The following is a 144179-nucleotide window of genomic DNA, read 5'->3' on the forward strand; positions in this document are numbered from 1 at the left end:
ACTGGATTAGATACTCTCGTCTTATGTGATATCAGAGCATCTAGTAGTTACTGTTATCAGCGTATTCAAATAAAGACCAAATGTCTTGCTGCATGTCAATGCAGATAAAATATATATATTTACACATAGCAAATGTTCAAAGAATTATCATCATCATCATCATCATAGCACCTAGCACTTTTCATCTATTAATTTAACAGTCACTCTCACAGGACAGTGAGTTCTTTAATCTCAGGAACTCTGACTGAGTCACCATTGCATATCCAATATCTAGCATGAAGGCTGCCACATAATAGGTACACAACAGATATTTGAACTGAATGAATGAATCAATCTTTCCATTTTTTAGCCTTTTAAAATCACCTCCCCCCATCCTCCTACCTCAATCTTGTTTGAGGACACATTCTACTCCAGGTCACTCTGCCCTCACCCAGTTCATTCCAGCATTGACCTGGACTTGAGTCTCTCACAGCCTCTGCTTATCAGTGGTTCCATGTACCCACTTCTTCCTTGACTCTGAAATTTTCTTGTATTAACCTTCTTCTATAGATGTGTTTAGACTATTACAGAACATACAGGAACTAAGTCTTTCAGTTGCACATACACACATTAGTAAATGTTTCATATGCAATGAAAATTGATACCAGGGCATTACAACAGATAAATTAAAGAAGCAAATGTCCAATAATGGTTGCTGTCAACTTCTATGCATATTGCTAAAATACTTCGTCCTCCATATTCTAGATAATCTATCTCCTAACTCTTCTTCCAGGTAATTTTTTCTGACAGCCTATGTAACTGTCATATGGTTGTAGTAAGGATAGTTCTATTTCAAACTGTATTTTTCCAGTATCTTTGCAATTTTCCAAGAATTCCACAAAGCCCTTTCACTTATTCAGACATTAGACATGAATTCATCATTAAAAATAATTTACATATATAATATTTAAATACATATGTTCCCCTATACATGTATCTCCCTCAACCAGCAATAGATCACTTTAAAGACCCTCTCGTGAGATTCATATTTAAATTAGTGTACCATAGGATAAATAACCAGTACCAACTATTAATTTTATCATAGAGTAGCACAAATTAGCATCTTATTTTTATATACATTTGTAAATGTCTTATTAACATTCATTCTAAAAATAGGTTTTATTGAAATACTCCATGTATCTGGTTTTTCCAAGAATAACTCCTGGCTTCTCTGGGTGTCACCAATGTCTTCTCCCTGTAGAGTAAAACTTTTATCTTCTCATCAGTGTCAGCCATAAATAATTTTTCAACTTCCCCAGTAGGTTATATGCTTTGAAATTTTTCATTGGTCTGTGAGACATTTATTATATTCTGAGAACTTATTAAGCATGGTATAAAACATGGAAAAGATATAGTCCCTATCCAGTGCCCTTTCCATCTAAATAGCATGAGCAACCAAATAAAAATAGTACGTCGCAAAGATTGGTTTCAATTCCCTTCATTTCTTTTTAGAATTATGATGTCATTTTTCAAAGACCATGTCTGGGAGCTTCAGTCTAAGAAGAGCCTGTGGTCATATAAGATTAGAGGATGGCTCACCAAAGAAATGAGTTTTGAGCAAGACTCACTGAAGCAGAATTTGGGCCATACATCAGAAGAAATGCTGAAGTAAAGCTTAGCATAAAAGAACCAAAATATGAGCTTTTTAGGCAGAAAAATCTATAGATAAAACTCTGAATTTAGAGTAAAGAAATGTTTAACTTCCTGGTTTTTGCTCTTAACAATGATGAAGTCTGTGACCTTAGAAATGATTTCACCTCTTTCTACTTCTGTTTCCCCAGGTACAAAACTAGAAAAGGGGATACGTTTTCTGTTCTGTGCTGCCTCCAGAGATGTTGGTGGAAGTACACAGAATAAGACACCCAGTGAGCATTTAAGACTCTTGTTTGAAGGGGCCCAAGCACTTGGTGTTTGGATATTAGTTCTTCTCCTCCCACATTAAAGGAGCAGATCAACAAAGCATCCATAATCCAGGAAGGGTCCAAGTCTCCCACTTGTATATAGCATATGGAGGACACCAATTCTCCCTTCACTTCTACCTAGATCATCTTGGTAACTTGGGGAGAGAACTAACATCCCTACCGCTTCATCATGCTGCTCTTGTCCATAGAAGAGGCCAAAGTCTGCGGACACTAGCAGATACGGTGTAGCTGGGGAAGCCACTCTAGAAACATATGTACAAGATAGTTATGTGCAGAAGGATCTGGCAACTTGTCTCTACTCCAAATTATGTTAACTAGCATTTATACAGGCTTAATCATTTATTAACACTGTATTATTTTATTGTGTTGTCATAAGACCCCAAATGGTACCATCCAAGAGCAGTGCTGTATCGTAGTAGGGGATTAGACTCTGGAGACAAGCAGACCTAGATCTGAATTGCACCTTAGCCATTCACCAACTATAGAACTTTACCCAAAGCACTCCACATCTCTAAGCCTGAAACCTCTATCTACAATAAAAGGATCATGAAAAGGGATCTTATAGGGTGTTTTGAATAATAAGCATCAATTCAAGCAAGGTACTTAGTGCAATGTCTGGCTTATTGTAAGCACTCCATAAATGCTGGCTATGTTATTAATGTACTTGTTAAATAGACACAAAAGATTGTATAATATGCTTATGACGGTTGGTTGATTTTATGTGTCAACTTGACTGGGCTAATGGATACCCAGATAGCTGGTAAAACATTACTTCTAGGTGTGTTTGTGATGGTATTTCTCAAAGAGATTAGTATTTGAATCAGCAAACTGAGTCAAGAAGACCCACTCTCACCAATGTGGACAGGCATCAGGCAATCCATTGTGGGCTCAAATAAAACAAAAAGGGTAGAGGAAGGGATAATTTTTTCTCTGTCTTCTTGAACTAGAACATCTATCTTCTATCCTCAGATGTCAGAGCTCCTAGTTCTAAAGCCTTTGGACCCCAGGACTTATACAGTTACCCCAGTTCTCAGGCCTTTGGCCTCAGACTCCTAGTTAGACCATGGACTCCCCTGACTCTCAGGCTTTTGGACTCTGACTGAATTCCCCCGTGGGCTTCCCTGGTTCTCTAGCTTGTAGATGGCAGACTGTGGGACTTCTCTGCCTTCACAGTCATGTGAGCCAATTCCCATAATAAATCCTCTCTTATATATCTATATATCCAACTGGTTCTGTTTCTTTGGAGAACCCTGACTAACACAATGCACTATCTCATACAGCCAGTAAGCGACTGGTCAGGATGTCAACCCACCATTGCCACCCAGCCTCAGGTGAACCCATATCCCACTGGCACATTCACTGGCATGAATAATAGGGGATGGTCAGTAGACTTTGAACATTTCTGTTGTTGGACAGAAAGTCTTATTCCTCTTAAGGAGAAAGAGAATCACTACTGGGGCCCCAGATGGATGGGTCTGGAGACTGTGGCGGAAGATAGAGAGCCATCACAGGAGGCTCCTGTTTTCTCTCTGTCGCCAGAGCAATATCCCTCCAACACAGACTCTGATATAGTGGGTCAGGGCTAAGGCCTGAAATTCTGCATTTCTAATAAAATCCCAGGTGGTGCAATGCTGCTGGCCCATGCTTCAGACTTTGAGAAGGAATAGGGCTAGCCCCTCATGCTCTCCATCCAGCAAGACAGAGGTCAGAGATGGAAATACAGAGAGATCAACAAATAGTTCTTTGCCAAACAAAAATGACTCCTAAATCTGTGGGAGAACAACATGAGGAATTTACCATGAAGCCAATGCCAGAGACCAGAAGGGCCACCCACTACAATGAGGAGAGCAGCTAAAGACCACGGATTCAAAGCTCAAATGTGGCTTTCTCCATGGTAACAGAAGCTTCAAAACAAGACATATGAGTGAAGCTGCATCTGCTGAGAGAATTCTGGCTGACGGGCAGGGGGAGAAAACTACCTGGAAAGGGAAATAAATCAGAAATGTCTTGAAAAAGAAAAGAGAAAAGAAGAAACTTATAAGCCAAGAACCCTCACCATGGCACAGTCCTGAAAGATAAGAAGGAAGGGGCTGAGTTGACTCCCGATGTAATGAGAGCCCAGTTGAGAATGGTTTTCTCTGCTTCTTGGGCTGAGAAGTTGACCCTTGTCAAATGGATTTCAACTACTAAGAAGAAGACATAATTGTTTCAACAATTCATTCGACAATTCTTTATTAAGTCTCTATCACATACTAAGTACTAGCCATCAAATGGGAAAGGTGCAAAAACTATTATGGTCCCTGCTTCCATGGAATGTACGCTCTACAGGAAAAGACAGTCAAATAAACATAGTTACAAATTGCAACAAATGCTACAAAGGGGAGAGAAACAGGGCTGGGGACAGATCATATGAAGTAAGATGAGGACATTCTTTAGAAAGAGAAGGCCTCTCTAAGTAGGTGTCATTTAAGCTGAGATTTGCAGGATGATAAGCTAGCTATGCATAAAGCAGAAGAAAAACATTCTAGGCTGAAGCACGTTAACATCCCTGATATGGCAAAAGAGGGGAAGAAGAATTTCATTTTAGTCCATTTGTCAGGCTGAAGTCCTAGGGGAGTGGGTGGATGGGCAGAAAGAACATTCAGTGGACCCATAGGCAGGTGAATATGGTTTTATTCAGCAGCAGCTCTCATCAACAACTTACTCACACTAGCTCTCTCACACTGTCCACCCTGTCTTGGCTGCTTAAGCTGGCGGTTCCTACACAGTTGTACACCCAGTTCTTCCTTACTTAAGAGTAGCTTAACTCTTTCTCTCTCTGTGCACCTGCATGCCAAACTCACTGAGTCATGCAGGCCTGGATATGTGCCTTGGCCTATCCCTTGGCCAAAGCACATTGATGTGCCTTACACCATTTATTCTACCTGTCAAGTGAAGAATGGTCTATATGGGAGCAATAGTGGCAGCAAAAGAACTAGCCGGAGGCCACTGCAAGCACTCAGGAAGGAGACAATAGAACTCCAGGCAAGTGGTGCTGAAATAAAGCAGAAAAGATGCCCTGGCAGAAGAGGTTCAGGCAGGAGTAAATGACCCTGAGTTTTCTATCTCTGTCCTCAGCATCAAGTCAATCTACCCCAGAGACAACAACAAAGGTGCCACAAAGAGAGAAAATAATCCACGGTTGTCCTCATGGTGAGGAGGAAGCATATGACCCCGAGGATTCTCCAGGCAGTGGCAATGATGCTGAAACTAGATAATGTCCCAAATCTCTCAAACTGTGCTGTCCACCATGGTAGCCACTAGAGCCACATGTGGCTAAATTTAAATGTAAATCAATGAAAACTTAAGAAAGTTAAACTTCAGTTTCTCAGTCTCATTGATCACATTTCAAGTGCTCAATGGCACACATGGCTTGTGGCTATCATATAGAACAGTACAGAGTCACAGAACATTTCAACATTTCAATCATCATAGAAAGTGCCATCAGACAGTGCTGCTCTAGATGGTTAAGCCACAAAGGAAAATAAGGGAAAATGCCAGCGGTCCCTAAAGGAATAATATTTACTATTTCCTGGCATATGAATGCTAATATGGCCTTATTCTAGAGGATATTTGCTATGCACATAAGCAGAGACAAAAATATGTCGTGGGACTTCAATGGGATGAAGATGAGAAGAAGTACCATATAATAAAAAGTGAGTAGGAAATGGAAGCCGCTGGTATAAGAACCATTTTATTGCCAAATTCAAAATATCCAGCCCAACCTGGAATTTAACCAACACCAAAAGCAAAACAAATGGATCCTGAGACTGAAAACTGAGAGTAGAAAAGAAATGGGAGATCTGGGTACTGATGAATTAGGGAGAATGAATGAAAGTGGGTAAAGTGAAAAGTGAGTCCAGATAAGGAAATCTTACGGTCTGAAATCTTGGAAGAGAAAAGTCCACTAAGTGCCCTTGCACATGGTAACTGAAACAGAGGTGAAGATTATATTCAAGAACTCTTAAGATCAAACTTTTGGAAAGAGTCATCAACATGAAGTCTTTTAGCTTTTTATCATGAAAAGCTTCAATCTTATATAAAAGTAGAAAATTAATATAATAAATCCCAATATATCCTTCACTCAGCATCAGCAATGAATAATTTGTGGCCAAGCTTATCAACATGGATTTTAATGTTACCGTTAAAGACATTGGAACGTCTGGTCTTGGTGTGGAGAAAGGCAAGTGGGAACAGGTGGTAAAAACAGAAAAAGAAGGATGGGAGGTCCTCCTCCCATAGATAACAGATGAGCAAATAGAAGAATTGGAATTAGAAGTGATGCTTTTGCAAGAACAATGGAAAGCACCTAGCACAACATCTGGTACAGAGTAGAGATTCAATAAATAAGAAGGCAGAAAGGGATAGAGACAGTAAGGAGCAAGGAATATTTTATTCCCATCTCACTACATCTGTGGGGAATTTAAGCAGCAGGAGACAAGCACAATGAAGGAGCAACCCCTTTAGAAAAGACTTTGAATTTTTAAAAATCTAGGTTGCAGTAATGGATACCGCCCCCATAGCTTATAATTGTAATAATCCAGTCAAGTCACATGATATCAACAAAATGTTGAGCAAAAATGACACAGCAGAGAAGTTCACTCCCTGCTGACATCTGAAAATAAAACATGCTGCAAAGAGTGATCTCCATTAATATGACTCCCGCCAGCCCTCCGTCACCTTTCCCTTGTCCTAATGAGGATCAGCCTCACCTGTGTGATTTGCCCTAAATAAGCACAAATATTCTCCATGAGCCAGTGAGTTACTCTTTCTGGTTAAGTGGGCATGACTACAAATGTACAACCCTACGATGCTGCAAAGGCCTTCAGTGGTTTTCTGTATTTCTTTCAGTTTTAATAGAAATTAGCAAGTAACAAAAGCCCACAATCACAGTACATGCTGGCTTCAAAGTTGGCCTCCTGGGACATTCTTAGTCCTAAAAATCTAAATGCAGTAAGTAAAAGCATTCCTATGTGTTTAAGAAAATGTGCTAAACTTACCATCCCTTTCCTAGAGGGAAAAAAAAAACTCTAAAGTCTCCTGGCATCACAAGTTCAATGTTTGGTTTCCTAAAACACTCTGGCTTGGTTTCAGTCTGTAAGTCTATTGAGCTAGTAAGATGGGTACCACTAATACATGTGGTTTACATTAATGCTATTCATGATGTTTATCCTAACTCTCTGCAGGAAGCAGCTCCACCATATGGTAGTCATGTTTGTGTGTTGCTAAAATACATTCAGAATCCCCACTCTAAAGAAGAATTCATCAATTGCAACATAAATAAAACACGTCTCTGCATTTGTTATTTAAAGAGCCATTTTCAATCAGAGTGGAAATACTGCAACACTACACTCAGAATTAAATGTTAAAATCAGATATCTTCCCAAGCCTGCATTGTGTTGGGATCAGCTGATACCTATAAAATAAAATGGACGCTTAGAAAAGAGAATTTCTAATAAGAAAGAGTTTGGTGGCTTTAAAGAGGAGAGCAAGTGATTCAGTGCTAAAAAGAGTAAATTTCCTCAGCACCTTCCTGACTTTGAGGACATTGTGCACATCTCAGGCGGATACTAAGTGATGCAGTAAAGCAGCAAATTAGAAGAATGTAAATTCTTTAGTAGGAATTGCACGCAGGGGAAAAATGCCTCCTAATGCTCATATTTGTTTTCATGTAAATAATGTACACTCTTCCTAAAATCAGACTTTCATGAGGCTAAGTAAGATGTCAAAATCTACAATAGATAATAAGCTGGACTCCAGAGTGGCAGGTACAGTTATCTTCCTTCTTGGGTGCAATTCTTCCTGGCAAATGAGAAAGACCTACCTGACATTGAAATCCAGCAGTTTCAGTCTTTTGCTTTCTCTCTTATTTTTGGTATGCACATGTGTTCTTATTCTCATCCTCTCTGTTTCTCCCTTTCTCTGATTTCTTATTACACTAAATTGTATGCTTTGAGTCATCCCAGATGATATCATTTCTGTTTAAACTGGCGTACTGTTATTGTTATTCCTCCTTCGTCCCTCTGTTTGTCACCTTTGAACAGACCTGGTGATGCCTGCAGCTCGCTCCGAGGTTAATGGGCGCCGTTGTCCCACAGTGGGTGAATCAGAGTTCTGTGTTTTCCTCCACTGTCTCTACAACTGGGTGACTTAGGACAAAGTCTTATAGCCCAAAGTCTAAAATGACTTTAATTGGCTTTCTATTAGCCTCACTTTTTTCTATGGCTAACCATGTTTATGGCACTTACAGACCATATCCCAAAATCCAGCACCTAACTGTAATGTACCCGGCATTCCACCCTCCCAAGGAAGCTTCTCAAGAATTCACATGGTGGAGCACAAGGAGCTGTTTGCTGCGTTCTGCTCTGTCCTGGCAATGACGAAGGTCCTGCCCCAGCTCTCAGGGAGCTCACAACCTAACAGCCAAGACAAATAAGTAAACAGGATTTACATTACAGTGCTCAGAAAGGAGTTAACACAGAGGTTTAAGATGTCCTGGGAGGACACATGGCGTATTTGGAGAGTCTAAAGTTCTCTGTATAAGGGAATATCTGAGATAGGACGGGAAGGATGCATTACAGCAGGAAAAGGATTGGGACAAAATAATCCCAGGCAGAGAACAAAGGTCAAAGTTTTTTGGGAGGTAGAAGCAGGGCAGTTGAGAAGGCAGCAAAAATCAGATCAGAAAACCAATGAGTAGCACTCAAGTTCAGAGACTCTCAAGGAGTTTGTATTTAGGTTGAATCCTATGAAATTTCAAATCTTTAACTAGAGATTTCTAACCAAAAGTATAGCACTTTTATAACATTATGAAATTGATAATATTCTTTCTTTGTCTCAATCATGCTACCTATGATTTTATTTAACATACTTTCCCATAGACAGTGTTGGGTAGGTAGTTTTTATCTAGCTGGAGAAGGGGGAAGTCAGCTGCCTTAATTGAGAATACCCATTCCAGGGTGGTTGGATAGAAATTGAAAGCCTCTAATGGAAACTTCACCCTCCACATGAGGCTCTATCAATATTTCAGCTATCTTGACAGTTGATCAACTCCAGAGACTTTGTTAGCATCGTGGATGTAAAAAATGATTTTTCACTGGTGAAATGAGTGGTGATCAAGATATGTGACCAAATATTGTGCAGGGATTCCCATTCGTGCGTAATCAAGAATCCAGCAAGCTAGATAGTCTATGCAATTAACAGCGGTGCCTGAGGCTTGATATGGGAATTATCTTGGGTCGAGCACTGACTCAAAGGATTCTCCTCTTCTGAATCTGGCTGGGACTTTAGCTAAATCCTGCTACTAAACTATTGCCTCTTTGTCTCTAGTGAACCATTCATTCAAGGCGTTGCTGTTGGAGCACTCAAAGGGACCCATGGCTAGGATTGTGTATCAAGCTTATAGAACAGGTTCTACGACTTTTTGTGCCTCTTGGCTAAAATATATTTGTATATGCAGCAGAATTCAAGCTGAGCCTTGCTGTCATTAAAACCTGGTGTTGAGCTTGTCCCAAAAGAGATCTATCACTGTCAACAACTTTCAACAATTTGAGGCTATATTTATATGCTAATACCAATATACCAATATTTTTCCTAAAAAGCTTAATGTGGATTATCAAATTGGCTTTGGTTGGTTCTCAACATCCCTCTAGCACAGTGACAGGCATGTAGTAGGTAGTCAATCAAAGTGTTCATTAGGGTTTCAACACTGGTTGAAATTATAGGATTATAGGTGCATATGGGGTAAAATAAGAGAACGTTAGAGATATCTGGGAAAAGATACTTTCTAAGAAAACATCAGAGAGAACAGCCAGTGTTTTCTCTAAGAGATGCTCTGTTCCATACTCAGAATGAATGTCAGCCCCGACCAGGTTTGGCACTATGAAATTTTATATTCTGGCCTTCACACTCAAGAATGATCCCTAACATGCCCTTGCATGTGGCAGAGTGAGTTTCCATAGAGATGATGACAGTGTAGAGAGTCACCTCTAAAGGGTCTTTCACCGTAAGTGGCCCTTCCCACTTATATGACCTCCAGTTGCAAGTTGAAATAGTTTATTTCACTGTACAGTGGCTCTGAAACTCCATAGTCTTCTGATCCTCCATGGGGTCTTTCTCAACTCTTTTGAGAATTACCCACAGTTAACAGATAGAGAAGCTGAGGCCCAGAGATCTTTAGCCACTTGGCCACAGTTTCACCAATACTTCACGATAACTGGCATCACAATCCAGGTTTTCTGACTCCTGGCAAGGTGTTTATTTCACCATACAGTGGCTCTCAAACTTGTGCATGCATCATAGTTCACAGCTTATTAAAATATAGACTGCTGGGCCCCATGCCTCGAGTGTCTGATTCAGTGTGGGGTTGAGGGAAGTATTTTGCATTTTAATAACTTCTCAGGTAAGACTAATGCTGCTGATTCAAGGACCACACTTTGAGAACTCCTGTACTATACCATACTTCTTTCTTGCTTCTTAAACACCCTGCCCCTTCAACCAAACACACTCACTTCCTGTATAATCTGGGTCAGCTCCACTTATATGACCTCCAGCTGCAAGTTGAACAAAATACACTCAAATACCACTCCATCTTCTTGGGACACTCAGCTCTAGGCCCTGCATTCTCATCATAGGTTTAACAAATGGTCCATCTTCAGGGAACTATCTTTTCTTTTTTGGAACATGGGGTGTCTGAGAGGATATAATGTAAGTTGAGCCTGAAAAAAACTTCTTGGGGCCAGATCACAGAGGGTCTAGATCACATTAAACAGTAGATACGCCAACTTTTCTCAGTTTTAGCACTAAAAGTTCTCCATCCTGGGAAATTTCTCAGGATTGGGCAAACCAGGATAGTTGTTCATCCTGTATAGCATAGAGTTTAATTTGTGATTTTAGACAATGAAATCCAGCCATTTTTTCAACATACGTGAGTTACCATGCTTTGTTCTAGCACTAAGTCAGATCCAGGAAGATGAAGATGACATACTACTCCAGACCTTCATGATCAATTGAAAGAGGAAAGTAGGTAGGCAATATATAATCTTATTGGAGGGTACATACTTTAATAGAAGCTGTGTCTGCACCATAGTTACAGGAATGGTATTGTGCTTTAGAAGTAGAAACCAAGAGAACAAAAAGCATGTGATTGTCAAGGACATGTTTTTTTATAATAGAAAATGCTGAGTATGTTCATAGGCAAGAGGGTAAGAGATAATACAAGGGAATAGTTCTCACTTGAGGGGAGAGAATGAAACAGAGATGGTAAAATTACCTGATGAGGTTTTGGGTTTGTTTTCATTAAACGCCACATACCATTAACTTACCCTTCCTGTTGAAAGTGAGCTTTGTTGAAAATCACCATGTAGTGGGAGAAACTAAAGGTATAAAAAAGAGAGGGAAAAGTGAATAGAGATTGTCCCAGAAGAGTCAGGGGGAGGAGGAATCAACAGCAAAACTGGAGGGGTGAGCCCTGGTTCTCAGATATTAGAAAAAAGGATGTGTCTCTTGATTGCCTAATCTCCGTTCTTAAACCCTTTATCTTTCAGGACTCTTGTTGCCCCTTTTTGGATCCCAGATTCATCTGGTTCCTGGTGAGTAAATCTGAGGAAATCATCTAATTTTGCTGAATCACAGTTTGCCTATTTAGAAAATAGAGATATCATCATCCCTGCAAAATCCTATTTGTAGCTCCTCTTTCAGTTACCTGTGATTCTTAACCTTTAGAAAAAGCACTTCAAGAAAGCGCTAGGTACACCTTCTCTCCAGAAAAGTACCTATAAATTCTGAATATTATTTCAGGGGGTAGACCAACACTTTGGAACCCATCATGGATTTTCCCAGATTAAGACCTTGTATTTCAGAGCAGGAACCAATGAAGCAGAATGTACCACATGATCCATTGGGGATTGAGAGAAATGCATAATTGATATACATTTATATTTTCATTGTTATGTGTGCATTAGTATAAGGTATATAATATTGGTGCTATAGTACATGTATATTTTAAGGTAATGACATACATATTTGGGGTCCTCCTCAAATTCACTGAAGGGTAATATCAAATTACTACCCACTCAGAAAAAAAAAATGTATATTTTAAGTGACTAAGGTTTAAATAATACAAGAAGGTGATTGAACTTCAAAGTGTCCAGTACATGAGGGAACACTGACAGACAGGAAGGATTTGAGGCCTTTCTGGAGGTCTTTGCGGTAACCTGAAACATTCCCCTCGGCTGCTGCCTGCTTCTTTTCTGCCTAGGCATAGCCCTCAGAGGAAGGAAGGAAGAGAATGATTAGTATTATCCTAGCCCACAAAGACAAAGAGAGAAGATTTACTGCTGCTCAACACTTAAGATCTCCATATTCTGCCATCATCCATTCCCTCTTAAACAAATGCTGGTTGTCACCAGATGATTATTATTACTATGCAGCCCAGATCCTCTGATGAATCGAAGCTGATGAAACACTCCTCTCAAGTAAAGAGACTAAACTATTCCCAGGTGGCCTGATTTATCCCCTGGAAGTTGTGGTTTTCCAAGTGGAACCCTGGTTGCTGAAAAGCATTCCCTCATTCCAGTAGGATGGAAAGTTAACCCTGACGAGTGCTGTATTAGTCCATTCTCACTCTGCTAATGAAGACATATCCGAGACGGGGTAATTTATAAAGAAAAGAGGTTTAATTGACTCACAGTTTTGCATGGCTGAGGAGGCCTCAGGAAACTTAAAATCACGGTGGAAGGGGAAGCAAACATATCTTTCTTCATATGGTAGCAGGAGAGAGAAGTGCAGTGTAAAGCGGGGGCAGGGAGGAAGCCCCTAATAAAATCATCAGATCTCGTGAGAACTCACTCACTATCAGGAGAACAGCAAGAAGGTAACCATGATTCAGTTATCTCCCACCAGGTCCCTCCCACGACACATGGGGATTATGGAAACTACAGTTCAAGATGAGATTTGGGTGCGGATACAGCAAAATCATATCAAGCAAGTTTCTCTAGAGCGGGAGATGGATATGAGTATACATGCAGGTGACCAAAGAAGAATGAGATTGTTCCCATGGATATCCTTTACAGCAACGTCCTCAACTTTCAATGTTTGTAAGAATTCCCCAGAGAGCATGTAACAACAGTCTCCTGGACACCATCCCCAGAGATTCGGATTCACAAGTCAGGGAAGGGCCTATGAATTTGCATTTCAAGTTAGCCCACAGGGATGTCTATGCTGCCAGGGTGCCTATCACCCTTCAAAAGACAGAGCTGTCTGACTAGCACCCTAGTCAGGGACCCCAGACCAGTGTTACATCAACAGCCTCCCCGGTGTTCGGCCTCCCTCAGTCCTCCCTGCTTCTGCCTCTCTAATTTGTTGGCTGCTAGAACGACCTTTTTAACACCTGAATGTATCCTTATCTTGTTTAAAATAATGTTGACTGTGGCCCCCAGCTAATTCTACAATAGCTCATCACGACATCATCAATAATGTAGTACCATAGGCCAAATTTGTTTTCTTTTGATTACAGTTTTCAACTGTGCCAGTGCAGGCACATACACAACTTTTCTCCAGGAATTCCTTTTTCTCCTGTTAGAGAAAACGTGAAGATGCTTAGGGACATGCTGAGTCATATCAGAAAGTCAGTAAGGTGACATTCACTAACCACATGCTTTTTCTTAGATTCACCTTCATTAAGACACCTTTCCACATCACACATCACAATCTTATTCTCACCAAAACTAGAATGTCCCAGCTCCATGATATTTGCTTTTTCTTGCTTGTTTTTAATAAAATGAGAGTGTTTCCTCTTCCAAGGGGGTTTTAAAGATATGGCGCAATAAAGAAATAAAACTGTTTTTGTTTTGTTTTGTTTTGTTTTTTGTTTTTCCAGAGAAAGGATCTTGCTATGTTGCATGGGCTAGACTTGAACTCCTGGGCTCAAATGGTCCTCCTGCTTTGGCCTCCTGAGTAGCTGGGACTACAGGCATGCATCCCATGCCTGGCTCAAAAGTGTTTCTTCATCATACCCTTAGCCTAGGTCATTCTAAGAAAAAGCCATTTGTTTCTCAGCATTGCTTGGCAGTATACTGTGCGAACTGAGAACACGTGACAATCTTGGTCTTCCTATTACAGCTGCACATCTACAAGTTCTCCTGTGTGTTTTTGTTTTAAGCCAGCCAGCACCAATTACCCTGCATTGGTCATCTTGTTCACAGTCCCACTGTACTGAGAGTGGGAGAAACTGAAACAGTCACAATTGTGGAACACAAAAAACACTTTGGAACTGTCCACCAAGGCCTTTAGAAGAAATCCTGTCTTAAGACCTCTTGTTTGGGTTACCACTGAAACAACTGAGACAAGAAAAAAATAACCAAATGTCAATGGGAAATTAGTTTCTCTTGAAGAAAGCCTAAGACATTCTTGCTAAGACATCCAAAAACAGTGTGGCTAAATCTGCAGTGCCCATATCCCAGACCAAGTCCCGCCCCAGAACCTGCCTCCACCATTCTGGCAGCCCTTCTACTTGCAATTTCCAAAACCAAAATGCTCAGAAACTTATTTAATTATTAAGTTTTTGAGCTTTTATTTCAAGCAGAAATTGTGACTAGATTTTCCTTAAAGAATAAATTGATCTGACCAAATCTTTATTGTAGCATTTATCTAAGTCCTTAGCTTATTAGAGTAGAATCTAGATGTGAAACCTGGCATGCATCTACACACACACACACACACACACACATACACGTGAAACTTAATTCACTTGCTACATTAACAGCCTTGCTGGCACTCTCTCATCTTTCAAGAATGGTATGGTTGGCTGCCTTTATGTTTTCATTTAGCATCTCAAACTGGGCACTTCTTATTTGAGAAGGGTTACAGCATGACTCAGCCATTTCGTTAATCTGACTGATTAGCATTCTGTTGCCCATTAACAGCACTAAAAACAACAACTGGAGTTCCAAATACTTCTCGGATTTCCAAACAGAACTTTTCAGTGTCAAGGACATTTTTTGCTTCCTCACCTTGGTAAATTTTGGCCTAGTTAATACCCGGGAAAAAGCCCTCTTACTTCCCTGAACAGAGAAGGCATCATTTTAAATGACCTCCTAAATTGGCAGCCTCCTAAACCATACTACCTTTTCAAAAATACAATTCCAAATTAAAATTCTGTGTCAGGAGGAAAACATTAAGCGAATTGCAAGCGTTTTTGAGCCTCATTTAACTCAGGTGCATGAAGTTAGGAAGGCAAATTTACATAAAGGTTGTTTTGAGTTTGAGTGTTTCTGCCCGGGGTGGGGGGAGTGAGATCTATATATTTATAACTGTGAAAAGGCTGTAGCTAAAATTTAGATATAAAATTACAAAATTAAAATTCAATATTTGCTCTAGGGCAGTAGGGAGGAAGAATGAGAAAGCTAGCTAAATACTGAGAGAGCATAACAGTATGTGGATTGCATGCCATGCAAACTTATCAGGTAGCCTTGATTCAAAGAGGGAAATCTAAGTGGCAACTTCATAAAAAGATTCAAAATACTCATGACTCAAACCAATGTTTTTAGTATTCTTAATTTCTCATTTATTTTTGTATACCTTTGCTGTAAAAATGTGATAAAAATAAACAAATATGTTTGTGTAGTTTGCTCTGATTGTATGCGGATGATATAGAGAATAAAGACATGATTCTTAATATTAAAGAATCCACCCTCAATGGGGAAGACCACCAGGAGAGCAGTAATGTAACCAAAATGGGCAGACATGACCAGAGCAAAGAGGAGATGCCCCTGTAGGCAAGGGATTAGGTCAGGGAATGTGTTCTGGAAGAAATGACCCAGGAAGTAAACCTTGGGTTTTCATTTTTACTTCCTTTTCTAGCTAGGCAAGCACTTCCTTTCCAGGTCTGCAGGTTTTCTTCTCATCTAGGTTATTTATTTAATAGTTACTATAGGTAAATATATTAATTGTATTATACATATTTTCTCAATTATTCTTCCCCAAATCATATTGAATAGGTTTTACTATTATCAACTTTGTTATGGCATGAATGGTGTTCCTCCAAAATTATGTTGACAACCTAATCCCTTGGACCTTAGAATATGACTATATTTGGAGCTAGGATCTTTAAAGAACTAACTAAGTTAAAATGGGGTGATTAAGATGGGCTGTAATCCAATATGACTGGTGTCCTTATAAGAAGCAGTGATCAGGCTATAAACAATGCAGAGAGACAACCAGGTGAGGACGCAGCAAGACAGTGTCCATCAGCAAGCCAAGGACAGAGGCATCTGAAGAAACCAAACCTGACTTTGGACTTTTAGCCTCCAGAAAACTTCTTGGACTTTTAGCCTTTGAGAAAGCTTCTGCTGTTTAAGCCACCTAGTCTGTGGGATTTTGCTATGAGAGCCCTAGCAAACTAATATAGCCTTTTTGCAAATAAGAAAACTAAAACAGAATAGTTGCTCAAAGTTACACAAAAAGTCTCAGAACCAAGATTTGAGACTGGGTCTCTCTGATCCAGAGCTTCTGTTAACTCCCAAACACAACTGCATCCTATGAGCCCTTGCCTTCCCAGGTATGCTCTGAACCCCACCAGGAATGACTCCCTTTGTAGGGCTTCCCACTCCCTTCATGAGCCCCTCTTCAGCATACCTAACTCTCATTAAATAAGAACTTGCACTGGCACTGTAGTTATTACCATGGCAAATTCTCTGTGAGACTTAGGATCAGAGACAGGCTGGGACCTGAAGGAGATCACAATCCCATGGGAGATAAAAAGTAGCAGTTAAATAGCATCTCAAGGAATCAAGCGAATACTGAGTGACTACTGCAGGTGACAAAGAAAGAGTTATCTACCTCCCCATCACCATACTCTCCCTTGCTACTACATCCGGTTCCCATCCCTAATCTGAAGCTGCACTTGCCATGGTCTCCTAGTTTCCAAATCCAATGGGCACTAGTAATCTTATGTGACCCATTTGTAAGTTTGACACCATTGGCCCTGTCTTCCTTTTTAGAAACACTCTTCTCCCTTAACATTCTTGGCATGATTTTCTGGTTTTCTTTTTTTCTTTCTGATTACCCTTGTTCAGTATCCTTATATGGTTCCATCTCTTTATCCCATCTTTCTATATTGGTGAGTCTTGGATTCTGTTCTCAGTCCATCTCTTTTCTCTCTATATACTCAACCCTGATGATGATATCTATTCCCTTATTGTCAACCCCACCCACCAATGACTCCTAAATCTGTATCTTTGGCCCAGACTGTTTCTGAGCTCTAAACCCACACATCCAGCTGCCACAAAAAGGAACAAAGCATATTCTCCCAAAATGTATTCCTTCTCAATTCCACTTCTTGGAGAATTGCATCCATCCTATGCCAGAAGCATAGGATGCACAGGTTTAGAAAGTTTAGGATGGGCAGGTATGGGAACCATGCAGGTCTTCATTTACACTAAGGTTTCATTATTTCTTACTTAATTTCTTTAATCTTTGGTGTCCTCATCTATAAAAATGAAATTAATCATAATATCTACCTGAAGAAGGTTTTGTAAGGATGCAGTTCAGAAATCCCCCAAAACCACTCTGAGGTTCAATAGTTGGCTAGAACTCAGAGAATTCAGAAATGCCATTGTGCTCTCGATTACAGTTTCTTAGAGCCAAAGAATAAAAACTAAAATCAACAAAAGGAATTGGTGCATGGGGCAGAGTCCAGTAGAGACCAGGCACAGAGCTTCCAGTTATCCTCTCCCAGTGGATCATGTGGACACCAATAACTTCTCCTAGCAACAATGTGGGACAATATGCATGGAGTATGGCCAAACAGGGAAGCTCATCTGAGCCTTAGTATTCAGAGTTTTTAATAAGGATCAGTTATATACACAGGGCTGACCACCCAGGTGGCTAATTTCAGCCTCTCCAGATGTCAAGCCCAAAGCCCCCACCATAAATCACTATAATAACCTTGTTAGTATAAACTATCTGGCATGGCCCAAAGCTCCAGGTAAACATCGATATTTTTATCAGGTCTACAGGTTGATAAGAACATCTAGATTCCCAGACAACACATTTACTGCACAGAGGATTAATCAGTTCATGCATGTAATGTGTTTAGCACAGTGCCTGACACATAAGAACTCAATAAATGTTCATTATTGCTAATATTTTTACCTTGTGTTCTTTACTGTCCATGTTCAGCCAGCTACCAAGTTCTGACAACACCATCCTCTTTCTTTTCTATTTCTCTTTATGCCCTTCCTTTATACAGTGGAGGAAATATCATAATGAAATAAGAAAATATGTAAAATGAACAGGTGAATTTTTTAAAAATCCAAATAAAACTTCTCAAAAAAGTGATCTTTGAAATTAAAAACTCAATGAATGTCATAAACATCAGATTATCCACAGATAAAAGAGCAGTAAAGATTCAAACTTTATTTTTATCCTAATTTGTGTACTTTTTTCATAAGGAAACACACAAAAAGATCCACTGTTGCATTCTTTGAAATAGTGGGAAATCAGAATTGATAAGGAAGTGTATAAAAAATAGTGGTATACTTTCCATGGGATACTATGTAGCCATAAAAAGAAATGAGATCATGGCCTTTGTTGGGACATGGATGAAGCTAGAAGCCATCATCCTCAGCAAACTAACACAGGAACAGAAAACCAAACACCACATGTTCTCATTCATAAGTGGGAGTTGAACAATGAGAACACATGGACACAGGGAGGAGAATAACACACACCAGGCCCTGTTGGGGGATTCGGAATGAAGGGAGGGAACTTAGAGGTCAGGACAATAGGTGCAGCAAACCACCATGGCACATGTATACCTATGTAACAAAACTTCATGTACTACACATGTATCTTGGAACCTAAAGTAAAATATTAAAAAATTAAAAATGAAAATAAATGTAAAAATAATGGTGTATTTTTACAATGGAATGATATTCGGAAGTTGAAATAAATGAACTAGATTTAAATGTATAAATTTATATAAATGCATAGTAAATTATAGTAGTGAAAAGTAAGGTAAAAATGGATAAAGGATTATGCCATTTCTGTATATTTCTAAAACTCAAACTATAACACCCAGAACTTTATATACATTTGCATATTTTGAAAATGCATAAACATAGATTAGAAGGATACACACCAGATATAGAATATTTCTTATCCCAGGAAAGGAGGGGTAGTGAATGCGGAAGTCAAGAAAAGATTATAAGACTTTCTACTGCATTCTATTGTTACATTTTTTAAAAATCCAGCCTGGGAAACATAGTAAGACCCCATCTCTATAAAACTTAAAAATTTAGCCAGGTAGGGTGGTGCATGCCTGTAGTCCTAGCTACTCAGGAGGCTGAGACAGGAAGATCACTTGAGCCCAGGAGTTCAAGGTTGCAGTTAGCTATGACTGCTTCACTGCACTCAGCCTGGATGACAGAGTAAGACCTTGTCTCTAATAAAACTAAATAAATAATTTTTAAAAAATGTAATTGGAGCAAATATAGCAAACATGCACCATAGATTACTCTCAGTTCTACCATGTTCTCTCTTTCTCTTCCCTCCCCCATATTACACCTTTATATTAGCCAGGGTTCAACCATGGAAGGAAACAAGGTAAGAGATATATACTGTAAAAGAATTATTACATAGAATTATCATATGATCCAGCAATTTTATTCTTAGGAATATACCCACAGGAATTGAAAGCAAGGACTTATACAAATATTTATATTCCAATGTTTGTTGCAGCATTATTCACAATAGCCAAAATGTTCAATCCAAGTGTCCAGCAATTGACGAATGGATAAATGAAATGCTGTATATACATACACTAGAATATTGCTCAGCCATAGATACATGCTACAACATTGGTGAACTTTGAAAACTTATGCTAAATGAAATAAGCCAGACACAAAAGAACAAACATTGTATGATTCTACTCATGTGAAATATCTAGAACAGTCAATTTCATAGAGACAGAGAATATATTGGAGGTTACCATGACCTGAAAAGAAGGGAAAAGGGAGAATTATTGCTCAATGGCTACAGAGTTTTTGTTTGGAATGATGAAAAAATTTGGAAATACATAGTGGTGATGGTTTCATAACATTATTGATATAATTAATGCCACTGAGTTGTACACTTAGAAATCACTAAAACAGCAAATTTTGTTATCTATATATTTACCACCATTTTTTAAAAAATTAATAATGTAATATGTCAAAAACCATTGATTTGTATACTTTAAATAGGTAAATTGTATTGTATGTGAATTATATATCCAAAAGAGAGAGAGAGAGATATTGCAAGGAATTGGCTTACCCAGGCCCTTGGGTTTCAAGCACAAAACTGGGCTGCCATTTGGGCAGACATTGAGCTAGCTGCAGGATTTTTTCTTTATACTCCAGTGGCACCTGGAATGCCAGCAAGACATAACCATTCACTCCTCTGGAAAGGGGGCTGAAGCCAGGGAGCCAAGTGGTCTAGCTCAGTAGATCCCACCCCCACGGAGCCCAGCAAACTGAGATCCACTGACTTGAAATTTTCGCTGCCAGCATAGCAGTCTGAAGTTGACCTGGCTTGAGCTTGGTGGGGAGAGGGGCATCTGCCATTACTGAGGCTTGAGTAGGTGGTTTCCCCATCACAGTGTAAACAAAGCCACAGAGAAGTTTGGACTGGGCAGAGCCCACCGTAGCTTGACAAACCCACTGTAGCCAGACTGCCTGTCTAGATTTCTCCTCTCTGGGCAGGGCATCTCTGAAAGAAAGGCAGCAGCCCCAGTCAGGGACTTATAGATAAAACTCCCAACTCCCTGGGGAAGCTGTGGGCACAGCTTCAGCAGACTTAAACATTCCTACCTGCTGACTCTGAAGAAATCAGAGGATCTCCCAGCACAGCATTCAAGCTCTGATAAGAGACAGACTGTCTCCTCAAGTGCGTCCCTGACCCCATGCCTCCTGACTGAGAGACACCTCCCAGCAGGGGTCGACATACATCTCATAAAGAAGAACTCTGGCTGGCATCTGGCAGGTGCCCCTCTGGGACGAAGCTTCCAGAGGAAGGAACAGGCAGCAATCTTTGCTGTTCTGCAGCCTGTGCTGGTGATAGCTAGACAAACAGGGTCTGGAGTGGACTCCCAGCAAACTAGAGCAGACCTGCAGCAGAGGGGCCTGACTGTTAAAAGGAAAACTAACAAACAGAAAGGAATAGCATCAACATCAACAAAAAGAACATCCACACAGAAATCTTATCTGAAGGTCAACAACATCAAAGATGAAATGTAAATAAACCCACGAAGATGAGGAAAAACTAGTTCAAAAAGGCTGAAAATTCAAAAAACCCAGAATGCCTCTTCTCTCCAAAGGAAAACAACTCCTCACCAGCAAGGGAACAAGAATGAGTTTGATGAATTTACAAAAGTAAGCTTCAGAAGGTGGATAATAACAAACTCCTCTCAGCTAAAGGAACATGTTCTTACCCAATACAAGGAAGCTAAGAACCTTGAAAAAAGGTTAGAGGAATTGCTAACTCGAATAACCAGTTTAGAGAAGAACATAAATAACCCGATGGAGCTAAAAAAACACAGCACGAGAACTTCATGAAGCATACTCAAGTATCAATAGTGAATTAATCAAGTGGAAGAAAGGATATCAGAGATTGAAGATCAATTTAATGAAATAAAGTATAAAGACAAGATAAGAGAAAAAAGCATGAAAAGAAACAAACAAAGTCTCTAAGAAATATGGGACAATGTGAAAAGACCAAACCTATGTTTGACTGGTGTACCTGAAAGTGATGGGGAGAATGAAACCAAGTTGGAAAACACTATTCAAGCTATCACCAGGAGAAATTCCCTAATCTAGCAAGACAGGCCAACATTCAAATTCAGGAAATACAGAGAACACCACAAAGATACTCCTCAAGAAGAGCAGCCCCAAGACACATAATCATCAAATACACCAAAATTGAAATGAAGGAAAAAATATTAAGGCCACCCAGAGAGAAAGGTTGAGTTACCCACAAAGGAAAGCCCATCAGACTAATCTCTCTGCAGAAACCCTCAAAGCCAGAAGAGTGGGGGCCAATATTCAACATATTTAAAAAAAATAATTTTCAACCCAGAATTTCATATCCAGCCAAACTAAGCTTCATAAGTGAAGGAGAAATAAAATCCTTTAAAGACAAGCAAATGCTGAGAGATTTTGTCACCACCAGACTTGCCTTACAAGAGCTCCTGAAGGAAGCACTAAATATGGAAAGGAAAAACCGGTAGCAGCCACTGCAAAAACATACCAAACTGTAAAGACCATCAACACTATGAAGAAACTGCATCAAATGGGCAAAATAACCAGCTAGCATCACAATAACAGGATCAAATTCACACATAACAACATTAACCTTAAATGTAAAAGGGCTAAATGCCCCAATTAAAAGACACAGACTGGCAAATTGGTTAAATAGTCAAGACTCGTCAGTATGCAGTATTCAGGAGACCCATCTCACCTGCAAAGACACACATATGCTCAAAATAAAGAGATGGAGAAAGATTTGCCAAGCAAATGGAAAGCAAAAAAAAAAAAAAAAAAAAAAAAAAAAAAAAAAAAAAAAAAAAGCAGGGGTTGCAATCCTAGTCTCTGATAAAACAGACTTTAAACCAACAAAGACCAAAAAAGACAAAGAAGATTATTAGATAATGGTAAAGGGATCAATACAACAAGAAGAGCTAACTATCCTAAATATACATGCACCCAACACAGGAGCACCCAGATTTATAAAGCAAGTTCTTAGAGGCCTACAAAGAGACTTAGGTTCCCACACAATAATAGTGGGAGAGTATAATACCCTACTGTCAATATTTGATCAATGAAACGGAAAATTAACAAAGATCTTCAGGACTTGAACTAAGCTCTGAACAAAGCAGACCTAATAGACATCTACAAAACTCTCCACCCCAAATCAACAGAATATACATTCTTCTCAGCACTACATCACACTTCTTCTAAAATGGACCACATAATTGGAAGTAAAACACTTCTCAGCAAATACAAAAGAATGAAAATCGTAGCAGTCTCTCAGACTACAGTGCAATCAAATTAGAACTCAAGATTAAGAAACTCACTAAAAACCACACAACTACATGGAAATTGAACAACCTGCTCCTGAATGAATACTGAGTAAACAATGAAATTAAGGCAGAAATAAACAAGTTATTTGAAACCCATGAGAACAAAGACACAATGTACCAGAATCTCTGGGACACAGCTAAAGCAGCATTTAGAGGGAAATTTATAGCACTAACTGCCCACAGCAGAAAGCAGAAAAAATCTAAAATCAACACCCTAACATCACAATTAAAAGAACTAGAGAAGCAAGAGCAAACAAATTCAAAAGCTAACAGAAGACAAGAAATAACTAAGATCAGAGCAGAACTGAAGGAGATAGACATACACACACAAAAAACCACCCTTCAAAAAAATCAATGAATCCAGGAGCTGTTTTTTAAAAAAAAATTTAACAAAATAGATAGACTACTAGACAGAATAATAAAGAAGGAAAGAGAGAAGAATCAAATAGACACAATAAAAAATGATAAAGGGGCTATCACCACTGATCCCACAGAAATACAAACTACCATCAGAGAATACTATAAACACTTCTGTGCAAATAAACTACAAAATCAAGAAGAAATGGAAAAATTCCTGGACACATATACTCTCCCAAGACTAAACCAGGAAGAATTCAAATCCCTGAATAGACCAATAACAAGTTCTGAAATTGAGGCAGCAATTAATAGCCTACCAACCAAAAAGAGCTCAGGATCAGACAGATTCACAGCCGAATTCTACCAGAGGTACAAAGAGGAGCTGGTACCATTCCTTCTGGAACCATTCCAAACAATAGAAAAAGAAGGAATTCTACCTAACACATTTTATGAGGCCAGCATCATCCTGATACCAAAACCTGGCAGAAACACAACTAAAAGAGAAAATTTCAGGTTAATTTCCCTGATGAACATCTATGCAAAAATCCTCAATAAAGTACTGGCAAAGCGAATCCAGCAGCACATCAAAAAGCTTATCCAACATGATCAAGTCAGTATCATCCCTGTGATGCAAGGCTGGTTCAACATATGCAAATCTATAAATATAATCCATCACATAAACAGAACCAATGACAAAAACCACATGATTATCTCAATAGATGCAGAAAATACCTTCAGTAAAATTCAATACCCCTTCATGCTAAAAATTCTCAATAAACTAGGTATTGATGGAATCTATTTCAAAATAGTAAAAGCCATTTATGAAAAACCACAGCCAACATCATACTGAATGGGCAAAAACTGGAAGCATTCCTTCTGAAAACTGTCACAATACAAGGAGGCCCTCTCTCACCACTCCTATTCAACATAGTATTGGAATTTCTGGCCAGGGCAATCAGGCAAGAGAAAGAAATAAAGCATTTTCAAATAGGAAAAGAGGAAGCCAAATGGTCTCTTTGCATATGACATGATTGTATCTTTAGAAAACCCCATCATCTCAGCCCAAAATCTCCTTAGCTGATAAACAATTTCAGCAAAGTCTCAGGACACAAAATCTATGTACAAAAAACACAAGCATTCTTATACACCAATAATAGACAAACAGAGAGCCAAATCATAAGTGAACTCCCATTCACAGTTGCTACAAAGAGAAAAAAATCCCTAGGAATACAACTTACAAGGGATGTGAAGGATCTCTTCAAGGAGAGCTATAAACCACTGCTCAAGAAAATAAGAGAGGACACAAACAAATGGAAAAACATTCCATGCTCATGGATAGGAAGAATCAATATTGTGAAAATGGCCGTACTGCCCAAAGTAATTTATAGATTCAATGCTATCCCCATCAAGCTACCATTGACTTGCTTTACAGAATTGTAAAAAAAAAAAAAACCTTGAATTTCATATGGAACCAAAAAAGAGCCGGTATAGTCAAGACAATTCTAAGCAAAAGGAACAAAGCTGGAGGCAACACACTACCTGACTTCAAACCATACTACAAGGCTACAGTAATCAAAACAGCATAGTACTGGTACCAAAACAGATATATAGACCAATGGAACAGAACAGAGGCCTCAGAAATAATGCCACACATCTACAACCATCTGATCTTTGACAAACATGATAAAAACAAGCAATGGGGAAAGGATTTCCTATTTAATAAATTGTGTCGGGAAAACTTGTAAGCCATATTCAGGAAACTGAAACTGGACCCCCTCCTTACACCTTATACAAAAATTAACCCAAGGTGGAGTGAAGACTTAAACATAAGACCTAAAACCATAAAAACTCTGGAAGAAAGCCTAGGCAATACTATTCAGGACATAGGCATGGGCAAAGAGTTCATGACTAAAACATCAAAAGCAATGGCAGTAAAAGCCAAAATTAACAAATGGGATCTCGTTAAGCTAAAGAGCTTCTGCACAGGAAAAGAAACTATCATCAGAGTAAACAGGCAACCTACAGAATAGGAGAAAATTTTTGCAAGCTACCCATCTGACAAAGGGCTAATATCCAGAATCTACAAAGTACTTAAACAAATTTGCAAGAAAAAACAACTCCATCAAAAAGTGGGCAAAGGATATAAACAGACACTTTTCAAAAGAAGACATTTATGCAGCCAACAAACATATGAAAAAAAAAGCTCATTATCACTGGTCATTAGAGAAATGCAAATCAAAACCACATTGAGATACCATCTCACGCCAGTTAGAATGGGGATCATTAAAAAGTCAGGAAATAGCAGATGCTGGAGAGGATGTGGAGAAATAGGAATGCCTTTACACTGTTGGTGGGAGTGTAAATTAGTTGAACCATTGTGGAAGATAGTGTGGCAATTCCTCTAGGATCTAGAACCAGAAATACCTTTTGACCCAGCAATCCCATTACTGGGTATATACCCAAAGAGTTATAAACCATTCTACTATAAAGACACATGTACACATATGTTTATTGCAGCACTGTTCACAATAGCAAAGACTTGGAACCAACCCAAAATGCCCATCAATGATAGACTGGAAAAAGAAAATGTGGCACATATAGACCATGGAATACTATGCAGATGTAAAAAAGGATGAGTTCGTGTCCTTTGCAAGAACATGGAAGAAGTTGGAAACTATCATTCTCAGTAAACTAACATAGCAACAGAAAACCGAGCAGCGCATGTTATCACTCATAAGTGGGAGTTGAACAGTGAGAACACATGGACAAAGGGAGAGAAACATCACACACCGGGGCCTGTCAGGGTGAAGGGCTAGGGGAGGGATAGCTTTAGGAGAAATACCTAATGTAGATGATGGGTTGACGGGTGTAGCAAACCACCATGGCACTTGTATACCTATGTAAAAAACTTGCACGTTCTACATATGTATCCCAAAACTTAGAAAGTATAAAATTTTTTTAAAAAAGACATTGATAATGAAGAAATGAAAAACATCTCCAAAATGAATCCAGCTACAGCAATGTGGACCATCCTAGAAACTAAACCAATCTGTGTGGTTCATTTTTGTCCTCAATCAAATTCTTACTCTTGAAGGAACTACTCATCACAAAAGAATCTCAGTTTCCATTTTGGAGATTAATTTTGTATGTTAAACCACTAACTTTCTCCTTTATTCTATGCTATTCTTAGCCCAAGGTTACCTGACATTCAGTAAATATTAAATGTAGCAATAATAATGATGATAATGACCATGTAAATAAAAAATAAATAATCCTATTTAAGCCTTTTCAGATTGTCTGCATTTATGATCTCAGAATTAAATAATTCATTTCATGGGGTCAAGTGGAATGTCTTTCACCCTTTTCAGATATTGTTAACTCATGCTCAATTTTCCAAATACAAAAAAAAGAAAAATATAAATTACTTAATGTATGATATCAAAATTATGACTATTATAATAGTCCAGTGATTTTTAATATCTCCTGACAAAGGATGATGATTATTGTATTCTTTAAGTGTCTAGCAGAAATTCTACGTTTATCCTTTAACAAAAGTAAAGTCTGTACCAGGCATTGAGCTTAGGTTGAGGATATTAAAATTAATAAGGCAAAAAACCTGGTAGAAGGGAGTTCCCAGTCTACACCTATATACACAATAATAAAACATGATCCTTCCCCAGTCACAGGATGATAGATTCCACTGATTACCTGGGTCTGCCCTGCAGTCCACTCTGGCTCAGATGTTTGTGTAAACATCCTCTGCTGACTGGCTTCCAAACCTCAGGCAGAAGCCTATACCAACTGGAAAATTCAACAGTAAAAAATTAAAACACCTCCCATTCTTTCCGAAACATTACAGCCATTTCTTTCTGCTATACTGCTTGTCATGAAGAAACTTCTGAAGACAAAACTTCAAACTTTCTAAGAAGCAAAAGCAAGACATTGTTTGCAATTGAGATGTAAGAAAACAAAACAATGGTCCCTGTACCTTAGGGTGTCTCCCAGTTCTCCAGCTTATCTGCTTTTCATCTTCTCCCCTACGTTCTTGCTCCTGCTCTTCTTATCTATTCTTTTACATCTTTATTTCCCTTGGCCCCTTCATCATTTCTTTGATCATCATTTCATCCAGTGGTAGCACTCAGGATTAAAGAGAATACCATCCAGAGAAACGCAAACCAAAACCACAATGAGGTACCATCTCATATCAGTCAGAATAGCCATTATTACAAAATCAAAAAATGACCAGATGGCAGATGCTGTGGAGAAAAGGCAATGCTTACACACTGCTGATGGGAATATAAATTAGATCAGCCACTGTGGAAAGAGTTCAGAGATTTCTCAAAAAACTTAGAAATACCATTTGACCCAGCAATCCAATTACTGGGTATATATCCAGAAAAAAATAAATCATTCTACCACAAAGACATATGCACTTGTATGTTCACTGCAGCACCATCCACAAGAGCATAGATGTGGAATCCATCAATGGTGGACTGGATAAAGAAAATGTGATACATATATAACACAGACTACTATGCAGCTATAAAAAAGAATGAAGGCCGGGCGCGGTGGCTCACGCTTGTAATCCCAGCACTTTGGGAGGCCGAGGCGGGTGGATCACGAGGTCAAGAGATCGAGACCATCCTGGTCAACATGTTGAAACCCCATCTCTACTAAAAATACAAAAAATTAGCTGGGCATGGTGGCACGTGCCTGTAATCCCAGCTACTCAGGAGGCTGAGGCAGGAGAATTGCCTGAACCCAGGAGGCGGAGGTTGCGGTGAGCCGAGATCGTGCCATTGCACTCCAGCCTGGGTAACAAGAGCAAAACTCCGTCTCAAAAAAAAAAAGAATGAAATCATGTCCTTTGCAGCAACATGGATGCAGCTGGAAGCCATTATCCTAAGCAAATGAATGTAGGAACAGAAGCCAAATACTACACTTCTCACTTTTTAAGTGGGAGCTAAACTTAGGTGCATATGGAATAAAGATGGGAATAATAGGCACTGAGGACTACTAGAGGAAGGACAGAGGGAGGGGGACAAGGGTTAAAAAACTACCAGTTGGGTATTATGCTCAATGCCTGGGGGATGGGATCATTCATACTGCAAACCTCAACCTCAGGCAATAAATCCATTTAACAACCTGTACATGTATCCCCTAAATCTAGAATAAAAGCTGAAAAAAATGAAAATAAATAATTGTTTTTAATGAACAGAATTTCATGATTCACTTTCTAACCTGTTGCATGGAAAGACGCAAAAAAGAGCAAAGCAAAGAAAAACTCTGTTCAAGGTGAAATGGTAAGTAATTGGAAGTGCTAAAATTGTTTTCTTTAAGTTTGTCTAACAATGTAAATTTTTAAAAGAGGTCCAATAATTATTTCACGTTGATGATAATAATAAACTACAAATTACCTCATACTTTGAGGAAACTACTTCATGAAAAGACAACCACTGCTATGATGTGGCAGCATATTCCTTTCTTAAGTCTTAGGAGTTTTGCCTCCCCACATTTTCACTGCCTTTAATTATTGAATGTCTTTTGAAAAAAAATCAATATTTTGCAAACTGAAACTACAGTCTCCACCCTTATTGAACATCAGACAGCAGCAATCATGCATGTAAACTTAATTGTGAAAAAATGAATCAGAATTCTATGAAAATTAATTTAATTATGCTCTCAATGTTTTCCTATTGACAGAATGTGCATATAACTCCTTTAGGACAATAACATGGGTTATGAAATCTAACTCATATGAGCAAAGGGGTTTTTATTGTTGTCATTGTTGTTATTGAAATTATTTAATTTCTCATTTCTCTCAGGAGCCATTTCATTTAAGTGAGCAGTTTCATTGCCATTTTAAAGGAGAAACTGAGGCAAATAAATGATTAAACCAGGAGATTCCTAACCAACATGACAACACATTCCTGTGTCATTTGCTTTCTATGCATCAAAATATCAGTGCAATGTTGAATGCTATTAGGCAATGCAGAATCCCAGCACTGTGTATTTCCTGACATTTTAGTTGAGCAAATACCCAAAAGACCTTCCCAGGTGGATGTAACTTGGCTCTGGGCAATTAGTGTCCAAAGCCACATTAATGTTGTCTTCCTGAATCTGCTACTTGACAGTCTGATAAACAATAGCACTGAGAGAGGTGTGAACTTCCACTATTTATCTCAATGGGCTGTTAACTTTGAAACCTAATTATGATCACTTAAATGCCAACACTCTTAATCATTTCACTGCTGACCACTGTACCAGAAACATCCAGCCACACTAATGTGCTTCTTCCTGGGCTGCTGGACTCAATTGCCATGTCCTGATGTGTTTTTTAGAATATCTTCTTGTTAGTAGGGTCAATCTCGGACTGGCTAAATGGGTATATTCACCACTTGAGTTCTTGGGTAAGCAAAGCACCTATGATTGTGCTTCAAACAAAGAAAATGAATGAATATCTGTTGCTTCATTTTGTTTATTTCTTTTTAAATACTGGGCTTGATGACTTTTCTTCATGGGAATCTCTTAAGTCCTTACAGAAATCAAAATCCTTCAGAATACCAGTCATCACTGGGAATAATGTAAAATAGGAGCAGAGAGGATGATTTTCCAAAAGTCACTGGCATGAATTTACAGTATAATTGAACTTGAGGAATTTTCAACGTCATACATTTCAACCTCCTATCTAAAGGGGAAAATATTTTACACACACAGCCTGACCAAAATTACACAGCGTCTCTCTTAATATTTTTTGGGTTAGGTAACTTACTACCCCATACAGAAACCCATCCCATTGTTTGCTTCTTGCTTCTTAGAAGGTTCTTTCTTGTATTCAATGTAATTCTCTACTATATACTGTTTATCCTTTGGCCTGAATTGTCTTTTCACACAGAAAATATTTATCCATTCATCATCTTCAAATATTTTTAGCAGTTCTCCCAGATCTTCCATCATAAACACCAGCAAGTCAATGATAACAGCCTCTTTAATTGAACACTTATGTGCCATGCTCTTTGCATGTAACTCATTTAATTATCAAAACTTCAAGAAATAATAAATTATCATTTTACAGATTAACAGATTAAGACCCAGCAAGATTAAGCAAAAGGGGTTAGTAAGTGAAAAGGTGGGGCTTGAACTCCCAGCTGGCTCTCCTGCATCCTCACTACACTGCCTTCCAGCCACAGTTTCTCCAATATACCTTCTCATTGCAATATGGCCCCCTCATTTGAATCTCTTTCCTAGATTAACAGTATCATCTACCAAATACATGTTATTATCCTTATTTTACAATGAAAGAACGGAGGCTCTTCTAATTCCTGTATCACTGTTTCAGTACTTATTGACATTTTAGGATCAAATTCCTTGATCTTTCCTACTTGCATATGATATTAAAACAGGCCAGAATCCACCAGCATGGGATCCACATGCAGCCATGTAAGACACGAGACCCAACACTGACATAACTAACTGATGCTGGCATTCTTCCCCACTGAGCTCAGATGCAGTCAAAATTTTTCTCCTTCAGGGCTCCAAGCAGCCATTGCATACCTATCAATCAACTGAAAGCATAAACTCTGTTAGGCTCTTCCACAATGGCCATTAATTGATTTATAAAAATAATAAGCTAAATTGAATATGACAAACATCAAATGTGACAAATATGGGTACATTGGGATGAATAACCTGACAAAGATTTCATGATGAGAAAAATGTACAACAGCAGCCAGGTAAAAGGCCATCATTAAATAAAGAGCAACCATTTACCAAAAACACAAGTCCAAATGGGATCTTGGTCTTAAAGGGTATACAGTTAGTTCGTTGATATACGACACTCAGAAATTCAATAAACAAAGACCAGGCCGGGTGCGGTGGGTCATGCCTGTAATCCCAGCACTTTGGGAGGCCAAGGCGGGCGGATCATGAGGTCAAGAGATCGAGACCATCCTGTCCAACATGGTGAAACCCCATCTCTACTAAAAATACAAAAAAATTAGCTGGGCGTGGTGGCGCGCGCCTGTAGTCGCAACTACTCGGGAGGCTGAGGCAGAAGAATTGCTTGAACCTGGGAGGCGGAGGTTGCAGTAAGCCGAGGTCACGCCACTGCACTCCAGCCTGGCGCCTGGTGACAGAGTGAGACTCTGTCTCAAAAAAACAAAACAAAACAAAACAAAAAAACAAAGACCAAGAGCAAAACAAAAACTAGTTCCTTCCCACTCCTAAAGGAATTTACATTGTCACTTGTTTGCAGTGCAGAAGAGGCAGGCATAATACAAATTTATTTTGTCCAGAAAAATCACTCAAAAAGTAGTAGGTATTGCTTCACATGTGAAGAAAGAAAAGATGATGGGAGGAAGAAAAATGAAATGAAGGGCTCCAACTGCCTTTGAGTTCAGTATATGTTATAGCAGGATTTCACTTTGACTTAAGTAACGTAGGCATACAACGAAAAGCAAAAATCAGCAGGAAGTGGAAGGAAGGTCCCCAGGAAAACAGAAGTTCATGTCTTCCCTGAGGCAGATATGGGGAAAAAAAAAACCTGAATATTTTCTTTCTAATGAGGTTCCCACTCTGAGGCAAGAGGCACAGTTCCGTCACATAGAAAAGGACCAGGGCAGTTGTTCTCTAAGTATGCTCCTAAAAATGCAAATTCTCAGGCTTACCCCAGACCAAATGACTCAGACACTCTGGGAAAGTGGGGTGTGAGACTAAACAGCAAGCCCTCCGGGGATTCTGATGTTCTCTGAAGTCTGAGAACTATTGGTCTATGGGACGCCTATGGTGAAGAAGCCAGGATTGGCCCAGCTGCAGCCAATATTGTCTTTATTTGAAACCAGCCACCAACTAGTTCTCTGCACTTATTACCATTAATTTAATTGCAAAATTAAAAAGAAGGAAAATCTATACACTCGTATTTAAAATCTGTGCCCCAATGTGCCACTGACCAAACCCTGCCTGGGAGCTCACATATTTGGGCTATTTTTTCACACAGTGTCCTGAGTAAAAGGACTGAGTTTTTTCACACAAACCCTGCGCCTGAGCTGCTAAGCAGAAAATTTCAGAAGAGATTAGATATGTGCATGAAATTTTAAACAGTTTGAATAAAACCTTTGGGTTCAACCTTTTAAGTGTACGTCTCTTGCATACACCTCAGGAAAACATTCTTAAAATCAACTAAAAATTGTTGAGAATCCACAATCTTTTGTCTCATATTCTGAAAATGCACAGTATTCAGAATCAGTTTATTAAAATAAAATTATTATTCTTTGTACACTCTAATGGTCACTTTTTCTGAGCCAACTATACAACTATAGTTTCTCTGATAAACTTGTAAGATTTTCTCAAACAAGTGTTATTTATTAAAGAGCAGCCCTTTTCCTGAACTCCTGTTTCTCTTGGCACTAGATAGGTTCTGTTGTTGATAGATGCGTGCCAAGCTCTAAAATAAAAATCCAAGTTGAGTGATTTCTCTCTATGTTTATTTTATCCATCAAAATGAGTCCACATCCCTTAAGGGCACCAAGCAAGTCAACTCAGTGAGGTGCTCATCTATTTTGCAAATGTAGGTTGGAAGTTCTGTTTCAAGATATTCTTAACCAGAATTAAGCTTCTTGGCTACCTCTAGGAAGTGATATTCTCATTTATTTATTTTATTTGTTATTTAAGAGAGGTGGAGAAGAGTAGAGGCAGACACCAGGGATATACTACATGACAGCAGTTCATCAGAGATATTTGGATCATCAGAAGGCAACCAGCTCTCTCTTAAAATATCACGTTATTTTTTGGTTTTGGTGTTTACTAGTAGTTGAAAGAATCATACTCTCTATATGGAGGCAGTCAAAAATGATGAAAGGTCTAGAAGGAAGAGGCTGATTAAGATGGCCAAATAGAACCCTCCAGCAATCATCCTCCCTACACTAACACCAAATTGAACAACTATCCACACACAAAAACACTATCCACAAACAAAAAAGCATGTTTGTAAGAACCAAAATCAGATAAGCAATCACAGTACCTGGTTTTAACATGTTATCAAGGAAGGAGGCACTGAAGGGGTAGAAAAGGCAGTCTTGAACTGTGGACACCACCCCTCCCCATCCCGCTAACAGCAACCAAATGACATAGAGAGAGAATCTATGTGCTTGGGGGAGGGAAAGCGCAGTGTTTGTGAGATTTTGGATTGGAACTCAGTGCTGTCCTATAACAGCAGAAAGCAACACAGGGCAGAAATTGGCTGGGACCTACAGAAGGAGCCTTTAGACCTCCCCTAGCTAGTGGACAGAATCTGAGTTGTGGAAAGCCCCACTACCAAGGACTAAAGCCTTCTGGTGTCCTAAATAAACTTGAAAAGCAATCTAGGCCACAAGGAGTGCAATTCCTGGGCAAATCCTGGTGCTGTGCTGGGCTTAGAGCCAGTGGACTTAGGGGACACGTGACCTAGTAACATACTAGCAGAGATGGCTAAAGTGTGTCACCTTTCCTACAACCCCAGGTAGCACAGCTTGCAGCTTCAGGAGAGACTTCTTCCTTCTGCTTGAGGAGAAGAGAGGGGATATTAAAGAGGACTTGGTCTTGCAATTAGGTTACTGTTACCAGCTCAGTCACAGTATATGAGGGAAATAGGCAGAGTTCAGAGGTGCCAATTCCAGGCCCTAGCTCCAGGAAGAAAATTTTAAATACACCCTGATTCATAACGGAACCCACTGCCTTGAAGGGAAGGACCTAGTCCTGGCAGAATTCATCATCTTCTGGCTAAAAAGCCCTTGGGCCTCAAATAAACATCAGCAGTACCCGGACAAAACTTGGAAGATGCCTTGGGTCAGACCCAAAGCAGCACTGGATTCAGGTGTGACCCATTGCATTTCCAGCTATGGAAACCATGGGGAAAAGATTGTTTCTGCTTGAAGAAAGGAGAAGAAAAAGTGCAGAGCTCTTTGTCTTGCATCTTGGGCACCAGCTCAGCCACAGTGAGACAGAATAACAAACAGTCTGCTGAGATCACTGATTCCAAGCCTTGGCTCCTGGATAGCATTTCTGAACCACCTTGATCCAGAGGAAATCCACAACCCTAGAAGGGAGAGACCCATGCCTAGCAGCATTTAACACAAAAGCCCTTGGGCCTTAAGTGAATATCAGCAGTAGCCCGGAACAGTGGTGGCCATGGGACGAGACTCATTCTGCATGAGAAAATAAAGGCAAGCGTGGGAAGGATTTTGTCTTGTGCCTTGGGTGCCAGCTCAGCTGCAGTAGAATGGAACACCAAGTGGATGCCTAAGGTTCCTGACTCCAGCCCCTGGCTCCTAGCATTTCTGGACCTGCCCTGGGCTGGTGGGGTGGCTTGCCACCCTGAAGAAAAGGACATAAGCCTGCTGGATCCACTAACTGAAGAGTGCTTGGGCCTTGAGTGAACATTGGTGGTAGCCAGGCAGTGGGTACTGTGGGCATTGCATAAGACCCAATGCTTTGCTGGCTTCAGGTCTGACCCAGCACAGTCCCAGTGGTGGTAGCCACAGAGGTACTTGTGTCACTCTTCTTCCACCTCCAGGCAGCTCAACACAGAGACAGAGACTCTGTTTGTTTAGAGGAAAATAAGGGTAAAGAACAAGAGTCTCTGCCTGGTAATTCAATGGTTTCCCCATGGAAATGTGTGTTCAGAGTCAACATTTCTCCCTCTCACACTTGGATAATTCATAGTTTGTTATCTATCTCATGGCATTTGCAGCAGCAAGTGTGTCTTTCAAAGGGTCTGTGAATTATTTCATTTTCCTAGTGTGTTCCTGAGGTGGTTCTTGGAGCAAAAGTTCACAATGTGAGTCTCCAGACAGTCTGCATATCCAAGTGGGAGCTACATGTTAGCCCTGTCTCCCATCTGCCATTTTCTCCCCTATTAAGATTTTAATCTAATTAAAAGCTAACAAGTTAGTCTGCCGCAGTGTCATAGAAAAAGACATGAGACTCAGATCAGAGACAAAGGATTTTATTACTCACAACAATAGTAATATCCAGAAGGTCAGCATTCATACCAGTTATTCTAGCCTCAATTTTCACAAAGTGATGCAATGAGGGCCGTGTAATCCTTGCACACACACAGTGTTTTGCATTATAGGAGAGGAATCATGAGCTTGGGGTACCTACATCTTTTATAGTGAACAGTAAGCTTGCCTAACTAGAGCCAAAGGCACTGGAGGAGACCATCTTCCTGGGTTCAAATCGCGGCTCTCAGTATGCTTCTGAGATAAATTCAAATTTGGATTTCAGCCACATATCTCCTTTGGACAAGATGCAGAAATGTGGGCTAAAAGAAAATACAGCTTGGTAGACTTGTAGGAGGTTGAAAAACCAAGTAAAGAACTTCAATTAATTAGAGACAATAAGGTTTACTAGGAATAGCATGATTTAGAGAGATGTAGAATCAAAATCTAAGTTCAGCACTTGCTAGCTGTGTAACTCTGATTAAAGATGAAATGTGACAATATATGAAAAGAGTTATTTGTAGTATCAGAAACATAGTAGATGTTCCATAAAAACTGTTTTCCTTCCATTTCCTCCATTAATTAATCCATGCCAACCCACAGGAAATTTTGTAGGACTTGAAGAGCTTTGTCTCTGTCCTTCTCACATTTTCAATCAGTTATTTGGATAAAGGTGACCATGGTATAATTATAATATTTGCAAATGCAAAAAATCTGGAAGAAATGACAATATACTGAATAGCTGAATCTCTATTCCTAGAGCACTGAACAGCCTGGAAACTTGGCCTCATTCAAAATCATAAGATGACATTTAATAGGGATAAATATAAAGCCGTCTACTTGGTTCCAGGTTCCAAAAATTTAGCTCCATAAATTACGTGACAGAGAAACGCAGACTTGTAATTTTTTTAAGTTAACAAGAGCTGAATATGAGTCAGTATTTTCACAAAAAGTAGACTGAATATCTTTCAATACCAGGCTCTGGGGCTGACAGTCCAATCTGTTTTCCAGATTCCGACTTTCCTTAAATCCTAGAGTTTGTGGGCAGAGAAACTGTATCCAGTACTACTGGATTGCTGCCTGTTTTATTACACTTTTCTGAACGGCACTTGGCGTGCAGGCCCCTTGCATTCGGCCAGGGGAACTTGAAACAGAAGGCCTTTCAAAGGACTCCACAGGCATCGACCAGAGTCACCCTGGAGAGATGGAAGCACCTTCCTTCCCTTCCAAGGCTGAATGCTTCCACCACCTCTCCTGCTGGGGCTGCTCTAAAGCTATCCTTATATTCTCAAATTATTAAACAATTTCACTAAAAAAATTAAATGATATTTAAATTATTAACATTTAAAAGGACTTCATGTTAAAAATACCAAATAGGAGAAAGAGAAAAGGACATACTTAAAAACCAATTATCTTGACTGAATTCAATCTTGCAATTTGCCTACAATTCATAAAATGATTCCAGCTGTGTTTCTTTTGGTTTTTGCTGCTATGAGTACTTTAGTGAATAGTCCCAAACCTATACTATGTCTTTCTTGATTCCCCTTAGGAATTTTTATAGTAAAATCACCAGTTTTTCCTCCCTGATACCTCAATATGATCACATGATAAATTCAAAAGACTATGGTACTATTGTTAGAAATAAAGGGCAATGGGCCTGAATCTCCCCTCTGAGTTTAGGAAGTGCTGACTTCAGATTTCAGATCATCAAGAAGAGAGGAGCTGATTTGCATCCCTTCCACCACCATAAATTCTTTCTTCCTGCTATGCTCTTCCTGATCCCCTCATCTTGCCTGCTGAATTGCTGAGCTCACTTGATCAGAAATTGCAGGCCTGGCCATGCCCTGGAATCTAAGGACAATCTCATAGTCACCCTGGGAATTGGGAGCATGCTGTGGCAATGCTGGAGTGCTTCGGTGTCAGTGCAGCCTAACTTCTAGTCCTTCCAGCACCTTGTGTCTAAGCAACTGGGCTTTGATCCCAACATGCCCTTGTCCGCAAGCTCCACTACAGAGTTGCCTTTTCATTTCCCTGTGCCTGAATCCCTTTTCTTACACACTGAGTGTCCTTCTTCTCAGTTGCACTGGATCCTTTGATTCGGTAGATAATCCCTCACCCTTTCCCTAAAGTTCTGCCCTTGAACTCAGGAAGGTGGCAAAGAGTGCACAGAGAATGCTATAATCTGCTTCCTGATAGAAAAGGAGTTTTATTAACATCACCCAATGAACCTGGTCTTTGTTTCTCTTAAGGTAACCAGTGACTTCCTAATCACCAAATTCAATAGACAATCCTTAGTTGTCCTTTTAATCCATCTCTTTTTTAAGTATTTAACACTGTTGTCCACTCCTCTGTCATGATCATCTCCCCTACCAAAGACAGTTCAGTGTTTTTCAGCCTTCAAACATATATTCCGGTTTACAGTTATGGTAACACCATCCTTCCAGGCACCCACTAAAAATATGAGTCTTCCAAGAACTCTTTCCACCTACTTTGTTCCTGTATCCATCTTTCATAAATCCTGTTGATTCTCCCTCCTAAGAAACTTCCCCCTCTCATGATCATCTTTAGTTCAGTTCTCATTATCTCTGAGACATTTGTAAGAGTCTCCAACCAGCCTCTTCCCCCTCTCCGCCATCCTACATCCCATTGTCAAGGACAGCTTTCTTAAAGATCATGCCAGGAGAATATTCAAGTTTTGAGAAGGCGGAATATTATTCAATTTGAAGAGCCTCTGTAAAGTAAAGGATTTTTTATACCTTATTTTTACAAATTTTGGAAAGATATATGACCACAGGAACACATTGCTTGGGATCTTTCCAGGGTCTTGGAAGGGTCTATGCAAGTGACAGTCCCTGAAGCTTTATTGTGATTAGTTTCATGGTAACTGCATGTCCATCAAATGCCAATCCCATGATGAAAAGTTTCAGTGGCTCCCTGCCAGCTGGAGGATGGTATTCAAAGTGTTTTATGAACATCCATCTGGTTATCATTACAGTCACATATCTATTCACTTCCACTACACATGCTACACTCTAAACTCTTAGAATTAGTTATCATTCTCCAAATACAAGATGCTTTTTCATCCCTTCATCCTCTTTTATAAGCAATTCCTGTATCTATAACACTTTGCCTTCTTCTCAACTTGGCCAAATTCTATGAACCTTTCAAGGAACATGCAACTCTTGCCTCATTTACCTAAATTTGTAAAGACTTCCCAGCATGTTTTATTTATTTACTTTCCTTGGATTCATAAAATTTTTTGTCTAAGTCTGTTCTACACAACCCATTATATTGTAATTGTTCAGATTTTGCTTCTATTGCTAGGTTATAAGGAAGAGGCTATGTTTTATTCATCTTATACCGCCTAGTATAGTGGCTGTCCCACAGAAGGTACTTAATGAATGCTTAATGAATAAGTAAATCAATGATTCTAAGCTTGATGTCTCTTGCTTCAAAACTTGTGGACAGCATGCTCTGTCTAGATTACTTATGCCCCCTTTATGAACCACCCTGACAGAGCCCAACTTTCAGAAGTGTTATCTGCTGCCCCTACCTGCTGCCTGTCATCATACTCCTTGAATAACTTTATCCACCTGGCTTTCCTTGTTACCAATGGAGTCCATTCTTCCATTCCCCAAGCACATGCTCCAGCCCAATGGAGATATCTTTTTATGTGTGTGTCACAGACATTGTATTGGGCACAGTTTCTACTTTATATCCATTCATTTTCTTAGGCAAATAATGTTGCAACACAAGAGCAAGAGGATATGACTTAAACAGTACATTATAGTAACTACCACAGTTATTGCAATGTAACTGCAATGGTAATAGGGACAAGTGTAATAGGAGAAAATAACCACATCCTGCCTAAAACATGTAGATCTACTTTAGAAAAGTTTTCTAGTAAAAAAAAGATGGAGAAGAATTCCCTCAGCTTTTTGTTGGTTGGCTTTCCTATAAAGCATGCCATTTTAATGGTCTCTTCTTCTATGTTTGGTCAGGGAAATTGAGCTATATGATATATTGAGATTGGATCTCTCAAAACTTCCTCCTCAGAACCAGCCATATTTATATGCAAACATTTCTAGGAAACAATTATCCTTTGAAATTGCATAATGGTAATGAACATAGTAAAGAGTAGAGAATATCTATTCTAGAGTCATCAATCTGACCTGTCTGGGGCTCTCAGAGTGTTTGCTGTCTTCAGGCATTTGGAATCTCAGTACTACCTCTTACAAGCTGTGTTAAGACATGTCCAACTTCTTGGACAAGTTATTTAACCTCTCTAAGCCTGTTTGCTCAGCAGAAAAATAAGGTTAAATGAGATTTTAAACATAATGCATTTAATGAAAGAGTTTAATAAATGTTGTTATTACTATTAGCCCATCTGCTCTTGGCTAAACACACACACACATACACACACACACACACTCTCACATTACTGCTTTATGGGTAACTTAAATGCCTGCTAAATAAATGCCTTTTTCTGACTGCAGTTGGACAAACTTGCACAACTTAAATGTGCTGCTGTGGATTTTAGCTCCAAAATATATCTGAAGTTAGCTGTACTAATGTGGGAAAGGATCAAAATATGAAATAAATAGTTTACATTGATTATCAGTATAAAACAGCTACTAGTTCCCTGAATCTAATTGTTAAACTACTGTATATATTTATGAACATCTACTCAAAGTAATTGACAGAATTGTATTTGGGCTGTACAAATGTAACATAATCATGTTACATAAATAGCACTTGGTCCTGTAATTGACCAAGTGATGTTCAAGATAGAGTGACATTCCTGATTTTTACTGTCTTATCAAATTATTTGTTTATGTCTCTAAATTCAATTAAAGATGCAATTATAGATGTTTTAATACATTTCCTTGCTCTGCCCAGGGTTTTTTAAGCAACTATGATAAATTAGTATATTCCTGTTAATTGACACACATTTTGCATCCAAGTGGTAAATTCTGGCTCTTTTGCTTTGAAAGTTGAGACAAAGCAAGCCCATGCAAAACTGATTCTACACAAGTTTCATCATTTACTTTTCTAGCCACCCCAACTGCGAGCAACTTTATGTTTTCCCAGGAGGTCTGCTACTTGGAGAGGCTTGTATGAAGCAGCTTTGCCTGAAGAGTCTCCAGGGTAGGCAAACTAACCATGAAAAGTTTTGAGATAGGCCTAGAGTTCAGAATGAGAGGAAAACTTCACTGTTCAGAAATAGATACTCCCAAAGATGCAAGTTAAACACAAACAAAATTTAATCTATGGTAGGCTAAAAAATATTTTGAAGAATATGCCTGAACATTTTGAAGAGAAAAGCAACTAGCATCTTTGAAAAAAAAATGAAACTCAAACAATATAAAACTCATTAGCTTTAAAATGAAAGTTTTTATCAGCAAAAGATACCCCATAGTTTAAATGGTCCTGCCTTTTGCTTACAATTTATCTCATGATGTTACCTGCGTTAAAATTTTCATAGAATAGAGGAGAGGATAAACACATATAGCTGAGTTCCAATGCCGAATATTTGGATTTGATCCTTCTGGATTTTTTGTTGGTTTGCTTGTTTGTTGTTTTTGCTGTTAGTCCCTGAATGATAATATTTAGTCAGACTGTAATTTGCAAATATTTATTAAGAGTTACTCTTTCTATAAACTAAAATGGAATGATTTTTTCAGCTTATATTTTTAAGTTCAAAAAGCAAGATGAAAAAGAATTATAGTAGGTTTCATTTTGTGTAGCGAAAAAGGAAAACATAAGGATATATAAAATTATTTGTTTTGCCAAAAGGAAAGAATTGTAAACCAGAAACTAACAAATTTGGTGACTTGTAACAGGGTAGGGGCAAGAGATGTCAGGAAAAATAACCTCAAAGAAAAAAGAATCAATTCAAGTAACTTTTGAACATAATATTCTAACCACTGATTTTTGTGAGATATGGTCTAAGGACTGTAAAGTAACCATACACTTTAGTTCTTGGACTTATTGTTAGAATAATATTGGTATTTTAACTTTCAAATTATTGTATGTGTATTGTGGGACTGAACAAATAAGGAAATCCATTAATGTTATCAGGGATATAGATTTTCACTCTAATGGAAAAAAGAATACAAATATAAAGCAAAAATTAAAAAAAGTTATCTTGAGATACTAAATTTGAACTGGAAATATCAGAAGGACACTTCTTGTCTATTTCTGTTGAAATGGCATAGAATAGGGTTTCACAGAGTGTGTTCCATGGTCTTTGCATTAGAATTTATATGGTGCTATTGGAAATACAGATTCCTAGGTTCTTTGACTGGCTTAATCAGAATCTTTGGGAGTGGGATCTGAGGATATAAATTCTTAATTGAACTTCTTATATTGAGACTATTATACATTCACAAACAGTTGTGAAAAATAAAAGAGATCCCATGTACCCTTTATCCAGTTTCCCCCAATGGCAACATCTTACAAAACATAGTATGGAATGACAGGATGCTGACAGGACAGGACATTGATACAGTCAAAACAGAATACTTTCATTACTGCAAGAACTCCTCATGACCACACCCACTTCCCTTCTTTCCCCTTTCTCACCCCACCTCCAAACCTGCCTTAACTTTTGGCAACCCTTGATCCGTTCTCCATTTCTATAATTGTTTTAACTTTTATTTTAAGTTCAAGCGTACATCTGCAGGTTTGCTATATAGGTAAGCTTGTGTCATGGGGGTTTGTTATACAGGTTACATCATCACCCAGGTATTAAGCCTAGTACTCATTAGTTATTTTTCCTGATCCTCTCCCTCCTCCCACCTTCCAATAGGCCCCAGTGTGTGTTATTCCCTTCTGTGTGTCCATGAGTTCTCATCACTTGGCTCATATTTATAAGTGAAAACATGCAGTGCTTGGTTTTCTGTTTCTGTGTTAGTTTGCTAAGGATAATGGCCTCCAGTGCCACCATGTCCATGCAAAGGACATGATCTCATCCTTTTTTTATGGTTACATTGTATTCCATGATGTATATGTACCACATTTTCTTTATCTAGTCATAATTGATGGGCAATTAGGTTGATTCTATGTCTTTGCTATTGTGAATAGCATTGCAATGAACATAGCCATGCATGTATCTTTATAATAGAATGATTTATATTCCTTTGGGTATATACCCAGTAATGGAATTGCTGTGTCTAATGGTATTTCTGTCTTTAGGTCTTTGAGGGATTGCCACACTGTCTTCTACAATGGTTGAACTAATTTACACTCCTACCAACAGTATATAAGTGTTCCTTTTTCTCCAAAACCTCAACAGCATGTTATTTTCTGACTTTTTAATAATAGACATTCTGACTGGTGTGAGATGGTATCTCATTGTGGTTTAGATTTGTATTTCTCTAATGATCAGTGATGTCAAGCTTTTTTCTATGATTTTTGGCTGCACATGTATGTCTTCTCATTTCTATAATTTTGTCATTTCAAGACTATTATATGAACAGATTCATACAGTATGTAGTCTTTTAGGATGGGCTTTTTTCACTCGACATAATTCTTTGGAGATTTATCTAAGTTTTTACCTATACCAATAGTTCATTCTATGGCATGGATGTACCAAAGTGTGTTTAAACATTCACCAATTAAAGAATATCTGGGTTGTTCCCAGTTTTGTGTTATTATGAATAAAGCTACTATAAACATCTGTGTATAGATTTTGGTGCGGACATAAGTTTACACGACTTGGGATGAATGCCTAGGAGTGCAATGACTGAGTCATAGGATTGTTGCATATTTAGTTTTTTAAAAAAAACTACCAATTGTTTTCATATTTCCACTGACCAATGTATATAATCCAGTTTTTTACAGCCTTGAAAGCATTTGATGCTGTCACTATGTTTAATTTTAGCCATTCTGATTAGGTGAGTAGTGATATCTCATTGTGGGTTCAATTTGCATGTCCTTAATGGTGAATGATGTTGAATATTTGTGTACCTACTTATCATCTGTGCATCCTCTTCTGTGAAATGTCTCTTCACATCTTTTCCCGATTTTATTGGGTTAGATTTTTAATGTTTTTTAAAACTTTGTTGAGTTTTCAGAGTTCTTTATACATTCCAGATATTAGTTATTTGTTAGAAATGTGGTTTCCAAATATTTCCCTCTAGTCTGTACCTTGCCTTTTCATTCCCTTAACAGGGTCTTTTGCAGGAAAAAAAAAAGTTTTTAATTTTAATGAAGTCTAACATCAATTTTTCCTTTTTGGATTGTGCTTTTGATGTGAAGTGTGGTAACTCTTTTTCTAAGCCTAGATATTGAAGAGTTTCTCCTGTAATTTTCCTAAGAGTTTTATAGTTTTATATTTTACATTTAAGCCTGTGATGCACTATTAGCTAATTTTTGTATCAGGTCTGAAATTTAGGTCAAGGTTCAGTTTTTGCCTATGGATATGCTATTGTATCAGCACCATTAAATCACTTTTGCACATTTGCCAAAAACCAAATGAGCATATTTGTGGGTCTATTTTTGAGTTAATTCCATTAGTTTACCTGTTCCTGAATCCAGATTATTTATTACTATTGCCCCATAATAAGTATTAAAGCTGTGTAGAATGATTCCCCTCATTTTATCCTTGTTTTTCAAAAATTTTTAGCTATTCTAATTTATTTTCATTTCCACATAAATATTAGAATAATCCTGTCCATATCTACAAAAAATTCTGGCTGAGATTTTAATCGGGATTGCATTAAACATGTATATCACTTTAGAGAGAACTGACATCTGTACTATGTTGAATCTTCCAATCTGTAAACACAGTCTATCTCTCCATTTATTTAGATCTTTAATTTTGATAGAGGCATGACACAGCCAAATTCCTAGGCAAATAGTGAAAGGCCCCTAGAGAATCCCCAACCCAGCCCACCAGTCTCTGCACCAGATGCTTTGTGCAGATAGGGGAACCTGCACAGGGGACTTGTCCAGGCATGCCCCAAAGGCACTGGGGGAATGGGCTGGAGCCAGCAGGAATTCACACCTTATGTTGGAGAAGAGACTGTTCTCTTCAACTCATGTGTGGTTGTCTGGCATTCTGTTTTGTGAAGTGGAAACCTGAGTGCAGGGCCCCTCTCTTTGTTGAGAGCTTTCCTTTCACTTAATAAATTTCTCCCTCCTCACTCTTCCATGTGTCTGCATGCCTAATTTTTCCTGGTAGTGAGACAAGAACATGGATCTGGCTAAGGAGCAAAAAAATCCTGCATCAATTTCTATTATCAGCACTTTGTAGTTTTCAGGATACAAGTCCTGTGCATGTTTTGATAGAGTTACTTTATGTAACTCTGTCACATTATTATGTTTATTATGTTAATTATGTTATGTATATTGTTTTCTTGAGTGATTGTAAATAATATTGTATGTTTAACTCAGGTGTCCATATGTTCATAGTTCTTATTTAGCAATATTAATACAACTGATTTTTGCATGTTTATCTGGTGTCCTGTGACCTCACTTATTATTACCAGAAATGTTTTTAGATTCCTTGGCATTTTCTACTGAGATAATCGTGTTATGTACAAATAGGGCCGCTTTTACTTCTCCCTCTCTGAACTATATGTCTTGACTTTTTCTTTTTCTTTTTTTTTTTTTTTGATTTTTTGTACTGGCCAGTATTATATTGAATAAGAGTGGCAAAAGCAAATAGGGTAAGATGTGGTAGTTTATATTTTCAAGGAATTGGTCTGATTCATGCATGTTATCAATGTATTTGTGTCATGTTGTTGGTGTATTCCCTTTTAACTCTGTCGATGTCCTCATGGTCTCTATAATATCTCCTGTTTCATTCCTGATATCGATAATTTGTTTCTTCTCCCTTGTTTTTTGTCAATCTTGTTAGTTCCTTTACTGATCTTTTAGAGAACCAGAAATTTTTTTCTTTGATTTTCTCTATTGTTTTCGGTTTTCAATCTCATTGACTATTTTTCCCTTATCTTTATTACGTCCTTCTTTCTACTTGCTTAGAGTTTATTTTGTTCTTCTTTTCTAAGTTCTTTAACTGGAAGCTATACTATTAGTTTGAGCCGCTTTCTTTCTTCAATACACACATTTAATGCTGTAAATTTCCCTATTAGTATTGCTTGTGCTGAGTTCCACAAATTTTGATATGTTGCATTTTCATTTTTATTCAGTTAAATTAATTTTTAATTTTCCTTGAGATGTCTTCTATGACCTATGGATTATTTAGAAGGAAACTGTTGAATTTTCAAGTATTTCAAGATTTTCTTCTTATTTTCAGTGATTGTCCAACTTGATTCCATTGTCTTTGGAGAATATACTCTACAGTTATTTCAAATTTCAGTTTATATGAATGAAATAACTTTCAGTTATTTCAAATTTGTCGAGATTTGTTTTATAGCCCATTTTTTTTCTCTAACATTTTTTCTTTCTTATTTCTTGATTGTCCAAGATTTCTTTTCTCACTTCCTTCTGCTTAGAGATTTTCCTTTAAGTGGTACTTTGGGTAGATCTATTGCTGACAAATTCTCTTAGATTCCTTTCATTTCAGAATGTCTTCTTTCTCCTTCATTCTTGAAAGACAGTTTTACTGGATTTAGAATTCTGGGTTAACAGTTCTTTTCTTTCAGAACTTAAAATGTTGTGCCACTTCCTCCTGGTCTACATGGTTTCAGAAAAGAAACCCACCCTCATTCAAATTGTTTCTCCCCTGTAGGTAAAGGTATCATTTCTCTCCTGCTGCTATCAAGTGTTTTTCATTATCTTTAGTTTTCAGAAATGTGGCTGTTATATGTCTTGGTATGGATATCTTTGGGTTTATCATGCCTTGGTTTTGTCTGGTTTCTTGAGCATGTTGGTTCATGTCTTTTTCCAAATTTAGGGAAATTTTTAGCCATTATTTCTTTTGAGTACTTTTTCAGTCCCACCCTCTTTCTTAGACTCCTTCAGAGACTCTGGTGCATTAATATTAGAATATTAAATCTTTTGTTATACTCCCTCAGGTCCAGAGGCTTTTTTAAGTCTATTTTCCTCTGTTGTTCAGATTGGAAATTTTCTGTTATTCTTACTTCCAGTTCACTGATTCTTTTTTCCTTTGTCCCATCCATTCTGATGTTGAGCCCATCCACTGAGTTTTTTATTTCAATTATTCTGTTTTTTAGCAAAATTTCCAGTTGGTGCTTATTTATAATTTCTATCTCTTTGCTAAGAGTTTCTATTTCTTTATTGAGACTTTGTTTTTTTTCATTTGTTTTATGTGTGTTTGTAATAACATGTTGGGTCATTTTCATGATAGCTGCTTTAAGGTCTGTTGTATAATTCTAACATCGCTGTCATGTCAATACTGGAATCTAATGTTTTTTTTAAAATTAGGTTTAAGATCTTCCTGGTTCTTGGCAAGATTAGTGATTTTCAATTGAAACTTTGACATGTTGGGTATTAGGTTCTGAGAATCTGGATCTTATTTAACATTCTATTTTATCTGACATACTTTGGCAGGGGAAAGGAGAGAGCACCACTTTGTACTACCAAATGGAGTAGTTTGCCCACTTTTCCTTTGGAATCCCTGAGAGGTGGAGGCTCTTCATTACTGCTAGGTGAGGGCAGGAATTCAGACTTCTCTATAGGCTTCCACTGATACCTCCCTGCCTGGGAAGAGTAGGAGTGACCCATTACTTCTTCCCACATAGCCGCCACCGATATCATGGGAGGAGTGCAGAGGTGGTTTTGTCACTGCTGGGCAGTGATGAAAGTCCTAGCTCTCCACCAGGCCCTCCACATTGTCTCCACTGACACTGTGGTGGGGAGAGAGCTCATTACTGTCCAACAAGGATGAAGTTTCTGGCTTACAACTCAACTTGCTCTGATATCACCCTAGTAGAGATACTGGGGCTCCATGTTACAGCCTTGTGAGGTTGGAAGTATAGATTCCCCATCCAGCCTTTCCTGGCCTTGGTGTGAGTGAGGCCAGTTTTTCCTTTGGTGTTTGGCTAAAATCATGTAGTAATTGTCTAAAAGACTTCTATTTTGTTAGGCCACCCTTTTCCTCATCGTTTGGCTGGAGAAAACAGGCCTTTGTTTTGCTGCTATTGTGCCCACCGGTGTTTCTTTTCTTTTTGTTTTTTTTTAGACAAAGTCTCACTCTGTCTGCCCAGGCTGAAGTGCAATGGTGTCAACTTGGCTCACTGCAACTTCTGCCTCCCGGGTTCAAGAGATTCTCATGTCTCAGCCTCCTGAGTATCTGGGAAAACAAGTGCCTGCCACCAGGCCCAGCTAATTTTTGTATTTTTTTTAGTAGAGATGGGGTTTCACTATGTTGGCCAGGCTGGTCTTGAACTCCTGACTGACCTTAAGTGATACAACCACCTCACACCCAAAGTGCTGGGATTACAGGCGTGAGCCACTGCAGGTGAAACACCAGCCTCCACTGGTATCTCTTGATTGACAGCTTCTTTAGCTCCATGTCTGGAATATATGAGGCAAAAAAGAAAATCCAGCAGTCACACTGGTATGCACCTATAGTCCCAGCTACTTGGGAGGCTGAAGCAAGAGAATTGCTTGAGCCCAGGAAACCAAGGCTATCGTGCACTATGATTACACCTGTGAATACCCACTGCACTCCAGCCTGGGCAACATAACATGACTCCTTCAAAAGAAAGGAAGAAAGAAAGAAGGAAGGAAAGAAGGAAGGAAGTCCTTACTGAGGCAGTCCACCATTAGTGAGGCAGTCTGCCATTACTGAGGCAGTCTGCCATTACAGAGACAGTCCGCCATTACTGAGGCAGACCACCATTACTGAGGCAGTTCTAACTATATCCCTATAAACAAAATCAAGGAAGTTCATACAGCAGCTGGGTAGAGCCCACAGGGTAGCTCAGCAATGCCTCTGCTTACAGACTGTGGCTAGGCTACCTCCTTGCTGGGCAGGGCATCTCTGAAAAAAGGCAGCAGAATGACAGGAACTTATAAATAAAGCCCCACCTTCCTGGGACAGAGCACTTGGGAAAAAAAGGCTGTTGTGAGTTCTGCTGCAGCAGACTTAAATGTACCTGCCCAGCAACTCTGAACAGAACAACAGAGCTCACAGCTCAGCACTTGAGCTCCTATAAGGGATAGACTGTCTCCTCAAGCAGCTCCCCAAACCCCGTATAACCAAAGAGACACCTCATAAAGGAGAGCTCAGGCTGACATCTGGCAAGTATCCTTCTGGGACAAAGATAACAGAAGAAACTGGCAGCAACCCTTACTGTTCTACAGCCGCTGCAGGTGATCCCCAGGCAAGCAGGGTCTGGAGTGGACCTCCAGCAGTTCTACAGCAAGGGGGGCCTGACTGTTAGAGGGAAAACTAAGAAACAGAAGGAAATACCTTCATCAGCAACAAAAAGGATGTCCACTCAGAGACCCCATCTGAAAGTCACTAACCACAAAGACCACAGGTAGATAAATCCACAAAGATGGGAAGAAACCAGTGCAAAAAGGATGAAAATACCCAAACCAGAATGCTTTTCTTCCTCCAAGGGATCACAACTCCTCACCAGCAAGGGAACAAGGCTGGATGGAGAATGAGTCTGATGAATTGACAGAAACAGGCTTCAGAAGGTGGGTAACAACAAACTTCTCTTAGTTAAAAGATCATGTTCTAACCCAAAGTGGAGAAACTAAGAACCTTGAAAAAGGGTTTGATGAAAAGCTAACAAGAATAACCAGCTTAGATAGGAATATAAATGAATTGATGGAGCTGAAAAACACAACATGAGAACTTCGAGAAGTATACACAAGTTTCAGCAGCAGAATCAACCAAGCAGAAGAAAGGATATCAGAGATTGAAGATCAACTCAATGAAATAAAATGAGAAGGCAAGATTAGAGAAAAAAGAGTAAAAAAATGAACAAAGCCTCCAAGAAATAGGGGATTATGTGAAAAGACCTAATCTATGATTGATAGGTGTACCTGAATATGATGGAGAGAATGAATCCAAGCTGGAAAACACTCTTCAGGATATTATCCAGGAAAACTTCCCCAACCTGGCAAGGCAGGCCAACATTCAAGTGCAGGAAATACAGAGAACATCACAAAGATATTCCTCAAGAAGAGCAACCCCAAGGAACATAATCATCAGATTCACCAGAGTTGACATGAAGGAAAAAATGCTAAGGGCAGCCAGAGAGAAAGGTCGGGTTACCCACAAAGGGAAAGCCATCAGACTCACAGTGGATCTCTCAGCAGAAACTCTACAAGCCAGAAGAGAGTGGAGGCAATATTCAACATCCTTAAAGAAAAGAACTTTCAACCTAGAATTTCATAACCAGCCAAACTAAGCTTCATAAGCAAAGGAGAAATAAAATCCTTTATGAACAAGCAATTTCTCAGAGATTTCATCACCACCAGGCCCGCTTTACAAGAGCTCCTGAAAGAAGCACTAAACACAGAAAGGAACAACCAGTACCAGCCACTCCAAAAATGTACCAAATGATAAAGAGCATTGATACAATGAAGAAACTGCATTAGCTAATGGGCAAAACAATCAGCTAGCATCAAAATGGCAGGATCAAATTCACACATAACAATGTTAACCTTAAATGTAAATAGGCTAAATGCCCCATTCAAAAGACATAGACTGGCAAATTGGATAAAAAGTCAAAACCCATTGGTGTGCTGTATTCAGGAAACCCATCTCACATGCAAGGATACACATAGACTCAAAATAAAGGGAAGAGGAAGATCTACCAAGCAAATGGAGAGCAAAAAAAGCAGGAGTTGCAATCCTAGTCTCTGATAAAATAGACTTTACACCAACGAAGATCAAAAGAGACAAAGAAGGTCATTACATAATGGTAAAAGGATCAATGCAACAAGAAGAGCTAATGATCCTAAATATATACACATCCAATACAGGAGCACCCAGATACATAAAGCAAGTTCTTGATGACCTACAAAGAGACAGACTCCCACACAATAACAGTGGGAGACTTTAACACTCCACTGTCAATATTAGACAGATCAACGAGACAGAAAATTTACAAGGATATCCAGGATTTGAACTCAGACCTGGACCAAGCAAACCTAATAGACATTTACAGAACTGTCCAGCCCAAATCCACAGAATATACATTCTTCTCAGCACCACATCATACCTACTCTAAAACTGACCACATAATTGGAAGTAAATCACTCCTGAGCAAATGCAAAAGAACGGAAATCATAACAAACAGTCTCTCAGACCACAGTGCAATCAAATTAGAACTCAGAATTCAGAAACTAACTCAGAACCACACAGCTTCATGGAAACTGAACAACTGATTCTTGAATGTTGACTGGATAAACAATGAAATGAAGGCAGAAATAAAGATGTTCTTCAAAACCAATGAGAATGAAGACACAACATACCAGAATCTCCAGGACACATTTAAAGCACTGTCTAGAGGAAAATTTATAGCAATAAATGCCCACATGAGAAGCAACGAAAGATCTAAAATCGACACCCTATTGTCAAAATTGAAAGAGCTAGAGGAGCAAGATCAAAAAAACTCAAAAGCTAGCAGAAGACAAGAAATAACTAAGATCAGAGCAGAACTGAAGGAGATAGAGACACAAAAAAACCCTTCAAAAAATCAACAAATCCAGGAGCTTGTTTTTCGAAAAGATCAACAAAATAGACAGACCACTAGCCAGATTAATAAAAAAGAAAAGAGAGAAGAATCAGATAGATGCAATAAAAAATGATAAAGGAGATATCACCACAGAGTCCACAGAAATACAAACTGCCATCAGCGATTACTACAAACCACCATAGGCACATAAGCCAGTAAACCTGGAAGAAATGGATAAATTCCTGGACACTTACACCCTCTCAAGCCTAAACCAGGAGAAGTCAAAACCCTGAACAGACCAATAACAAGGGCAGATGTTGAGGCAGCAATTAATAGCTTACCAACCAAAAAAAGCCCAGGTCCAGATGGGTTCACAGCTGAATTCTACTAGACATATAAAGCAAAGCTGGTACCACTCCTTCTGAAACTATTCCAAACAATCCAAAAAGAGGTAATCCTCCTCAAATCATTTTATGAGACTAATATCATCCTGATACCAAAACCCAGCAGAGACTCAACAAGAAAAGAAAACTTCAGGCCAATATCCATGATGAACACAGATGCAAAAATCTTCAATAAAATACTACCAAACTGAATGCAACAGCACATCAAAAAGCTTATCCATCACGATCAAGTAGGCTTCATCCTGGGGATGCAAGACTGGTTCAATATATGCAAGTCTATAAATGTAATTCGCCACATAACAGAACCAAAGACAAAAACCACATGATTATCTCAATTCAACAGCCCTTTATCTCAAAATAATAAAAGCTATTTATGACAAACCTACAGCCAATATCATACTGAATGGGCAAAAACTGGAAGCAATCCCTTTGAAATCTGGCACTAGACAAGGATGCCCTCTTTCACCACTCCTATTCAATACAGTATTGGAAGTTCTGGCCAGAGCAATCTGGCAAGAAAAAGAAATAAAGGGTATTCAATTAGGCAAAGAGGAAGTCAAATTGTTTCTATTTGCAGACAACATGATTGTATATTTAGAAGACCCTATCGCCTCAGCCCAAAATCTCCTGAAACTGATAAGCAACTTCAGCAAAGTCTCAGGATACAAAACCAATGTGCAAAAATCACAAGCATTCCTATACACCAATAACAGACTTAAAGAGAGCCAAATCAAGAATGAACTGCCATTCACAATCACTACAAAGAGAATAAAATACTTAGGAATACAACTAACAAGGAGCGTAAAGGACCACTTCAAGGAGAACTACAAACCACTGCTCAACGAAATAAGAGAGGACACAAACAGATGGAGAAACATTCCATGCTCATGGTTAGGAAGAATCAATATCATGAAAATGGCCATACTGCCCAAAGTAATTTATAGATTGAATGCTATCCCCATCAAGCTACCAATGACCTTCTCCACAGAACTGGAAAAAAAACACTTTAAATTTCATATGGAACCAAAAGAGAGCCCACAAAGCCAAGTGAATTGTAGGCAAAAAGAACAAAGCCTAAGGCAACACGCTACCTGACTTCAAACTATACTACAAGGCTACAGTAATCAAAACAGCATGGTACTGGTACCAAAACAAAGATATAGACGAATGGAATAGAACAGAGGCCTCAGAGGCAATGCCACACATCTACAACTATCTGATATTTGACAAACCTGACAAAAACAAGCAATGGGGAAAGGATTCCCTGTATAATAAATGGTGTTGGGAAAACTGGCTAGCCATGTGCAGAAAGCAGAAACTGGATCCCTTCCTGACACCTTACACTAAAATTAACTCCAGATAAATTAAAGACTATAAAAACCTTAGAAGAAAACCTAGGTAAAACCATTTAGGACATAGGCATAGGCAAGGACTTCATAAATAAAACACCAAAAGCATTGGTAACAAAAGCCAAAATAGACAAATGGGATCTAATTAAACTCCAGAGCTTCTGCCCAGCAAAAGAAACAATCATTAGAGTGAACCAGCAACCAACAGAATGGGAAAAAATTTCTGCAATCTACCCGTCTGACAAAAGACTTATATCCAAAATCTACAAAGAACTAAAACAGATTTACAAGAAAAAAACAAATAAACCCATTCAAAAGTGGGCAAAGGATATGAACAGACGCTTTTCAAAAGAAGACATATACGAGGCCAACAAACATATGAAAAATTGCTCATCATCACTGGTCATTAGAGAAATGCAAATCAAAACCACATTGAGATACCATCTCACACCAATTAAAATGGCGATCATTAAAAAATCTGGAGACAACAGATGCTGGAGAGGATCTGGAGAAATAGGAACACTTTTACACTGTTGGTGGGAGTGTAAATTAGTTCAACCATTATGGAAGACGACAGTGTGGCAATTCCTCAAGGACCTAGAAATAGAAATTCCATTTGACCCAACAATCCCATTACTGGGTATATATCCAAAGAATTATAAATCGTTCTATTATAAGGACACATGCACAGGTATGTTCACTGCAGCACTGTTTACAATAGCAAAGACTTGGAACCAACCCAAATGCCCATGGATGATAGACTGGGCAGGGAAAATGTGGCACATATACACCATGGAATACTATGCAGCCATAAAAAAACGATGAGTTTGTGTCCTTTGTAGGGACATGGATGAACCTGGAAACCATCGTTCTCAGCAAACTGACACAAAAACAGAAAATCAAACACCACATGTTCTCACTCATAGGTGGGTGTTGAACAATAAGAACACATGGACACAGGTAGTGGAGCATCACACACTGAGGTCTGTCAGGGGAACTAGGGGAGGGACAGTGGGGGGTAGGGAGTTTGGAAGGGATAACATGGGGAGATGTGCCAGATATAGGTGATGGGGATGGAGGCAGCAAACCACATTGTCATGTATATGCCTATGCAACAATCTTGCATGTTCTTTAAATGTACCCTAGAACCTAAAATGCATTAATATATATATGTAAAGAAAAATAAGAGAAAGATTTTAAAATCTCAATGCAAAATAGTCAAAGAATATTAAGTTTTGAAGAAAAGAATTACAATGATCAATAAACATATGAAAATATGATTAATTTGACTGTTAGCCAGAAAAATGAAATTTTAAGAAATAATAACGTAATTTCATGCAATATGTTTGCTTAAAAGTGAGGGAATAAAATGACACCTTGGTGCAGGAAAGAATTCTGGGGGAAAAGGCACTTGCATACTTTGCCCATGGGAATAGGAATAACTACAACTGTTTTGGAAAGGAATCTGGCAATAGCTATTAAAAAGTTAAAATACACATACCCTTTGGCCCTGCAATCTCATTTCTCAGAATCTATCCTATAAAAATAAAAGCATTTGTACTTGAGGATGTCAAAAAAAAAAGAAAAGAAAAATCCACTATTAATACTAAAGAGAGAGAGAGACGAAAGCTCTTATCTATAGAAAATTGCCTACTAATAAATGTAAAAGGAATGGTTGAATTTGAGAAATAACCATTTTGCAACCACCAATATAATAATTGATTCTGGTAAGAATTATTAATAAATATTAAAATTAATGAGTGAATAGTTTTTGAAAAATTATACATACCCATCTCAAAGTATTACCCCATACATCACTTTCTAATTACAAAAAGACAAAGGCATTTTTATAAAGAAGAGATTTGGCAGCCACACCTTAGCCAAGTGGTCAAAGTTAGCATCATTAATAGAGAAAAAAACGACATTATATGCTACCTAATGTTACTTTGATGCAACAAGAAGTATACAACCTTACCTATGCACTACTTTGAGAAAAAACAAACTGAAATTTAATCATGAAAATTAAATTTCAGGGACTCATACAGACGTTTGTATACCATTGTACATCACAACATTATTTACAATAGCCAAAAGATGGAAACAACCATCCAATGGAATATTAAGTTTTAATAAGAATAAAGTTCTGACACATACTTTAAAGTGCATGAACATTGAAGACATCAGTGTCATCACTGAATGGCATCAGATAAACATTGACAACATCAATTGGAAATAAGCCAGACATGAAGGACAAATATTGTATGATTCACTTACATACATATTGTATGATTCCACTTACGATCCCAGTTTGTCCTCCCCCATTCTCTGATAATCACCATTCTACTTTGTGTCCCTATGGTTTCTACGTCTAGGGACCAGTATGGGACGAGTTTCCCTAGAAGTCCCTACTTTTAGGGACCAGTATGGGACCAGTTTCCCTAGAAGTAGAAACCATAGAGACAGAAAGTAGAATGGTGATTACCAGGGAATGGGGGAGGACGAACTGGGGAGTTATTGTTTAATAATTGCAGAGTTTTAATTTGATGAGAAAAAAATTCTGAAGATAGATAATGATGATGGTTGCACAACAGTGTGAATGTACTTAATGCTAGTGAACTATAAACTTAAAAATGGTTAAAATTGTAATTTTTCTAATATATGTATATGCATATACATATATCTGTATATATATTTTTTACATCAGTGAAAAAAATCTCATCATCAGGAACCAATCAAACCATGTTGGAATGTGGAACATTCTACAAGAAATAAAAGAAAAAACAGTGTTATGAAAAACATAAAAAGATGCAAGCATTGTTTTAGAGACTTAGATTAGTGACATAATGATTAAATGCAACGTGTGAACTTTAATCGAATCCTAGGTTCCTTTTTAAAAAGCTATAAAAGGTCTTTGGGGGACATCAGAAGATAGGCTGCATTAGATTACATGGAATTATTGTCAATTTTTGTGACAACAGTATTGTGATTGTGAAGGGGAATGTCCTTATTCTTGGCAGATTTTGTGCTGAAGTAGTTTTGAGCTGTGCTGTGATATCTACCACTAAATTTCGCATTGTTCAGCAAAATATAAGCATAGTGAGAGACAGAACAAATGTGGCAACATTGGTTAATCTAGATGAAGGGTATATGGACAGTCATTGAACCATTTCTTCAACTTTTTAAAGTTTGAATTTTTTGGAATTAAGCATTTGGCTTGAGAAGTGCTGTTTGCTGACTTCTGTCCAGTATGGCAGATTGGGCAGGAGCAAGAAACCATCTCAGTTCCTACTCTAAATACGTCAAAATTCTATATAAAAATATGTATTTCCCTTAATACATGACTAGGCTTGAAAGCAAGAAAAAGAAAGCTCAACTTCCAGAAATGAACAGAATTTTAAGGCAAATAGTTGAATAGAAGCTGAACCAAACAGCCCAGAAGCATCCAAATTAGGAAAGGTTGTTGACGGCTGGAGAGGATTAGTCCAGAGTGACTGCTAACAGGGGCTTGACTATCCTTCCAGGATAGATAATAAAGGCACCGCCCACATACAAGTTTTTTTTTTTGCAGGGGGGAACAGAGTCTCACTCTGTTGCCCAGACTGGAGTACAGTGGCACTATCTCAGCTCACCGCAATCTCTGCCTCCTTGGTTCAAGCGATTCTCCTGCCTCAGCCTTCCGAGTAGCTATGGAACCACTACTCCCAGCAAATTTTTGTATTTTTAGTAGAGATGGGGTTTCACCATGTTAGCCTGGCTGGTCTTGAACTCCTGACCTCAGGTGATCCACTCACCTTGGCCTCCCAAAGTGCTAGAATTACAGGCATGAGCAACCATGCCCGGCCCCATATATGAAATTTAAAAACAAAAAGCGCTTAACCTCACAGTCTCTGCATGGCTGCTGGCTTTCTGCCCAGAGATATGAGTGGAAAAAGAAGGGAAGAAATCAGAAACTCAGCCCAGCCCCATGAGTGGATGTGCGACAAGTCCCCACTGCTCCAGAATCAATAAAATCCCAGCAAAAGCAAATGGGAATGAGTCCTGCAGGAGCACATCCAAAATCCAATGCAAGAAGAGAAACCAGATTGAGATAAAAACAAAGGAATTTATTGCTACTTTATTTTGCTTTGCTTTAAAAAACAACAACAAAAAGTCAACTCTGTGAATGTTCTAGAATTCCCTTTGTCTCTTTGCAGGAACTGGAGGGTGGGAGGGAGATATTTAAAGGTGGTATAGCCTCTCCTCCCTAACATGGCATCTGGAAATACATTTTAAACCTAAGCATCAAATGTTTCTGTGTGGCCTTAATTAAGTGCCCAGTTATTAAACAAGTAGTATTATTTGAAGGAGGGAGTGTCATTTTCCGTTTTATTTGGAAATAAAGGGGCACAGATTGTTTCCTGTTAATGTAGCACTCTGGGTATTTCAAACCTTCACTAAGATGTATCCTCTCTTCCTGCTTTGGTATGCATTTCTGAAAGTGACTTCCTCCCAGAGAACTTTCTGTCTTTTATGTTCTGATGATTTACTGAAGAACTTACTCTTCCAATTCAGTGACCTTTCCTTATCTCTTAGCATTTTCCTCTTCACTGTTCTATAATCTACTAAGTGCTGCTTGTGGCTTCCAACATCTGACAGCTTACAAGAATAAAGGACGTTTATGCACACATTCCCAGTTAAAAGAGCTCTGCTTTTTTTTTTTTTTTAATGCTAGGTATTGTCCTGATTGAAATTCCATTTTGGGTGTGAGAAAATGGAGATTGATTTTATAGAATGATCAATAGTGATGGTAACTGTATTTGGCTTTTTCTACTCTTTCTGCAATCATTGCTCACCTCATAGCTTGTGGCCTTCTCTCAGGACCTGAATACTTTACACAAGGCCACTTAAATCATGCCCCTTCTACTAGAACACGTTTAATGATAGGGGCTCACTGGCGAGCCTGTTGTTCTCTTGCTGGACAATTATAATTAGTATAGGGAAACAATTTTTTTGAAATGATGTGAAAACTTCTCTCCTTGGGTTTCCACTAGTCAGTCCTAATTCTTCCCTCCATAGGTGTCAATCCTTATGATCTGCAAATTCACCTACTCACTAACATTTATTTGTAATCCTATGATCAGGACTTGTAGCACTTTTGTGATCATTTGTGCACATGTGCAGAGTGGCAAAAACACAGAGTCCCAAACATGCACAATCCCAGCTGAGGTCAAACAAGGCAATATTCTGCCTTCTTGTTTCTGCTCACATATACAAGCATCCTTTTCATGGTCTATTATTTCCCCTTTTTTTTTTTTTTTTTTTTTTGCATTGTTGTGCTTTTTATTAGTGATTTTGCTATTTAAAATGGCCCCCAAGCATGCTGCTGAAGTATTGTCTAGTATTTTTAAGCACAAGAAGGCTGTGATGTTCTTTACAAACAAAATATGCTTGTTTAAGTAAGCTTCATTTAGAAATGGGTTGTAGTGCTGTTGGCTATGAATTTAACATTAGTGAACCAACAAAATATATTTTAAAAGGTGTCTAACAAAATACACATAAAACAAGATTACATGTTGATTGGTTGACAAAGGTGTTGTGACCAGAGGCTCTCGGGAACCTCACCCTGAATTTCTCCTAAGAGGAAGGGTTCATTATTTACTAAATCAGTGTTGGCAGTGAATTTATAGAACATAACTACCTTGAATAATGGGAACCAACTGTACTTTTTTATTCTGGCACATAGTTCACTTGTTATTCAAGAAAACAAACAGCTTCATGTGGGTTTCACTTCTTTAGAGATGGAATAGATGAGGAAAATAGTAGATATTAGTAAGGCGGAATGGGGAAAGGTGTGGATAGAAATAACCTTTGAATTGTTCCAAATTCTTATTAGAAATACACTGGGTGTCTCTCAGTACATGTTGAGAGTCTGAGAATAATTACACTGAGAGTATTTCAGTCATAATCATCATAACAACCATTTCACTTGTGGTGTACTTCACATTTTATGAAGTGTTTTCATAGGCATTATTTCACTAGCTTTGTGCTTACAACCACACTGTAAGATAAGGAAGGGGGTTATCCTTATTCCTAAATGAGGAACTGCAGGACTTAAAGAGGAAGGAAATTGATCGGGTGTTACAGCTCGTCAATAGCATAACTGGAGTTAGTTGCTGTTATACCATGATTTTCCAAGCAAGCTGTGGCTCTCCTGCCTCTTTCTGCTCCTCCTCTTTATTAGTACTTCATTATTGATCCTCAGTTTCATAATCCATCAAGCTAGAGTATTACTAAGGACCAAGACGTCAAAAGAAAAAATATGTGTCTTGGCTGTACATATAGCAACTTAAAAACATACCATTGTTCAAGAATCATTTATTAAGGGCAGGGTGTATGCCCCACTCTAGACAATGGGAACAGGAAAGTAGAAGAAGTTTTGTTTGTCTGGGAAGGCAAAACAGACATATGTAAAACTGAGTAAATGAGGGCTGTGTAGTTAAACCATCACCACTTAAATCATTTCACAGTTGGGGCATGCTGGTAGTGCAATCTGGAGACAGCAGTGATTTGTTTGTTGGCAAAGGAAAATTCAGCTTTCAGTTTGGAATATAACTGCACATCCAATATGTAGTACAGCCATACCCCCATTTAATGCTGAATATATATTCTAGAAAATGGAGAGGTTAAGAGAATCAGCAGAGACCTTATGGAGAAGCAGTTTCAACATCATTTGTATTGCCTATAATCACAGCCTACAACCACCACTCAACCAGGGGTAATTGGCTGATGTTTATCTATCTCTGTATTCTACACAGTTGTTCTAGTCATGTTCCTAGGTAGGTGTAGGTAGCCTAGGTACTACCTAATTAGACTCGAAGCTGCACTTACCTGACCAATGATTACCTATAGCCAGTCAAACTTACAGCCCTTACTTTAACCTTTAATGTTTATTTATCCTTTGGGGAACAAGCAAATTGTTGGCTATGGATTAACAGACTGTGATAAACAAATAAATTATTAAAGACAAAAAAACAAAGTCCCTATGAAAACAACAAAACAAAAAGCTACTGTTTGTCAAACTAAAGATGGCAAAGTATGACAGCCTGTACGTTTTAGATGGTCCATCAGCTGCTCAGCCTTAAAATGAGGTGGCTCTAAGGAAATAAGACTCTGCTGGGTACAATGATTTTGAAAGCCCAAAATCAGCCTACCTAGTGATGTAGTGCACAGAGTAGCCCTGTACACACACACACACACACACACACACACACACACACCCCTGCAGATAAGTACCTTGCAAACTCTGGGGAATCCACTGGGTACTTTAGAAAAGCATCCCTTAGGGTTGCTTACCTGGAGTTAGGGAAAGAGTGAGGAAGTGGTAGAAACCCAAACATTACTGCAAATTTATCTTCTGGTCACATATGTAACAGTCCACACGTCCACAGTTTCCTTCCTGAAACTGGAAATGGAGTGGATGCAGAGAAAGCTGGACAGACAAATAAAGCCTCTCTCTAGATACTTCCCACTGCTGACCTGGGGCTTCCAGACTCTAGAAGGCCATCATAACATTCATGCCATTTACTTTCCTGGACTGAAAATTCCCACCCAATGGAACAAAGACTCAGAGAGATGAGAAGGGAAAGACTTCAAATACCTGAAAAAGAATATTTTTTAAGGAAATATGAAGGGCTAGTAAGGATGGGAAGAAGAGGGCTCAGGCATCAGACACATTTGCCATATTTCAATAATTGCAAAATACTAAAAATATCTATCCAGAATAAAATGCTAGTTTAAAGGACAGGCAAATGGAATGCTCTACTTATCCACACTTCTGGTCTCACCTGGGCAGGAGGGATGGAGGCAGCCAATCCTTTTGAACAGAAAATATTTGCTGCTGAGGCTTCTGCTATAGCTATTATTATTGTGAGCAATCTACTTCCTTCACAATGGAAAAACATATTGACTTATTCACCTGATCAAAACCGTTTTGAATGTCTAAAAGTCATTAGGAAGTAATTGAAAAGTGAGGGGCTGCCCCATTATATTTCTAGCTCTGTCCTGTCACCAACAGATTTTGGGTTTGTATTTTGCATAAGAAGGAGACTGAGATTCTAGGTCTGCCCCTCAGTGAGGGGGAAAATGAGGAGGAGGGAGGTAAGTAGCAGGTCACTCATTTTTGCCTTTCTGACAGAAAGTGACATTTATCCTTACCACTCTGCCAGATTCCTGAAACTCTCATGTCTTTACAAAATATTTTTCTATTTAGTTGAATCAGGCAGCACAACTACAATATGTCTTCTCTCTGTGACTGCCTTTCACAGCCTCTGCCTTCACGAGACTTAGATGAGGTTTGGGTGATTCATGGCGCTTAAACTTCTCCAGAGCACTTTTTCAATTGGAAAATTCTCCTAAACTGAATGCATCATCAGCACGGTTGTCCATGCATAAAAGAACTACAAGCAAAACAATGAGCACCATTTTTTAAAACCTACGCTTAAGCCAAGAAAAACAGTTATATCACAAAATGTTAAAAGACCTTATTTTTCAGTTTCCAGGAATCTTTCATGGAGAACATGGCCTATCTTTGTCTTAGAGCCCCTTATTCTAGGCTTTCTAAATTACAAATAAAAGAAATAGTTTATATTCAGTTTAGCTTGTTTTCAAGTTATTAACATGAAATATAGCAACATAAGTAATGCTACCTGCTATATTTATGTAGAACTGATTATCCCTCACCCTCATTAATTCTTTTATGCATTCTCTGGGGAAATGCTTAGAAGTTTTTTGCACTTTTTAGGTGGTTTTCCCATTATTTTTATTTTTTTATGTGTTAAAGAAGAAGAAAGTCCTTTAAATATTTTAATGTAGAAGATAGTCTTTTGTGAAAACATAAGTTATACTGACGAGCCCCAAATCTTACCTGGAACTTCAAATTAAAAACATTTGCCTGTATTTTTGATTTATAAATCAGCATTTTATAATGGAAAGGGTGCCTTAGTAAAAGTTGAGAGACACAGGTTCTAGTTCTTCTCATTACTGACTCAGTTTCCCCAAGAGTAAAATGTGTATCATATCCCAGTGTCAGAGATATTTATTCTTTCATAACAAGTAATTACAAAGCATAACTATAAATCAAGGAAAGCAGTGGAGAGCACTGGTTAAAACACTGACTGTACAGGACTGAATCTCAGCTTCACCACTGATGAGCTATACACATCATTTCTCCATCTATAAAATGGTACCCATGTCCCAGGTTTATTGTGAGGATTAAACAAGTAAAACATATGCATCTGTGCCTGGCACACATAATGAACACTCAGCATGTGTTAGGCACTATCAATATTGTTTTAACTGATTTCTGGAGTTTTTTTTAAAGGGAAATACATAGCCCTCATCCTCAGGAAGCTTACAGTCTAGTGTGAGATAGATAAACAGAAGAAACGAATGACATAATTCTTATCATAGAAACAATATAAGAATGTAGTGGCATACACAAGGATTGCTTGAGTCCAGGAGGTTGAGGCTGCAGTAAGCTGTGATTTGACCACTGCACTGCAACCTGGGTGACAAAATGAGACCTTGTCTCAAAAAAATGAATTAAAAAACAATTTTTTAAAATAAAGCTATGTAGGAATGACTTAAGTAAACTCCACTTGCCAGGTTCAGTTGAAAAAAACTGAAGCTACTTTGTTCTTCCAAAGTTATATTTGAATCCACGGGGTTAAACAAATGCTGTTGCACTATTGTCTTCTCCTTGCAAAAATGAACATTTTCACATGCATAAAAGTGCCAGAAATTTTTATAATAGGACTTGAAATCAGAAGACCTGATATATGTTAGAACTCTTATTATATGGAAAAGAAATTCAAATCAAATTCACTTAAGCAAAACAAGAATTCATTGCCTCATGCAGCTGAGAAATCAGAGTTCAGCTCCCTTAACAAGGTCAGAATCTCCCTCTCCCTCTTTCTTTATTCAGTGTGTGTTTCCTTCTCGGGCATGGTCTCCGCCAGATGGGACCAGACACCTCCAGACTCATGTTCTCCCCTCTGAATAGACTCAGCATGAATAGAACTCCTCTGCCCATGGGCTCCAATCAGAGCCTCCATGTGATTCTAACTGACCTAATTTGGGTGACAAGTCCATTCCTGAACCAATAGGAGGATGAACTACTCTGACCAGATTTTGGTCACGTACCCACATTTGGAGCCAGGGGTGGGGTCATTCCCATCAGAACCACATGAAGTAAAAAGGAGAATCTGGCCGTTAGCACAAGGAAAAAGATGTATAGTGTGATCTATAATCAGAAAGAAAGTTCAAGACCCAGATATAACCTTAAAAGCTGTGTAAGGTTGGGAGAAATCCCAGAACCTTCCTGAATTTCAGTTTCAACATCTGGAGAGAGTGGGTATGGAACTAAATTATCTCTATCTCTATTATCATTCTACCTTTTGAATTTTCTAACTCTATTTCCATTCTTTTCTAGGAAAATGACTAGTGTAGGGCATGTTGAAAGATATTTGATTCTTAGAAATAAATTATTCTGCAAGAAGAAGTTTTTATGAATTTCCCAAATGGAGCTGTGATACAGAAAAAACAAAGATGAAATGAAGTTGGATCTAGGTCTTGGAGTACAACTTCCTCATGGGGTGGAGCGGGGGAAGGGTCATTACAATCAGAGAAAATAGGCACAATATCCTGAGACAAGAAAGAGCATGAAAGCCGGGCATAGTGGTATGCACCTGTACCCCAGCTACTTGGGAGGTTGAGGAGGGAGGATCCCTTGAGCCTAGGAGTTCAAGACCACACTGGGGAACATAACAAGACCCCCATCTCTACAGAAACATGAAAGAAAAATAAAAGGAAAGAGTGTGGAATTTTCAGTAGGCTGCAAGTGTGCTGGAGGGTGTGTGGAATGGGGAGCCAAAAACTGGTGGAGCCATGTCATGATTATTCTTTATGCCTCTTCCTCCTGTGACCACTTGAGAATGTCTCCTGGTAGACAGTGGGGTTTCTAAAGGAAAACTTTAAAGGATGAAATGGAGAGAGGTAAAACTTACAGATCTCATAAATGTTGAGGAAATAGACAAGACTGTACTTGCTCATTCAGTGAATGATTCTGATCTGTTTAAATTAGATCAATGAAACGTACTTCACAAATTACATGCATAAAAGAGACAGAAGACAATCTCATTCAGGGATGTTTGTAAAAATGTACATCTTTTTCCTCAGATTCTCAGCAGTTAATCTTTTAAAAAATAGTTCATAAATGTATTTATGTTTCCAAAGTACCAATTTTTTTTTAATTGTACTTTAGGCTATGGGGTACATGTGCACATCCTGCATCCTGCAGGATTGTTGCATAAGTACATACATACTACATCCACCCCGCCCCCACCTGCCTCCATTGCCTACATCAGGCATTTCTCCTGGTGTTATCCCCCACCCACCCCACCCCCTGCTGTTCCTCTAGAGCTCCCATCTCCTCCACCTCCCCACCTAGCCCAGTGAGTGTTGTTCCCTTCCCTGTGCCCAAGTGTTCTCATTGTTCATCACTGCTTGTGAGTGAAAACATGAGGTGTTTTGTTTTCTGTTCTTGTGTCAGTTTGCTGAGAATGATGGTTTCCAGATTCATTCATGTCTCTACAAAAGACACGAACTTGTCGTTTTTTATGGTTGCATAGTATTCCATGGTGTTTATGTACCACATTTTCCTTGTCCAGTCTATCATTGATGGGCATTTCAGGAGGTTCCAGATCTTTGCTATTGTAGACAGTGCTGCAATGAGCATACGTGTGCATGTGTCTTTATAATAGAATGATTTATAATCATTTGGGTATATACCCAGTAATGGGATTGCTGGGTCAAATGGAATTTCTATTTCTAGGTCCTTGAGGAATCACCACACTGTCTTCCACAATGGTTGAACTAATTTACACTCCCACCAACAGTATAAAAGTGTTCCTATTTCTCCATATCCTCTCCAGCATCTGTTGTCTCCAGATTTTTTAATGACTGCCATTCTAACTGGTGTGAGATGGTATCTCAATGTGGTTTTGATTTGCATTTCTCTAATGACCAGTGATGATAAGCGTTTTTTCATATGTTTGTTGGCTGCATAAATGTCTTCTTTGAAAAGCATCTGTTCATATCCTTTGCCCACTTTTGAATGCGTTTGTTTGTTTTTTTCTTGTAAATTTGTTTGTTTTTTTCTTGTAAATCTGTTTGAGTTCTTTGTAGATTCTGGATATTAGCCCTTTGTCAGATGAGTAGACTGCAAAAATTTTTTCCCATTCTGTTGGTTGCTGGTTCACTCTAATGATTGTTTCTTTTGCTGTGCAGAAGCTCTGGAGTTTAATTAGATCCCATTTGTCTATTTTGGCTTTTGTTGCCAATGCTTTTGGTGTTTTAGTCATGAAGTCCTTGCCTATGCCTATGTCCTGAATGGTGTTGCCTAGGTTTTCTCCTAGCGTTTTTATGGTGTTCGTTCTTATATTTAAATCTTTAGTTCACCTGGAGTTAATTTTTGTACAAGGTGTAAGGAAGGGGTCCAGTTTCAGCTTCCTGCATATGGCTAGCCAGTTTTCCCAACACCATTTATTAAACAGGGAATCCTTTCCCCATTGCTTGTTTTTGTCCAGTTGGTCAAAGATCAGATGGTTGTAGATGTGTGGTGTTCCTTCCAAGGCCCTTGTTCTGTTCCATTGGTCTATATCTCTGTTTTGGTACCAGTACCATGCTGTTTTGATTACTGTAGCCTTGTAGTATAGTTTGAAGTCAGGTAGCATGATGCCTCCAGCTTTGTTCTTTCTGCTTAGGGTTGTCTTGGCTATGTGGGTTCTCTTTTGGTTTCATATGAAGTTAAAGTAGTTTTTTCCAAATCTGTGAAGCAAGTCAATGGTAGCTTGATGGGGATAGCATTGAATCCATAAATTACTTTGGGCAGTATGGCCATTTTCACAATTTTGATTCTTCCTAACCATGAGCATGGAATGTTTTTTCATCTGTTTGTATCCTCTCTTATTTCCTTGATCAGTGGTTTGTAGTTCTCCTTGAAGAGATCTTTTACATCCTTTGTTAGTTGTATTCCTAGGTATTTTATTCTCTTTGTAGCAATTGTAAATGGGAGTACACTCATGATTTGGCTCTCTGTTTGTCTGCTGTTGGTGTACAGAAATGCTTGTGATTTCTGCACATTGATTTTGTATCCTGAGACTTTGCCAAAGTTGCTTATTAGCTTGAGGAGGTTTTGGGCTGAGACAATGGGGTCTTCTAAATATATGATCATGTCATCTGCAAATAGGGACAATTTGACTTCTTCTTTTCCTAATTGAATACTCTTTATTTTTGTTTCTTGCCTAATTGCTCTGGCTGAACTTCCAATACTATATTGAATAGGAGTGGTGAGAGAGGGCATCCTTGTCTAGTGCCAGTTTTTAAAGGAAATGCTTCTAGTTTTTGCCTGTTCAGTATGATATTTGCTATGGGTTTGTCATAAATAGCTTTTATTATTTTGAGATACGTTCCATCAATACCTAGTTTATTGAGAGTTTTTAACATAAAGGCTGCTGAATTTTGTCGAAGTCCTTCTCTGCATCTATTGAGATAATCATGTGGTTTTTGTCTTTGGTTGTTTATGTGGTGGATTATGTTTATAGATTTGCATATGTTGAACCAGCCTTGTGTCCCCAGGATGAAGCCTACTTAATCGTGGTGGACAAGCTTTTTGATGTGCTGTTCTATTCGGTTTGCCAGTATTTTATTGAAGATTTTTGCATCTATGTTCATCTTGGATATTGGCCTGTAGTTTTCTTTTTTAGTTGTGTCTCTGCTAGGTTTTGGTATCAGGATGATGTTGGTCTCATAGAAAGAGTTAGGGAGAATTCCCTCTTTTTGTATTGTTTGGAATAGTTTCAGCAGGAATGGTACCAGCTCCTCTTTGGACATCTGGTAGAATTCAGCTGTGAACCCATCTGGACCTGGAATTTTTTTGGTTGGTAGGCTATTAATTACTGACTCAACTTCAGATCTCATTGTTGGTCTATTCAGGGTTTCGACTTCTTCCTGGCTTAGTCTTGGGAGTATGCAAGTGTCCAGGAATTTATCCATTTGTTCCAGATTTACTGGTTTATGCGCATAGAGCTGTTTGTGGTAATCTCTGATGGTAGTTTGTATTTCTGAGAAATCAGTGGTGATCTCCCCCTTTTTTGTTTTTTATTGCATCTATTCTCTTCTTCTCTCTTTTCGTTTTTAGTAGTCTACCTAGCAGTCTGTGTATTTTGTTGATCTTTTCAAAAAACCAGCTCCTGGATTTATTGATTTTTTGAAGGGTTTTTTGTGTCTCTATCTCCTTCAGTTCTCCTCTGATCTTAGTTATTTCTTGTCTTCTGCTTGCTTTTGAGTTTTTTTGATCTTGCTTCTCTAGCTCTTTCAATTTTGAGGATAGGGTGTCGATTTTAGATCTTTCCTTGTTTCTCATGTGGGCATTTATTGCTATAAATTTCCCTCTAGGCACTGCTTTAAATGTGTCTCATAGATTCTGGTATGTTGTATCCTCATCCTCATTGGTTTCAGAGAACATTTTTATTTCTGTCTTCATTTCATTGTTTATCCATTCATCATTCAGGAGCAAGTTGTTCAGTTTCCATTAAATTGTGCAGTTTTGAGTTAGCTTCTCAATCATGAGATCTAATTTGATTGCGCTGTGGTGTGAGAGACTGTTTGTTATGATTTCTGTTCTTTTACATTTGCTGAGGAGTGATTCACTTCCAATTATGTGGTCAATTTTAGAGTAAATGTAATGTGGTGCTGAGAAGAATTTGTATTCTGTGGATTTGGGGTGGAGTGTTCTGTAAATATCTATTAAGTCTGCTTGGTCCAGATCTGTGTTCAAGTACTGGATATCCTTGTTGACTTTCTGTCTCATTGATCTGTCCAATATTGTCAGTGGCATGTTAAAGTCTCCCACTATTATTGTGCGGGAGTCTAAATCTCTTTGTGGGTTGTTAAGAACTTGCTTTATGTATCTGGGTGCTCCTGCATTGGGTGCCTATATATTCAGGATAGTTCACTCTTCTTGTTGTAACGATCTTTTTACCATTATGTAATGCCCTTCTTTGTCTCTTTTGATCTTTGTTGATTTAAAGTTCATTTTATCAGAGACTAGGATTGCTACCCCTGCTTTTTTTGCTCTCCATTTGCTTGGTAAATCTTCTTCCATCCCTTTATTTTGAGTCTATGTGAATTTTTGCATGTGAGATGGGTCTCCTGAATACGGCACACTGATGGGTCTTGAATTTTTATCCAGTTTGCCAGTCTGTGTCTTTTGATTGGGTCATTTAGGCCATTTACACTCAATGTTAATTTTGTTATATTTGAATTTGATCCTGCCATTTTGTTACTGGCTGGTTGTTTTGCCTGTTAGTTGATGGGGTTTTGTCATTGCATCATTGTTCTTTACCATTTGGTACATTTTTGCAGTGGCTGGTACTGGTTCCATGTTTAATACTTTCTCCAGGAGCTCTTGTAAGGCAGGTCTTGTAGTGATGAAATCTCTCAGCAATTGCTTGTCCATAAAAGATTTTATTTCTCCTTCATTTATGAAGCTTAGTTTGGCCAGATATGAAATTCTGGGTTGAAAGTCCTTTTCTTTAAGGATGTTGAATATTGGCCCCCACTCCCTTCTAGCTTGTAGGGTTTCTGCCAAGAGATCCTCTGTGAGTCTGAGGGTCTTTCCTTTGTGGGTGACTCATCCTTTCTCTCTGGCTGCCCTTAGGATTTTTTCCTTCATTTCAACCATGGTGAATCTGATGATTATGTGCCTTGGAGTTGCTCTTCTTGAGGAGTGTCTTTGTGGTGTTCTCTGTATTTCCTGGATTTGAATATGGCCTGACTTGTTAGGTTGGGAAAGTTCTCTTGGATAATGTCCTGAAGAGTGTTTTCCAGCTTGGATTCATTCTCCTCCTCACATTCAGTTACCCCAATCAAACGTAGATTAGGTCTTTTCACGTAATCCCACAGTTCTTGAAGGCTTTGTTCATTTCTTTTTACTCTTTTTTCCCTAATCTTGCCTTTCATTTTATTTCACTGATTTGATCTTCAATCTCTAATATCTTTTCTTCTGCTTGATAGATTTGGCTGTTGAAAATTGTGTATGCCTTGCGAAGTTCTCATGCTATGTTTTTCAGCTCCATCAAGTCATTTATGTTCTTCTCTAGGCTGGTTATTCTAGTTAGCATTTCATCTAACCTTTTTTCAAGGTTCTTAGTTTCTTTGCATTGGGTTAGAACATGATCTCTTAACTCAGAGAAGTTTGTTATTACCCACCTTCTGAAGCCTGCTTCTGTCAATTCATCAAACTCTTTCTCTGTCTTGTTTTGTTCCCTTGATGGTGAGGAGCTGTAATCCCTGGGAGGAGAAGAGGTGCTCTGGTCTTTGATGGATTCATCCTTTTTGCGCTTGTTTCTTCCCATCTTCGTGAATTTATCTCCCTTTGATCTTTGAAGTTGGTGATTTCAGAAGTAATCTCTGAGTGTGCGTGCTTTTTGTTAAGGTTGGAGCTACATCTTTTTTGGCCTACAGAGGTGCTGCTGGGCTGCCTCGGATTCAGTCAGGCTGCTGGGACGGGGGTCTTCCCCTGGAGTTTGTTTAGGCAGGTTAAGTTACCTGCCTTCCCAATGGCATCTCTCCTTCCCTGAGCTAAATCTTCCCAGTTGGGATCAAACTGGTGTTTTCGCTGGGAAGCTCTCTAGCACGTGGGCTTCAGTTTGAGTTTTGTTGGGGGGTGGGGCCTGCCAGTCCTTATGGCCTGTTTTCCTGCTTTCAACTCTGACTCTTTCTGTGGGACAGGTAGTTTCATACTGCTGGCATTAGTCCACACTTCTGCCCAGGTCCGTGTCAACTTGCGGCACCAGGCGGGAGCCATTGCTCAGATTTGCATCGATAACCGACGGCGCCCCTCAGTCCAGTGGGCTCTTGTGGACCGCATGTTGCAGGAGGGATGAGGGAACCACAGGATCCGAATTGGAGCACCGAGGGGGTGAAGTCCCTAACCCTCTAAGCCAGTTGCACTTTCCAGGTGGGGATGCGCCCCACCCTGTCTCAGTTTGCCCTCCCTGGGCTGCACTTGCCCTGCTTCTTGGCTCAACTTTCCGGGGCTATTTTCAGAATCCTACCAGTTCCACCGCAGCAAACCTGGCACCTCACTTGGAATCGTGAAGTCCTCTAGCCCTCTGCGTCTCATTTACTGGAAGCTGCATTCCGGTGTTGCCTCCTCTTGGCCATCTTGGCACCCCGCCCCCAAAGTACCAATATTGAAACCAATATTCATCATCACAAGTGATGTTGAACCTTTCCTATACAATCTTCTCTTCCTATGGCTGGCTTCATCTGGAAAGCTTTCAGTAGGTACCTTATGACTCAAAGCCATAATAACACTTTGGAGACTGCCATTCCTAATTAAATCCAAATGGCTATTTTCTACTCGTTTTCCATGTCTGAGTGTAGATACTACTTCTTCCAGGAAGCCTTTCTTGATCTCCCAATCATCCCCATCCAAGTTAAGAGACTTTTCCAAGTATTCCCAGAGTCTCTGCCCTTCATCCGTCATAGCACTCACCTCACTGCATGATAACTGCCTATCAGTCATCTGTCTCGACCACCAGAATGTTGGCCTCTGAGGACCATAACCATGTTTAGCATGTTTACTATTAACCCCTAAATGCTTGATTCAACATCTGTCACATAGTGAGCACTCAATACTTCTTGAATAATGAAATCAACACATGAATAAACAAGTAGGAATTGAGAGAACTGCTGTCAATCAATCACCATTCCACAATTTATAAACATATAGTGAGTGCCAGCTGTGTTTCAGGAATGATGACAATGTTGAATTTATACTTTAAAGGACAATAATTATAATCACTTTTATCCTCTTACCAAAATGAAATGGCATTATAAGAAATATGCCTAATAATTCAGAAGGTTGTTTTTTAACTAGTTATTAGATAGTAGTCAGTTTTAGTCTTCCCTAGATGGTCATCTTTGGAATGCCAAAAACAAAATGCTTAGAAAGACCATAGATAAAAATAAGCTGTGGCAGCCCCATGCAGAAAAGGCTACCCCTAGAGACCCAACAGAGGAGAGCCACAAAGCAAGTGAGCTCTTTTTATTTGCTCCTACAAACTTTATCACCATTAAGGCTTTTTGTTTAACACTCTGCATTGCCAGCATCTGTCATTAACACAGTTTTTATCTATTACATCTAATGTAAAGATCACCTAACCAGCAATTGAAACTTTGTATCAATATAACTGGAGACAAGAGTATATAAAGTACAACAGTATAAAATGATCAGTGCCTAACACAAGGCAGGGGCTGGGAGACTGGAGTGTAGATGGGATTCAACAACCAAGTTTTACCATCCAGTAGAGGAGTGTGGTTTTAGGGGGAAGAAAATAGAGCACCTGCTAATTAGAAAGTGGGAGATATTTAGGATTGCAGGGATATTCTAAATGAGTTGATATTTTAGTATATCTGGGGTCTGCAAGGAAAGTATCAATGAGGAAGGAACGATTGAAAATATAGAAAAGAGGGAGGAAGAAAGCCAGAGAATAGTCCAGGGGGCTTCAGAAAGACAGAAGAGTGGACATACCTAGAAAGCCATCTACCTGGGAAAGTCAATGGAATCAGAGACTGCTGAGCAATGAACACATCCTGACAATGCTTAGAGTCTAGTCCTCCAGGGTACCACTTCTGATTCAAGCTTCATAGAACCCAGGGAGACCAAGGATTAGTATAGGGGTACAGGAATTCAGAAGTGAGCTAAGCATTATAAGCTGATAAAGTAAACACTTTTTCCCACCTGGACTATTTATTTAAAGTACATGGATCTCGTTGTGAATACTTCAATACAAATGCACTTAAAAGTGTAGTGAATTAATTCTAATGTGGACATAAGGTGCTTCTCTTTTTTTTACCTTTAAAAGACATCCTTATTACTCTGAAAGATTGGGAGTTTGAGTCCAGATAATGTGGAATCATTAATGATTTCTGAAATAGGGAATGACATGATCACTGCAGAGTTTTTTGGAAGATCCATCTGTCAGTAGCAGATCAGACAAATCGAAATGGGGAGAATCAAGGCAGCAGAGAATTGTACCAACCAATCTGAAAAGCCCTGAACAACCCTCCGCAAGCCTCTCACACCACCTCTACATACTGTCTCCTCCTGACATTTCCTGTCAGCTTCTGACAGAAAATGCTCCCAAGGATCTGATGTCATTTAAAATAGCAAACTTGGTTTTTGCTTCTGTTTTGAATACCCTCTTTTTCTGAAGATAGAATCAGCTCCAGCATCTGGACAAAACCATGGGATGTGTGGTTCCATCCGGACACAGCTGTGCTCTGTCGTTCCTAAAGAGTGTGTCTGCCTTAACTTTCTAGAATTCTGCTGGGAGAGCTGCATCAGCCGGCTCTGACTACAGCACTTGTGGCCCCCTAGTGGGGCCTTGGCGGCTCCAAGTTGTAATAAGATTGGCTGAGAACAAATGCAGAGAAAATAGTAAAACCATAGTAGGTGAATATAAGAATGTCTTGCGATGTAATGAAGTATTTTCTGTAAAAGGCCCATCATGGAAAAAAAATACAACAAACAATAACAGCAACAAAAGCTAATGCTCAGATAATAACACTGAGTTTAAGAAAAATTGAACTTGGCAACAGGAGGAATGCTGATAGAAAAATAAAGAATAAAAGAGCAACATCGTTCACAAAGTGGCTATATGTCGAAACGTAGATGACAAAACTGCCTTCTTAAAGAGGGAGTAAGGGTCTTTTCACAAAGGGCTGGCAGCACAGTCTGCAAGGCTGAGGATCACAGCCGTAGTTTCACTGGGTCCCCACAGTTCACGGGATTTTCTTCCCTTGCTGTCACCCCACTAGAGTCACCACTTGGTTAATTTGGAAACTTGGGGTTGCTTAGGGGAGGAAAAATAGTTGTTTTGTTTTGTTTTCTTGTTTTTCTGTAGAATTTTACTATCTTTTCAACCAAACAGTAAAAGCTAACAGGAAATGGTGATGCTTAGACCTGTTGTGTCCTCTGTGTTAATTACTACCTTCCAGACAGTCCTGTTGGATCAATATGCAAAGCACACTGGTAGCTGTTGGTGACTCACTGACAGTCACCAAGCTTGTTGGACCCTCTGAGGAGCATAAACTGCATAAAACCTGGGAATGCAAGTTGGCAAGTCACACCTAAGACAATGGGACCAGTAGAGAAAGGCCATTAATCTCTTCATCCCTCTCCTCACCCCACAGCCCCCACACTGCACTCACCTTCCCTCCACTGTAAACTTAATCTTCTGTTCAGGATCCTACTTTGTCCAAAGAGGGAGAAATCTATCCTACTCGAATATCTCATTCTCCCTTGTTGATTCACACCAATAAATAATTCTCACAGTCTGGAAAGTCTTTCTTATCTTCAGCCAAAATCTAAGGAGGTTTTGTCCACCCTATTTCTTCTTTTCTGTGCTTAGGGAAGATATATTAAAACTGGTCATTATCTTTTGTGCAAGAGCCCTCTGTGTCAAGGAAAAATTAGATTTGCGCCTGATCTTAGAGAAACCTCACATTTTACAGCTGGAAGGGATATTAGAAATCATGTCAAGCAACTATTCTCTCATTTTCACCTGCCCTCTACAACTTAAAGTATGAAGAAACTGAAGCCCAAAGAGGTTATGTGACTTGGTTAAGAATACACAGTGAGTTGATCAGGTTTTTCCAAGGCACTTCATATTTTTCCCTGGTTCCTTTAACATTTCTTATGTATTTTTCAACTACAAAGAAATGCTGAGCTTCTCTTGGAAGTAACGACCTGCACCCAGGTGATCACAAACCCTATTGCACAAAGAGGCTCCCAAACTTGAGGGGAGGAAGATAACATATTAGGAATGGTGTATTAGTCTGTTCTCATGCTGCTAATAAACACATACCTGAGACTGAGTAATTTATAAAGGAAAGAGGTTTAATGGACTCACAGTTCCACATGGCTGGGGAGGCCTCACAATCATGGCAGAAGATGAAGGAATAGCAAAGGGACATCTTACATGGCTGCAGGCAAGAGGGCATGTGCAGGGAAACTCCCCTTTATAAAACCATCAGATCTCATGAGATTTATTCATGATCATGAGAGCAGCATGGGAAAAACCCACCCCCATGATGCAATTACTTCCCACCAGGTCCCTCTCTCGACTTGTGGAGATTATTACAATTCAAGGTGAGACTTAGATGGGAACACAGAGTCAAACCATATCAAGTGACAATACTGTAGCAAACTGAATTTCCTATGTCTGGTATAAAGGTGGCAACCCTGCAGGATGGTTAGTATCATTGCTATTATTCAAATCAAAAACCATGACTCCAAGTGGCTAAGCAGCTTGTCCATGGGCCCCAGCAGGTAGGCAGCACAGGCAGCCTCTGAACTCAGCTCTGCCTCCAAAGTCTTAACAACACAGGAGATATTGGTTGTGATTGAGAACATTGGTTGTTATTAAAAACATAGGACATATAAAAAGTGCTTTTTTAAATTAACAGAGTATTTGTTGCTAATGCTCTTATAAGTTTCTGCATTGAATCTTCAAGACTTCATGTAGAAGTTAATCTAAATATTGTCTCTTTTAGCCTATAAGATGCTGAGGAACAGAAATTATATTTTTTAGAAGAGTAGCACAGGCAAATATGCAATAACAAATACTACATTTTACTGGTCTGAAGTTGACAATGCTGAGTATAAAAGGAACATTTTCTCCAGTGTCACTATGCCCTGCTTGTGCTTATCACTGGACTAAATTTTGCTTTTTAAACCAACAGGCTACATGGCTGGCACAGATCCAGTCTCTATTCTGCCATTACTGCCCATTACAACTACATGCACTATTACGTGACATATTTCATGTAGCCCGTTGCCTTCCTGTTGTTTTTCAAAGGTTGTTTTTAATTCCCCTGCATAATTACACTACCTTTCACTGTCCATGTTTCAAGTCTCTCCTCCCAGTTAACAGGGTCGTTGTAGATTCTGATCTTACTCCCCAAGGATCCAGAAACCTGATGACTGTGCTGCCAAGCTTTGGAAAACGTCTCTCATTAACTGATGTATTGTAATCAAGGCTCTTCTTGTTACATGGAACATAAATTCTCTCATGCCAGATCAAGGAAGCAAGAGGGGTCTGCTCAGAGAATGTGAGACAATCTCACACTTGCTAAGGGCAGCAAGTAAAATGGACTCTTATTTCCAATGTATTATGCTGTGTGTACACTTACCCTTCTGCATTTAATGTCTCAGTCTTCTGTATGTGATGGTTCATCTGAGTGCTGTTTCTTTAATGTGATAAGCTTTTAGAGAGCAGAGATGATATTTGTTATTTTATATGGGCTCCAAAGTCAAACATGTGTCTCCTGGGTTAGGAGTTGGGAATTGAAATGTGAGGCACAAAGCACTCTCGATCTCTTTGGAAAGTCTTTTCTTCTCTCTAATCTTTGTCATCATCTCTTTCTCCAATGTTATCTCTGCACCCTCTTCACCATCTTTAGCACCATTACTATCTCTTCATCATTTCTTAACATCATCATTTTTCTTTCTCCTGCAGCTTTCCTTTCCTGTGGTCGGCCCACTATTCGTTCCCTCAGCCCTTAAGTTTGTATGAACTTAAAGCTCAAGGGTTCAGAACCAACCATCAACAATAGTCTCTCCTTTCCTTCACTGCAGATCTCAACAGGGATGCTGACGGGTCATTGGTCAGCCATGGCATCAGCTGGTCTTGGCTGAGAGTCTGTAAGTGGTAGGCACAGGGCGAATGGTTTAGGTAGCCACCTGGGGAATGGTCGAGGAGAGAGATGTGTCTCCTATAGAGCGGCTCCAACCAGCAGCAGTGAGCCCAGTAGGTTCTCTAGAAGGAGCCAGAGCAGAATAGTCAATCAAATTTATCTGGTACATCCTCTGCCTTAGCATTTGCAATTCTAAAGGCATGTGTACATACCTGATATGTTTAGAGTATCCACATTAAAGCCATAATTACTTTTCCCTCTACCCAACAATCCAAGATTACGGCCAGCTATTCTGTCCTGAGGTGATGCCATGGAGATATTTTCTCCAAGTAAAGTCTGCTCCTCCTGTAGCTCTGTCTCAGTTTTTCACATTATGGATGCAATCGTAGATTTAATCACCACCTCCAAACATACATTAACAGAGGAAAAACAAAACATCTACCAAAAAGATGAAGGAGAAAAAGAAAAAGCTCTACAAGATGGCACCAGTTTAAAGCACATATGGCAGGAGTGCCTTACCACTCTTCCCCACTCCAGACACAGACACATACTTTGTTGCATCAGGACCCATGACTGGCATGGGAGGTGAGATGATCACATTACAGTAAGTTACAGGATAGGTTCAGCAAATCCCAACCACATCAGCCTGTTGACATTTCCTTCACAAGCTAGTGAACTGCTGTAAATTTGGTGTAGGAGGAGGACTGCCCACTGGAGGATTTCTCTTCTCCTTCTCTATTCTCTATCAATGAGAGAAGCACGAGGGAGCATTCCCACCTCTCTAACACTGCAGCAATAGAGATATAATACTTTCTTAATATTTGACTGAGACCTGGAAATTTCTTGAGACAGGAACCTCCCTGAAGTCTTGGTCTAAGTCAAAGGCCCTTAACTTAGCTTTTAGGTTGGGTTTCCTAGAAGCAGAGCCTGACGTAGGGAATTTTTATTTAAGGGATTTATTGGAAGAGTGCTCTCAGAAGAAGGGCAGGGGAACAGGGGGGAGATGTTGGCATGTTAACCCCCAGAAGAAGTGGCTCTTATTTGTCTGAGGCAATTCTCTGACAGGATGCCAACAGCATCCATTCAGTGTCTTAGTTCAAACTCTCAAAAAAAGAATCTGAATCATTGCTGGCCAGGGTTATAGTCCTCCTGCTCCTTCTAGAAGCTGTGGGTGATGCAAGTGTTTTGGAAGTTGTGGGCAAAGCAAGCAGTGAAATCTGCAGATATATAACACAAATTAATGAATATTTATTTTACATCCCTTTTATCTGCAAAAGACTGTGGGAGAAACAAAGGAAAATAGCACAGTTTCTGCCTTTGAAGAAATTTTAATATAATTGGGGGGCAAGATAACCACACCTAAAAATAATAGTAAACAGTCACATGACTGTATCAGAAAATACTGACTGGGCACAGTGGTTCATACCTGTAATTCCAACATTTAAGGAGGCCAAGACAGGAGAATTGCTTTAGGCCAGGAGTTCGAGACTAGCCTAGGTAACCTCCATCTCTACAAGACAATTGAAAAAATTTTTAAGCTTAATCAGGCATGATGGCACGCACCTGCAATCCCAGTTCCTCCAAAGGCTGAGGGAAGAGGATCACTGATCCCAGGAGTTTGAAACTGCAGTGAGTCATGATCACACCACAGCACACCAGCCTGGACAACAAGTGAGACCCTATCTCAAAAAAGGGAAGGGGAGGGGAGGGAAAAGGAAGAAAAGGAAAAGGAAGAAGGAAATGGAAGGGAAAGGAAGGGAAAGGGAAGAAAAGGAAAAGGAAGAAGGAAAAGAAAGGGAAGAAGAGAAGGGAAGGGAAAGGGAAGAAAAGGAAAAGGAAGAAGAAAAGGGAAGGGAAGAAGGGAAGGGAAGGGAAGAGTGCCATAGGAGTTCAGAATAATGATCAGCTTTGTCTCAGAGAAACTGATACGTGCCAAGCTAAGTGTAGGAGTTGGCAAACTTTTTCTATAAAGGGCCAGAGAGTAAATGGTTTAGTTTTTGTGGGTCACACGGTCTTTGTTGTAACTGCTCAACTACACCATTATAGTGCAAAAGTAGCCAAGACAAACTGTAAACTAATAAGCATGGCTATTTTCCAATAAGATTTATTTACAAAGCGGTGAGCCAGATTTGGCCCATGAACCATAGTTTACTGCTGTGGACTGAATGTTTATGTTTCCAAAAATACATAAGTTAAACCCCTAACCTCTGGTGTGGCTGTATTTGGAGATAGGGCTCTTAAGAAGTGATTAAGGTTAAATGAGGTCATAGGGATGGGGCCCTGATGTGATAGGATTAGTGTCCTTATAAGAAGAGACATCAAAGGGTTCTCTCTCCACTCATGCTCTCTTCCTTGAATTATCTCCCAACACCCAAGGGCACACATGGAGGAAAGGCCATGTGAGGATATAGAGAGAAGGTGACTTTGCAAGACAGGAATAGAGTCCTCACCAGAAACTGAATCAACCAGAACACTGATCTTAGATTTCCAGTCTCCAGAAAATATGAGGGGAAAAGTTCTCTCAAGGAACTCAAGATTTAAGATACCCAGAGTGTGGTATTTTGTTATGGTAGTCCAATAAGACTAATACTTTTACTAACTCTTAGCTAAATGTAATTTCATACAGAGGTAAAGAGCAGAGTGCTTGTGCAGGGCAAAGTGTGAAATAAGTCAGACTCTTGTAGAGGGCTTCATGACCCCTTTACTCCAAAAGACAGTGGTCAATGCTCTTTCAGTCCTCTTCTTACTTGACCCATCAGCAGCATTTGAAGCCACTGATTCCTTTTTTCCTCCTGGTAATCTTTCTTCATTGGGCTTAGAAGCCATCGGTTTCTTAGTTTTCCTTTTCCATCTATGATAGCTTCTTTTCAGTCTCTCTGATTGGTTATCCCCATCTTTCCAATCTCTTAATGTTGGAGAGCTCCTGGACTCTGTCTTTGATCCTCTTCCCTTCTCATTCTATCTACACCCACATCTACTAAAAAAAAAAAAAAAAAAAAAAATTACAAATGAAATAAGATAGTGTTTTCAGAGTTTAGAAGGCTTATGTAAGTTAAAGCCTCACTCCTTTTTAAAAGTGTCCATTTTAGGGGAACGTGGTTTCTGGTTGCATGGATAAATTCTTTAATGGTGATTTCTGAGATTTTGATGCACCTGTCACTCAAGCAGTGTACAATGTACCTAATGCCCTTTCTACCCTTCCCCTGAGTTTCCAGAGTCCATTATGTCATTCTTATGCATTGCATCCTCATATCTTAGTTCCCACTCAGAAATGAGAATATACAATATTTGGTTTCTCATTCCTAAGTTATTCATTGATCAATGGGCATTTAGGTTGATTCCATATTATTAGGTCCCACTTATACATTCCCACGTACATGTGAGAACATGCTATATTTGGTTTTTCATTCCTAATTCACTGGTCGATGGGCATTTAGGTTTGTTCCATATTTTTGCAATTGTGAATTGTGCTACTATAAACATGCATGTGCATGTGTTTTTTTCATATAATGACTTGTCTTCCTCTGGGTAGATACCCAGTAATGGGATTGCTAAATCGAATGGTAGTAGTATTTTTCATTCTTTAAAGTATCTCCATACTGTTTTCCACACTGGTTGTACTAATTTACATTCCCACCAACAGTGTAAAAGTGTTCTCTTTTTACCACATTCATGCCAATATCTATATATTTTATTTTTTATTTATGGTCATTCTCACAAGAGTAAGGAGGTGTCTCATTGTGGTTTTAATTTGCATTTCCCTAATGATTAGTGATGTTAAGCACTTTTTATATGTTTGTTGGCCATTTGTACATCTTCTTTTGAGAATTATCTATTTGTGTCCTTTACCCACTTTTTGATGGGATTATTTGTATTTTTCCTGCTGTCCTTTGTTGGATGCATAGTTTGCAAATGTTTTCTTCCACTCTATGGGTTGTCTGTTTACTCTGCGGAATATTTCCTTTGCTGTACAGATGCTTTTTAATTTAGTTAGATCCCATTTATTTATTTTTGTTTTTGATGCATTTGCTTTTGGGTTCTTGGTCATAAATTCTTTGCATAAGCCAATGTCTAGAAGAGTTTTTCCCATACTGTCTTCCAGAATTTTTATGGATTCAGGTCTTAAGTCTTTGATCCATCTTGAGTTGGTTTTTGTATAAAGTAAGACATGAGGATCCAGTTTCATTCTTCTACTCTGTGCCTTGCCATTATCCGAGCACCATTTGTTGAATAAAGTGTCCTTTCCCCACTTTATGTTTTTGTATGCTTTGCCAAAGATCAGTTGGCTATAAGAACTTGGCTTTATTTCTGGATTATTTATTCTGTTCCATTGGTCTAATATGCCTATTTTTATATCAGTACTATGTTGTTTGGATAACCATATCCTTGTAGTATAGTTTGAAGTTAGGTAATGCGTTGTCTTCAGAATCGTTCTTTTTGCTTAGTATCGCTTTAAACCCTCACTCCTCATTAAAATTTTTAGTGTGATACAAATAGAAGCAATTTACTAAAACTGACAAAGTATATAAAATAGAAATATATCACAAACAGCTTACTTAAAAGTGAAATATTATAAACATTCACATTAAAAGTATAAACCAAACAGTGGTGGCTGCTAACAATAATTCTATTCCACATTATTTTCTGTAACTCTATATACTAATGTTTATTCATGAGAAAATAGTATTTTTATGCAGGTGTCTAATCGTATATCTAAAAATGTCCAAAATAAGTAACTGAAAAACTACGAGGACTAATAAATATACTTTAATAATGCACTAGATTTAAACATAAATTCATAGCTTTCCTATCTAAAAGCAATACTCAGAAATAGTAACAGGAAAAAAAAATCATTGACAATTTCATACCAAGAAACAACATAGCTAGAAATAATCTTTAAAAGCAAGCAAGAAATATAGACAGGAAATATACTGATGAAGGACATTTTTAAGAGGAACTGAGTATTACCATCATCTTGACTAAGATAACTCAATATTCTAATTGTTCTTAAATAATTCACAAAGTCCATATATTCCAATAAAAATCACATTGAGAATATATCTGTGGATCTGTCAAAATTATAAAGTTTATCTAGAAAAGAAAATGTACAAGAAGAGCCAAAATATTTTGGGAAAAGAATATTTAGTCAAATTTGATCTACTAGTTATCAAAGATGGTATTAAAAAACACTACAAAATTATAGTAATTAGAGCAGTGTGATATTAAAGCTGCTATAGAAAGATGAATTAGCCAAAATCGAAATCCAAACACAGAGCCACGTACATATGAAAATTTAGTACATGATTATGATGGCACTTCATAACAATCAATAAGTGGTTTGTTAGCGGTGGCAGAGATCTGAGTTACACCGAGTTACCAGAGGCATATTCATATGGGTCTGTAGCAACTTCAGCTCTTGCCTCCACGAAAGAAAGAACTTGACTGTAGGACATAAAGCAGAAAAAGAGAGTAAGGCAAGTTTCACAGCAGGAGTGGAAGTTTATTACAAAGGCTTTAGAACAGCAAAGAAAGTAAAGAACCCTGGAAGAGATCCAAGTGGGTGTCTGAAGGTCAAGGACAAAAGAGAGACAAAAGAAGCACCTTTAAACTTGATTCTGGGACTTTATAGGCTCATCTGTTTCCCATGATTCTTCCCTTAGGGTGGCCTTTCTGCCTGTGGTGCCTCCTTACCCTCGGGAACTCAGCACATGCAGTGTGTTTGGACTTTGTATGCATGCCCATCTGAGGTTTTCTTCCTTTTTCTGGTGGAGTGATCCGGGAAGATCATACTTCGCCATTTTTGTCTCTTAATATGTATGCTCAGGAAGCTGCTTCTCTCTGGGGCCTGCATTCAATTAACATTTTAATGTTAACAAGTGTGGACCATCAGAAAATGGCTCTCCCCGGCGCCAGCTGCCAATTTATCACTTTCAGAGATGCAATGCAATAATTACCGAATCATCACTCAACATTTCTAGTGGGTGGTAGAAGAGCCCTCTCCTCCCCCACTCATGCCTATCTACCTGTAACCATATTGAAACAACTAGCTACTCATTTGGGGAAAACATTAAGTTTCATCTGTGTATTATGCAAGTCATAAAATTATTATTCCAAAAATGTTAAAAATCTCAAAGTTTTAAAATTAAAACGTGTGTAAAGAATACTACATCTGTGTAGTAAATTTACCCAAAGAGAGGTATGACCTTTGTCCCAGCTCTTGGGAAGTAACCTCTAAACCCTTAAAATATCTCCAGTGATTGGAGTGTCTTTGTTATTCATAATAGGTTCCTCAGACCACACCTGATAGACAGATGACTCATGATGGGTCCCTAGATAGTTTGAGCTAAAGAGTTAACTCAGAATGAAGACTGGCCACACCAGAAAGACCAAGGTCATGATTAAAGGGTTGGGGCTTTGAGCCACATGGTATCAGACTGATCTCTCCAACAGAAGGGACTGGAAATTGAGTTCAGTCACATGGCCAACAATTCAATTATGCCTATGCAATGAAACGTCAATAAACACTTTAGATATCAAAGCTTGGGTGAACTTTCCTGGTTAGCAACATTCTGAATATTGTGACACACCAGAGCTGGAAGAGGTAACATGATGAAGGAATTCGCAGGAAGAAGATAACTGGAAGCTTTGCATTTGGACCCCTCCCAGACATCACCTATGCATCTCTTCTGGTTGGTTCTGATTTGTATTTGTTTGTTTGTTTTGTTTTTGTTTTGCTATACTAAAATTGTAATCATAAGTATAGCACTTGGGGGGCATTCTTTGAGTCTTTCTAGTGAATTATTAAACCTGAAGGTAGCCATAGAAACCCCTGAATACGTAGCTAGTTGGTAAGAAGTAAGGGAAGCCCCAGAGACGCCCAGACTTGCAACTGGCATCTGAAATATGGGCAGTCTTGCGGAAGACTATGCCCTTAACACTGACTTTCACAAACATTTTACTGTTATGGTTTGAATATGTCCCCCAAAATGAATATATTAGAAACATAATTACCATTGTAACATTACTAAGAAATTAGGCCTTTAGGAAGTAATCAGGCCATGAGGGCTCTGCCATCATAAATGAATTAATTTCATTATCACAAGAGTAGGTTAGTTATCATGGGAATTTGGTCCCCAACTTGTCCCTCTGTCTCTCACACTCACTTCTGCTTTCCACCACAGATGACCCTTGCGAGAGGCTGGCACCATGCTCATCAACTGCCCAGACTTCAGAATCATGAACTAAATAAACTTCTGTCCTTTATAAATCACTCAGTCTGTGGTATTCTGTTATAGCAGCAGCAAATGGACTAAGATAACATCCAAAATAAAATGGAGGAAAATGTTTCAATAATATTAGAACATGCAAGGCCTTCCTAACACAACTCAAAATGCAGAAACTATAAAGAAAAATGTAGACAAATCTGATTATATAAATTTACAAACTTTCTGTACAAAAAAAGATACCATAAAACAAAATTATAAGATAAAGAACAGATAATGAGAAATATTTGAAACCCATAATAGACAATAAAATGTTATTCGTTAAAGGAATTTCCTTAAATCATAGGAAAAATGACAACTCAAATTTTTAAATGGGTGAAATCTATGAAGAGGCCATTCATAGAACTACAAATATCAAAAAAAAAAAAAAAAAAAAACCCACACACCAAAAAAGAGATCTCTTCAATCATAATCCAAAACTGCAAATTAAGCAGTGAAATACTATTTTTTACTCTTTAGAATGGCAAAAAATAAACATCTGGTATTGAGAAAGACTTGAGCAAAGCCAGAACCTCCTGAACCGGTCAGTGGAAGACACTTTGTTTCAATATTTTTGCTCTCGAAATTTGGCAATATCTAACAAAATTTAAATATGGATACTTTTGAATTTTAGGAATCTATGCCATAAAATGACTCACATTGTAGTCCGCTTTCCCTCTCAGCTTTCCGTGTCCTGATCAGAAATCAGAGTGCCTTGACCACTCTGTGACCTAACCAGCTGTAGGATTTTTGAACTCAAACTGGAGCCATGAACATTTTCAGGCACTGATAAAATTATCTATGTTGTCGCCCAAAACACTGAAAGAAACCAGTCCTGGCCTTGTACCAAATTCCTTAAACTCTCACACAAACTTCACACCCTGACCCTCTTGCTGTAGACATACCTAGATAGAAAACCCCTTTTCTCTTGATGTCCATCACACACATTGCTGCAGTACTCTATACATAGGTTCCCCTAATAAGCACTTTGGATTGATTACCCTAGTATTTGGTGCTTCTTTCTTTGGAATCTGAAACCAGCTTCATACTTGGTTTGGGACATTGTCTTGTGGAAATTCTGCCACCATTTTTGGGGCAATTACAACTGCATGTTTGGTAGATGAAAACACACATATGCACCAAAATGTTCATGTAAATATGTTTCTGCAGCAGTTTTAGTTCCAGCAAAAACTCACAACAACTTATATGCACGTGCCAGACACTGTTAGAGAAATAATGGGCGACATTCACATATACTCATGAAGAAAGCTCTCTAAAACATATTTTGTGTCACAATACAATATTTTCAAACATATTAGACTTTCATAAGTCATATACTATATATGTAACATAATGTAGGAAAAGCTGTATAAAAAAAAAATCCTAAAACAATTCACCACATTGCAGAAGGTACTGCAGTTTGGCTTTCTCAATCACCCTTATGGCCTCCTCCTAGTTGGAAAGGTTGAAAAGCTAAAAATCACTAGGATTCTGGATATGAATGAGGCTTAGCATATTAGAGGAACTCAACAGAAGATTTGGGAGGTGGATGTTAGGCAGAGGCAATTTCCCTGTCATTTTGGCTGTCTTTTTTTTTTTTTTTTTTAATTTTTACTTTTCTGAGACAGGGTCTTGCTCTGACACCCAGGCTGGAGTGCAGTGGCGCCATTCTCCTGGGATCAAGCAATCCTCTCATCTCAGCCTCCCAAGTAGCTGGGACTACAGGCACATGCCACCATGCCAAGCTAATTTTTTCTTTTTTGAAAGACAAGATCTCCCTAGGTTTCCCAGGCTGGTCTCAAACTGCTGAGCTCATGCAATCCTTCCTCCCCAGCCTCCTATAGTGCTGGAATTACAGGTGTGAGCCACTATGCCCAGCCTTGGCTGTTTATTTTGGCAAACAAGGCTATCGAAACAGCTTTTCTTCAGAAATATTCCAGCTTCCTGATATTGTCCTGCAGTTATGGTGACAGCTGGTGCAATAGTGGATTCTTGATTCTGGCTTTCTAATCCATGGCTTAGAGCTACAGGTGTCCACCCACCTTCCAGTTTTCTAGATGTCAGGAGGCTGTTTCAGTAGTAAGCACTGCAGCAGCAGCAACTCCTTGAACTTGGGGTCACATCTACAATGATGAGTTGTTGAACTCGTGTTAACTTCCCTAGTGAGTCAGTTCTAGGCCATTCTAGAACCCTGGCCTCTACCTTTTCCTATATTCCTTTCAATGATTTTGTAAGCACATAAATCCCTGCTATGGTTTGAATGTTTGCCTCCTCCAAAACTCATGTTGAAATGTCATTGCTATTGTGATGATATTGGGAGGTGGGGCGTTGAGGAGGTGTTTAGGTAATTAGGACTCTGTGGTCATGAATGGACCAATGCTATTATCATGGGAGTGGATTTACCTCCTTTTACTCTTTCTCAAGCATCATGTGATATCTTCCATATATACAATGCAGCAAGAAGGCTCTTACCAGATGCTGGATCTTGATATTGGATTTTCCAGCCTCCAGAACTATGAGCCAACATTTTTCTCGTCATTATAAAGTATCCAGTTTCAGGTATTCTGTTATAGCAGCACAAAATGGACTAAGATAGTCCCTGCATTAAATGTCTTTATGTTCAGAATGCCTAGAGCATTTTCCATTTTCTGCACTGAATCCTTACTAGGTGAGAATAGGGAAACTAGTGCAGAGGCCCAAATCATTTCACATTAGGAAATACTCAGATATTTCAGCCATATTTCATTTTGAGATACAATGCTTTAGGAAGTGAGTGTCTACTTCAAGTTTCCCAAATATATCTGTAATACAATTTGGTTGGCTTCCTGAATGCCTCAAGACTTGGGGTATCACCTAGAGGCTTGGTAACAAAGATGTCCCTACTGGGTAGCAGGGCCTCTAGTTGGCTACACTGAGCTCATTGAGTTGATAGGTTTGGGAGGAGTGATGACAACACAGAATTAATTGAATTACTTATTTGACAAGATTACAATAAACTGCCATATAAAGAATAATTTTTCCCATTTTAATATAACTTAGGGTTTCCTGGTTTTATAGATAAACACAGAATAGATTTCTCGCCAAATTTCCTCTGTTCACATATGTTAACAACTGAGTATAAACATTATGCCTTTAAAAGAACTCAGAAATACTAACTTGCATTCTAGTGCTTTTTTTTTCCACCCTGACAACAACATAATAGACATATGTTGCCTTTATTTCCCCAATATCCTTTTCTCCTTATTTTGGTAACGAAACCTCAGTGTTTCATCAGGAAGCCACACCTCCCCCACCCTCAGTGCAGAGTAAGCAGGCCAATCACCAAGCCCATACTTGTAAGCCCAGTGATTGGCTTCAAATGGATATGTAATCATTTTAATCCAATTAGACTCCCTTTCAATAGTGTAATTGGAAAGTCTGGGAAAGAGAAGCTTTCTTTTCACTGGGGGTAACTACCCTAGAGCTGCCGGTGGGTAGATTTCACCCAGGAATGAAGCCACACAAACCTGAGAGGCAAGGATACTGGGGGCTTTTGAGGACCAGAACCTCTTCATGCTTTTCAACTTCATGAAGCATTAAACTTCCTTTTCTGCTTAGGCCAGTTTGAACTGGGTTTCTTTCACTTGTGGCAAAAAAAAATCCTGACAACAATTACCCTGAAAATTATAAAATGTCTTATTAAAAAAAAATTCGTATTGGCCTGGCACAGTGGCTCATGCCTATAATCCCAGCACTTTGGGAGGCCAAGGCAGGAGGATCCCTTGAAGTCAGGAGTTCGAAACCAGCCTGGCCAACATGGTGAAACCTTGTCTCTACTAAAAATGCAAAAATTAGCCCAGCATGGTGGCATATGCCTGTAGTTCCAGCTACTCAAGAGGCTGAGGCAGGAGAATCACTTGAACCCAGGAGACAAAGGTCGCAGTGATTTGAGATTGCACCACTGCCCTCCAGCCTGGGTGACAGAGTGAGACTCCATCTCAAAAAAGAAAAATAAAATTCTACTTGACCACCTACTATTTGGTATTTATAATTCAAAAAGGAATGAGGCGGCCAGTTCTTCTCCTTCAGAAATTCAGCCTTACAGAGGAGGCAGATAGGTTGTTTGGTTTCGTTTTTTAATGCAATACAATAAGGAAAGTCACACAGGTCAAAAAAGTTCTCTATGCAGAGATGGGATAAAGTAAATCAGCTTGGAGACTGGGCAAGGTCTTCACAAAGAAGGTGACAGTTACATGGGCCCCAGAGAGAAAGTGTAGGGTTTTCCCAAACAAGGAAGAAAATGAAATCAAAGCACTTCAAGTGGAGGATTTTCAGGTCAAGAATGGCAACTTCTGCAGAGTTGAAGTGTACAGGACACTAGAATGAAAACCAGGAGAGGAGTTGGAAAGGCAGATGGGAGCCAGCGTGCAAATTTTGTTACTGTGACAGGGTAAGGAAATCAGATTTTCATCCTGGAGACACTGTGCTGAGGCTTTGAAGGATTTTTAAAGGATAGTGTTATGATTGGATTTGCACTTTAGAAAGGTAATTCTAGTTGTACTATGGAGAGCAGATCACAACGTGGGACCACTAGGAGCATGTGGCCACCATATTTAGGAGTCTATGTCTAAAGCATTTTTCCACATGAGGAGTAATAGTAACAGATGTTTCATCAGGATGCAAAGGAACCTGAGATGTGCTTAGCAAGACTCTGAGATACTCAAAGAGTAATTACACATAATGGACCAGAAGAGCAAGGGCAGTGGGGAGTTAAGATTTCTTCATGAGAGGCTGGGCACAAGAGAGGAACAGCTTTGAAAAGGAAAGTAATGAATGGCTTGGGACATACTAAATTGGAGGTGTTAGAGATACATCAAGGCTAGAAGACAAAGGTCAGTAACAAAAAAGATGGGGTAATTACAATCACAGATGCAATAAATAACTAGTGAGATAACATACAGACCTCAGTTAAAAATCTTAATTCCAGGCCAGGCACAGTAGCTCATGCCTATAATCCCACCACTTTGGGAGAACAAGGTGGGAGGATCACTTGAGGCCTGGAATTTGAGATTAGTCTGAGCAACATAGCAAGACTCCATCTCTACAAAAAACTTTTAAAAATTAGCCTGGCAGGTTAACACACACCTGGAGTCCAAACTACTCAGGAGGCATAGGTAGGAGGATTGCTTGAGCCCAGGAGTTCGAGGTTACAGTGAGCTATGATGGCACCACCGTACTTAAGCCTGAGTGAAAAAGTGAGACCCTATCTCTAAATTTAAAAATCTTAATTCCACCATGTTTTTTTGTTTTGTTTAATTTCGTTTTTTGCTTTTTGAGACAGTCTCACTCTGTCACCCAGGCTGGAGTGCAGTGGTGCAATTTTGGCTCGCTGCAACCTTCACCTCCTGGGTTCAAGTGATTCTCCTGCCTCAGCCTCCCAAGTAGCTGGGACTATAGGCATGCACCACCACACCCAGCTAACTTTTTTATGTTTTTAGTAGAGACGGGATTTCACCATGTTGGCCAGGATGGTCTCGATCTCTGGACCTTGAGATCCGCCCGCCTCAGCCTCCCAAAGTGTTGGGACTACAGGCATGAACCACCGTGCCCAGCCTCTACCACATTTTTTTTTTTAATTTATTTATTTTTTTATAAAGACGGGGTTTCACCATGTTGGTCAGGCTGGTTGTGAACTCCCGACCTCAGGTGATCCGCCCGCCTTGGCCTCCAAAGCGCTTGGATTACAGGCGTGAGCCACCACGCTCTACCACATTTTAACTGTACGATCTGTTTGAGATTTTTCTCATGTATACAATGGGAATAAAATCACTTCTCAGAGTGGTTGAATGAACAGTATGAGACCACACATGGAGAATAGCTATACGTCTCATGACACAAGAAGTAAACCCTAAATAAATGTCAGTATCTTTTCTTCCTCCTACTGGTTCTTGCTCCCTGAAATTTTATAGCCAACCTATATGGCCATAGGAGTGAGGTAATGACCAAGCATTGCTTGGATACATCTACTCTGCTGTATCTGAGAGAAAAGTGCAGCATAGTGGTTAACAGCAAGACCTATAGTCCAGACATTTAATCACAAAGACTACGGCAACCTCGCCTGTTCTTTACAGTCATGTAAATATGCCATACCTTTAACACAACTGCATCAATTCAATATATTCTGAAGGAAGAAAAGGTAGATTATAATCACATATTCCCATATGTGGGTTTAAAGAGGAATGCTGACTTTCCTAGTAAATCACCTTCTCTTCCGGCCCATCAACTGGAGTATTGTATTCCTGTCAATGAGCCTTTAGCTCCTGTAATTGGTAAACTTAGTAAGTATTTTATTGAATATGAAAGGAAGTTGATTCTTAAGGGAAGAAATATTAAAGATTGATCTTGCAAATTTCCATTATGTTACATTATGTTTGGTTTCACATTAAAAAACAAGTTTTAGATATTTTTTTCAGAATAATAATCGATGTCAGTGTATGTTTATGGGGATTTCTTGAGAACATGGAAAATTTTATCTGAAATCAGTGAGCTCTCTTGCTGTTTCTTATTTTTCATGTTTTCCTCACCAGTTACTAAAATTGCTTGAAATGTCATATAAAGACAAAGAATTCAGGCATGCAATGAATATTGACTTGTGTATTTTTCACTAACATTTGCTGACCTCTTAGGTCAATATTTTTTGAAGTTTACTTAACAAGTCAATATGATTTATTTCGGCTGAGGTTTAGATAGTTTTAAATTGTCAGAATTGTTTCTTGTTTACTAATACAAAACTACTGCCAGAGTCTAATAACATATATGTTAAAAACTAGCTGTTTTGAGAATTAAAAGTGTCCTGCAAGATTATGGGTTTTTTTTTTTTTTTCAAAATAATATAAGCAAATTTAAAATGACCTTTTGTCTTTCTCTCTTTCATTTCATGTGCCCTTATTTCCTTTAAAGAGCTATAATGTCTAGAAAGCTGTACAAACAATTAAGCTAAATCATTTTGTAAGCGGTTCTATGAAATGCAAGAGTGATTTTTTTCTTAAAGTCCAAATGTGTAACTCAGCTTACATGAGCATATAAGCATATTTTGCTTAAATTACATTTCCATCTGACAATATTAATTTCATCAAGGAAGCTTAGTATAAAATTAATTATAGCTATCATTTATGTTATTTCATCTTCCCCTTCCATTGAAGCTTCAATGAGAATTCATCAACTGAAGGGCATGATTCACATTTTAACAACAATAATAAAGAAAATAACCAAAACTACATTTTTCCCCTCCTACTAGAATTCTGTGACTAAAGACCTGTCTCTTAATGTCATCCAAAATGTAATAATATATTTTGAGGTTCAGAGGACATGCTTCCAATGGATATAATGAGAGCACTTCTAGTCATATTCTCCTGCTGACATAGAACATTTCAGTTTCATTGACTTTGGTGAATAACCTCCTGTGATTGTTTAAGAAACAAGTTTTGAGAAAGAATCTGTACAAGTATTCAAATGCCATACTGTTAAGCATGAAGACAAGGACACCTGCTTTTATTCACTCACCAATTCCAGAACATCAACATTTACAAAGAAAATACCTCAGCTGGGCACAGTGAGTCATGTCTGTAATCCTAACACTTCAGAGGCTGAGGCAGGAGGATCACTTGAGGCCAGGAGTTTGAGACCAACCCAGAAAATAAAGCAAGACCCTGTCTCTACAAAAAAAAATTTACCAGGCAAGGCAGTACGCACCTGTAGTTCTAACTACTCAGGAAGCTGAGGTAGGAGGATTGCTTGAGCTTAAGAGGTAGAGGCTATAGTGAGCCATGATTGTGCCACTACACTCTAGGCTGGGCAACAGAGCAAAACCCTGAAGAAGGAAGGAGGAAGGAAGGAAGGAAGGAAAGAAGGAAGGGGGAGAGGGAGGGAGGGAGAAGGGAGGAAGGGAGAAAGGAGGGAGGGAGGGAGAAAGGAGGGAGGGAGGGAGGGAGGGAGGAAGGAAGGAAGGATAGAGGGAGGGAAGGAAGGATAGAAGGAGGAAGGGAGGAAGTCCATAAATTTGAACTCCTCCCCCGCCCAATTTCCCATGAAAGTTCACTGCGAGCAATGGAGTAAATGCTTCTAGGAATTGGCTGTAAGGCATGATCCAGGTTGCAGGAAGCAACATCAAACCAAACAATAACAATACACACCTCAGGCTGGGCCAGTGGTTCATGCCTGTAATACCAGTGTTTTAGGAGGCCAAGGCAGTTCACTTGAGGCCAGGAGTTCAAAACCAGCCAGGGTAACATAGTGAGACTCTGTCTCTAGCAAAAAATTAAAAGTTAGCTGGGCATAATGCCACATGCCTGTAGTCCCAGCTACACAGGATGCTGAGGCAGGAGGATCACTTGAGCCCAGAAGGTTGAGGCTGCAGTGAGCTATGATTGTGCTACTGCACTCCAGCCTGTGCAACAGAATGAGACTCTGTTCCAAATATATATACACATTTCAGATATCCAACAAAGTGAGATCTCTGAAAAAGACAAAGACTTTCTGAGGTGTACAGGGACACAGATAATTATTTTTAAAATCAATTTCCATATCTTCAACTTTATTTGTACATTTTCCTAGAACTGACCTGCCTGAGAACCTGGAGAGAATTAGCCTGGTTCTCTTTTATTCCTCCCTCTTCTCAGCTGTTTAGTACTGTAGGGTTTCCACTTCAGGAATAAAAGTCTCACCTCTCACACACTGTGAATTGAACTATGGCATATAAACTTCCAGGATGACACAGAATGGGACAATTCCAAACAGTGGTATAGGTGAAGCCCCCCTCGGTCATCATGTTCCTTCTACTGGAGAATGGGGAGGCAGAAGTGAAGATGATTTCTTTTAACCTTACCTCTTCCATCCCCTGATTATAGTCAAAGAATGAAGCACTTCTGAGAGAGGAGCCTGGGGAGGCAAAGCACCAAATGTGGGTAGAAATGGAAAGACTGTCACTTTATTTCATCTAAGCGACAACACCCAGCAAGATTCCAGACCTTTTCTATGTATCTTATAATAGGAGATGTTTGTAAAACAGAATGTGCTGAGAAACACCAATTTGCTGCAAAGCCAGTCTTTCTGCATTTTCACCATTTTCAGTAATAACAGTTTAGTGTCAAGATCTATAGATGAGACATGTATGGCATCCTATTGGCTACCTTTTAGGCCCACCATTGCACGCTAGCCAACAAGCTGCATCCTGGGGTAACCTCATTATCACTCATTTTCTACCCTACTACCTCTCTGCTGCTGCCATGTGGAATGCAACATTTGATGTCTGCATATAGAAGTGGGGTAGAATTAGCATCTCATAAGTTGATCTTTGACAAGACCCAGAGGCTATATACTCCTCTAATACATCCCTCAGGTGGGCAATTTGAGGTGTATCTTACACGGTTCCTCAAAGGGACTCTACAAGAATAGAGTTGCAGTTGTCCACAGTGGTGACCCAACTCAATAACATTCCCCTTTGATTAGCTTTTCCTTCCTCTTTCTTTCAACCATTCCTATCTCCCACTCCCATTCCTTGGGAATCACTTCTCAAAATAAGCCACCTGCATGCAATCCCTTGTCTCAGCTCTGCTGTTGGGGGGAACCCAGGCCAGAGTGTCTTCGCTGCCTCTTTTGCATGATTCCAGAAGAAAAGGTCAAAATTTCCATTATCACTTCTGTAGAAGGAGAGTATAACTTTGAGTATGAAGAATATATGGTAATGGGTAAGTTCATGTCTTTTTAAAATATTATTCACACAGGTAGAAGAAACATTTTGATTAACCTTTGCCAAAGCATTATTAGATGCTATATGTTGGGTGTGGTGGCTCATGCCTGTAATCCCAGCATTTTGGGAGGCCGAGGTAGATGGACCACCTGAGGTCAGGAGTTTGAGATGAGCCTAGCCAACATGGTGAGATCCCATCTCTACTAAAAATACAAAAATTAGCCAGGCATGGTGGCATGTGTCTGTATTCCTAGCTACCTAGCAGGCTGAGACAGGAGAATCGCTTGCACCTGGGAGGCAGAGGTTGCAGTGAGGTGAGAGTGCACCTCTGCACTCCAGCCTGGGCAACAAGGTTAAACTCTGTCTCAAAAAAAAATTATTAGATGCTATAAATAGATATATGTTTTTCATTTAAGCACAAATCTCCCATTTGCCTGCATTTGTCAACTACTTCCATGCTCATATAATCACAGACTTTAGAGTTTAAGATTAAAATAAAAGGATTATGTTATAGATGTCTATCATAAACCATGTACTGAGAGCAATATTTAATTCATCTTTTAATTTAGTGCATCTTTTCATTTAAAACATCTTTTATAAGCCCTATAATTAAAAATGGCCTACAGTTTTTTAATGTCAATTTTTACAAAAATATAAACGTATGGTCTTAAAACAGAATATCCTCCTATATGCAGGTGTCACACAAAATGTTTCCATATTGTATTCTAGGATACAATACATTAAATCCTAGAAAACCAGCTTCATTGAATTAGAATTAGTTTCTCTTCTGAGGATTCGAATCTGTTCTAATTCTGTCAAATATATAATTATAAAAATTATTTTCCATTAAAACATAACATTAGAATTTATATATAATTCTCAGGTGACATGACTTTTAAAGACTTTTGAGATAACTTCCTAGATAATTGAAACTGGCACTCATATATAGATCTTTGTTCAGAAAACAATGGGTACATTCCTAAAGTACTAAATGTCCAATTTATGGAGTTATTTTTACCCTAGTTTTATGTCATTTTAGTACCATAAAAAAGGGTCTCTAAGTTAAAGACTAATGAGATTAATAGCTAATAAGCTGTATTAAAATTTTTTTAACATGCTTTCTAGATATTGAGAAATTAAATGATCTGCAAAATCAGAGGGTTTCCAATACTTGCATTTTACAAAATTACATGAGGTCATTATGAGGTCATTAGCTGCCAAATAATTAAAAATATTATGGATTACTATATTGTTCTGGCATACAACTTAGATGGACTTCAAACAATTGAGTGATAGTTCTATCTCAAAACTTCTTCCATTCCCATCAACTTTTGCCAGCAAGTTTTCTCAGTACCCACCTCTAGGTAAAGAAAAGAAAAGAAAGGAAAGGAAAAGAAAAGAAGTAAAGAAAGGAGTGAGAAAGGAAGGAAGAAAGGGTGGGAGGGAGGGAGATGGAGAGGAAGTGGGGAAGGAAAGAAGGAGAAGAAAATGAAAAGAGAAAGAAAAAGAGAGAGAGAAAAAAAGGGAGAGAGAGAGGGAGGGAGAGAAGGAGAGAAAGAAGAAAGAAAGAGAAAGGAAGGAAGGGAGAAAGAGAGAAACAAAGAGAAAGAAAAAGAGAAGAAAGAAAGAAGGAAAGAAAGAATGTGAGTAAGAAGGATGGAGGAGGTGGAGAGGGAGAGGGAGGAGAAAACTGAAGGTGAATTCTGTCCCATTATAGTGACAAGTAATATTCATCTTTAGATTGACAAACTGATAAGGAAAAAAGCCATCTTTATCCATTTTAATAGGAGATGCATTTTCAATAAACTTTATGTTTTATAATTATGAATTTCACAATACATTTATATGCTTTTGATGAAGTTTATACAAGAATTTTGTAGACAATTCAGCACATTAAAAACTGTGAGCAGTTACAGACTCATCAAGGGTAATAACAGCTCTTTAATTTAAATGTGCAGACATACTTTTATTGTCATAGCAGTGTGCTTCTAGGAAGCAATTTGAGCAATCCAGGCTTGAGATGATTAGGTCACAGACTGATGTGACTTTAGATGTACAAAGGAAGGAACAAAGCTCAGATATTTTTAAAAAGATCCTAAAGGCACAATGACTTACAGGATATGGAAGATGAGATCAAAGAAGGTATCAAAGAAGACTCAGAAATTTTGACTCTGGGTGCCTGGGAGAATTGTGATTTTAGTGACCTGATAATGATTATGCCACTGCTTTTATAAAGCAAAGGCTTGTGAAGGTATGTCACAACTAGTGTTCAATATGGTCCTAAAAATGCAGAAGGTAGGATAACAGGGGGCTGGTAGTCAGAGCTTGGGTGAGCTTCATAACACCTGGTATCTTTACTTTTTTTTTCAAAATACTTCAGCAATCTTGGACCAAATTAGGCAAGTGTGGACCTTGCAGCTACGCTCCATCTATATATAATGGTCATCTCTATTTAGATTATTAATGGCCTCTGACGTCATTTTAATTTGAAAAGTCATTACGATTTTATTCTTGTCTTTCACAACACTCATTGACTAAAAGCTTAAACACCAACTGTGCCCACTTTTCTCAGGAATCCTGCAGCTTCACTGTTCTAAAGAGAAGGTGCCAATTTTACTAAATCAGCATAGCTATTCTGTATAAAGCCATTCCCCAAGAGTTAAAATGCTAAATCACAAGCACTTCCCTGCTTTCAGAAGTGACTCATTCTTCAACTCCAGACCTGAGGGGTGGATGCTTTTTACAAAATTTAATCCTTTTCAAAATGCATTTTTTTTAGAGCTATGTACATTTCTCTGTGTAATTACATGCCACATGACTCAAATTTGAGGTGCATTTTTTTCTTCTCCCCAGTGACGTCTGCTTATAATCAACTTCTCAACCTTGTCTCGTTGTTAAACATTTAAGTGACACCAACAGCATTTTAATTTCACTTGAAAAGATGTCATAATTAAAACAATAAGATGGGCTGGTTCACTTTAGCTGCTGCAGTGTCACATTGTGTATGAGTCCATTCTCACACTGCTATGAAGAACTACCCAAGTCTGGCTAATTCATGAAGAAAAGAGGTCTAGTTAACACACAGTTCTGCAGGCTGTACAGAAAGCATGGCTAGGAGGCCTCAGGAAACTTACAGTCATAGTGTAAGGTGAAAAGCAAGCAAGCACCTTCTTCACAGGATGGCAAGAGAAAGAAAGAGTGAAGGGGGACGCGCCACACAGTTTTAAGCCATCAGATCTCGTGAGAACTCACTATCACGAGAATAGCAAGGGGGAAATCCACCCCCACAATCCAGTCACCTCCCACCAGGCCCCTTCTCCAACACATGGGGATTGCAATTCAACATGAGATGTGGGTGGGGACACAGAGCCAAACCGTATTGTTGTTGTTTTAAGAAAACAACATCTCATGGCTGATGTAATGGTTTACATTTTCATCTGCTTTTAATAGGCTTTTCCACAGTGCAAGTTCTATTTCATAAATTGGCCTACTTGACAATAGGTTAAGATTCCTGCCATCATTTCTTTACTGACTTTATTGTATAAATCAGTAAATGTTGATCAATGAATATATGCTTACTTCCGCCTCTACCAAACTTCAAATATTATGATCTTTGAAACATATGGCAACTAGAAAGATTATTTGGCTTTTTTCTAATTTCAAACTTCTCCCCCAAAAAATAATTTTTCCACCCTTTGTTAATATTGCCTCAAATGGCAGGATTTTTTTCCACTTCTCTTTCCCATTCCTTGTGATCATGCTTTGCTTTGTCTTCCTCATTCTACTTAGTTCATTCAGCTAACTGCAACTCCACCTATATTTTTTCTAACATCTGGTATAACTTCATTTCTCTCCCATTACCACATTTCTCCCCCATTACCATATATTTTTCCTTATCACCTATCTCCTTCAAGGAGGGAGAAAGAGGTGGGATGGGTAAGGGAGGGAGGGAGAGAAAGAGAAAGAGCAGGCATCTACAATGAACATTGACAGTCCTGCATTCCTCTTCATGCTTGGACCACTTGAAGGCCCATTCAGCTGTGTGTCCTTCAAATAAATTGTGCCTTATTTAGCCAAAGGCATTTACTGATGACATCCATCCATACACATATTTCTCTCTTCATTATTGTTACAGGAGTGAGTTATGCCTTTCTGTGCATTCGACTAGAACTAATAGAAAGGTGATATTAAAAATTATTACTTTTACCCTAAGCAAGTCAATCTTTCTTGAGGTCTGGAGTAGGCTAAAGTCCTACATATAAAGAATAAAGCCATGCATGCCTTTGCCAATACTGCAGAATGGTTTCTTGGGTTTTCAGTATTGCTTTAGGAATGTGGAAGCAGTGAAGCTGCAATATCTGAAACGCCATCGTTTCTATAGATAGCTGATTTCAATACTGCTTTTAAAAACCTTGACTTCAAAAGTCACTTCTATGGAGTTTATTGAAAATGATCATTTAAATTTAGTTTATAACAAAGTAAACAATCTTTGGCTTTATATTACATTTCTATTATCATTAAAAATGATATTAGAAATTTTAAATTTGCTTTTTAACATATCATTCTAACACGTCATTTTAATAGGACAATTTCCGAAAGCATTACATTTATTCTCTATTTCCAGGACTCTTTTATACTAAGAATCGTACCATCTTAAACACTCTTGCTAACTCATTTTGTATCTTTCTCATTGAAGAAAAAGTGAATTAATTCGTCTAGAAGCAAAAGATATTTCATAGAGTTGACGAATTTTCAAGGATACATGTGCAAAGGCCAATCCTGCGAAATTATGAAATATTCACATTTCATCTTGAAATATGCAAGCTTTATGCTTGGCCTCTTAGTTTTGAACATTTCTCTCAACTTTAAAATTTAGATACTTTTTTCATCCACCAAGCATCCACTAACTTCATGCTCACTCTCTTATAATTGCCTTTTGGAAGAACATTTGAGACTAATTCGTATTGGACTATAATTATTGTTTTCTAGATGGGGATGTGAGGCCAGGAACTGCTCCAGCTGAATTGAATATAAGCCTTTAAGCTAAAAGATTCAATCTTCTACATAGGAATTTCAGAGCGCTACTAGAACAAGATGTGTCAATGCGAAGCTCTCCAACTGTAGGGCTCACCAGGCTTTCATGCCCCCCTATATTTTCTAACCCCTTAGCTCATGGTACAGGCTAGGCCCTCCTACATGGGGGCCTGCCACTTCTCAGAAAGAGGACCTACCTGGCATACTGTGTGCCTTTAGATAAAAACCACTAGCATTCTATCACTTTGGAGATTTGAAATTTCAAGGAAACTATGAGGCTTTCTTCTTTTCATGTATTCTTTCACTAGAAAAGTAGGCCCTGGCCTTAGAGAAGATAAACCTAATGTGGGCAGTGGGGAGGTGAGTGCCGAGTTACAATACAGTAAGATAAATGTTTTACAGAAAGGACAATGATATCCTCTGGAAATATAGAAAAGGAGCACTAATCCAGGATTAGGAGGTCAAGGAGGGCTTCCTGGCAGAGGTCACAGCTCCACTGTGTCTCAGAAGACCAATCGGGATTAACCAGGCTAGGAGGAACACAAATAGAATGAGAAGAGTAGGGATGCAAAGGTTCTGAAGTGAAAGTGACCATGTTTCACTTGGACAGCCACTTCCAAAATACACAGAGTGAATGGGGCAGGAAAAGGGAGAGAAGGGAGCTGGAGGGGAAATCAAGGCTCAGGTCCTGGATGACTCTGTAAGCCACTTTAAGGAATTTAAACTTAACTCTGAGACAACAGGAAACAATTATAGGGCTTTTAGCAGAAAAACGTCATGGAAGATTATAATCTAGAAAGTCCCTTCTGGCAGCAGTGTGAAGGCTGGATTAAAGATGGGCAAAACTGGAGTCAGGAAGACCAGTTAGAAGGCGGTTGCGGCAATGACTCAGGCCAGCAATTCTGAAGGCCTGAGCCAAGATAAGAAAGGCTGAAGTGAAGAGCAAATGATCATAAGCATTCCTAGATAGGAGGAGCCACAAGACTTGGTAATTGAATGGATGAGTTGGTGGTCAGGAAGAGAAGCGCCAGAATGACAAAACAATGAAGGGTATATCACACCTGGATAACAGCTTTCAGAGGGGTAATGAGTTCGCTTAGGGTCATGTTATGCATGAGATTCCTAAAGAAAGCCTGCTACATGCACTACCTAACCTCAGGGGGTGCCAGTCATATGGTAATGAGAACGACCTCCCACGGAAGGAAATGTATATAGTGGCTGTGTAAATGTACATGGTGGCTTTGGGTCTGGCTGGAGCTCAGGAGAGAGATTCTTGTTGGAGATGAGCACTTAAGGGTTATCAGCATGTAGATAGCATTTGAAGCTCAAGAGTTAACGAATTCCTCCTACTCCTCAAAGAGAGAATGTAGAGTAGGAGGCCAAGGACCTAAAGAAACCATGATATTTACTGAACAGATGAAAAAAGAGAAATTCACAAACAAAAGTGAGAAAGAAGATCAGTAGGCAAAGAGAGGGCAAAGAAAAGTAGACACCAACACCAAGGGAAGAGGTACTTGCAGTTTAGGTAAATTGCCACCAGGTGGAGTGTGGTCTCTGAGTAAGAGTCTCTTCTGAAAATCTGCTGTGCGGGTGTTGGGCTGGCAAACATAGATTCACACACATACAGGTCATGTGGTTCGTAACTCTTATCAGACCCTTAAAAAAATGGAGGAACAGGAGTTCCATGTAATAATGTAGAGAAAAAGAGCATTGATAGAGGAACAAAACTAGGTTCTAGTCTCACCTTTGCTACTCTCTAGCAAGAAAATCTTAGGCAAATCTTTCTCTGCCTATCCTCAGTTTCTACGTATTCAATATAAAAAGGTTGGATTAGGTGCTTTAAAGCCCTTACAGCTATAATATTATAACAATAACAAACACATATCCAGTACATATCTGGGCCTGATACTATGTTAGCAGCTAGAGATGAAAAGAAAAAAAAAAAGGAATAGAACAAAGTCAGTTCCTTCCATTGCAGGTCTAATACACTGGTGGGTTAGATATACTTCGAAGCTCAGAGTCGTAGCAGTATGGCAAGTGCTGTAATGGATGTACACACTGCTATGGAAGCACAGAGAAGAAGCTAACTGCTTTCAAGTCTTCACGGAGTAGGTGACCCTTGAATGAACTTTAATCATGGGTAGAAGTCTTAAAGAGATCATGGTGAAAGGAATCTTATCTAGAAGATATAGACTATGCAAACAGCACTATGTTTTCAGTTCAATATGGCTAAAATATCAGCACACAGAAGGAAATAGATGCAACTGGAAAAGTGGACATGGACAAGAGAGGTCACTACAGGTCTTAAGTATTATATACATGTGTATTGTTTAAACCTTATTTAGTTAACGAACATTTCTATAGTGATTGCTATATGCTCCAGGTACTGTTTTAAGTGCATTATGAGTATTAATTCATTTAAACCTTGCAAAACTCTTACACAGTAAATACTACCATCATCCCTCATTTTACAGTGAAGAAACTGACGCAGAGGTTAAGTAACTAACCCTTGTATAAACCTAAGCCTATCAAGTGATGGAGCTGGGGTTCCAGCCTAGGCTGTCTGGCTCCCAAGCTCCTGTTCTTAACAATGCCATATGCTATAGGAGGAGGGAGCCAATTAGCTTTAACTGGGAATAACAGCATCTAATTTGCATCTTAGAACAGTCAACCAGCAGAGGTGCCAAGGCTGAAATGGAAGGAATGACATGCAGGGGAGCGGGTGGGACGCTGTTACAATGTCTCAGGTAAAAAAACGACATGTGCTCAAACAAAGCGATGGAAATTTTGAAAAGGCAGAACAGGGTGTTTAACAAGTATTCCTTCTGGGCCTCGTGACGAATTGAATGGGAAAGAAAAAGGGCAAGAGAAATCTAAAATGACACCCAGGTTTTTGACTTAGAGTACTGAGCAAATGAGCACATATCACATATGTGACTTTAACTGAAATTGGTAATAGAAGAATTTTGACCATATGGAGTTAGACCGTTAAAAATATCGGGTCTGGAACACAGGAGGAATGTCTGGATATTGACCTGGGACTTATTAAAATGAATGGTGAGCCAGAGCAGTAGCTAGCACCTATAATCCCAGCACTTTGGGAGGCCAAGGTGGGCGGATCACCTGAGGTCAGGAATTTGAGATCAGCCTGGCCAAAATGGCAAAACCACCATCTCTATTAAAAATACAAAAAAATTACCTGGGTGTAGTGTCCACGCCTGTAATCCAGAGGATGAGGCACAGAAATGCTTGAACCAAGGCGGCAGAGGTTGGCTGTGAGCCAAGATCATTCCACTGCACTCCAGCCTCAGAGACAGAGCAAGACTCCATCTCAATAAAATAAAGAAACAAAAGTAAAAAATAAATAAAATGAATGGTGGTTGAAGCAATAGAAATGAGTAAGGTCATCAGGATAGAATGGGCAGAAAGAGAAGAGAGCTAAAATCAGAACCTTAAGGTTGAACAAGCAAAAGAAAAAAAAATAGGGATAAGGCTATATGAGATAGGAGGAAAGCCAGGTAAGAATGGCACCACATTTTCACTATTTAATTCTTTGGTTGTTGTTTCTAAGAGATTACTTCAAGTTGTGTTAGAATAGACATACAAGATATGGCATCACATGTCAATAACTAGCTTTATAAGTTCTTTGTGGGCAGGAATCATATTCAGTTCATTTGTATTTCTCCATACCTAGAATAAAACAGATCCTTGATAAATAAATAAATCTTCTTAATTTGTAGGCTTTGACATTCTAACAGATTTAACTTTTTCTCACTTCTCTTGGATACCCACACCACCTTGGCAAAAGATCTCATCCAGTGTTCCAAAAGATGAACAGTATATCAATTTGGTATGTCAAATATTTATTCTTAAGTGTGCCTCAAATGAATACATTACTGTGGGTCTAAATTCTAGATTACCCCCTTAAAAAAAGTCATAAGGCATCTCACCACCCTTTCTTATGCCAAATTTAGGCAGTAAGCATTGTAAAGACTATGGGCTCTGAAGTCAGGCAAATCTGATCTCAGCCCACAACTCTGGCAGGCCAGTTCTCTGACTTAGGGCAAGTCACTTAATCTTGCTAGGCCTTGGTTTCCTCAGCTGCCAAATGGTGATATTATGTACAGCATAGGTTGCTAGGAGGATGAGATACACAAAGTCCCTAGAGTGGCTGCTGTCCTAAAGTAGATGCTCAGTAAGTATTAGATCCTTTCTCCTCTTTGGCAGTAGAGCAACTGAATCATATGCATTGAAAAAATTTGAATTTGTAAGCAATGCTCCCCAGAAGCTAAAGGCTTCCTCCGAGGCTTTAGTCCTGCAACGTCATCAAGAGCCACCAGGTGGTGGTGGTGCCTGTTAGGGGACCCTAGGTCAGCCATCCTTCCCAGCAGGGTAATTACCTTCTCAGTGCTAAGCATCTAATTCTATTTCTCAAACGCTTCTTTCCATAGTGTTATATATAACCTTACTAAAACAACAATCTCTACAGATTAAACATAAACCACCCCCACATGTGTATATTCAAAATAATAGATACCATTGGAAATAAGACTTAATGAAAAAGATCTACTTAGATACACTTCACATAACTTCCTGATTCCCTTAAACAGTTTTTAATTATTTTTTTACTTAATCTAACCTTGATTTTAATTCCCTCACATTACTTGTGATTCATTCTTATATTGGCAGAAGGCTAATAGCTTTTGGACTGTGCTTAACCTTAGAATTTGCCAAAACACTATGGAAAAAGTGCTTTGTCCTTTTCACCTGCTGGGAGATTAAATCCCCTAATTAGCAGGCTTATATGAGAGCCACTTCAGCCAGTACTTAAGAAAATCTTGGCCTTTGTCTGCCATTTCAGAGCTCAGCTGTCTTGGTGCTTCCTTTATTTCTCCATGCTGAAATAGAAAATTACTCACTGATTTCTCCAAGCCCCATAACCACTGACTTCTAATCAAAACCTGGTTCCCAGAGTTCCCCTGCCTCCTACAAGGGCACCCTGATCCTCCGGAGCCTCTCCACAAGACCATTCTGCTTTCTTTTGAATGCTGATGTAGGATCAGGTTCGAGTTGCTTTGTGTCCTGCAGTTCTTGGCACCCTGTGCCCATTTAAGCCCTCTGCGTATAGATGTCAAGCACGTTTTCTTCCTAAATTTTTAAGCAATTTTGAGTACTAAAATAACGTTTTTAAAAAATGTTTAATGTGTCATTGTCGTTAGGGCCATCAAACTGCTCTGTGTGATGCTATAACCGTGGATACATGTCATTAAATATTTGTCTAAATCCATGAATGTACAATAGCAAAAGTGAACCCTAATGTAAACTATGGACTCTGGGTGACAATGTGCCAGTCAATGAATGTAGGTTCATCAGTTGTAACAAATGAACCACCTGGTGGGGATGTTGATAGAGGGTAAGGCTGTGGAGGGGAATGGGGAGTAAAGGTACTTTCTCTGTACTTTCTACTCAGTTTTGCTGTGAACATAAAACTGCTTTTTAAAAAGTCTTTTTTTTTTAAGTGTCACTGCCCTGACAGTTTCTGCACTGTGATATAGGTCCTTAAGGTAACTGTGGAGAAGGAAATGGGAGGTGTGCTCTTGAGGGTGTGCTTATCAGATTGTTATTAAGCACCCACTCTGTGCCAGTAACTGTGCTGCAGGAGTAGGGGATGTATTAGACAGATCTGGCCCCTGCCCTTGGAAATCCTGCAGTTGAAACAGAAGGAAAAAAATTAAACTAAGCCACTTAATTATTTAATTTCACTGTGATAAACTCAAGATAAGTTGCTCTGAGAGTGGTTCCCAGGGAGCAGCTGAAAGGGCTATTCCTCTTCCCCTTCATTCATTCTCTTTCCTTCTTCAACAGCAACATGTTAAGTAGTTGAGTTAGGGCAGTACATATCAGTTCCTCATCCATTCACCACCCACCCCAGTCATGTTAAAAGCAGGACTTTAAGGCCCAGATAGCTAAAATGTTACTACTATGAGCATCTTTGAGCTGACACCTATGCTGACCTCAGCTGGGCCCCTCCAAAGAAGCAATGCTGTGGTTTCAAAGCCATCCAGAAGGCAACATGGTTCAGCCTCCCCCAGCTGCCCTCAGGCTTCTGATTCATGTACTTGCAAGCCAGCATGGCAAGCCAGACAGAAGGCCATCAGACCCTTTGTCGCCACCTGTCTTCTCTGTTCTTGCCTCTCCTTCCCTCCTGCCTTTCTCCAAATTATCTTTTCGTTTGGTGTGCAACAGAGAAAAGGGGGAAATGTAGAGCTATATCACATAATAGGAAATTGTATCTTGAGAGTATTTGCATCAGACTCTGCGTTGTCATCTTTTGAAAAGAAATGGACACTCTCATCCATTGTTAGTGAAATGAAAGAACCCTTCAAGACAGTGATCTGCCAGCTTCCAACAAAAGTATCCATAACTTTTGACCAAGCCATTCTACTTTTGGAGCATTTCCTTAAGAAATACAAGAGGGCAAAAATACATCCATGAGGATGTCAATTGCAGCACTATTTAATATAACAAAGAAATAGATAACCCAATGTCCGTCAATCAGAGATGGTTAAATTATGGCTTATCTGTACAATGAAGTATTACATATTTGTCAAAAAACCAAATTTATAAGGGAGAACTGTATTAACACAATGGAAAGAAGGCTACGATACAAAAAGTAAAACATTATTCTAGATACACTGCAGAACAGTGTATATTCTAGATATCTAGAATACTCTATAGTGTATATTGTATAAACTAGGAAGGCACTATATTCTATAGTGTATATTCTAGGTATCTGTATTCTCGTCAGCCTCCCTAGTAGCTGGAACTACAGGCATGCATGACCATACCTGGCTAATTTTTTGTATTTTTTGTAGAGATGGGGTTTCCCCATGTTGCCCAGGCTGGTCTTGAACTCTTGAACTGAAGTGATCACCTGCCTTGGCTTCCCAAACTGCTGCCCTCTGATATAGAAAATAAAAGCTTCTTTCTCCTAAATTTTACTCTTTAGGGGCAATTGCTTTGAAGTGTATCTAGCTCTGCAGTGTATCTAGAATAATTTCATATTATTTAAAAGCAAAATGCTTACATATGTGTTTGATATACATTCTAAAGGTCTGGAAGGCTATGCAGATGACTTCAAAACAATTGTCCCTAGGGAGTAAAATTTAAGAGAAAGGAGCTTTTTTCCTCTATATCAAAGGGCAGGACTTTGGGAAGCCGAGGCAGGTGATCACTTCAATCCAAGAGTTCGAGACCAGCCTGGGCAACATGGAGAAACCCCGTCTCTACAAAAAATACAAAAAGTTAGCCAGGCGTGGTGATGCATGCCTGTAGTTCCAGCTACTAGGGAGGCTGAGGTAGGAGAATCACTTGAGCCTGGGAAGGTCAAGGCTGCAATGAGTCATGATCACACCACTGCACTGCAGGCTGGGCAACAGAGCAAGACCTTATCTCAAAAAAAAATAAAAATTTCATTTAGTTTGGCTATTGCTTATAGTGACCATGAATTACTTATTAAGGAAAAATACAAACCAACATTTTAAAAAAATTATCTGCTATAGAACAGGATAGTAATAGTAGACTCATGGGTCTACTTAATGTAATGTTGATGCTTATTTTATGACAGTTCAGTGTTTGATTGGAAACAGCTCCTTTTTTTTCAGAGCCTCTCTTTTCCCCTATACTTGGCATTTCATATAAAATACATATCTGGAGATGGTAGAGAAGAAGGCACAGGAAAAGGAAAGGGATTCAGGAAGAAATTAAAAACTTATCCAAATAAAAAGAAGCCATCAAAATTATGTTTGGGGGAAAATTTGAAATATAGATAATGAAAAATGCCAAATTCAAAGATGTATTATTAGCATGACTATTCTAAGAAATAAATGGCCTTTCCCAGTCTCCAAAAAGGATACTGGAGAAAAGTAAACCAAAATGTTAACAATGATAGACTCTGGATGGTGTGGCTTTTAAGAAATGTTTCATTTTTCACATTCTAAAAATTTTTTAAATTAGCTGATTAGTTTTATCATGTAAACAGTCACACTTTTATTGAAGATACGTCTATCATTACCCAACACTTTATCCTTCCAAAAGACCAACACAAGTACAGGTTATAACATAAGACAGAGCTGTATCTAGTTTTAGTAGAGATGGGGTTTCACCATGTTGGTCAGGCTCGTCTCAAACTCCTGACCTCAGGTGATCCACCCACCTTGGCCTCCCAAAGTGCTGGAATTACAGCCATGAGTCACAGTGCCCAGGCCCCTAAACTCATTTTTGAAGCCTGGGTATCTTGAGTCTGAGAAGCCCATTAAGTTTTGAGCCTTCCCTTCTCTCTGCATTAGAACAACTTAAAGATTACTTTATTTTCATAAGGAATACAGTCTATGGAAGTAAATTTCAATGGGCTATTTGATCTGTGACTGGGAGATAGAGTATAATATTCATTGAACGTATTCAGAACCTCAGGGTAAAAATCCATAACATAATATAGATTATCTTTATTTTTTAAATTTTATTCATAAAGTTGAAGTGAGAAACTGTAGGAGTTCAACAAAAACTCAGTCTCAGCCCCTCAAATCCCTTGCTCTGGATTAACTGAGGTGGTTTGTTTTTTGTTTTTGCCAGAAGGCACTCATACCCAGTATTTTCTTGTGAGAATTTATGTTGGCCTGCTGTTCTTGGTTTGGGTTGTTTGCTAACAGTCGCCAGCTGTGCACGCTCCTTGTATAATTTCTTGCAACTTTTTTTTTTTTTAAAGAATAGAGCTTCAAATACAGGAAGGGTATCATGATAATTCAAGTTCTATGTAAAGGGGAAAATGTTCAATACCAATGCATTCCAAGGAGGGGTGGGACTGCTTTACTCCCTTTAACCTCTTATAAGCTAGAAAAATATCCTTCTGTCCCTGTAAGCCAGGTTTCTCCAAAACTATCACAGACTCAAGAGAAGAGATGCTAGTTATTTTTTAACTTTGAAATCTATGAGTAAAAATAGCCCCTGTCCCTAGATTCTTCTTCTTGAAAGCTTATCAGAAAGGGACTTCCAATCCCTAATGATATCCTTTTATACTCACTGCATTTGATAAATAATCCTATCTTTACAAGCAGATCTGAAGAACTATGGGTAAGTGTTCCTTTACGTAAGATAAGAAGTGCTAGTCCTTTTTAATCTAAGTTTCTCCTATTATCATAATTCTATTATCTGAATGTTATTGTTGCTTACTTTGCTTTTATAAAATATTTAACTTCTAGTAGTCCAAGTAGAGAAGAACTTACACTGACATGAGCCATGAGTTTATATAAATATATGCTGTTTTTCTTTTAATTTTCACAGTTATCCAATACTTTTATAAATGAAGAAACTGAACCTCAAATATGTATGTAATTTGTGCAAAAAGAGGCCACACTGCTGTTGATTGTGGAGTCAAGTTTCAAGCCAGTTTCCATCAAAAGTTCATGCTTTTTCATTATACCATGTTGTTTCTAACAATTAATACAAGAAAACCAGTATTAATTGGTCACTTATGATACACCAGATGTTTTCAAGATATTCCTTTAATCCATAACTAAAACCTATTCTAGTAGTAGTTATCCCCATTTTATGGAAAAAAAACTGGGGCTTGGAGAGGTTAAAAATTTGTCTACGACATAGTTTGCAGGAGACAAATCCAGGATTCAACCCCAAGTCTATTTGTCTTCAGTGCTTCTACTTTCTATGCTATCATGTGTAGTGTTTTATAGGAATTCACTCATGAGAACAACTTTGAGGTGGGTAATATTATCATTCCCATTTTATAGTTGAGAAAAATCAAGTTTAGAGACATTAACTAACTTGTTCCCCAAGTCTAGTTAGTGTTATTAAAAAAAAGGAGATTAGGTCGGGCGCGGTGGCTCACGCCTGTAATCCCAGCACTTTGGGAGGCCAAGGCAGGTGGATCACGAGGTCAAGAGATCGAGACCATCCTGGTCAACATGGTGAAACCCCATCTCTACTAAAAATACAAAAACTTAGCTGGGCATGGTGGTGCGTGCCTGTAATCCCAGCTACTCAGGAGGCTGAGGCAAGAGAATTGCCTGAACCCAGGAGGCGGAGGTTGCGGTGAGCCGAGATCGCTCCATTGCACTCCAGCCTGGGTAACAAGAGCGAAACTCCGTCTCAAAAAAAAGAGATTAAGTCCCAGGCAGGCTGACTTTGGCATTCTCAATCACTTAATAAACTATCCCCTCAGAAACACTTTTTAAGAATCAATGTTCTAACAAAAGCAAGAGAAATGTTCTTAGGTGTGTAAAATACAAAATGTAATTTTTAAAACAAGAAAAGATAAGGATGCCGGGATCAGTGGCTCACACCTGTAATCCCAGCACTTTGGGAGGACAAGGCAGGCGGATCACAAGATCAGGAGTTCGAGACCAGCCTGACCAACATAGTGAAACCTTGTCTCTACTATAAATATGAAAAAATCATCTTGGCATGGTGGCACACACCTGTAGTCCTAGCAACTTGGGAGGCTGAAGCAGAAGAATAGCTTGAAACCAGGAGGTGGAGATTGTGGTGAGCCAAGATTGCACCACTGCACTCCAGCTGTGGTGACAGAGCAAAATTCCAAAAAGAAAGAGAGAAAGAGAGAAGAAAGGGAGAAAGAGAGAAGAAAGGGAGAAAGAGAGAGAGAGAAAGAAAAAAGAAAAAGAGAGGAAGGAAGGAAGGAAGGGGAAGGGGAAGGGGAAGAAAGAAAGGGAAACTATCTGTCAAACTTGGCCATCAGGGTCTAGTTTAGAGAATGCGCCTCCACAAATACCTCATACAAATTATTAACTAATGTTCCCAGAAGTTCCCATTAGTACATTGTCTCATTCCTCTTAACTATTGCACTAGTGAAACCTTGCAACTTCAGAGGAAAAGGAAGGCAGCTCTGGAGTTGTATAAATAAGGACATTGTGCAATGAACCATGTGGGTGCTGGTAAGGCATTTAGTATTCAGTTCCTCTGCATTTTAAGATTAGCTTACTCATCCTCAGGATTCTGGGTTAGGAAAATGCTCTGCCAAATGAAGGAATGGGCCATCCTTCATAGGTGAGGCCAGAGCCATTGACCCAGCATCAGGAGGGCAAGGCTTTGCGATTACCAGTTCAGTAGTGGTGATAAATTTCTATGTGTCTCCACGTGAGCTCACAGTTCCTCTGGCCCATTGTGAGTAATGACAAGTACTTCTGAGGGCATTAGAATTCAAAGGCCATTGTTGTCATGATATATGAGATTAGCAACAATTTAAACCTTAGCTACCTGGGAGCCTAAAACAAAGAAACAGAGCAGGATTTCATGCAACTTAAACCCTATAAATGTGTGACCCAATTTCCCTCCAGCTTTGTCTGTGCAATTAAAGGAAGAGATAAGAAACTATTACAAGATGCTATGTTTTTAATGTCAGCAACAGCTCATTTTTCCAGGAATAGGATAAAACAGAACTCAAGCAGAGTGCCATAAGCCTAGTCTAAGACAAGTTCTTTTTATGGATATGTGTTAGGTTTATATACCTCCAACTTCTATGCTTTATAACAAGGCCATCCAGCATGAATGGCCTTATAGTGAGACAGATGCAATATTTCCTTTGAGTGGGAAGCCAGGAGGCAGAGGAGGAATAGCTAGCCTTATTATGCAAAGAAGTTATAATAAAACTGCTTTTCAGCACTCTGAGTGGCCCTTTGAGAAGATAAGTAGTGAAGGAGAGCATGCAAAAGACTATATGTCTATTTATCTAATAAAATCTGATTACAAGCAACAGGTGCAGTAGCATATAAACTACCTAAGAGTCATCAAGAAATTCTGAAGAAAGCTGCATCGAATTGCAAATGATATGACTTTCATCTAATGATAGGTATTAATTATATAGAGAAGACTGTGATAGGCCCATAAAATGGGTGTCTGCATCCTCATTATTTAGTATTTCATGCCATGATGATAAAGCAATAATGACAGAATAATAAACAAGCTTTTTATTTATTTGCCTCATTGAAAATGAGACTTTGAAAGTCAAATCACAAAGTTTAGAGGAAGTGGGTAAAAGACTTACAAAGACAGCTGCAAAAGGTGAGCAGAGATGTCAGGGATGAGAAGCGTAAAGAAGAGATCAATCAATAGATGGATTGCGGGGGAAAGACCCACAGATAGATATTTTTCTCTATGATAAACACACTCCTAAAACTCAGCCAGATTTAAGATGGCAATTTTCCCTTGTAGGTAAGAGTAGCATTTTGTTGATGTATTTGAAAATGCCCAAACCCTTTGAAAGAACAATGATCCCTTTAGGTGACATGGGAGAAGGGCGGTTTGATACTGAGGGGAAGGAACACATGGGGTCCCCCGTCTTGTATACAGCAGCACCTGTTACTTTTATGACTGCTAAAAGCTCTACAAGCTCACGAGGCCCTAGTAGATCACACAGCCAGGAAGTGGGAGATGAAGAGTGGGTAGGAAAAAGCTGGAAGGACTGAGATTGCTTCCAAGGAGAGAAGTGAGGACCGGAAGTGGTGGGCGGAGAGGCAGGGAGAGTGGTACAGGGGAGAAGAACACTGGGAGCAAACCAAACCACCACCACACGTGTGCTGAAGGAGGGCCACAATCTTTATCGTTATAATTTACTAAATAGTGCCTTATAAAGATTAAGGGAAAATGAGGAGAAGAATGTGTAGAGTTGGGAGAGAGGAGGAGTTGCAAGGATTGACTACCAGGAATCCTAAAATAACCCTCTCAAAAGAAATTTTGCCCCAAATGCCCCATTGCCCCATTTGGTTTAACACAAATAAACTTGCATCCCGACATCAGCCAGCCAGCCTCTTTCCTGCCTGAGTGCCTGTCTCTTCAGTATTACTCAATGCTTTGAATTCTCCTTAGTTGAATGTTTGATAGATGTATTTTACCAAACATTGAAGAGTCTTGATTGTGTATGACTCAACTAATTTTGTCCTAATGAAGATAATATTTTCCTGTTTTAATGAAAAATAAAATGACCTAATTATGTATCCATCGTAATTTTTATTTGAATATTATCTCTGGAGACAAAGGCAGAGAAGTCATTTTGAGTGTTTACAAATTATGTTATGTACACACAGATCTAATTTCACTTAGTTTATCTGGTTATTGATATCGGCATGGAAAACCAAACTGGAAAAGATAGACAATGGATGAATGTGGAAAACCCATTAAGTTAGATCCCACTGAGAAATGGTGATATATCTAGCCTTGAGAAAATGTACTCTCATTTATTTAAAGAAAACGGTAGGCAAATTAATAATGTAAAAAGAGTAGAAGAAAATACCGTTCGACCTACTAAAGCAAACAATACCTCACCTTACTCAGATATCAAGTACTATACATGTCTATGTTTCAAATAGGAAGATCATAGCCTATTTTTCATGAACGCAGTCATGAAATAAGCCAGTGGCAGATTTTTTCTTCTAAAATTTGGACGAATCTCTTGTTTATAAAGTAAAATAAAAGTGTAACTCAAATGCTTTATCAACTTAAAAGGCACACTCTCAATTTACATACAAGATGTATATTGCTATGTTCTGAAATTAAATTTGTATTTAGCTAGTAATCATCTTATTTCTGGATCCTGGGACACTTTATCCCAAGGAACAGAGTAGCTTTGTTCAATAGACTCCAAAGTTCCCTGATCTTTGGTGAGATGACTGCAGACTAAAAGACTTAATCATTGTCTGGAACACCGATTTTTATATTCACATGGAGTATTTTCCCAAAAAGAGGTGTCAAGATGATTCAGGGCGATTATAGCTTCTGAATAGGAAGAGAACAAGGAGGACAGAGCTTTGATACTGTCACATTGCTTGCTCCATTCTCACACCTTAAATATGTATGTTTTTAAAAAGCTGGGGGATCATTGATAAAACTTGTCATTCACACTACCTAAATTCCACAGAAACCTACTGGCTTATTTAGACTTTGGAAAGTATGTATGATAGCTACAAGTTCTCCCTGAGATACTTCAAATATAAAAATTCATAAAGGGACGCCAAAGTCCTATCTCTTTTCACAAAATTTGCCTGACTTATTCACCTACATTCATTGATTCATTGGTTCCATGAATACTTACTGGGTCCTCTTACATACACAGTAATCAGAAAAAGTAAAGAGTTAGAGTCCCTTCCTCCTAAGGTATGTATAGTCTGGAGGTTCTGGGGTTAGGGGTGGCACTTTGAGCAAGATTTGAAGGAAGTAAACATAAAACATTAAGAAAAATAGAAAAACAGATATGCACATTTTCTATTTCTTTTTAAATGAAGAAGCAAAATTGGCTAAGAGGGGAGAAAAATCACTTTCCTGGGAGGAGAACTGAGAAAGTATTTAGAGAATACAGTAGTAGTTGGGGTGGGTTTGCAACACTGTTTTCAGCATGACATAAAAGTGAGCTGTCCAGGAGAGAGTAACTTGGGAAGCTAAGAAACTGGCACAGGAAACTAAACATATAGGGTGATGTTAAAATCATAACTTGGGATTTAGGTACATGAAAGGAAATATTAGTGGATAAGTTTGGAAAGGTAAACTAGGCTATTTATTCAACAGACGTTTGTCAAAAAGTCTGTTATGTTCCAGACACTCTACTAAGCACTGGGGATAAAAAGTTGGATAAAGACTTTTCTACCAATAGTAATCCCCTTAGACGAACAGCACTGGCATCACCTGGGTCTTATTAGGAATGAATCAGATTCCAATCCACATCTAATGAGTCAGAATATGCATTTTAACAAAATCCCCAAGTGATTCCTACTAACCTTAAGTTTGAGAACCGCTGATGTAATACATTGTTCATATTTAAGGAGCTTACAGATTATTGGAGGAGACAAGCAAACCAATAAATGTAGTGTACTATGATACTGGCTGTGAGAGAGGATGGGGAAGCATGCTGAGGTGAGCAAGTCAAACAGGGGAAAATATCAAGGGAGGGAGAAAAAGAATGCAGTTGTGAACCCATATTACAAATGTGGCACAGATATGCCAGTGTCATCTGACTAAAGCCATTTACCAATTGATAGAACATTCATTTTATCTATTTTTTTTTTAGAGACAGAGTCTTACTGTCACCCAAGTTGAAGTGCATAGCTTACTGCAGCCTCCAACTTCTGGGCTCAAGCAATCCTGCCTCAGCCTCTCAGGTAGGTAGGACTACAGGCTAGCACCACCATGCCCAGCTAATTAAAACAATTTGTGTTGGGGGAGGTGGGGTTGGTAGAAATGAGGTCTCCATTTTCTGCCCAGGCTGGTCTCAAACTCCTGGACTCAAGTGCTCCTCCCAATTTGGCCTCCCAAAGTGCTGGGATTACAGGCATGGGCCACTGCACTCACCAATTTTTCTTGATAGCCTTTGTGTACCAAGTACTGTTAGGTCAATTATTTTATTTAATCTTTCACCTCCACTTGTTTGGTTCAAGGCAGTATCATCTCTTGCTTACATGATGTGTTAGCCGCAGCCTTAGCTGGCCGATAAGCTCCACCATTCTGCTCCCCGCTAGTCTATTTTGCTGCAGCTGGAACAATCTTTTCAAAACCTGAATCTAATTTTGCCATCCACCTGTTTAAAGTCTTCAATAGCTCCCTATTGCTTCACTCCTCAACATGCTTTATAAAGCTCTAGTGATCCAGCTCCCACTGCATCTCCCTCCCAGCACTCCTGAGTGCTCTTGATTCAATCAGACCTTTTTTCAGTCCCATGTACTCTTTACACTGCCTCCTGTCATAGGCTATCTAAACACGTTGCTCCCTCTGCTTGAACACATTCTTGTTTTTCTCTTAGCCAAGTTAAATCTGGAACACCCCTCAGATCTCCACATAAAAGACTTTCCACAGGAGCAGACTTGCCTGACCTCTCTGATGAGGACACATCTCCCTGTTGAAGGATTGCTTGGTCACCCTTTTCACAACTGCAGTGTTAATTACTTGTGTGATGAATTGACTGTCTCACCCACCAATTAAGCTTGAGCTTCCACAAGGACCAAGGACCTCATCTGTTTTTGCTCACCACCTTTTCCTTAGAATGGTGCTGGTCCATAGTAACTGCTCAATATTTGTTTAATCAATCATCATAGAGATTTAGTTTTTAGATAGAAATGTTGATGGTCATATTTTGACAAAAAGTCAGCAGTGTGAGATGCTTCAGAGAGGTTTAATGGACTGAGCACTAAGAAATAATATATTTTGTGACTGGAAGATCACTGATAGTGGCTAAGTAATTTCAGCAACAACATCACCCAAATCAGATAAATGGTGACAAAATGGAGGCCCAAATATAGACAATCTGATTAGCAATGAAAGAGAAACAAGGATTTAGAGAGAAGCTCAAAAGAGGTAACAATGTCAAATGAAGGGATAATTTTACAGTAAGAAAACTTGTTGGAAGCAGAAGGAGCAAGCATAGAACATAAGATTGAAAGAGAAGAAAGAAGGTATGTAATTCATGAAGAAGACAGGAGAGAACACCCCATGTGGAGAAAGCATGCTTGAAAAGAGATTAGCGCATCTTGCTTTGAAACAGGAGGAAAAGAGATAACGATAGTTTAAAATATAGAATTGGTTTTTTGGTTTTGTTGTTTGTTGGGGTTTGGTTTTTTTGTTTGTTTGTTTTGAGACAGGGTCTCATTCTATTGCCCAGGCTGGAGTGCAGTGGTACACTCATGGCTCACTGCAGCCTCAACCTCTTGGACTTAGTGATTCTCCCTACTAAGCCTCCTCAGGAGCTGGGACTACAGGTGTGCCCCACCATGCCCATGTAATTTTCGTATTTTTGGTAGAGATGAGAATTTCACCATGTTTCCCAGCTGGTCTCAAATTCCTCGGCTCAAGTAATCTACCCTCCTCAGCAACCCAAAGTGTTGGGATTATAGGAATGATCCACTGTGTCACACCAAAATATAGAAATTTTGTTACTTGGGAGGCAGAGGTTTCGGTGAGCTGAGATCATGCCACTGCACTCCAGCCTGGGTGAAAGAGTGAGACTCAGTCTCAAAAAAAAAAAAAAAAAAAGAAAAAGAAAAGAAAGAAATTCTGAGTGTGAAAAAAAAAGATGACCTCAAAGAGTCTCTCTCATGACCTCTGTTATCCTCCTTCCAGTTTATGTTTTTTGACATTCTTTGAGGATAGAATGATTCATTGCACAGTCCTCCTTATTCTCATTTTGATCTTCAATTTTCTTTCTCTGCTTCTCAAGGTCATTCTACTTGTTACCTTTGTCATTACTGCTAATCAACACACAAGAAACTCTCCTACCTTCTGGGACTTCAGCCCTGGTTCCCAGTCATCCACTTTGCCTTAATCTATGGACTGCATAGTGCATAGTAATGATCCTTTCAACACAATGATCTAAAACTTCCCCAATTAAAATCCCTACTGAAACAGTTCATTATTCATTTTCATTAAGCAAAGAAATACTTATTAAATACCTTCTCTGATCCAGGCTCTATGCTAGGGTTTGAAAATACATAGGTGAATAAAATATAGCCTCTGTCTTCAATGAGCTTATAGTCTAGCATATGAAGAGAATTATTTTTAGTAATAAAAAGTGATAGATAATACAAAGTATATAGGCCAAGGCAGTAGGTTGGCAAACTCTATCTTAGAGGTCTCAGGAAAGACTTCAGAGAAAGTAGCCTACTATATGATGTTTAGTCCCAGAGACTTGAAGGCAGAAATTAGGGTCACCCAGGTTTCAGGTTGAGAACACAATGAGGGCTCACCAGGAAGTGTCAGAATTCATGCATTCAATAAACATTCAGTGGGCACCTAAGGGTGGCAGGCACTGTGCAAAGATGATTACCCAACATGAACCCACTCACAGGCTAACAGCCTGCTTTGACCCCCAGGAAAACTGTGGAGCAACTCAAATTTGTCTATCACTACCTCCATTTCTGAATCTTTTGTACTACCTATTCATAGATCTCTTCTTCCTCACCTCCACAACATCCATTGATATTCATGAGGTCACTTGGGGGAAGAATAGAGTTGCCCAAAATACTAAGTAAAAGCCATTTGCCTGCATCCAGACTTTGAAATCCGTCACCAACAACAAAGCAAACGCAACAGCACTCCCACTTATCTCTCTCAAAGAGTTTTAGACCTAATAAATAATAATAAAGATAACACTAATAAGTGCAAGTAGCACTTATTAAACAATTAACTGTGTTTCAAGCTTTGCGAAGTGCTTTAGCTGCACCATAGTTTTTAATTCACATAAGAATTCTATGATGTAAGAATAACGATTTTACAGAAAAGGAAAGTAAGCGTCATACTGCTAGTAAACAGTGCCTCAGACTTCCCTGTTTATGGCTTTTCTTCTTCCAGGCAATCAGTCAAGTACATCTTAACTGAATTTTATATATAAATTATGTTGAAGCAAAGAACTGGCTCAAGCCTTAATTAGAAGTAGCCCTCTCTAAATGTTTCTTTACTTCAAAGTGTTGATTAATAGATACATAATTTACTAATGTTGTCAATAGAGGTATTTTAGATTAGAGGGGCCTTCCTACCATCCTTCAAATAATCCTAGGTATAGAACTCCAGTGGATCTTCCCATCCTACCTTAGAACTGTCCCTTGCTCTACAGTTTCAGTCACCATAGTAGACCTAACATCTGTCTTTATTATGACTAACCACATAAAATGTTTAATGGATTTTTAATAAATTTCAAAGGGCTTCCTTATGTCTAGCTCTCTGTAATTGCTGCTTTTGCTACTTCTCAAGCAACTACTTTGACATTCTACAGTTATTTACTGTTAAGACAGGAGCTGCTTGTTATTTTATTCCCCCTAATGAATACTGTAGCAGGCAGAATGTTCCCCCAAAGATGTCCACACCCTAATCTCTAGTACCTGTGAATGTGGTACCTTGCAAGGCCAAAGTGACTTTGCAGATGTGATAAAGTGAAGGATCTTGTGACAGGAGATTATCCTAAATTAGTTGGGTGTACCCAAGGTAATCACAACCATCCTTATAAATGAAATGGAAAGACAAGAGTATCCGAGTCATAGAGATGTGAAGATACTGCAATGCTGGCTTTGAAAGTAAACGAAAGCAGCTGGGCACAGTAGCTCGTGCCTGTAATCCCAGCACTTTGGGAGGCCGAGGCAGGCAGATCACCTGAGGTCAGGAGTTCAAGACCAACCCGGCCAACATGGTGAAACCCTGTCTCTACAAAAATACAAAAATACAAAAATTAGCCAGTCGTGATCACGGGAGCCTGTAATCCCAGCTACTCTGGAGGCTGAGGCAGAAGAATTGCTTGAACCTGGGAGGCAGAGGTTGCAGTGAGCTGAGATCACGTCATTGCACTCCAGCCTGAGCAACAGAGGAAGACTCTGTTGAAAAGGGAAGGAAGGGAGGGAGGGAAGGAGGGAGGGAGGGAGGGAGGGAGGGAGGAAGGAAGGAAGGAAGGAAGGCAGGCAGGCAGGCAGGCAGGCAGGCAGGCAGGCAGGCAGGCAACATAAACCAAGGAAGGCAGGCAGCTTCTGGAGCCTCCTGAAGGTGCACAATCTGCCAACACCTTGATTTTAGCCCAGTGAGGTATATTTCAAACTGGTGATCTCCAAAACTGTGAGATAACATGTTTGTTTTCTTTTAATTTGTGGTGATTTGATGGGATAGCAATAGGAAACTAATTCAAATTATTTTATTCTGTTCTTGATACTTTGTTATTAGAAATACTATATGCCCCATAAAATGAACAGGTTAAATTACCAGTATATCAGTAAAGTTTCTTTTTCTTTTCATGTGATAGCTTTAGAATTGAGTCCTCTACAGAGTCCTCTATTACAGTGGTTCTCAAACTTGAGAGTGTATCAGAATTACCTAAAGGGCTTGTTAAAACACAGATGGGTGGGCCCCACCTCCAGAGTTTTCTGAGTTAGCTGTGCTAGACACCTTGACTGTACAGGTGAATAAAATACAGTAAGAGCTAGAATTGGTATGGAATGACACTAAATTGTTAATTCAGAATGTGTGCAAAATCTGCCATTCACTATATTACCACTTACAACTAGGCACAGTGCTTAATGAATGGTTCTTGAACAAATGGATGGATGAATGAATGTTTGTCATGATAGCTATTCTTCATTAATTCAATTGCTATTTATTGATTGCCTCCTTTGCTCCAGATTCTGTTTTAGGTGGTCTTATGGGAAGATAAAGTGGGGAACCAAACAAGTATTTAAAAAAAAATCTCTCTCCTTGTGGCAGACTGAGATAAATAAGAATAAACTAAATAAGTAATATGTGGAATATTAGAAAGTGATAATTGTCATGAGGGAAAAATCAAAGCAAGGAAAAGAATCCAGGCTGGGGAGCCAACTCTAAATTTAAATACTGTGGTCTGAGCAGGCCCTTCCTCAGTCTCCTCAAGCATTAAAAACTCATTCACCAAGAATACATTTGTCTTTGTACTCCCATAACAGAATACCTGAGACTGGGTAATTTACAAAGAGTAGAAGTTTATTTTGTCACAGTCCTGGAGGTTAGAAAGTTCAATTCAAGGAACCAGCATCTGGTTGACCTATGACTAGGTCCTTCTTGCTACATCCCCCTGGAGCAAAAGAGCAAACTAGGCTAAGGTTGTGTGACGCTTCCTTTAAAAAGGCCTCAGTGACATTCACCAGGGAAGGGCTCTTACTGCCTAATCCCTTCTTAAAGGCCCCACCCCTCCATGTTATCACATTGAGACCTGAATCTTGGAGGGGACACATCCAAACCATAACAACATTCCTTGATCACTTGGCTGCTGCAATTTGGGCTGTACCCCAAGATACCACAAATATAGAGAAGAAGCATGTAGTCTTTGTCCTCCAGGAGTTTACAACCTGTAGGTCCAATCTAGAGGATGTAATTATCTAATGCCTGCCCAGCTGTGCCCATCTTCTAATTATGAAGAACCTAGATGTAACTGCAGAAAACATAATCATTCTTAAAGGGTAAATCCAGGAGCACTGGGAAGTTAGTGGAAGAAAAGTCACCTTTTTTTCTAATCTTTGGGCTATTACCTTCCTAAGCTTTAAAAAGAAAACATTGAGAAAAAAAAGGATTAATAACATTTCCTATATTTTTACTTTACATTTCAATATTAGTGTCTTTTTCATTTTCAAAGCTCTTCTATATGTTATCTTACAGGGTCAAATGAGGGGAATAATTTAAAGAGCTGGTTCAACTTTACAACCCCGGACTGAATTATAGTTATTCTTCAAAAACCAGTAGATATAAATTATACATATCCTCAGGTATCTTGGGGAAAGGAATTAGGTGGAATACACAAAGTAATTTTTAATGTTTTAATTTTTAATCTGAGTATTTTAATGTTGCAATAAAGTAATGATATAACTAATTAAGCTATTTGGGAGATGCTTCCCCTTCCACTTGAGGCAGACTCAAGAGCCAACCTACTTGTCTGTACATGTGACTGTAAAAACAGATCACAAATCAATCTTGTCTGACTACACAATGAGTCTGACTCAGTAAAGCAGTTCTTGGCTTCTAGTGTAAGTATGTACAAGATTAGAAAGACTGAAACTTCCTTTAATATACTAGTACAGTAAAACCACAATACTTTGAAAGGTTCTTCTTGAGGTCAAAGCAAACTCATTCATCCCTTTAAAAAAACGATATCTCTATTATCATCTGCTCTTTTCCTCCAGCCTACTTCTAATAAACTAATGTTTATTAGTTCTCAAATATTTTTCATCAGAATCACTAGTATGGCTTGTTAAAAACAATTGCTGGGCCCTATCTACAGATATGATCTGATACAGATCGGCCTTGGGACCTAAGAATTTGCATTTCTCACAACTTCCTAGTCAATACTGATGCTGCTAGTTTGGGGTCTAAGTTTTGAGAAACTCTGTGCTAAATAAAATTGAGGCAACTAATTGAAATTACTCTTCTTGGTCATTATAATAACCAATATACCTAAATAAAGTAATAAATAATCATCTTAGATTCTCCTCAGGATAAACAACTCAATCAGATTTAATCTTCCAATTAATATCCCTTTAATCAATTCTACTACTCTTCCTTAAATTCTCTGTGTAAAATAAATTACCTTAAAGATATAAAAATTAAAATTGGACACCATATGTTAATAAAGGCCTAATAGTGAATTAAGTGGAAGTAGCATCCCCCAGCTCTTGCAAATAACCCAATAACTTAAAAATATCCAAGAATCATATTAGCTTTTCAGGTTAAAACACAACATTGCTTATGAAAGTCCCCATTAGGCTAGTTTATCAACAAAAAAATTATTGCAGGTAGTCTATTTTTCTTCCAATGTTTGATATTTGGAACAATTAATTTTTAAAATCTATCTTCCCAAACCACATTTTAAAACAAGGGTTAAAAATTACACAAAAGGAAAACAAATTTATTTTCCTAACTGATAGACTAAATGAAACAGGACTCAAACAGCAATTAATAAAGCATGTCTCTTGACATTTGTAAATTCAGTAGATGCCACTTTAATACAATGTAGAAGTGTATATTGGTCCTCAGTTCATTAGTTTTAGTATGCCCTGTTAAAATATCTTACTTGAATTTTTGTATCTGCCAGGATGTCAGTTCTGACGTGACTCTCTTCGGGCGAAATGCAGTAGGCCTTTCCTCATTTTTCGATGACACAGAAAATGAACAATTTCTTAACATCATTTAGGACAAAGCTATCTGAATCATAGCAAGTTCAAGTATAAATGAGGTGCACATGTTAAGTCATCTGCAGAAAGGTACAATTTTATAACTGGCTGAATTAGTTCAGGGCATGAAAATTTAGCAGCCAGACTCACTAATTCTAGAAGTACATCTAACTGGAGAAAAATTTCAAAATACATAAAGACAACCAGCCTTTAATGTTCTTATTTCCACTTGCATATAACATTGGACTTTAATCTAATGTATATGCAAGTTGCTTCCTGCAATGTTAAGCATTAACTATAATGCACCCTTATCTAGAGCACATTTGATAATTTGGGTTGGCCATTAAAATATTTAAACTGAGCACTTAAGTACAGTTCAGAAAATTATATCCTCTATATTTGAAATAACCATAAATAAAACTCTCTTTAAATTATTATGGAAGAATAATGCTAAGTGGAAAAAAGCAGAATACAAATTGAATCTACACTGTAATTGCAACTATATAAAATTGGTTATGCATGCAAACAAGACTGGAAAAAAACATGGAAAATATGTGACTGATTTGTTAAGAAAATAGATTGAAGAAGTTTCTTTACAAAAATTCTATAGTTTGTATAAAGTTGTATCATTTTCAAAAATATTAAAACAGTTTGGGGGAAGAAATTGTGTTCTCTCCTCGAATATTTTCTTATCTTATATGGTAATTTAAATTATCAAAACATTGGAAAGATAGTTTCAGTATTCAAGGAACAGAAAGCTATCTTCTTTCCTTCAAAGAAATTCATTTTTAAGGCAGATATTATTGTAGATATATTAATGCATATTCTTTACATACACACATTGTTATTGCCATTCATCACTAACATTATAATTTTCAAAAATACTAGTCTTCTAACTAGAAGTAATCATGGAATCATAGCAAAGACAAATGAACTAAATTACTGATAAAGTTGAAAGTTGCAGCATTTTGATTAAACAGTCAGCAGGAATTGTCAGACTAATTAACTAAGGGTCAAGTTGCTGCTGAACCAAATGCCAGAACTATCAAAATCCAATACAAGCTATACCCCGTTACTTCACTAAGACTATGTATTTGTACTTAAGAGTAATGATCTGGTATGTTAAGAAAGTTCAGCTCAGTAAAATAACTGCTGTTGAAAACTATTTGTGCCAGGGCTGTTGTCAGCAAATCATTCAAGTTCTGATAGCCAAGTTAGATCTTCTTAATTCTGAAAGCTAGGGATGCCTGGCATCTTTACAGGTAATGCACAAGTGGGCTTGGGCAGAGTCCATAGTCTAATGTTCATATCCCTGTATAGTAATATATGGTGAGAAGCAGGGATGAACTGAGGCCTCAAGAAGACCAGAGCACCCTTTTAAGGACTCAGGATTAAGCTGATAGATACTAGTTGTTATGCAAGAAGAAGCAAAATGACCCCTGAGTAAGGATTGAGCTCTTCGTCCCCTCTTCAACCATCCCCTACAATCCCCAACATTTGTCCCTAAAGTTAAGATTTTGAGCACTTAGACCATTCTGGTCTAATTTGTCTCCTACCTTTCTCAGTTTCCTTCATTCCTTTAATTATTATAGTAAATATTAGTCCATTGTACAGATATTTAGAGAGCCTAATTAAAGTTACTAGCCCAAGTTTCAAGTCAGTAAAATGTCTTATACTCTTAGAGTACAGATGTTAATCGCCCACACTTCCCACCCCCCAAAACTAACAAACAACTGAAGTAGATTTTCTAGCTTTAAGTAAAAAGTGGGATTGAAACTGGGCACAGTGGTTCATGCCTATAATCCCAGCACTTTGGGAGGCTGAGGTGGCCAGATCACTTAGTCCAGGAGTTCGAGACCAGCCTGGCCAACATGGTGAAACCCCATCTACTGAAAAAATAAAAATTAGCCGGTTGTGGTGGCGAGTCCTGTAATCCCAACTACCTGGGAGGCTGAGGCAGAAAGAATTGTTTGAACCTGGGAGGAGGAGGTTGCAGTGAGCCAAGATGGCACCACTGCACTCCAGCCTCGGCAACAGAGCAAAACTTCCTCTCAAAAAAGAAAAAAGTGAGATTGACTAGGAAACTGGATCATGATTGCACACATTAAATTGGATAAGATATAATGGGAACATAATATTCAGGTGTACATTAGCAGTTTGTAACCAGGGCAATATTTTCTACTTGTCACAAATGAGGACAGTTGTCACAAATGAGGGTGAGGGGAAGATGCTATTGGCATCTATGTGTAGAGGCCAGGAATGCTGCAAAAATATCCTACAAATGCACAAGATCACCACCTGTAGTTTTTTAAAAGTATCCAGCCCAGAATAGGGTGAAACGTTCCATTTTCCTACCTCCCTAAGACTTCCTGGCACTCTCCCCAGATGATTCTAGCAAATCTAATGAGGACTGTAGTGATTGGAAATCAGATTTCATCTCCACTCCAGTAACTATACATGGGAAACTCATTTAACATCCTAACTGGATATAGTTGGGGTTTTTTGTTTGTTCGTTTTTACCTTCTCAGATTCAATGACCTTTACTTCCTCTTCACTCCAGCCACACAATCACATAACCATTGCTTAGACCTTGTCACCATGAAAACTATATGACCTCATCTACCCTCTTTCCAGTTCCCCTAATTAACATAAACATATTCAGGTTAACCAACACTCCTGGCAGAAAGGAGGGAAAATTTGCTTTTTCTTTTTTTTTTCAAGAGTGTCTGGAGCTGGGGGGCATGAGGATCCAGGTCCTGTTACCCATATATCATCAGTAGCTAGGTCCCAAATATCCATTGACTCTCTTACATGGTGATCTTGGCTGACCTATATTGGAAAATCAGTTTGTCTATCTACATGTAGGCCTAGATTAAAAGTTGAAACAGTTTATTCAACCCCATTTCCCCTAGACTCCACTAGATTGCTCTATTTTGGGGAGGTGTTTCTGCCTAAGGTTTTTTGCTGTACCCGATAAGACAGTTATCAAGATTGACAGCAGAAAATGGTAGAAAGCAGCCACTAAGAAAGACAAGAGGAAGATAAACCAAAAAGAAAGCAACCCAGAAAAGACAATCTCCCATCAAAAAGTGGGTCTCAGTTGGATCTTTGCTTTTGATCTAGTACGGTTTCTACATGGGGGTAGATAAGCGCACATAAGAGAAAGGGCCTATGCCCCAGGGGTTCACATGTATCCCTAACACTTCTGTTGAATATTGCTCCTTCTTCAATGACCCCAGTGGATTTAACAGCCAACCCTAAGGTCATCTACGGGTGTTGAAGTCCCTCTCAAGGAAGAAGAGTAAAGAAGCTTAGACCTGTCTGACCCTTTCTTGCCATTCCCTACATTTCCATTCCAGACCAATGAAATAGATGTTCAGGTTGCTCACTGGCCTTTCCACCTCAAGGTTTTCCCTTCCCAGTCCTCTCTTTTTGCTGATGCTTCTTCTACTGATTCCTTTTCTGTGTCTTTACTCTTGCATTCTCTGTGCCCACACTGGTCTTCCTTTTTCCTTAATCAACTGACATGAATTCCTTTGTTGTTCAGGCAGGTATTTTGAAGCCATCCCTGATCCCCTGAGTCTGGATAAGCAACCCCAAGTTATTATTCACAGAGAATTTATGTATGTCACTATCGTTATTGCCATCATGTTATATTAAAAATATCTGTTAGGTTGGCACAAAAGTAATTACAGTTTTTGCAATTACTTTTGCACCAACCTAATATTTAGAAATAGTAGGTCTCCTCCTCTGGACTCTGAAGTATTTTAGGGAAAACTCATCCTATTAACTTTTTTATCCTCTGCACTATGCCTGGCACAATGGATACACACAATAAATGTTTAACTGAAGTAACTAAACACACTGTAAGACAACATCAACATATGGCCACTGTTTCATTCACTCAACACACATTTACTGAGCATTTACCAAGTGCTAGGTATATGAAAAGCTATTCAATTATATCCTTTTATTCTCTGTAGGAATGCTTTTCACATATAAAAATTTTGACCATTGCAAATATTTAGCACAAGACTATTTTATTGCAGTTAAAATGAATCTTAAAATGTTCCCCTACAATCAGCTGTGCATTAGCATGCACAGCCTAATTAAAAAGCAAGAACTGTAACAGGAGAAAAGGAGATGGGCCATACATGGTTTGCAAAGAAATAAAAAGAACTAACTTGTACCGTAAAGAGAAGACATTCTGTATCTTAAAGATCAAATGAACATTGTCAAACTAGTTTTTCCCCTTGGGCCCCTAGTTATAATACTGGAGATACAGCATGTAGAAAATCACATATAAATATATTTTTCTCTTTATAAAGAAAAACATATATCCTTTTAAATATGGAAAATGGTCTTTGTCAAATCATAACCTTCAAATAGGCCAAGACCCCAAAGTGTCTTATCATCATCTTTGGTTGGTGTAAATGGGGTCTCAGCAACTAGGATAGGGTCATCTAAATGTTCTTATTTGGAATTGTTCAGCCATTTTGCTATTTACAAATTAAATTATTCTGTAGGATTAGAGGACTAGTGACCACTTTTTAGTTAAATTGGAAAAAGAGCAAATTACCCAGGAAAAACACTTTACTTTGAGGGTAGAACCAGAGGAATTGCAGGGACTTAAGGCTTCATTTTGAAATTTAAAAATTAAACCAGGATAAAATTATGAATCTGTTTATGGTAAAAACCATGTCTTTCATCTTTATGTTCCACAAACCTAGTATAGCACCCAGTGCAAAATAAGAGCTAATAACACAATATGTTATTAGCATCTATGTTTATTTTTAATTGAGAAATTATTCCCTCTGTATTATCATTTAACTCACTAGTTGTTAATTCTATGTAATATTCTATGTAATATTCCATGATGTGGGTGTTCCACAGTTTGCTGACCATTTATGACACACTTTGTCATTTCCAGTTTTGAGAAATTACAAATAAAGCTGCTATGAATGTTAAAATCCAGTTTTTTGTGAAGATATAAATTTTTATTTCTCTGGGATAAATTTCAAGAAGTATTACATAATTATTTCAAATATAAGCCATGGAGGAAAGCCGTATTACTTAATAGTGCAATCCATAGAGTGACTGGCATACCATAAACCTGCTAGCATTTCTTTAAATGGCATATGCTTTGTACATTTCTGATTTCTGGCTCTGCCTCCTATGATCTTTGTGTTTTTACTTCATATGAAATTCATGTCATTCTCTTCTAGAGCTCTTTAAAAGATATGTTTGATGATGAATACACTTGTATTCTTATACCAGAGATTCTCAGAGTGTGGTCTGAGGATGCATGTGTCTCAATATCTTGTTAAGGAAATCTGTGAAGTCAAAACAATTTTCATAGTAATTTGAAGATATGATTGGCCTTTTGACCCTCATTCTTTCGCCAGTCTACATGATACATGTGGACATTATCACTAATGGAATATATGCTTCTGCATTAAAATTTTCTATTTCACTTTTTATATTACATTTGAATATATAGATATCCATTGATAGATATAACCCATGTAGACAAAAGCTTTTGGGATTCCTTAATAATTTTAAGAGTACAAAGAGTTTCTGAGACCAAACAATTTGAAATCACTAGTTTGCATTATTTGTGTTATTTCTGGTTGTTCTGTGTATCTCCTTGTACTATAGAGTTTCAATGGCAGGAACTGCATTTTTGCAATTCTTTATAACTATCAATAGTGCTTATAACAGTGATATGGTTACACAATAAATATTGATAAATGGTCGATAAAATGAAGACATGATAATCAAATAATAGCCTTGCTTTTCTGGGACACATTTATGAAATGTAGTTGAAAAGAGAAATTATTTGAGCTATAAGACAAACTTCATTCTCGGTTTTCATATATAGGCTTCATGATTCTATTTGAAACAGTATCTGAAAAGTTACAGAAGTAGACTTATTTGGGAAGGGGTTTTGGAAGAGAGCTTATATGTTTTATCATTTACCCAAATGCCACCCTCTAGTGGAAGAATAATTGACAGGATAGAACTTCAAATGGTTCCGTACTCAGCTACCTCCTACCACATGCTCATATACTAGAAAGAAGCCATTTTTCATAGAAATAGTAGATTAAAGATCTACTGCTTCATTTTCAGGGGTAGAATAACAATACATGTATGGAAGATGAAACCTCTCTTGCCTCCTCAAAATTTCCTAAACTGGCCAGCCATGGTGGCTTATAGCTGTAATCCTAGCACTTTGAGAGGCCAAGTCAGGAGGATCACTTGAGCCCAGAAGTTCAAGACCAGCTTGGGCAATATAGCAAGACCCCATCTCTACAAAAGAATTTTTAAAATTAGCCAGGTTGGGTGGTGTGCGCCTATAGTCCCAGCTACTCTGAAGGCTGAGGCAAGAGGATCACTTGAGCCCAGGAGTTCAAACCTGCTGTGAGCTATGATCTTGGGTGACACAGGCTGGAGAGCAGTGGCGAGATCTCGGCTCACTGCAACCTCTGCCTCCTGGATTCAAAGGATTCTCCTGCCTCAGCCTCCTGAGTAGTTGGGACTACAGGCTACCACCACCACGCCTGGCTAATTTTGTATTTTTAGCAGAGACGGGGTTTCACCATGTTGGTCAAGGTGGTCTTGAACTCCTGACCCTGTGATCTGCCTACCTTGGCCTCCCAAAGTGCTGAGATTACAGGAGTGAGCCACCATGCCCAGCGTCGTTTAGTTTTTTTAATGGATTTTTTTAAAATTTAGCAGGCAATGGCATTGAGCTTAGATTTGCTCAAGTGTAGGAAAAGATAGAATAGTGGTTTACCATTTAATAAGATGTCATGATTGTAAACCTAAAGGTCTTATGATCCTGACCAGAAAATTGCTTCATATTCTTGCAAAAGAGAAAACTACCTATTCTAAGCAGATTATGCATGAGATGAACTAGAATCAGAAGAGATTAAAATTGGTATGACTAACTCGGAATTTTGCAATAATGCAGGTGAAAGATACCAGAATGCCTATGAAATCTTTTTTTGCTTGAGGCCTTTTATGTCTTTTTGTCTTTGGCGTTTAATAATTTGTAATGACAGACAGTATCTTCTATCTTTTTTCTTAACATTAAGGACTTGCTAAATCATTAAGATTTGGGAGCCTCTGCAGTATGTAATATGTTTATATACAATAATACTACTTAAGCTAACCGTGATAAAGAGCTTAAGAGAGGGTTAATTTTTACTTTGGAAAAGGGTAAAGACTATTCTGTGAGCTTGAGTACCATGTAAGTAACTATCACATTGCAGGGAAACCAACGGTTACTTTCCTATGTTTTCTTTGTCAGATCTGATTGTAAACTTTGATTGCAGGGATTATATCTTACATTTATTTGTCTCCAGATTAATATTTAGCTTACTGCCTTACCTGGTGCTCCATGCATTGTTGTTGATTTTTGTCTTTATAAAATAGTCATCATTTTCAGAGAGAAAATTTAAAGGAGTGATACCTTATAGTAGCAAAAAATGAAGAGTCTATGACTCAAATATTAAAATCTCAGGATTTATCAATGCATCTCCATTCTAAACAATGGGATTTTTAATTGCTGATTAGAATAATTACCAACTTTTAACTGAAAATTTACTATGGACCAGTGACTGTGATAAGTGCTTTATAATGCTCAATATTATCTCATTTAATCCTCCTAACAATGCTCTAGGTAGCTTATCATTGTTATCATTATTCTCCTCATTTACAGATGAGAAAACAGGCTTAAGGAAGTTAATTGTAAAATAATTAGTTAACTACATTTTATGAATGCATTCTTTCTTAGTATCATAAAGTGTACAAGTTTATTTTCTAAATAATCTTATTTTCCTTTCTGTGAACTCAAAATGTCAGGTTTTCTAAGTTTGTTTCTAAATACAGGCTTTCTTAAATTACTACTACTCTTCCTTAAAGAAGATGTTAGTATGATTCTAGTAAAAAGTAAGTTATCAAGAACTAGAAATCAGTTGTCCTATTAAATATAAGGTCAACATTTAATGCTTTAATGTGTGTGTATTTAAAACAAATGAACATGTTTTTTCTGATTTAGGCTATGGAGTTATACAAACCTAAAGTTGTTACTTAATTATATCTTCAATATAATTAACAACCACATAGTATTTATAAGATCAACTTGAATATGAAAACAATTATTCTCTCCATATCAAACTGATAATATATTTGCATCTTGATAATTTGGTTTCTATTTGCTCTGACACTCTATTTTTATGGCTGAATTTGTCTTTTTTGAGATTTAGTGTCCAACAATTGATAACTCATTACTGTATACTTGAGACTTCTCAGAAAGATTTACCATATAGATGGCAACCACTATCCGAACAGGGTCATAAGTTCATGGACATATCATATTAGAAGTTACAAGCATTTCCTGAAAAATCTCACATCCTCCAAAACTGTGCACTAAATATGACAAGGTGTATGGGGAAAATGAAATTAGAAGCAGAAAACTCAAAACTTTGCAGTCAAAGATCTAATGGGATCAATAACGGTCTTTAAGAAAACATTATACAGTTAAAAAGCTAAGTTTTAAAATAAACAAAACAATATGATAGAATACATAAGACATTACCTTAAGATAAAGTGACAGTAACTTGACAGAAGTAGATATAAGGAAAGTTGAGGTTGCTAAACAATAGAGACAAGAGAAAACTGCATAAAGATCTGAGAGTATCACTCTCAACAGGCACATCCAAGACAGAGTGCAGGGCTAAACAAGGAAGAGGAAACTAGATGTGAAACCACACAACTGGGCTCCTCTGTGGCTTGCTGCCTTCAACCCTGCACTTACTTTCCAATCTGCTGCTGTTACTGTACTTGAGAATGCAAAGCATTAACATGCTTGAAAAACTGATAAACCATGGAGACTTCAGCATTTTCACATTGTTTCTTGACTTGCCCATCTCATATGAACTAATTTTACTAATTCTCATTTCAGAAACAGATATTGTAGCCAAACAAACCTAACCTGAAGAGATTACCTTTGCCCCTCAATTCTATATTAGTGAATACACATCCAATGTATTATTTATTAGATTTTAATCATTTAAAATTATCTTATAAATAAATTAAAACCTTATTATATGGAGTCTTAATTTATTGTACCCACAACATACATGTTAAGATCAGGTTTGGAAGAATAAAATAGCCATTAGATTTTCTTATTGTCTCCTTGGGGTTTCTTGTATATTAAGTTTGGGATTTTTAACATTTGAAAAATTTTTAGACACACTTATATACCCCATTTTAACCCACAATTTCAGGTTTATCCAAGTAACTTTTAAACTCTAATTAAAGTGGGTTTGAAATAAATGGCTTCAATGTTTTATTAGTCCTGTTATGTGCTGCCAAAGGTACTTTATTTCACAGAAATTAAAACTTTTCATGAAACAAAAATACAATTGTTATATAGTTATTTTTAGCTTTTTAAGTTCTTTCACACTTACCACTTTATCAGAAGCAACTACCCTCCAGAGAGTCTAAACTATACACCAGATCTTGTTCTGCTACAATTTACCTAATAATGAGTCCTTGGATCCTCAGTATGAAAATTATTTTTTCAAGGCAAATGATTTTTTATGGCAATATTTTATTTAAATAATTTCATTCTCACCTAAATTTTTCACCTTAAGTCAGTTTAGGGGCCCAGATGTTACCTTTTGAGTTTGGTTTCCAGGTTCCTTGACCGTTCAAAGTTGTTTGTTTTTTAATCCCCAGACAGGTATACTTCTTTTCCAGACTTTAATCTCTTCATCTCTGGAAATCCACCTCTCTGCTTCATTAAGCCTCCCTGTAATATCCAGAATTAAATATTAAATCTCATACCTCATTTATTGTTGTGGTTGTGGATTGCATCTTTTCTCCATGCAGCACTGGAAATGACTTTGAAAGGAATGACCTAAAGTTGTCATCATTCAACTTTTAGTATTTTTTACTTCTAAAAAGTTGTGGAATAAGTTGTTTAACTTAAAAATAAATTGAAATAAAAATAAAAGAGAGAAAATCATTAAAAGTGTTGGAAGAGGGGAAAGGAGAATGGCAATAACTGCGTTCTGCCAATAGTTGAAGGGATTTGTCATGTGAAGAAAGAGTATTTTTCTGTATAGTTTTCAAGATAGAACCAGGAGAATTCCTGATTTTATTCATTTGGGAGAATTCCTAAAACGCACAAGATATGTTACCAAATGAGTTTATGAATCTGAATCCATATCAAATCTTCTGTCTTTTTTTTTTTTTTTTTTGAGAGACTCTCACTCTGTTGCCTAGTCTGAAGTGCAGTGGCACAATCACAGCTCACTGCAGCCTCAACCTCCTGGGCTCAAGCAATCTTCCTGCCTTAATCTCCTGAGTGGCTGGGACCACAGGTATGCACCACCACACTCAGCTAATTTTTTGTAGAGACAGGGATCTCACTATGTTGCCTAGTCTGGTCTCAAACTCCTGGCCTCAAGCAGTCCTCCCACCTAGACCTCCCACATTGCTGGGATTACAGGTGTGAGCCACTGCTGTCTGTGAGACTTTGACTAAAGACCAATTACAGCGAGATAGAATCGTGTGGTACATTAGAACAAAGACAATGAGGATGAATGAACCAGATTCAAGTCCAGACTCTGCTGGAGGCAATGTTGTGTGTCATTGGGTGAGTTTTTTAACTTCTCTTTGACTCAGTTTTTTTTGTCTATAAAATGAGATTGAAAGTAGTGTCAGAGTTTTTGTAAGGATTAAATTAATGTATCTAAAGCATGCTTGACAACTTTGTGTGCATTATCTGCTAACTCTAAACATTAAGCTATTTTGTATGAATTTCTTCCGTGCTCTTCTAAATTTTTTGGAATTGGAGAATAAAATTTTAGGCAGCGTATGCTTTTGAAAACTCCTCCTTCTACTTTTCCATATGTACAGAATACATTTTCATGAATATGCACAGATTCTCAAGAGTAGGGACCTTTGATTTATTCAGTGATGATTCCCAAGCAGTAGAAACATCTGATCTGTAGTAGGTGCTCAGTAAATATTGTGGAGCCCTAATTAGGGAAAATGAGTCAGGCTGGTGGAGGTAGCAAGGGAAAGTAAAGAGATAAAGCAAATAACCTATAAGTCTGCCTTTCTTCATGGTCCAGGTCATATAAACAAAAGAGGAAGCAGCTGAGCTACAGGTCTGCATTTCTTTATGGCCCAGGATAGATGGTCTTCCTGCACAAAGAACACATAACTCACAAACTTCCTGCTTACCATCAAATGCCTCAATTTATCAAACACCTCAGTTGACAGAAGAATGCAATTTAAGCTCTCTGCTGCCTTGGCATTATCAATCAGCCCAAGAACCATCCTATAAAATCTCCAGCAAGCCTTTGTTTCCTTGCAATCAACCTCTCTTCTGCTGGTCTGCCCACTGCCTTCTCACAAGATATTTTCCTACTTTCTCTAATACATTGGCATTTCTTCACCTACAACTGCCTTGGTAAATTCTATTACCCCTGTACCACTGGCCCAGCTAGTCATGACTCACCCGTGACAAAAATGTATTGAAGAAATAGATGAAGATGTCCAATTGCTTCACATTTTGAAGAACAAATAGATGTATTTAGAATGGTTATACCATGATTAATTCCATTTAATCCAAAATGAAGGCCTTGTTTGTCATAATCAGGACACTCAAACAGAATTCCTCAAAGTCAGGAAATGTCTAACTTCTCTTTGTTTTGCTTCTTTGAAAATCTGCACTGGGCCAGGCATGGTCGCTCACTCCATCACTTTGAGAGGCCAAGATGGAAAAATCATTTCGAGCCAGGAAGTCAAGACCACCCTGGGCAACATTGTGAGACCCCATCTCTACAAAAACATTTCAAAATTAGCTGGGCATGGTGGTGTGCACCTGTAGGTCCAACTACTTGGGAGGCTGAGATGGGAGGATTTCTTGAGCTTGGGAGTTCAATGCTGCAGAGAGCCATGATCACACCACTGCACTCAAGCCTGGGTGACAGAGTGAGACCGTGTCTCAATAAATCAAGCAATCAATAATTTTCACTGGAAATGATCCCTTGACGTATTAGTTTGTTTTCCCGTAGCAGGAAATTTACAAAAAAAGAGACCGGGCAATTTACAAAAAAACAGGTTTTTTTGGACTTAGAGTTCTACACGGCTGGGGAGGCATAACAATCATGGCTAAAGAAGGTAAAAGGCATGTCTCACATGGCGGCAGACAAGAGAAGAGAGTTTGTGCAGGGAAACAACCCTTTTTAAAACCATCACATCTTGTGAGATTTATTCACTATCAGGAGAACAGCAAGGGAAAGACCTGCCTCCGTGATTCAATTACCTCCCACTGGGTCCCTCCCACAACACATGGGAATTGAAGATGAGATTTGGGTGGAGACACAGCCAAACCATATCACATAAGGCATCTGTAGCACTTTTCTATTCTTGGCATTTTAAACATCAGTATGAGTCTTTCAGTAAGAGAGCAAATATGTGAAGCACAGACCAGGTACAGAGCTGGCCCACAGTAAGAAGGCTCCAGAATTTTTATTTAAATGATAACAAAAGGGATTAGCATATAATGTGAACCGCATAAATCATGTGTTGTTTCACTATCAAATGATCAAGGAATAAACCTTGTAAGTGCATTGATGGTTTGATAGATCTTGGCATAGGTCTAAGGTGTGTGGTTTTCTGCTGTGAGTGGATGATTGAAATCTGTTCCAACTGGATTATTACTGGTTCCCCAGCCCCTCCCACTCCTTTATGGATCCCACCCCAGTGGCAAAGGAATTATGCATTTCCAAATAAAAATTAGATAATTAGTTTGACATATCAACAGTCAAATGCATAAACTGTATAAGTTTCTCTTATTGATTCATTCAAAATCTGCACATAGTACCACAACATTTACATCTTATGTTGTGTGATCATTTTAGTGTCATTAACACTCAGATATTTGTCCCTGAATGAGGTTCAAGATGGGAATAGAAACTCTTAGAAAATACTAGCAAAATATCCACCACTCAAAAGACCTAGGTTTATTCTTTCATTTACTATGACTTGGACCAACTATTTATACTCTCTAAATTTCAGTGTACTCATTTATAGCACAAGAATGTTCATCTCACCTTATAGAATTATTATAAGTGTTAAATGAGATAATGTATGCAAGAAAAGTGTATGCAAGAAACATAAAAATGTTAAGAAAATGTTATTGTGAATAATACTATTTATGATATTCATCAATTTATTCAAAAATATTTACTGAGGACTAAATACATATCAGGCACTGCTCCATCCTGTTGATACTGAGAGAGATTCATTTGACTCTAGAGAAAAATAAACTTTTTTTTTTGAGACGGAGTCTTGTTCTGACACCAAGCTGGAATGCAGTGCCACAATCTCAGTTCACTGCAACCTCCGACTTCCAGGTTCAAGAAATTCTCCTGCCTCAGCCTCCTGAGTAGCTGGGATTACACCATGACGCCCAGCTAATTTTGTATTTTTGATAGAGATGGGGTTTCACCATGTTGACCAGGATGGTCTCAATCTCCTGACCTTGTGATCCACCCATCTCAGCCTCCCAAAGTGGTGGGATTACAGCCATGAGCCACTACACTTGGCCAACACTTTTTTTTTTTTTTTTTTAACAGAGTCTGGCTTTATTGCCCAGGCTGGAGTGCAGTGTTGCCATCTTGGCTCACTGCAACCTTAGCCTCCTGGGTTCAAGTGATTCTCATGCCACAGCCTCCTGAGTAAATGGGACTACAGGTGCTCACCACCACACTAGGTTAATTTATACACACACACACACACACACACACACACACACACACACATATTTGTCCATGGGAAATAATTTTAAATAATTGTACATTTTCTTTCCACATATCCTGCCTTGTATTAGGAAATGACATTGTGATCCATTTCATTACAAGTAAAATATTACAAAATATTTACAGGAAAATATTAAAAAAAATAACTCAAACACAAAAGGTAAGATGAAATAAACTGGCTTTTCAGAAATCTCTACTCCAGTGCCCACAGCACATAAGAAGACAGTCAAAACAAATAAGTAACTAAGATCCCCCCAATCACAAATTTCCAAAGAACTGGAGAAGGGGAAGAAACAGGATGCAAATGTTGGTGTGAAAGGGAATGCATGTTAGCAGGACTGCTTCAATAACTGATCTATTCTGAATGAAATACCCTATTTTATGTGCAGCAAATTCTGAACAAGGCTAAATTTTAGGATATTCCTTGAACTGAAATTAGAAAATACCCTGACAGCTCTTTCATCTAAGTTTAATAAGAGCCTCTTTCTCCATGGGCCACTGTTGTGAACAGAAGCCTGTTCTGGCATCAAAAGCTGTCACAGTAGCCCTTCCATCTATTTCATGAAAGCCTCGTATACATCATCCTTAGTTTGTACTGCGACAGGCAGAAGCACCGGATCTAACATACTCTCAGTGCATTGGGTACAAATTGAGTAATCTCTGCCTTGGGATCAGTTATCTGTGGTTTGGCAGTGATGTTTGCTGTGGTTTTCTTCTCAATGGTGACTGCACTCATATTATCTGCCTTGGGTTGCTGAATCAAGTTGGGGGGGCACTTAAAACCCCAGGGTTCGACAAGGGAGCTGGTGTGAAAAGCTCAGGCGGGCAGGTCCAAGGGGAGGCACCAAAAGTGGGTGCATCATGCCAGGACAAGGTGGAGGAATACCCGGAGGTGCAGGCAGAGGTAACTTTGGTGGGGATCCCCAAGGAGAGGGACCAGCAGGACCTGGGGGAGGGCCAGGGTGGTGGTCCTGGAGGTAAAAGTCAGGGTAAAGGCCCTTAGAGTCCTGGCATTCTAGGTGGTCTCAGAAATGGAGGAGCTCCTGGAGGTGGTCCATGGGGAAGGCCCATAGGTGGCCCAGGAGGCCATAATAGTGAAGCAGGTGGTGATTCAAGAGATAGTGGTCCTGGCATAGGACATCCTTGTATCTGAGAAGGAGAAACAGACTGTGGGGGAGCCTGCTGCTGTGAAGAAGCAGTGGATGTGCCATCAGAATGAGATTCCTCTTCATGCTGTTTTTGTAATTGCTTTTCTGCTTCAAAGTCATCAGAATCATCTTCATCATTGTCCTCTGAAAATTCCTCTACTTTCCATCCCTCCTCAGAGACTTCTTGACCTGCCATATGAAGCAGGTTCTTCATGGCTTGAAGAAGAGTCAGGTCCTTCATGTTTGTCTTTTTCTTCCTTGATTTTCCAGGCATATCTGCAAACTGTACACTCAGACCTAACTTCTTTTCCTCACTGTTGCCTCTCTCACCATCATCACAGTGCACACTTTCTCCATCTGATCTGTCGGTGTCACTGTCATCAGTACTGTCATCATGCTTATCTTCATCTATGTCCTCAGGGCAGCCATCATCTGGTGCTAAAAACATCATCATCATGACCTCACTGGGCAAGTTCAAGACTATGCAACGTGTCTTCATCTCACCTATGGGGGGAAGATCTAGGGCAAAACCCACTTTACAGCCATACATCTGCACAACTTGAGAAGGAGGTAGACCACAAAGAGGGCCAAGAGGTTTTCTGCCAGGGGCAAATGTGGAGCACTATGTCCCAAGAAGAAGAAGGTTAGAAACTGCCCAAGTTGGAAGCCCATAGGCTGAGGTTTTCTTTAAGGATGGAGGGTGGCTGGGCACCAGGAAGTGGAATGTCCTAGATCAAAATGTTGGAAGGAGCATGCAGCACATCTGGCAAAGGAATACTCTCCACTTCCACATGCAGAGCATTCTTGACAGCATCAAAATATTGGTTAAGTTGAGCCCTCTTCTGTTCATAATCTACTTTAGCTTTCTCAATTTTTTGTTAATATCTGGATTCTCTTTTACATAGTTGTAGAATACGCTCAAAAGTTTCACACAGCTTTTTACACTTGTCTTTCAGTAGTTTCTCATTTAATTGTGGCTGTTGCACTGGGGTAAACTCCATTTCATCCTATTTCTCCATGTCTCAGATAATCTGTTTGGGATCCCTCATCTTTAAAACTGCAGCTCGAACCATCATGAGCTGTTTTTGTTCTTCAATTCTCTCTTCCAGTCTTCTTTTCAGGCTTGGTCTGTGGGGTTCATAAATTTTCCATTCTTGGTAGATGTTGTAGATCTCCTTCCCATGTTGACAATTTGTATAGTTTACTTCTTCATTAAAAAAAAAGAAAAGCAAAACACTTCTGCTGTTCTCCCAGGACTGTGAGAAGTAGGGAAGGGGCGATTCCTGACCTCTTTCACTTGGTAAGGGCTTTCAACTCAGCCTTCCTGTCAACCCCTCAGCCACTGCCATCTTGAAACCTTGTGTCTACAATCCTTATGTCATTTCCCATTCCTCTGTCCCACTGTCTCTCCAATTTTTATATTTTTAATAGAGATAGGGTCTTGCCATTTTGGCCAGGCTGGTTTCAAATTACTGGCCTCAAGTGATCTGCCCACCTTGGCTTCCCAAAGTGCTAACATTACAGGTTAACTTTTTAATAAATGGGGCAACTGAATATGGTTTTATGATATAAGTCTGAGAGGAGTTCAGTGAGAGCACAAAACATTAATTCCACCCAAAGATGTGGTGTCATAAAGAACCTAACTATATTAGTCTGTCCTAGCAAGAGAGAGAGAGAGTACAATCAAAGGCTACATGACAACTGTTTACTGGAAGGACTATTTACAGAGACGGGGAGGGTTAAAGGAAATCACAGGGATGGTGAAGGGCCCAAGAATGAACAGAAATGGGAAGAAGTTAACACTCCCAGTCTGAAAGGGTGTCAAGTGAAAGCCGTAACCATGGGAGCTGTGGTGTTGGTCAGAGGAGCAAAGCCACTGCCAAACCACAGTCCAGCAGGGATAAAAGTGTGGGGAGGTGGAGGCCAAGTGATTCAGTTAGATGGGGAGGGCATTTAAGGGAGATGGCACTGCAAAAACAAAAATACAGAGGTGTGGGAGAAAACCATGTCACACTGGTGGAATTGGAGTGTAGGATGAAGTAGAAGTCAGATCATGGAGGGCCTAGTATATCACACCAAGGCATCTGACCATATCCTACATAACCAGTAAGAGCCTGTGCACCATAAATGACTAAATGAATCTACTGCTAATTAAGTCCCTGTGTGTGTGTGTGTGTGTGTGTGTGTGTGTGTGTGTGTCTTGTGTGTGGGGAGGGGAACTGGGGGTTTGAGAGAGCATTTTGAGTAGTTTGAATCTGTTTCCCAGTTTAAGACTTTTCTGAACCAAGGCTGCTAATACAAATCACATATGTTATGGAGGACACTGTGCCGTTCCTAATTATTTTAGGGTAATGCATTTAGTTACACACCAAATTAACGCTAATTGAAGTTGGAAGAGGTTCAGAAAGCAATTAAATATTATTTGGAATTGAACAGTGGAGTAGGATATGTTGCTCTTGAAATACAGAATTCATGCTGATTGATTGCACTGGGCTAAACTGACATTTTCCCCCTGAATTCCAGCAAGCAATCCAGTCTTCCTCACTTTTATCCAAATCACATGAAAACAAGATAAAAGATGCTAATGCAAGTATATTTGCTCTTGTATTATGTGTTTGGACTAAAAGCCAAATGAGCTATGGGGAAGCCTACAAACTCCAAGTCACGTAACACGAATCATCTGTTCTGCTTCTTTCTTACTCTTGCCTATGGAAGTACAAGGGAGGTACTCAGAAGCTTGTTCAAAGAGAAAATGGAAAAATCATTATCAAAAAGAGCTCTTAGACACTGTATCTATTGCTTTTTTGGTCCTGTTTATGTCTTTTGTATAAAAAGAGATAGAAAAGATATACTAATTTTCTTTGTATCCAAACACACATATTATAATTCGCAGCACTTTTTTTTATACAAAAAGCAGATGTTTATTTTGCAGCAGCTATTTCTGAAGTCCAGACACAGTCTGGGGCCACAGAGCAGCATGGCTCATACTAACCAATTATAAGAATTAAATAAACCCGCAATTGTAGCTCTATTGGCACTATAACCTGAACTAAAAATTAAGCCTATTTGTAGAGTTTTTTTCTGTATGTATATTAGGTTTTATAGAATAAAAGAGTATCAATTTATACTGGCTACCTAACTTTATTTTGGCCTAAGTCAGTTATTGCTCTCTATCCAGTTTCAGGGTGTTGAAAGCAGCAGACTAGCTTAACTCATAGACAATACATGATGGTATGCACAGTTCTATTTGCTTAACTTGTATACATTCTGGATTTTGATCAAATTAATTTTTAATTAATTTGTTGCATCTTAAAATAAATGTGGGCTTAAAACCCCAATCTGATCATTTATTTGCTCAGAGATTTCTTGAGAGTTTAGCTGGAATAAGAGGAATAATTAAGTTACTACGAGTCTCTAGTGTATCATGGCAGTTCAGAAATTCAAAAAAGGATCTGCCCCACTCTCACAAGGGAGACTTTCTACAGGGGAAAGAAGTAAGGATTAAAATTCAGAGGAAATGATGACATCCAAGGGAAGAAGGGAAGATTTTACTCCAAAAGGAGAATGATTTAGACCAGCTACTCTGAAGCCCAAGAAAGAAACAGATCATAGACATACAAGAACTCTAGCTCATGTTTTAATAAGCAAAAGGAGAATCTCTTCTGGGGGCTGTACATCGTTCGGTGTTGCTGGAAGGCAGAATGTGTAGGAGGAAATGGTGTCAGGTAGCTGGAGAGTGCTCCTTAAATAGACAGCCATGCCAGAAATGTAAACATCCTTCTGTAGGTGACAGAGAGCCATTAGGAATTTTAGGAAGAGGAAGGGTGTACTAAAATTTGCCTTTCAGAAATATCACTTATGGAGGCACCACTGAAGGAGATAAGCCAAGAAGCATTTTAGTAAATGGGGATAATTCAAGGTAGGTTTAACAAAAGAACTATTTACACAGTCGTGGGTATGGTGCAGGAAAAGGTAAAGGATAGCAGAGAACCCAGGGGCTAGGAGCTGTAACTACCCCTAGGCCTGAAAAATGAAGGGAGAGAGCAGTTACTGAAAATCCAAAGGGGAGTACTGTGGATATCACACATCAATGCCCACCAGTCTCCACTGAAGGTGAGGCACAAGACAACTAAGTGGAAAGGAAGAGTCAGACAGTAGATGCCTGCTGGCTCCATCCTCAGACTCATCTATGTTTGTACACTGGACACGTAGTTGTAGCCACGGTGGCCAAAAAAAAAAAAAAAAAAAAAAAAAAAAATGCTATGCAGGCCCCTACTAAGTTGGACTTCTTCTTTCCAGGGCTGATCTAGCTACTTCTACTGCTATGTTGTGTGGCCTGCTGTCAATAGAGGCAGTGCTGAGACCCCACTTCGGTATATCCCTCAGGGAACCCAATTAGCCCAGTGATGGCAAGTTATTGGACCCCTTCCACACTGGAAACACTGACAGGGATTGACATGCTTTCCAGGCATGGGTTTGACTTTGCTGCTTATGATGCTTTGACTGGTACCTATATGAGGGCTCCAGAGTGTCAGGTTTTCTAATGTGTTCCTGCTTCACATCACTTTGTACGAAGGAACACTGTTTGGCAAAGGCAGTAGGTCAGTGAGTTCATGACCATGGATTCCATTGGTCTTATCATAGGCATCATTATCCAGGGCCTGGCAGCTTGATACAGCATTACAGTGGACTCTTAAAGGTGAAACTAAGGGACCATTTTAGAGATGTCATTCTTTGATGATGAGTTGCTGTTCTTCAGGATGCAGTACATACCTTAAACCAATGCTGATATAATGCTTATCCCCAGTGGGATATGTTGGTCAGAGAATCAGGGATTAAAAACAGGAGTGTCCCTTTCTACTGCTACTCCTCATAACCCACTTGGAGAATGTGTGCTTCTTATCTCTGCAAGGCTCTGTGAGTCCAGAGGCCCTCATTATTGGGGTACACATTAAGAGTCTCACTAAATTGAAATCTACAGCTGGCATCTGGTAACTTTGGGATCTTTGTGCCAGTAGGGCAGTAGGCACCAAAGGAGTTAACATAGTGGAAGGGATGATTGACTCTAATCACTATAAAAATATGAAGTTGCTACTAAATAGTTTTGGCATAGAGAAACATGTTTGTCACTCAAGTGGTCCCTGTGGTATCTCTTGCTATTCTCTTGCCAATTTTAACTACTAATGGACAATTTTGGTAACTACAGTCTGTTAATGTCTACACCATTCTGCAAGTAGTAATAGCCAGGCAACTTTGATGATGGTTAGACACAGTCGGTAAGCCTATGCACAGCCACTATTCCTGTCACCATAGCCTATTAAGCATGTACTTAGGTATCTAGAGAAAAAGAGTAACTGACAATGACCAAATAAGTCATCTTGCCCATCTGATTATTGAGAGGATCTTACACTATGAATGGTCTCTGATGGGTATTTACATGGGATACAAATATCTTCATGTTCTGTTCATTCCAAGAAACCCATCCACATCCCTCTCTCCCCTTCCACATTGTGATCAATATTCCAGTAGTGTCCTTTCCAAATTCCTGAATGTAAAAAACTATTATCAACTGCTCTTGAGTGAATGTAGATCTACTTCTGAGGCCATTTCTCCCCATATACAAAGTGGACAACTGTATGTACAGCTCGAGGTTGAAGCCACCAGCAGTGGGATCATGGTATAGCAGTCATTCCTATTTTCCTATTGCTAGCACACCAGACAGATCTATCCATAAACAAAGCCTACATCTTTTTCTCTTCAGTTAAATCATCATAGGGAGGGTTGAAAGCAAAGCAGTAGGAGCAGGAGCAAGATGGGAGTTGGAACCACTGGCTCTTCTAGGACAGTTTGCTGTACCTTCTGGACCTGCACAGGTATGGCTTCATATATACCAGGGATTGACAAACCATAGCCCATCAGCCAAATCCAACTTGCCACCTGTTTTGTAGCTTGCATTGTTTGCAAGCTAAGAATGGGCTTTACATTTTTAAATGACTAGAAAAAATCAAAATAAGAGTAATATTTCATAATATATAAAATTAGCTGAAATTCAAATTTCAGTGTCAAAAAATTAAGTTTTATTGGAACACTGCCATATTCATTCATTTTCATCTTGTTTATGGTACTTTTGTGCCATAGCAGCAGAGTTAAATAGTTGCAACAGGAACCATATGGCCCACAAAGCCTAAAATATTTACTATCCGCTCTTTGATAGATACAATTTGCTGACCCCTGATATATACTACTTCCATTTTATAATGCAATGTGCTGTGCACATCCAATTTTATGGGTCAGTGAATCAGAAACCAGAAGTTTGGCAATTTGGATATCCTATGGTCAAGAATTCAATCTGTTCCAAGACTGGCGCAGTCAGGATCTTTTTTCTAATGAATAGCTGTTGGCAGAATAGAACATAGCCTTATTCCAAAATTCGAGGGTGTCTGTCTTGTGATTCTTCTACTGGGGCTTGCCAGATGCTCTGCATAGCATTTTTGTCTGCCACTGACAGAGCAGATCATTGGTTTGGCTTGGTCACAGGGTCCATGTGGCAAGACTGCCTGAACTGCAGCCTGAACTGTCAAAGAGTTCTTTCTTAATTCAGGTTCCAATCAAAACTGTCAACTTATGAAAGTACCCAGTCAGCAGGTTGGTGCAGCATGCCTAACTGTGGTAGATGTTGCCTCAATAATCCAAAGAGGAACATAAAGCATTCTGAGTGGTATAAGGTACAGTAACTTCTCTCCTAGTTCAGATGGATATCCCAATATAACTTAGACCACTGGTCCTCCATAAACCTCAATATTGTAGGCTCTTGAACTTTCACAAGTTTTCCCTCTCACCCTTGGGCAAGCATCTATCATACTCTTTCCACAGATGTGGATCTCTATGGTCACCTGAGGTCAGGAGTTCAAGACCAGCCTGGCCAACATAGTGAAACCCCATCTCTACGAAAAATATAAAAATGAGCTGGGCATGGTGGCAGGCGCCTGTAATTCCAGTGAGGCTGAGGCAGGAGAATTGCTTGAACCTGGGAGGCGGAAGTTGCAGTGAGCCAAGATGGCGCCACTGCACTCCAGCCTGGGCAACAAGAGTGAAACTCCGTCTAAAAAAAAAAAGAAAAGAAGGTATTTTTATGCCAGGGGCCAGTCGTTCCATCGATTTGAGCTAGTAAAGACACTATATCTGGAACCTCAGCTCTGCTAGGTATCACCACGTGTAGCTGTCAGGGTTTTTCAAAGAATGTGAATATTTATATTTGTTTCATCATGGCAGAGAGAAGGCAAGACTAGATTGCGGTTCTGACTCAGATGGACAGAGCAGCGTGCAGAGGCTTACATCATGAATTTTAGCTCTGGAAAGACTGTAGGAATAAATCAAGAATCCTGAGAGGACCCACAGACCCTCTGAAGGAAGTGGACTACTCCTTCAGGACCCAGGAGACACCCCAAATACTGTGAGTGCCCAAACTGCAGAAGTGGGAAAGGGAGTTCCTCCACCCCTGAACACACACCCCCACTGGGGAAAATGAAGGTCTTATTTGCGAGAGAAGATTCTGACCTTACCTGGAGCTCAGTCAATTTAAAGAACTGAGTGAAATACATAAGTAGAGGTAGCAGTGGGAAAGGACCTGAGAGCTTGCTGAGTCCCCAAGCAAGCCACTCCTGCCTGAAATCACAAGGATCCTTCAGGAGGGCTGCCAGCAGCTCAGGGAAAATGTCACAGGGAGAAGGACATCTCCAGCTGAACTTTGTAACAATTTGAACTGGTTGAGAAGCCTCCTGGCCAGAGCTCAGGGGAGGGCGAGTCTGGTGTGTAGACTTCACAGGTGGGGGAAGAACTAAAGTCCTTTTCTTTTGCAGCTAGGAGCTATGTGGCCAAGTGCAAGTTCTCAGCCCTGCTTGCCCACTGCCTGGAAACAGACTCGGTGCTGTTGGTGGGGGCATGGTAGAAGTGAGACTAGTCCTTTAGATTGCATGGGAGCTAGGTAAGGTCTGTGACTGCCACTTTCCTCTATTTCTCTGATAACCTGCATGACTCACAAGAGGCAGCCATAATCCTCCTAGATACACAACTCTATTGACCTGGGAACCTCAACCCCATCCCCCACAGCAGCCACGCCAAGACCCACCCAAGGAGAGTCTGAGCTCAGACATGCCTAGCCTCTCCCCAACCTGATGGTCCTTCTCTACCCACCCTGGTAGCTGAAGACAAAGGGCATATAATCTTGGGAGTTTTAGGGCCCCACCCACCCCCAGTTCCTCTCCATACTATCACAGCTGATGCTCTCTGGAAAGCTCCACTTCCCAGCAGAAGGGAACAAAATAGCACAAAAATAGAAGGGAACAACAAGCACAAAAATAGAGCAAATAAGCCACCAAAGCTAAGAAGCTTCAGAGAGTCCATTTCACACCCCTGCCACCTCCACTGGAACAGGTGCTGGTATCTACAGCTGAGAAACTCATAGATGGTTCACATCACAGGATTCTGTGCAGACAAGCCCCAGTACCAACCTGAAGCTTGGTAGATTTGCTGGGTGGCTAGACCCAGAAGAGCGATAACAATCTCTACAGCTTGACTCTCAGGAAGCCATACCCATAGGAAAAGGGGGAGAGTACTACTCAAAGGAACACCCCCTGGGACAAAAGAATCTGAACAGCCTTCAGTCCTAGATCTTCCCTCTGACAGAGCCTACCCAAATGAGAAAGAACCAGAAAACCAATTCTGGTAATATGACAAAACAAGACTCTTTAAAACCCCCAAAAATCACACTACCTCACCAGCATGGATCCAAACCAAGAAGAAATCCCTGATTTACCTGAAAAAAAGTTCAGGAGGTTAATTAAGCTAACCAGAGAGCACCAGAGAAAGGCAAAGCCCACCCAATGCAAGGAAATCCAAAAAACTATA

The 144179-nt window shown here is 38.9% G+C and overlaps 1 pseudogene; it reads right to left on the bottom strand.

Annotated features, from left to right (window-relative positions):
- Positions 1 to 134660: 134660 nt before the first annotated feature.
- Positions 134661 to 136455, bottom strand: LOC105713481 (WW domain-binding protein 11-like; annotated as a pseudogene).
- Positions 136456 to 144179: the final 7724 nt, after the last annotated feature.

The sequence above is a fragment of the Aotus nancymaae genome, unplaced genomic scaffold (genome assembly GCF_030222135.1).
Source record: "Aotus nancymaae isolate 86718 unplaced genomic scaffold, 86718_ANA_hifiasm-v0.15.2.pri h1tg000020l, whole genome shotgun sequence".
NCBI classification, from domain to species: Eukaryota; Metazoa; Chordata; class Mammalia; order Primates; family Aotidae; genus Aotus; species Aotus nancymaae.